Source organism: Trematomus bernacchii, unplaced genomic scaffold (assembly GCF_902827165.1).
Source record: "Trematomus bernacchii unplaced genomic scaffold, fTreBer1.1, whole genome shotgun sequence".
NCBI classification, from domain to species: Eukaryota; Metazoa; Chordata; class Actinopteri; order Perciformes; family Nototheniidae; genus Trematomus; species Trematomus bernacchii.
Genome location: NW_022987685.1, coordinates 3,535,829 through 3,671,699, shown reverse-complemented (window position 1 = coordinate 3,671,699; position 135,871 = coordinate 3,535,829). Strand labels below are relative to the sequence as shown.

The following is a 135,871-nucleotide window of genomic DNA, read 5'->3' as shown; positions in this document are numbered from 1 at the left end:
ATATTACACATTCATAAATATGTCAATGTGCAATTACATAATATTTCTCCTCACCTGCTCATAAAGTGTCATAGCAAACTTCTGATGTGTGATGCAAGACTTTGAGGTACAGGCATCCGTCTCCTCAGGCACAATGTGCAGGTGGATCCTCTCCAGGATGTTCTCCTGTAACACAAAAGACAAACATCAAAAAACATCTATCAGGGAGTGGGTTCAAATACAGCGACCTCTCTTTAAAGCACCACATGCTAGGCTATTTGCTTTTCCAGAGAGCAAACCGGCAGTACAGTGGGACACATGTTGCAAAATCTGACATTTGAAAGGAAAACATATACTGAGCAAGCTCTCCTCCATTATGGCTCACACCAGTTTCTATTTTTCTTGTGAGTTTATATTACATTAAGGCTGCAAGGTTGGTCTGCAAACGATACAAAGGCACAACTTGACTGGCTGTTAATCTGACACTGGCTAAATCCATAAATTCATGCTGCTGCCAATACATTTCATGCTGAATACTCAAGGGCAAAGATCTGCGCAGGATGTAAGCTTCACTCTTAGATGAAAAAAGTTACTGTCAAGTTTATGTATCAGGGGACTTGGCAAATAAAGATAGAAAGTTGCTTTCTCTGCACCCAACTAAATGTTGTTGTCGGTTGTGAGTGATTTCTACTTTAAAGGTCATGGCCATTTCTACTGATCATAATTCCATTGTTGAGGTCTACTAGAATAGAGTTATATTGTGCAATTTTCCAAAATCTCATTGGTTTCACATACAGCATCTCTGTATAGTATGTGTATTCACTCTCTGTCCTAAACGGCTTGTTGGAGCTCCTGCCCCCCCCTCCCTATGAGCCCAGTGGCTGTCTGCGAGACAGCGAGACACAGCAAAACCAGCCCGAACACACACACACACGCTGGGAGTTTGTGTGTGTGCTCACACACAAACTCACAGCCTCGCCCGCCCGCCGTCTCAGGGAGGAGAAATTGGAGTTGAGAAAAGATTGAGTGTGTGTGTGTGTGAGGAAGTAACGCAACGGCTCCGCGGACGTAACGGCTCCACGGATTGGTCCATTTTGACCAATCCACGGAGGGGTCGTTGTTGCGTCACTTGGTTCCCGGAAGAAAAAAATTGAAAAAGAAAATCTCCAACGAGGCGTTCTGGGGCAGCATAGACAGGTCTTTTCTGTGTTAGAGTTTTACTCGCTACAGGGTGTACTTTGAGGGTTTGTGACTCTGCAGACCGTTTACATGCAGAAAAACCTTCATAACACACAAGGGGACGGGTAATAACCAGAAAAGCATGACATGGGACCTTTAAGATGCACAGTATCTTAATTCTAACCCTGGTCCAACCTAGTGTCCACTTATAGTAACATCTTCTCCACTTCTGCTCCAGAGACATTAGATTCTCAGTCTTGTTTATCCATTGCTGTGTAATTGGACTTCCTGAGTGTGTAAACAATGATTGTGGGATAAAAGCAGGATACATCTGTAATGTTGTACGCAGAAAGGATCAAAAGTGTGGGAAATAAAATAAATAAACAGAACTGATGGACACAAAAAAATCAAGGATATAAAATGCTGCAGGAACTGTATTATATTAAGACAAAAAATGAATTTAAATTAGTTTACTGCTAATAGTGGAACAACTGTTTCTGCCAAACAATACCTTATTCTGCCAAAAAGAGCAGAAAAACTGGAGCTGATATGTAAAAAAAAATGATGAAGGACGAATAAAATCAGCCCAGACATGATGCGACAAAACATGGTAGCAGAAAAACAGAGAGGTTCAAACAGAACTCTTATATAACCTGTCATGATGATATTTAGCGGCAATGTGGTAGGGGTTGATGGGAGGGGAAGGGAGGGACAGAAGCTCTTTCAGTGACCTCGCCAAACAGTTTGTTGCTGTGCATTACCCCGGTGTGTGGCAGGGTAACACACAAACACACAAACATCGCTCTGAATACACTGCCGGGTTGCCACAGGAACTTACAAAGCACTCTGCGGCGTCGTCCATGAAGCCCAGCTGGAAGCGGTGCTCGTCCTTAAAGGTCTCTGCCAAGGCGTGACGCAGGTTGTCAGAGGGCAGCGCGCGCTCCCGACTGTGCTGGAACTGGGAGAAGATGCCCTGGAGAGGAGAAAGGACGAGAAATGGTTTACCCATGGACTGAGGGACGTATTGTTTATCATAACTGTTTGTGTCACCCTCACTGCTGAATAAGGCTGTATGATTAATCAAAATGTTATCAAAATTGCGACATGGACTTGTGCAATATATAATAAAGTATTGTGGAGCTGCAGAGAAGTCTCGGTCTTAACAAAATATCCTGGTTTGGAACAGAACATCTTAAAAAAACATACCATAAGCATTTAAATATATTTTTCAATGATAAACTGGAATTAACAGTTAAATATATGAATTTAGATGATGTTTTCTACCTTTAATGCACAAAAGATGCATGATTCCCCTAAACAGAAGTGTCCAGGTAGCTGCCTCAGGCTGCGTCTGAAGATGTCCAGCTGCCACAAAACCTGAACAAGAGAAACAGAAGGTTACTTTGATTCTTCACACTATAAAACTTTATAATAGGTATTTATTTTGTGTGAAAAAAACTTGACATCCTTGGATCTATTGCTTAATATGGCAATCAGACGTTAGGTTACAGACTCTAAGGTCATGAGGATGAGGAGTGGGCGAGAGGAAGAACTCCCTCACAGAAACAGAGCCTCGGGTAACGATCATCTTCAACCAGCTCAGCCTCTGAGTCACAGTCTCTGAGAGTGACCTCACTGTGGGCTGACTGCAGAAATGAACCAACTATCCAGCTAGTGTCCCAATAGTCAAATGCAACCTTCAAGTGCATAAATAAACTGCCAGGAAGCTGTGACACACGCAGACAGTGAGTAAAGTCTGAAACTTTAAATAAATGATGGTCATATTTTGAGAGGGTGAAGTACAGGTCCTGGAGGAAAACCACGACATGTAAGGGAGGTTAAACAAAAAAAGAATGTAGCGGCCATTTGTCCTTATATCAAAAACTACTTTAAAACTTCTGCCGAGGCACCAGAAACTGAATCTTACGGAGAGATTGAATCGAATGTCCTGGCATGAATATAGTTTGTTCAGCATATTATCTTTTCAAGACCAAACAAAACAAAGAACAACAATTTTACCTCTACTTTTGCCCTGGTAAAAAAAACAAAAAACATGCCTTTCAGGTGCCCAATCCCACCTCCACCTGTAAATACGTTTTAACCAGGTGCCTGAAGCTGCCTGGAACAACTGGAACTTAAATAATGACACTTAATAATGATGCTGAAATAACTAAAACAGCCATAAAATAAATGAATGAATAGCTTCAACAGAGTGAGAGAAAGAAAGCACCTATCAAAAATATGTATTTTGCAACAAATATGGCTTTTTGGGCACATAGTTAAATATATTTCCAGTGATGGAAATATCAGTCTGTCAATCATTTTGGAGCAATTTAAAGTACCTTGTAATGACTGTTAATAATTTCCTCCCTACCTGCACGGCGCTGTTGAGGAAGCAGCTGTTCTGGCCCGGTTCGTTCAGCAGTCCTTTGGTGGGGGCCAGAGACAGCATGCTCCCCGGCTGGTACGACTTCCCCAGATTGCCACCCGGCTTTCTGAAGAACTTGACCCATGCCATTGGATAGCGGGGGTCTGCCTCAGACAGGTGGGCCGGGCGGAGGTTGGTGCTGGGATCAGATCCCCGATAGTCCGGGGTTAAGTTATTCCTGCAGCAGCGGCACTGCTACACATCTAATCCATTTCTGCAGCTCACGTAGAACATCCTTTTACTCAGTCTGATTCTTAAAAAGTTGATAAAAAATAAATAAAAGTCAACAGAAAAAGTTATAATCCAAGTGTTTGTTTTGGAAAACCGTTGATGATCCGCGGTCTGATGCTGGTGATGAGATGAGTTTTGACTTCGTGGCAGCACGCCTCAGTCATCCTGACGCTCTGCAGCATGAAGCTTCACACAGCTTCAGAGGGGACGGCGGACCCCTGCGAGCTCATTCTGCCACATGGTCCCGATGGTATTGGAGATTTTCCGCTGCAGTCAATTGTCCCTCTCAGAGGTCAATCCATAGCAAAGGTTTGTCCAGGCCGGGCAGAAAACACAGCTGCGTTAGAGACAGAGAGAAGCAGATTAAACGGGATTTAGATGACAATATGGAGTTTATAGTTTTATAACATGATAAAGATATTCCATAAAAGCGACCGAGACCACAGTCTTTATCCTGCTTGTTCTAGGTCAGATGTCAACAGAGTTTATACATTAACTTTTCAAAACACCCTTTGCACTGGAGGCGTGTCCAACTGAAGCTAAAGTCGCAGAGTAACATTCAGATTTATTTCAGTTTCCTTAAAAATAGATTTAACAACTCCCAAGAGACATTTACAAGGACTGATGGTAACGTTTCCTAAGAACGTAATTTTGAATAATGTTATCTACAATTGAGCCATTTATTTTGTAAATGTAAATTCCTTCTCTTTTCGCGTGACTGGAAAGCAACTTGTTGGTAATTTTTTCACCCGACTAATGTCAATAAAATATAAAAAAATAAGGAGAAGGCCCACAGAGCCCAAACAATAGTACGAAAAAATTAAAACAATCCTATCTGATATCTGAAAAAAGGGTATTCGTAATTTCAATTGATTAATCTTCCGCTGAAAAATGTACTGCATGGATTTATAGATTTACGAAACAGATGTGTCCCTATTATTGTCATTTTAGCTCTACTGTAGATGGGAGCCCAAACTAAAAGTTGTTTGTCAGCAATTGAAAACGTTCACAAAAAAAAACTGCACAAAGTTTCTTGTGTGTCTCATTTTGTCCATTTTTTCTGCCATTGTCATTCTTTTGTAACGACAAAAAGAGCATAAGAGCGCTGTCCTGGCCTATTTTGAACTGGAGAAGAGCAGCGGAGGACATTTCAACAAACCACTGAAGATGCACTTCGATTGATAAACTTGCAGTCCATGCAGCTTCAACACCACAGTGAGAAAGAGCAACACAATCTGCAGAGAGTGTGCACAGCGCTGAACACACACTCCTGTGAGCAGTTTGATGGATGAACACGTTTGTGCTGAGTGAGGCAGTGGGAGCTGTGTGTGGGTTATTACAGTACAGGAAGATGTGCGTGCTGTATACACAAAGCCTGTGTTCTTTCATGTCATTCTAAAAGCCTGCTCTTGGAGAAGTTGCGGCGAAAAAAGTGTGAAGAAGCAACAATGAACAATAATTCCTTGTGTAACACACAGTGATTCATCCTGTTTTTGTCCCCAACACCTTAAAGAATAAACCTCAAACACTTTGTTAGTCAGAGTGAGGAGGACAAAACAATATGTCCTACTTTGCACTACAATGAGACTTCCCTCTTGTGATACTCTCCAGAAACAACAAAAAGTTTCAGCCAAAACCCGTTGGACCACATTTCCATCCTGGTATTTCACGAATCCTAGATGCCCGATGATACAGTGTCACCTCTCGACAGGTAACAGTTTAACCTGAATTTGAGTCATTTCAGTCCTCTCCACATGATGCAGCTAAACACGCTAATGGACTTAGCGACACAGCAACAACAGCATTCCTAAGCAATCTGTAAAGCTCAGTGTTGCTTAAGAACGGCTGTTTACAGATTAGTTTGAGAGCAGAGAGGAAAACGTTTCACTCCACCTTTACCAATAACATGCCTCGACGTGTTGGTACCGTCTGTACGTTTCTTCAATTTTCCAAGTCACAACCTAAGTTTTCATATTTTTTCCGAGCCCACCTAAATCACTCACTACACAAAGTAGTAATACTGATTGATTTAAAAAAAGTTTGAGGAAAATTATCAGACATGTTTTTATTCTGCCTTTCAATATATCAATGAACCTATTCATGTCTTAGCACTTTAACTTTCATTTGTGTAATGTACACCCGTCTAATCTATTTAAGCTTGTTTTAAATTGTATTCTCTTATTAGTGACTAAATGTTATAAAATGTCATTTTCAAGATTATTTCTTCTGCACTGTCTTAGTGCTTTTATTTTTTTGTAAAGCACTTTGAATTGCCTTTTTTCCCCCTGAACCTCTGATTAAATATGTGTATGTCTCTAAACTCCTGTTTTATTTAGATGTTTAATTAGTCTTTCATATTCTCATATACATTAATATCACTTTAACAGCTAAACCCCTCCAGGACGTCACAATTCAACAAGTTATACAGTTAAAATATTGAGTCCTACTTTTTAAAACAACGCATGAACTAGAGTGTAAAGCATCTCTTCAATTTAAATGTACAAACAAGCAAAGACAATACCACACATCCACATCATTCATCGTCCATTCGGTGGCATGGAAAATGAAGCCAATGCAAGCTTTATATTGTGACAGTGCTGACAACAGCAAGAGTAAATATGGCTCTGCTTTCAGGTCTGAGAGAAGTTATTAAATTACGGCGGTCCACTTGAAAACTGCCAACCTCACTTATGTTTAATCATCTTTTAGTCTGAGCAGAATTGAGAATTGCTGACTAGGATTTAATGACATAAAAGATAATGCCAAGAATGAGTATAATATAAAAAATCCTGAGTATAATACAAAGTATTTGCCCTTGCTCAACGATTACAAACATGATTTTCAGATTATTGCATGACAATGAGGCCACTGCTGAGGAGAACATTTGAGCCACATCCGTTTTCCCCCCACAAGAAATAAAAAAAAACATTCCCGGCTTATCAGATTAAGCATGACACCTTTCATCTGACAACATCATGTGACTGCACCATGGCGCGTCTGCACGGCAGGACAGGCGCACATTTCTAGACACAGACTGGCTGAGTTACAATCCAGAGAGGTTAAAGTGGAACAAACTGCACCGACCTGTGAGCAGATACAGAGACATTATCTGAACAGGTGGCTGTGTACGACTGTTTTTCATCTGCAGACATATTCTCAAAAATCTAAAACAGATCACTCATAATAGATTACAACTGAATGCAGCCATGCGATATATCAGCCTGTTTGTTTTTAAAGCTTGGTGGAGAAAATTACTCAACTGGCCGGTCACAATATTTTCAAGAAGCCAGGTTTACGTCATTATATGGTGAAAGCCAACACGGCTGCCACCCTTCCGCTTCAGTCTGTGCTGAATTAAACTATTTTCTTCAGGCTGGTTTCCTCAATTAAAGGTTCATCTTTACAAGTTGGCAATATTTTCCACATCAACAGGTAACAGAATGAGCTCGTGTCTGTACAGTCAGTTCTTTTTTCAACACTGGTCTTTTTCTTGCTTTATATGACCAACATGACCCTTTTTTCCAATTCAGAAAAGGATATTATTGAATTGATACACAAAATGATCATGTGAAGCTACTGTATAATGTAACTAATAATGTAGAAGACAGAAATACACCACCATTAAAACCTCAACTTTAACATTAAAGGTGGGGTAGGTAAGTTTGAGAAACCGGCTCGAGATACACTTTTTGTTATATTCCATGGAATGCTCTTAACATCCCGATAGCAATGAATATCTTAAGTGCTTTGACAAAAAATCCATTAAAAAATGTCATCTGTGGAAGCCGTAGTACTGTAAAAAGCACGACCAATCATTTTAGCCGGCCCGGCTAAAATAACTGGATGGCCTACCTGCCTGTCAGCCTTCCATCTGTGCACAAACTTATCTCGTGCCCTCATTGGTCATGTGCGCGTTCGTGTGTGTTGGAGGAGGGGCTCTGTAAGGAAGTAGCAGATTTCTTCCGGCTGTGTATTTTCAAATTCTAGCGCACTCGAGCTGGTTTCTCCAAAATTACCTACCCCACCTTTAAGCAGGTTAAACCACATACAACAGATTTGATGATTTGGATGATTTGAGGAGTATTTGATACGAGATAAAATCATTGATCCCTGTGGGGAAATAAGGTCACGACTGCAGCAAGAAGTTAAATTCAGTCAGGTAAAAATGTTGTACCGATCTGAGCCAAGTAAAAGGAGAGATTTCACTTTTTCTCTCAACAGCAGCGGTACAGGATGTCCAGTCTTCCTCTATAAACAAAGACATGCTCAGACTCTCTCCAGGATCGACTTTTTTCTTGTCACGCGGAAAACGCTAGGGCTAGCACCTTGGAGCAATCAGCCCCAGAGTGTGTGTTGTGCATCAGCACCTCTGACAGGCCGAGGGATTCTGAAGAGACGTGGGCACGCTTCGTGTGAAGGCACGCGGAGCAAGATGCTATAATCTATCTATTAGTGATCTGTTGATGGATAGCCTCATTTAGAATAATTCAATTGATCAGCTTCCGATGCAAACAGCCGCTGATGAATCAAACTGTGGAAAATTGAGTCACACTAATTCAATGTCTAGAAGACGTGAAACACATGGTGGGAACAGTAGAGAAAGGAAGTATTCGATATATAAAGAGGCTTTGTGGGAACCTAACACCCATAATTAGTTCACAAACCTCTACTGTACATTCAATCTTTCATACAGAGCCTGTAAAGACATTTTAATTCGCTTTATAAAAACACAACTTCCAGCCTCTCCTTAACTTCTGAGATAAATCCAGGTATAGTCTACCCTTTTCAAATGCAAAAGACTATATATTTCCATCATCTTGGTGCATTTTCCTCCTGCATGACAGCTGAGCATTCCCTCGTGTTACTCTTCAACTCTGACTCTGGTGATGAATGACTTTCCTGACTCAGGGTTACATTTAACAACAACTTCGACTCCCAGGTGTAAAAGCAAAGTATTGTACATCTGTTTCTCCTCTATTTTTAGTCAAATCTATTTTTGTTGTATTCTGATATCTAATATTGGACAAGAAATGTGTAAATAATTCAATTCTACCTTCAGAAAAATAACTTCTGAGCTATGTTGAGTCATACCTCGTGTGCTATAAGTTGGGGAAACTATATATATTTTAAAAAGTAAATCAAACTTTTGCTAGAGTAATATCCTGGGATGCAGAAGAGTGGGGGAAAGCAAAAAGTATCCTCACAAATGGAATAAACAATGCTGAGCAAGGAAACAGTTTGTACTTTGTGATTATAAACTGCAGTTTCCTTTTACTAAAGTGTTGATTTATCTCCCACTGAATTTTAAAATGATCATCCACTACTACACATTCACATTTTCCATGTCTTGAGTTCGCCTTGGGTAGAAAATAATCAACTTCTCCTTTGTTGATGCAGTCATGCAAACTTCTCACAAGTCTGAGTCATTTGGTAAACGCATGAAGGGAGTCGAATGTATTGAGAGATCTCACAGATGACTCTCACTCAGTTCACCACTTTAGATCTGTAAAAAACTCACTTAAAGTGGAAGTCTAAGTGTCTGACATGAGGATATAAACATTTGTCTCTACATTTCCTCTCCACTGTTCACACAATGTTCTAATATCCTATGATTTATGCATTTGCTTTTCACAATGCTGTCCGACTGTTTATTTTAATCAAGAGTAGTCTGGAAATATACAACGCCTCAGCACAAGTAGCCCCTGCCTGCTTGTAGAGAAGAAGCAATAAAACCTGACCCTGCATGCTCTGACCCTAAGAAACTGTGAAACTTGGACTGTGGCGTTCCCTGTGGACTGCAGACAAGCTTTGAGCCTTTGGGCAACAATGCAGCGGTGTTTCCTGTGTGGGCTTCCTGCTCAAAGGCTCGCCACTTTCCAGGCAGAACACGGTCCAGTGTTCTACCCTGTGAAACTGAACAGGTCCCCCCCCCCCCCCACACCACGCTGAGCCACCGCTTACTCCTCGTAGAGGAAGAGGAGAACAAAAGCACTTGGTCCAGGATCCCATGCTCAAAAGTTACATCCTCCTCTCCACCCTTACAATTGCTTCCTTAATGTGCCGACAATTTACAGAAACTTGCCAACTAATCACAAGCATGATGAGGATCAACAACTTACTTCTCATCCTTAAGTTCTATATTTTTTAAATATTCATAGTCATAGGGATACTAATAATTATTTTTCATTAACCATACTGTAAATATGCTGATTATTTACTCTACTTATTGTTTGTTCCCTAAAATGTCAGAAAACGAATGAAACATCTCCATCATTTTCACCAGACCAGTTTATCAAAGTCCAAAATGTCTTTAAATGTCTTGCTTTGTCTGAAACACAAGGATTTTTATTTTAATATAATATAAAAACTGAGAAAAAAACAGGAAATCCCCATTATTTTAAAACAGCAGTTAAAGATATTTTCGGATGAGAGATTATTACTTACTAACGACAAATGTTAATCGGTTTTCAAACATACTGTCCGAATATTGTTCTTATTGATAACTCAACTTCTCATCTTTGCAGCACTAACAGGTACAATCCCTCAGTTTGAAAGTAAATATCAAGTTGCAAATCTTTATTTCAAGTTAGCTACCCGAGTCTTTATCAAAAGCAGAATAAGGCAACCAATACCTAGAAAAAGAGCACTTACTCCAGCAAACAAAGAGGTGACAGAAGGCTGACTGTCAGAACTGGTTCTTCAGCATGCCTCCATATTTAGTTCAGCATGTCGGTCCTAAAGGAAATGTTCCACAGGCATCAACATACAGGATGAGTGTGCACAGACTGTGAGCTCACTGCTGCATCACCAGTGTGTGTGTGTGTGTGTGTGTGTGTGTGTGTGTGTGTGTGTGTGTGTGTGTGTGTGTGTGTGTGTGTGTGTGTGTGTGTGTGTGTGTGTGTGTGTGTGTGTGTGTGTGTGTGTATCATTAGGGTGAGGTAAAGTGGGAGAAACCAGTCACAGCGTGAGTCTGGAAGTGACTTCTGCATTTTTGGCCAAATATATATGGTGTGCAAGAATTACGCAACATGAACCTCTCAGTGCACACAAACACATGTTAGCCCATACTGCTTTTTATCCTGATGTAACACCATAAAGACAAGGGAAAGCGTATCTGTGTACGTATTAACTATATGAAAAGCATACGTGGGTTACAAATACTTATTTAAACAGACTCAATAAATATTGTGTTGGAAATGCGACATGAGTTGAGACTTAATCCTTATTTTGGTGAGGCTAGCTGCATATTTTAAATAATGAATGATACACCCGAGCTAGCTGTCAATAACAAAACAGACCACTTTGAAATAAAATACCAAAAATAAGTGATTAAAAAAGACACTATGGACTGTCGAAATAACAAAGCAAGTATTGTAGGTTATGTGTAGCACATTTTTGACTTGATATGAGTGCTAAGTGAAGCTAAAAGACAAGAGGCAGCTAACGCTAGGCCTACCTGACTTACCTGAGCTCAGGTGTAACTACATTTCCGCCCCACGCACTCCTTCCACACTGATAAATAAAGTTCAAGAACTATTCGTGTCGCACTGGAATAAAGTGTAACTTACCCCAGAGAGGAGAAATGAGCCTGAGTGCGGAGTGTAATATCCTGCAGTGAGAAAAGAGTTGAAGTATTTTGGTGGAGTTTCGGGGGAGGAGTCGCTGCTGGAGAAATTCACTTCAAGGCAGACAGAAAGTCTTTCCGCCGCTGAAACTTCCCTCTCTCTGGCTTTGTAGGCTTAATTTCCTCTCAGAAACGCCACTTGGGACACAGTCTCGTTACACTTTGCGGTATATTCCCGTCCAGAGGATCCCGCTGCAGTTCGCTGATGCGCGGCGGTGGAGAGCAATGGTCGCTCGGTTCTCTCCGGCACCTGAAATACTGGATTAGAGATGTTTTCAGAGCCGAGATGTCAAACCCCGCCTCTTCAACAGTGTATTTACTGCAGTCTGCCATGCTACTGTACACCGCTGCCACAGCCACAGCGCGCGCACACACACACTCACACACACACTTACAGCGCCAACTCTGCTGGCAGCCTCGTTAATGTTGCTTTGTGGTGCAGGGGTTTGCAGTTAGCCAAATACAACTCTCTAACTGCGAAGCTACAGCATATGCATGGCTGAAAACATGTTCAAAAAGTAGCTGGTGTTTCAAAATGTCCCCTATAATATATTTGGATGTTTATATTTTATTGTTGTTGTCTGCATATCTGAATATATGCGTGCATATTATTTGTAAGTATGCATTGCAGCAGTGTGGTGGGCACATGGCAGTTAGCCTACACTTTGCTTATTTATCCTGACGTAAATTAAAACAGTGAAAAGTGGGATTTGTGTATGTAAAACATGTTTATGGGCTTCTAAATACATATTTGAAAAGACCTTAAAAATATTATTTTGAAATCAAATCTGAATACAAAATGAGATTAGTCATTTAAGCCATATTTTCGTTACTCTACTTAAATCTGTTGCTCTTTCTACTATATTATTATTGTTTAACTCTCCAACTGCATAAAATACCTAATTTAAAAACGTGTTGGTAGCTAGCTTGTCTTTTTTAAACTGCACAATCAGGGAAAATGCATTTCGATATTGTTTCGTTCGTGTGCATCCAGGGATACCAGCCATAATATCTTCTTGCATATATTTGCAAATGAATGAGCATTGCAGCAATGTGTTGGACAATGATTGAATAGGGGTGTTAAACATTTACCTGCCTGGTTATACCCCAACAATGTGAAGACAATAACCCTGATGATTATGAACAACTGGGAGCAGAGGAAAGTGATGTAAGACTCTTGTTACTCAAACGCCATCTGCCTGATCCGGTTATATAAAGAAAGCAATGAGAGAGAGACGTGCAATTAAAGCTTTTCTCGCCTTTCTGAAGAGACCACTGAGTGTAATAGCCGCTCTCATGTTTCATTGCTCAAGGCAAGGCAAGCTGACCACAGTTTTATTTGGAAAGATTATATTAATTAAAATAAGTAGTTTGGATTGCTTCCACAAGAGGGCATATTTATATGGGATATATCATTCTGAGGCCATAAACTATACTTTCTTATCCTGCATTCATTTATTTCCAAAAACAGTATATTAAGTTATGCAATGGCTCTGGGTTAACCTTAATATAGAGTAGAAATATAGCCAACTGTTGGAATCCATCACAATTTCAATATGACTGATTGCCCTTGCAAGCATGCACACATTTAGATATTTAGACTGATTGCCTGAAAGGAGGACTCTCTTTAATATTTGTGCCCAAATGTATTTTTTACAAATTCCAAACTGGCTTGTAAATAATCATTTGACCAATTAGCTTGCCATTTAGATTGGCAATTATTAGACAACAATCTGGTGTCAAATCAAGTATAGCCATTATTTGATCCAAGCTTTGTGTAACAGGGATGTTTCTTTCTTAAAATCAGCACAGTCACTCATTAATTTAGAGGAAACCGCGAGTGTGTGGGGTCCAGCCTTTCCCCAGGAAGTACTTAAAGAGCCCATTGAGGAGACAATACCATTTCCCTCCCTGCATATTTCCTCAAGGGACATATAATGCTTCCTCTAAAAGTATAAAAAAGTGAAAGAGTGTAGTAATAATCAATTTGAGTGATGTGGGCGTTTAAGTGTTTAATTTACCTTGTAAGACCACTCTGGTGGGTTGATGTTAAAAGATTAACAGAGAATATATATTTGGTTGGTGATCTGAGAGGATTCACATTATGATGTTGGACATTCCCACCGTGGCTGAAGGCTTTGAAGTGGTGCCAATGAATATCTTATACTCCCTTTAAATTATGGATCTGACGGCTCAAACAGATCAGTTCTTTAACAAACGTAAACTTTATTTTTCTGACACCAGACAGCCTGCAGCTGCTGAATCTGACAATCTGCACCTGTCAGCATTACTCTGAGCCAAAAGTCTAAAAATGACCATATCATTGCACTGACACATCACTGACTGCTGCCATGCACTCTGAATGACTTCTGCAGAAGAGGATCTCCTTGGTTTTCTGAAATGATTGTACAGTGTTACAGTGTTCAATCTTATTACAATGAATATTGGGGGATTTTGTACTTTCTAAACAAGACATTTAAAGCATTTGAGAAACTAGAATTGACGTTTTTTTAAATAATCTAGAAAATATAATTGTAAAATGAAGCCCTAACTATCTGTTTAACTCTCTAAAAATGAGATCAAATTGTTCTCAAACTCAAGACTAACAGCCCAACAAACCCTACACATGTTAGATGCTACAGTAAAGGGCATATTTCATGTAAGATTAATTAGCAAGACTTTGCCAGCTCTGCAAGGAGAGTGTGCACAGTGAACGCCCCGTTGAGAGCCGGTGCCACCGCCCTGACTTCTCACCTTGAAAGCCCCAAAGAGCAACACAATATCTGCTGAACACAGTAATAAACAAATGACAAACCCTCTTTGTCTTTTTATTATTCACCAGCATCAACAACACACACATCATGTTTGAGTTTACTTTTAATGTGTTTCTTTCTCCCTCTCGCTGGCTGTCAATGTGTTTGTCTGTTAGATGGATTCATTGATGATCTTGATTGGGTCACTGAGCAGCTAAATTCCATTTCACCCCAAATGTGCTGTGCCAGTTGAAGTGGGATATTTTTAGCACTGTTGTCTGGCTTTTCAATCCATACTTACTGGATTCAAATGGAAAGTGGGGCAACACTACCAAAACAGTACAACTTTTTCAAAATCAGCTTTGTCCTTTTTAGACCAAAGTCACAAAATGAATCACACAATGTTCTAATGGGAAAGCGTGTATTGTGGGAAGAAATATACTTGTTCCAATAAATCCACAGCTTCTTCTGCTGCTGCTCTTTTCTGCAACTGCAACATTTAATCATCTAATTAAAACGTAAACTTAATCTGCTCCTGTCTCAGCCTGGGTAATAATAAATACTTTAGTTTGTGTGTGTGTGTGTGTTTTTTGTACACACACTCAGAACTGGTATCATGGGAAATGCAAATAATTCAAATGGAACAGCTTGTACTAATGAAAAGTACTGTAAGGACACAAGTTTTCCTGACCACGCACGTAAACACAAACAAATATAGATATTTGTCGGTAGTGTTCAAACTGTGACGGGTGAGCAGTAAGGTTACGCCACTTTTGTCACTTTCTGCAAAAATTGCACAAGGTGGAATGGCTGAACAAAACAAAGCTTGTTATGTTTTCTGTGCACACCAATCGTTGTGTTGCTATTGAATTACTACTAATGAGGAAGCACACAGTGGTGAATGCCCTGTTGTTACGTAAGAGATTAGACATGCTCCAACGCCACAATGAGGGCCACGGGGAGGCGTTGCTCTCAGGCAGTTTCTAATATATTTAACCGGATATTCAAATCCAGTAATAATGAGTTTTATAAAACCAAACCACTCTCAGTTTTTCTCAGTCACAGCTCTTGCTGAGGACTTTTTGTTCTGTCCAGTGCACTCCTTAAATTAATTTCAGTACAGTGGAATTTCAAAATAAGGGCCAGCAGAAAACACAGAATCACTGAAAATAACTTATCCTTTTGTACATCTTGTAAAAAATGTAATTGAATGTGTGTCATAATGATGACTGAGCATTACCACAATCCCAGCATGATTTCAAGAGGAAAGACTCTTCAGTGTGCATTTATTTAACTTTTATATTAAATAATTTCTACTTCCTTTCTAACCCCTGAGCAGGGCCATGCTCATTGTTTTACTGCAGAAAAGTGGATGACATAAGCATCATTTTTTGGCAATTGACCATGTTACATTAATTCTGGAGTGCAGCCAAAGGGGTGACTGTGATCTATTTCTCTGCTGTGTTTGCCGTATCCACGGTAGCTGCAGCGTGCAGGGGAAGCATGCTGCTGCCTCACTGCTGTCTGTTAGGGAAAGTAAGACCCTTCATTAACCAAGATTAGGCACATTAATTATTCCTATCATCAAACATTAGCATGTCCTTTCTCTCTTCGCATTAAAGACATTTAAAGCTGCTCTTTCTCAGCTATATCAGATGATAAAGCAGCGTTTCATTTGTCACCTGAAGGTCTTGGAACAACTTTTGTTGTGTTAGCAAGTTAATAATTCTCCATTGACTATTAACCAAAGAGAGGATGTTAACAAATATTGACCAGTGAGGAATATAGATGAGCCCCTGAGGTGAAAGTCAGCGACTGGATTACTGCGAGAGAACTAGGCTCTAATTGGTCTCGAGGGCTTTTGCAAGTCAACAGGAACACAGTCTTGAAAGTTCATTCGTCCAAACAGGCTAATTACTCCCTGGCTGTGTGCATCCTTCCATAAAGTGGTTTCTACAGAGGGGACTCTCTGTGCACTTAACCTCTCTGCACTTGATGAAAATGAGTGCACATTGCTCAACAATCATTTTCTGTATTTGTTTGTTTATCTCCGACATATGTACAGACAGACAGACCAAGCATCTGTTTCAGGATGACCGTGCGCAGACATCCACTCTGCTGACACTGATGGATTGAACATTTTCTCAGAATGGACACAGTTCAACCCCTTGCGTAATTTCACCTCATTTCAGGAGAGGAATGTGTGCCTCTACACCCTTCACCTCACCTCATCTGCAACTCAACACCGCCCGCTGACCCCTGGGATGCTTTATTTTCATTTATATTTTTAGATATCCCATTGGGCTTTGCTCTTTCCTGTGGGAATGAACACCTGCTGCACACATCCATCAGGCTGGACAAATCCACCATCACATGACAAAGACATGGACTAAAATGTTGACACACCATTAGCCGTTTATGGATTTTTATGTCAGTAGGTCACTTTAACACAACATCACAAGGTTAATCCCAGATTTACAACATGTCTGGTAGAACATTTGAGTATAAACTGCAAAAAAATCGAACTGAAGACAATATGTGTACTGAAAACCTTCGACAAAGCAATACCATGCCCGTCCATACTCACAGAAGTGCTCCTGGGATATTGGTTGGTCAACCTTTCAGGAGTGTGTGTCAGCAGCAGGCTGCAGACTCGGGGCTCGCTGCTGTGTGTGCAGATGGAAACCCCAGGGACTTTAGCTTTAAACATGACAGTGAATGCCACAGCAGCAGAGTCGATGTTAACTGCTGATAAAGAGGTGAAGGCCAGCTGCTCAAACACACTGAGGGTACAACACATCAGAGGTCATGTGAGTTACACTCTCAAATTTGATGACTCGAGACTCAACTTGACAAAATAAGAAAGATTTGCAACTCAACTTGGACTTAAGCATACATGACTGGTGACTTTACTGAAACTTGGGAGTCTCTGCTTGAAAATACTTGATACCTTCCCATAAGTGAAAAAAAAAAGTAAGAAAAGTATGCCATGAATCATTATTTTCCTGAATCAACTACCATTAATGCTTTTCATTCCCCAGTATATTGACACCTAATTACCCAAGTCCATTTAGTGTAAACTGATCTGATTAAATTGCAGATAAGAACCTTAAAAAAATTACTTTATGTGGCTGAGCAGCAGATGAATGATACCAAAGATAATTCTTTAAGCGTAGAAAAAACAGTGTGTCTCAACAGAAAATGTATTGCAGTATGCAAAACATGCAAGTGAAATAAATTACAGACAGAGATGCATTATTACATTATTATACATTTCAGGACTTTGGACTTACAACAAATTAGTTGAATTATGTAATTTTGTCAAATTTGCTCTACTTGCACCTGTTGAGCACATACATAAAAGTAACCCATTTTATCAGAGATCTTGTTTTACAAAAAACAAACCACTTATGTGTTTGTGTTGTTTCTCCCTCCTATTAAAGCACTTTTAAAGGATTGCCCTGGATTTTAGCTGACCAAGCCCCCACCATGCTATCACCTCACTGTCCCTGATGCTCTTATCCTCAGAGATTTAGGAGGACTAAGCATGTGGGGAGGCTCAAAGACTCCACAAGATTGCAGCTTCATCCTTTCAGTGTGGGACACTCACTCCACCCAGGCCACTGATTGTCCAGAGCCGTGGCCCTCACAGTTTAATATACTCTATGCTGTGCCATCACATGCCAAAGCAAACAGCTTGAGGGGAAACTGGTTACAGTCAAAGACTAATGATCGAATTGTCTGGCTCCCAAACACCCAGCCCTCCCTGATCTCACTGCCAATCATATTTCCATTGTTGCATTTTGATAATGGCCATAGTCAGAGTTCACAGAGAGGTCATGCCTGCCCTTGATAAACTCGGCTTGATACTTGCTGTAGTTCTTGGCACACTGTGGGATGTTGGGTAGTGAACTCACCGTCCTCCTGAAGAGAGGAATTCAAAAAGGGAACGGCACATTCCTAAGGGTCTCCTACGGAGGCGAGGAATGCTGATGCTGGACTAAAGTACGTCTGGAGGAAGTCTGAAAGCATTTACTAAATCATTTTAGAGAAAGAGAGGATGTTAAAAACGAAATACATCCTTGCTTCTCGCTGGTCAAACGCATTTCCATTTTCATTTAAGTAACTTGCAGGATGAAGCGTACTGTTTTGTTACAAATGGGTATTCATACTACAGCTGCTTTGTCAGGAAAAACTAATCAAACATTTATAAATCATATGCATCCACAAAGAAGAATGTAAAGAAAAACATATAAAAGAAAGAATAACCTAAAAAGAAAGTGATTTTGGTGTTGGACAGATTACACTTATCCCATTGATATTGAATTTAAGTCAATCTATGATAAGTATTCACAGGAGACGAATTTAAGTTACTGTTTATCTCCACAGAGTTTTGCTGGATTTGTATGCAGTGCAGTGCAGTGCAATGAGTCAAGTGGTAAGTCAATGTTTAAAATGGCAACTGTTTCAACTAAAGATAAGAAAAACACCTTAACAGATTGGAATGAAGGTGATTTAAAAAAGATTCACTGACCTGGTATAACAAACAGAATGAAATAATTGTTTTTAGGAGCCCTTCTTGCGCTTTGAAAACCTCTTCTTTAAAATGTCAAAGCACTTTTAATCACAGGTGAATGTGCTCTGTTCTGCCTTTAACCTTGGACTCAAATGGTCAGTGATTACACAGAGAGATTAAGATACTGCTAACGGAAAAGGGAAGTGGAGCTTTAAAATATTTGAACTTGTCCACTCAGGCTTTCTTCACATAATAAAATATCACGGTTTTTAAAGAAGCAGTCAAAAATATGATTAGGTATTGAAGACAGTAAAAAGACACATCAGAGTAACTGTATTTCTCACACTTACTTTCAGTCATACAGTACAGTACAATACAGTCAGTAAGTACATAGTTTATATAAGGACTCAGCAACTTGAAATTGAAAAACAAACTGAATCATTGTGAATTGTCAGAACAGCTCTTGTAAAACCTGTTGCTAACTTTCAGTCAGTCATGTTTGTTTGTTTAAGCCTGTAATGTCTACAATGAGTCCTTAAGTGTTGTCGTAATACCATACGCGCAGATTCTGGGCACAGCTCATCAAGCGTATGTGTCTCTCACATTAAAAGGTGAGAGAAACATTCTTCACGTCGTTGAAAATAATTTCATTTGTCAGGCGTGTAACCTTGGGACGTGTAACAGTCTCACATGTATCTCTGCTCTCTCACACCATGCCACAAGTAAAGGCTTAGCTTACAACTTTAACACACATCGTTCACTCAAGTGCTCCTTCAGTGTCGCTCACACACTCAATGTGAAATGATCACCTGGGGGCATGCTGTGGAGTAAGATACAGATGAAAAATAAAAAGAGAAAAAAGTTTGTTAGTTCTACACAATTTTATTGAGCAAAAAGCTATAATACTCTTATGCACATTGATATACAATAAACTACTCCAGTGGTGTCCCTGCCTACTGTACAGGATAATTCATTTGTTTTTTAAAACAAGTGCAACAGTTTACATCGCTGAAAAACCATAGGATGCTGCATACATGGTAGCATGGTAACCTGACAACAACATATCACCCCCCCCCTCCCGGACCTCTGTGAATCTCTGTGACCTCATTCTGCGTTCAAAGGTCGTCTGATTCAGGGATGAGCGCGGGGTCGAGGGGAACAGCGGGGAGGGGGAGTGGATCGCCTGTCGACACCCAGCCCAGAGCGGATCTGTTGAAGGAGGGTCGATCCACCCCTGCGTCGCCCTGCAGCTCAGGACACTCGGAGAGGGGCTCAACCTGCAGGGTATGGATGGGCACAGGTCGGGAAGCCTTGCCGAAGCCCCCGAATGGAGTGGCCACCCTGGAGGTGATGGAGTGACAGCGCTTTAATGAGAGGGACTGCAGTGACATCTGAAGTGATGCGACTAATTAAAGACAAACCAAGACTCTGACCAGAGGACTAAGAGAGCTGCTGTTGAGAGAGGAGCTCACTTTGATTCAAATAAGCAAGTGTGTTAGGTAATTTTTATCGTTTCACACATCACATATACATGTTTCTCTGTTCAGGAGGGGTAAATCAGTTAAATGTTTTAGGCCCCCTAAAAAACATGACTACTAAATAACCCAATGACTACTAAATATAAGCACAATTTGCAATTGCTTTACAACTCACTATGAGTAAGCTGATTTAAAACGACTCATATACTGCATTGATGTATAATTAGAATCTAGAATGATTAGTTCTTCATATTACCTCTTTTAACATCATCCCATAATCCCCAACGTTACATAGGCTCACTTGATATAACACATATGCATAATTCAGTTGACATGCATCTTGTAGACAGTAATATTATTGAATACTTGCTGTCCAGGTGTGAAGTTGTTACCTGTTGAAGCTCTTGAAGCCCGGCAGTTCAGGTCGTGGCTCGGGCTCCGATAACTGGAGGCTCATGGTTTGAGCCAGGGAGGGGTCACTGATGATGGCCTGCTGCCAGGGAGAGTGGTAGGACTTTGGTACAGATGTACTGTTGAACTTCTCTGGAGGGATGACTTTCAGAGGACCCCCGTAGCCTGCAGGGTGTACAGCAGAGACACAGGGTTAGTTAGGATATACATAAACAGAGCTAAAAGAAACATGCTGTCCCAAGACATTTGATCCTTCTCTTTGATTTCCTTTTGTGAGAAAAGCTCACAGAAACAAAAGAACAGGAGTGAATGCGTCTGCTGGTTTATAACCATATGATTTAAAAAGTTACTGAATGTAAAAAAATACTTCTTGTTACTACATACAGTAAATAAGTATTAAATGCAATTGAAGCATTGATAGCAAAAGTTATATCATTATAGTTTTGATTTGGTTGGCGATATCCTTCAGTTATGTTCTGTTTCTTTCCTTGATTTGATATTGCATAATATTCTAAACATAGTTGTTTAATAGTTAACTTTTGCACCACGTTGTACAATGTGCTTTGGCAAAAAAGTGAAGGAGAGACGGATGAGAGACATTTTCAGGGAAGAGCGGAATTTGGTAGAAAGTCGATTTTTGTATAATTTGCATTGAAATGTCTTAAAACATCAATGTGTGTTCATATTTAAATAACTAAATAAAATATGTTGTTGTTAACATGTAGGTCTATATAATAATAGAAGTGTCTTTTATTTTTTCCCCGTATATGCCTTGTTAAAGTTCACAGCAAAACAAATGAAGGGGCGTCCTCGCTGTAATTCAGTGTGTTTGTGTGTGTGTGTGTGTGTGTGTGTGCGTGTGTGTGTGTGTGTGTTGATGGGAAAGGCCTTTCCAAAGCACTATCCTTCAAACCCGGCTGCACTCAGGGGGGCTCTGCCTGCCGAGCCTTACATAACGTGGGGCGTCGTGTCACGTCCTAACCTCTCACAGAGAACAATCCCCCTTCCTGGGTTTATGTTCTGCCCGAGGAGGAAGCAGGAGAAACCAAACACACCCGCGGGGAGGTGTACGGAACTCGGGGAGAGGAATCTATTACAAAACATAAAAGATTTTCTGAGGCCATGGAATATTGTTCCTGTGGTTGTACATTTGGCTGGGTTGATATTTGTGTGGGAAAGGACTATCACACAGTCTGTGCTCTGTGTGCGGAGATAAAAGGCCTGAGAGAAACAGCACAGAGGCGTTCTGTGCAGAAATGTTCTTTACAGCTTTCGAAAACATTCAAATGTGGCAGAATATTTTATGACGGCCTCAAGCAGACACTTTCATATCTTTGTTTGGAGAATGGTACAAAACAACTCAAATGAGCATAAATCTATGTTACATATATTTGCTTATTCCTAAGTTTGACTTATCTCGATTTCATCTTGCACTGTTTTCTATTTATTTTCATGTTATAAGTATGTTGCACTGCAGAAGGAGTCTGTTCAGATTTTCATTGCCAAAGCTATTCTGCTCATGACAATAAAAGCGTTTGGATCCTTTTTTGAGGTTTTAGCAGCTATGCGTCCTATGGTTAATTATCATATAATGTTGTTTCAGCATCTTCTCTGCCAATTCTTGTCTAATTATAGCTATTATCTAAAATATATCACTGTAGCCTAGTAGAGACGTTTTGCAGTCGAGGCTTGGAAAATGCACCCCTGGCTGGATGCTATTTAAAAAGTTCCTACCATTCGATACCTAATGCTGTCTGGCCTGATGTCAGAGTGACTTCATTAAGATTGAAGGTTGGTGTCCGGTCCTGAGCTCCAGAAATAACAGCCCCCCCCCCCCCCCCCTCCCCTCGTTCAGCCCTTCACCTCCCTAAACCAGTATCGGTTTTGTGTCAACTGGGCAGAATTGAGCCACGAGGGAGGAAGTGAGTGCAAAGCTTGATGCTATAAGTGGCACGAGACGCAAACAGGAAACACTTCTCGTGGGTAAAACTATTTTTTGAGAGATGGTCAAATCAGATTGTAACGAGGAGGAGGAGAGAGAGAGGAATGTGGAAGAGTAGATCTGAAACAAAGGAAAGGGAGGAAGATAGAAAGGAGACAGGCGGGGAGAAAACCTGTAATCATGTTGTGCCTGCACCTGGCAGATTCCCGGCTTAAAGAAAATGTTTTTCTACATGATCAAAGCTGCGTGAGTACACACAATGAGAAACAGTTGAATCCTTATCAAACCCCACGGCACATCCAGTGCTTTGTGGAGAGCACACAGTCTCCTCCAGGAGCTTTTGTACTGTACATTCATTACAGTACATAAAACACTTGCCAAAGTATCCCAAACATCTTAATAAATCCCAAACTTTGCGTGATATAACAGAGGCTAAAGTAGATAAGATGCTCTGCTCAATGGAAAGGAGTTCCTGGTGTATATAGGGAGCAGGTATGACATCATGTGTGTATGCTGACCCGAAAGTTAACATCGGATGGGCTCCCTCGGGAAAAAGCAGATGGGATTCTTTCTATTGACTAATGTTAGGCTATAAAGAAACTACAGCACGACTTCACGTCACCACTGCTAAGCTAAAGGGGGCTTGACGACATTAAGTAGTCTCATTTAGACACAAGGTCACAATTACCGTTTTAACTTCACTCGTGGGGTATTTACTCATGGACATTCGAACAAACTTTGACTCCCACAAGAGGGAACAGGAAGAGCTAAAATGCTAACTATTTCTTGCACCACTCTATTGTTCAGAAACTAAAGGTCACTGAGCGGGTAGAGGTCAGCTGCAGCACCTGCTTCGGGTTTTGGTCATTGAGCGGTCCTATCAGTTCTTACCTGGGGCGATGCTTTCTGGATTTGGCTCCATGGTCGTGTCAGGCGTGTCGTTTGGCACAGCAAGCGACTGGTCCACTTCCATGTTGTTCTCGCCGTTTTGGCCATCTGTGGCACAGCCATTCTCAGTTTGCAAAACTATTGTGTTCTAAAAGAAAGGTAAGGCAAGTCGGTATAGAGGCAAAAATCATTGAGTGGAAAGAAAACATCCAAAATCCACACGGAGGAGTTTATTTTACGAACTTTATGTATTTGGGTCTGTAGATTTCTCCTTAATTTAACTAAAGTTAGCATTATATGATGCCACATTTATATAACAAATTGTATAAATATTTCAGAAATATTATAATCCTCTGAATGGAAGTAAATAACTTTTATTAAGTGTAATGTCCATATCCATTAGCTAACATGTTGAATATATTGACCTGTATGGTATGGAAATGTAGATGTTTAAATGTTCCTTTTGATTTAACATGCAAAAATGGATTCTATTTTTGAAAGATTATTTAATAGGATTGAAAGCTCAACAACAACAATTTAGTAGACCTTTTAGTGAGATTGTCTCATCAAAAAATGCTCATGGCACAGTGGATTATTGTTTGATGAACAGCAAAAATAATGAATTACATCTGAATGTCATATTTGGATCCATTGAATTAAAATGGAAAATATGATTTGCATGCTCAGTGACTATAGCTTTGCTAATTTTTAGGTTTTTGTATTCTTTACAATGCTGCTGCTGGATTTTTATGTTTTACAAATACAACAGAGACACTGTCTGTGTGCCCACTTTTCTCCGACATTACAAACATAGTTCTGCGGGCTGAGCAAAGCTTTCATCCGTCTGAAGGATATTTATGATTATTAACTTTCTCAGGATATGTTGACAACTTGAAACAAAATCCCTCCGAGCAATAAACAAACCAGAGATATGCGGTTATTCTCACTTCAAAGATGAGTCCAGAAACCTCCCCAGAGCATACTAATTATTTTATCTATGAACTTCATGAGAGCCCAGAAAAATACACAAAGCCACTACACAACTAAATGAAAGAGGATTTAACTAGTGTTGCTAACTCATTAGATACAATAATGAGAAACATAGTTCATTTATCTTGATTCAATTTGGTACAGAAATTGCTTTATGTGTGACCAGGTCAGAAAGCTAAGATAAGCTCTTCTGGGAAAGAAAACGCCGACTTGGCACCCTGCCCATCAATGCACTAAAGGGCATTAATAAGGTTTCTAATGACCATAATTCATAACTACTCTGTGCTGTGCCACTCCATGTGTGTACACGAGTCAAATAAACACTTCAAGTGCTCAATCTTTCCCACATATTCTATGTCCGGATGTAAGGTACAGTATTGTGTGAATGTTTTGAGTGATGGAGGGAAAAGATGTGGGAAAAAGGATAAATATTCTTGGAAAAAAAACATAGTGCTCTGATAGTGTTACAGTCAATGCTTTATCAAAGTATGTTTTTAAAATCCATAATAATGTACTTTTAATTTATGTGTATTAAAAAAACATACGGATTCTCATTATAAACATCTATAATCTTAATAGATTAGTTGTCTATACTTTAGATTAGATATACTCCATGATTTCAATTTGCAATTATTATTTTCAGTTTTTAGGATTGGGATTTCATTTTTTTTTTACAACTTTGATTATATAAAGCTTTATTCATTTTATTTTGGGATTTAGTTTTTGGGGGAACATTTTTATTGGAAAGCTATAGACAGAATAAATCCCATTGTTTCCCCATGCATATATGTTTTTGTATGTGTTCATCACATTGTCTTACATTGATCTGGATGTTGGTTTGGTTCTGGATGCTCTCGAAAGTGTATTTCTCCGAGCGTCTCTGGCGCATCTTGAAGAGGCGTGAGCCGCGGTTAGAGGCGAGGGACAGCTCCTCCAGCATGATGTCCTTCGGCATGTTCACTTTCCTCCCAAGATCCATCTCCACATCTGGACACACGCAGACAAACAGAGAGCTTGTGTGTACAATATAAACGTGTAAATTGATCTGATTTCTGACAAGACAAATGCATTTTCCTTTCTCCGATACTCCCACCTATCAAACCTCATTGAACACAAATGATATTCACACAGAAACAGCTCTGAACACTGCTGACTTGGTACTCCTGCCATTATGATGAATGAGCAATTATCTGCCCTCCTAATCCTCTCATGTCTGCTGCTTGTTTTGTGGTTAGCGTGCTAGCTACTGCATACTGATCATGGAGATGTCACAGACCTATATCCAAGAGTGAGGCGAATAATTAGCCAGAATATCTCTCAGCTGTCAGTAGCCTTCAGGCTCTGCCACACAGTTGTCCTCGCCCTGAAATAGCGTGTTCAAACGGACAACGACAAAGGGATTAGTTACTTTGGCCCATAAAAACATTCATTTGCTTATTTATAGTCATGTTCGTAGAAGGGAGGGTTGGCAGCTGCTGCATTGGCCAATGTAGGACTCTAACTTTCTATGAAGGCACGTGTGCAGCAACGGGAACATGTCTGAGAAGAATTAAATGTGAACTCTAAGTAATGGTGTTAAATCTACAAGGGATTAAAGGGAAATGTAGGATGGCAAGATGTGAGGAGGAAGAGAGAAGGTTGTCAAGTCATCTTTTGAGCTAATTCCTATCTGTTATTACACATATAGTAATTTATATTTAAACTTTATACAAATTTTGACATAGATTGTGCTTTTTCTGTTGAGAACATATATTATATTACATATCTTTATTATGATAGTGATGACACAATTTCTTGGTGAGATTGTTTTGACTAAGATTTGAGGACTCATCAAAAATGACTAATCTTTAGATAAATATGTTGGAAACAGAAGCCGACAACCTTCTCATCGAGGTTGGGTTGGTATTCAAGATATTTTAAATGCTACTCCTCAATTAGTAGCTTATTTCAGCTCCACTCAGAACATCAACATCTGCATAAAACACAGACTTTATAACTTTATACAGTTTATGCTCTAAACGCAGACGTAAACATCCCACTAAGGCAATCTAACTTTGCACAATCTTCCTTTTGTTATACAGCTATCACGCATTGGAATATGCTTCCGGCTAAGCATAAAACGTGCAAGAACTTAGCATAAAACAAACAAATATTGAGTCTTGTCAACAAGCATTTTAAATTGATCGTTGAAATCAAAGGTGGGGTAGGTAATTTTGGCGAAACCAGATCGAGTGCGCTAGAATTTGAAAATACACAACCGGAAAAAATCTGCCACTTCCTTACAGAGCCCCTCCTCCAACACACACGAACGTGCACATGACCAATGAGGGCACGAGATCAGTTTGTGCACAGATGGAAGGCTGACAGGCAGGTAGGCCATCCAGTTATTTTAGCCGGGCCGGCTAAAATGATTGGTCGTACCTTTTACAGTACTACGGCTTCTACAGATGACATTTTTTAATGGATTTTTTGTCAAAGCACTTAAGATATTCATTGCTATCGGGATGTTAAGAGCATTCCATGGAATATAACAAAAAGTGTATCTCGAGCCGGTTTCTCAAACTTACCTACCCCACCTTTAATTAAAATGTTATAGTTACTGATATGTGTGCAGGTATATAGATGTGTACTTTGATCTGATTTATAATTGTTAGTTTGATAGACACTTTGTAAGTGTTTGTTGATTGTTATGTGTGTACCTGCCCAGGGACTGTCGATGGAAATTAACTAGTTCTGGCATCACTTCTCCTTTTGAGATTATTGTGTTTATACTGTATGCATGGTCCTTGTTTAATAATGACATAATAATAAGCAAAGAAAGGATGCAACAGGAGGAGCTGAGAGGTCAGAGGGATCAGGAAACAAGGAAGTGAAGAGGAAACGATGGAGCTACCTTCCTCCATGGATTGAACCTCCCTGCAGATTGCTGCCGCCTGCATCTTCCTCTCGCTGGTCGTCATGGTAGAGAACTGAGACATGGCGGCCCCTGAGGGAGAGGAGGGTGAGGCCCACAGGAGACAAAGCCCATCAGTACAAGCTGTTCAAACACACAAAGAGACACAAAAGCAAGACACCAGGGCTGCATGTTGACCATCGATTGGACAACATTGAACATCCACACCACGCGCACATACCCAGAAGCAGATAGGATTTATTGGGGCAGTGAAAAGGGCAAAGTTAGCACATCCCTTTAAATAACCTTGGGTTGTTAAACGCCAAGCACATGCTCTTCAGACATGGCAACCAGCTGTGTCAGGGCTCTGGGAATCAATATGTTTGAAATTACACAAGTGGGCTGAAAGGACACAGACAGAGAACATGGAGTAGTCACAGCAAACACACACACACACACACACACACACACACACACACACACACACACACACACACACACACACACACACACACACACACACACACACACACACACACACACACACACACACACACACACACACACACACACACACACACACACACACACACACACACACACACACACACACACACACACACACACACACACACACACACACACACACACACGAAAGTTTACACCGAGGTGTCAAAGAACACAAAGGTCTCATGTTCACAACGTTCCTTAAAGGAACAAAAGAGCTTTTCATACCCGGGGTACATTCAACAAGCAAATCACTTCTGCATTAGGAAATCATTGGCTGAGCAGATAAAAGGCTAACATGTTACTTTTATCTTCAATAAAATCAGCATTTTCCACATAACAAATCCAAAGCAATACGAGACTAACATGCATTCATAAGAACATTTAAAGACTGTAGAAAAACTGACATGAGGCGAGCTGTGTGACTGACAAGAAAATGAATCATGTTTGAGAGTGAGACAGCACACCTGTGGGAGGGCTTACCTGTCCTGAGGACCCTCAGGGAGGAGTCTGGAACGGCGTCTGTCTCCACAGGTAGGAAGTCAGGAAGCTGAGAGGGTCACACTGGGTAGTGGACCCAAGTGGGTGCTGGTGCTCCCCAGCACTGGGCTTGTGTTGGGGAGGGGGGCTTGTGTTGGGGAGGGGGACTGGATGAGTGGGTGGGTGTCAGTCGGACTGTTGTCATTGGTATTTAGTTCACAGGCAGAGGAGGGACTAAATTAGGCCACTACTGCTCACTCTGCCCTCCATGTAGCTGTCTATATGCTGCCAGTATAAGATGAGATATATCACTGGTTTCAAACAGGAGGACTTAAACGTACAAGTATTTACATTAGACCAATCTCCATTATTAGATTACATTATTTCTTGTTGGCGTGGTGTATGAAATGTCAGAAAGAGTCCATCCCATTTTCTTGAAGTCCAAGGAGATGTCTTTAAATGTACTCAGAATCTCACTTTTATATGATATACAACAGAGAAGCATTCTTAAAAATGTGGATGAAAAATTACTTTAACAATTAATCGATCCTTAAAATAGGTGGTGATTAATTTTTCTATTTGATCAGTTGACAAATTGTTGCAGTTATAACTTAATGAGGTACTTCTGCAGTTCATTAAGCGTGTATGAAAATGTTTTAAAATCAGATTAGAAAATAGAGGTATGAATACATGTTACGTTCATGATCAAAGGATTAGACATCCATCTTCTGTAAACCCAAATGATCTATCATGAACGCACGCATAACCAACGTAAACATTCGTTAATTTGTCTGAAAGTAATTATTCTAACACAACATCCAGTTTATATATAGTTGTGCTTCATATGTGGAAACAATACAAATTGTAATTATAACTATTTGCATCTAAAGAGATCAATAATCTGTTGCAATCTTGCAACATTGGAAAAGCACCTCGGGCTGAAAGCACTCTTTGAAAGCACTGACAAAGCTTTAACATCACAAATAAATCAGTTTTAGCTGCAGTTGTCTTCATCAGTGCACAGCTTACAGTAAATATATGCAGGGCCATAGTGTGGGAACATGCCCCCCCTCAGGGCCTGCAGGGAAGTCACATACTATTAGTTTAAAAAGGCATCATGTGATATAGGAGGCACACAGGCCTAATAGGGTGCACTCACTTTTTAATCCATTATAATGTTGCAATTGACCTTGGTAAATGTTATTTAAAGGTGGGTTAGGTCATTTTGGAGAAACCAGCTCGAGTGTGCTAGAATTTGAAAATACACAGCCGGAAAAAATCTGCCACTTCCTTACAGAGCCCCTCCTCCAACACACACGAACGTGCACATGACCAATGAGGGCACGAGATAAGTTTGTGCACAGATGGAAGGCTGACAGGCAGGTAGGCCATCCAGTTATTTTAGCCGGGCCGGCTAAAATGATTGGTCGTGCTTTTTACAGTACTACGGCTTCCACAGATGACATTTTTTAATGGATTTTTTTGTCAAAGCACTTCAGATATTCATTGCTATCGGGATGTTAAGAGCATTCCATGGAATATAACAAAAAGTGCATCTCGAGCCGGTTTCTCAAACTTACCTACCCCACCTTTAATTAAAATGTAACTTCTTAAAATCTGTTTGTGCACACTGTCAATCCACCACTTTAATAGTATTTTTGTATCAATTATTAGGGAAATAATGTATGTTTATCATCACTCACTGTGTCCTTATCTTGTTTGCAATGCTACAGTAGATACCCGCTGTAGTTATGTAACTGGTTGTCACCATGGGAACAACCCCCACCCCTCCTCCCCCTTACTGGATATGCAGTGACTGTTGAAGACAAGACATCATACAAACAGCTTCATGGGATGGTACAGAGAGCAACAAATGGCTCGGAGCCAAAGAATGTCATGCTCGGAATAAAAAGCAAAGAGCACAAACACACTGGGCGATTTGTGAAATGGTGCGATTTGGTTGTATTTATTTTTACTTTATGTGAATTCATATCAAAACAGAAATGATTACTGGTTTTGTGTTATGGCCACAATGCGTTTATCTTTGATAATTACACTGCATTGCCTCACACAACACAATGCTGCGTGATAAATCTTATTTATGGTTATGAGATTGCTCGGTGAGAATCACATTAGGACATTATGTACACTCTTTGGAAACTAGCTTAAAATAAAGCAACTCATTACAGATCCTAAGCAATTCACCCAGTGCCAGTAAACCCAAGATAAGTAACCCATCCCTCATAGAACGAGTTACCAAACAATCCTAGGGAACGTTAAAAAATGCTTTAATTTCAGCTTTTCATCTTCCATGGTTTAATTAAAATTCACCTGGTAAATAAGTGAATGTATTTTAGAGCTCACACAACATGCTGAGTTATAGCACTAACCTTTCCCCAAGTTTTAAGCAAACTAATTGGATTCTGACAGTGAAATGTTTAGCCGACCTGGAAACAGCAACTCATTCTCCAATTTTATAGATTCAAAATCACCAAAAATCAGCAGGTGCACAATCACTGCACACTAAATACAAACATCTACATAAGAAATGAACAGAAAATCCAAAATCTCAGAACAAACTATTTAAGGGATAATCTTCACTTTAGCTTTCTGGTAGGTGGGGGTCACTGTTTTACTATCTTTCATCCTTACATATCTTCTGAAAGATAAACTAAACATCAGTTTACATCATCTAACAATCCATAAAATCTTCCCACTTATTTTGAAATAAACATGTCCATTCAAACTCATTCTATCCAATCTAAACAACATGCTGTTACCTCATCTGATGAACCCACTTCAGAGTATTTACCAAACTACACAATTGCTAGTTAATACAACATCAATTATTTTTAAGTCTCAATATACTGTTAGCATAATCATCTCCTTTACAGGAAAAAGGGCAAAAAATGGGTGAAAGCATTTAAAAATGTTTCCATTTTGAGAATAAAATTCAAAATATTGATACTAAACCTTTGAGAATAAATCAACCGAAAGTGTTTTCCCTTATGCCAGATCCTAATTATCTTCCTAACCCTCACTTTTCGCATTTCATTATGGCATGCAAAATGAATTTCATACTAGATATTTAACAGAAAAATCTTTCCAAAAGTCCACTTAATTATTTAAGAGCTCACTCTGAAACTGTTAAGATTAATTAATAAAGTAAATGCATTTAGTGAAAGTTTGGATTTTGCCCATCAAAGGATCCTACCGCTTCCAGCTCCAGATGTTGCCGGTGTACACAGACTTGTACGTTTTTTTTTCAGTGGCTCTGTTGAACATGAAGGAGGAACCCGAGGACCCCAGGGGTTCCTGAGTGACTGCCCTCTGAGGCTGCCACTGTCTGGGGAGAGACCTGTACCCAGCAGGCTCTGCAGGAACCGGGGCAGAGCTCCTTGTGAGGGACCCAAACCACGGTAGCGGGCCCCGGCTCTGAGTTCGGCTCTGGCTCTGGCTCCAGGTCTGGCTGCCGGTCCTCTGCGGGGCCTGGTATGACGAGCAGGCCTTCCACTCTGCCGGCGGCTCGGGCAGCTTCTTGCGTTGGGCTGCCAGGCGTATGTTTGTGGCCAGGCTCTGATGGAGGTTCTGGAGACAAAATGCTTCATCCACCAGGCCCAGGGGGTGCCGGGAGGCGGCCTCCCAGGGCATGATGGGTCTGCGCCCCTTCTCTAGCCAGGATGTCTGGCTTGTCGGGGGGGCGGTGGAGGCCCGAGCTTGAGGCTTTTGGGAGGCAGCAGACACTGACTGCTGGCCCATGGATGGCACTCTGGCTAGAGGGGAGAGAGAGTAGCTCCTGCCAAAAGCCTGCAAAGAAAGAAGCAGACATGTTTGTTTTACTAAGGGTTCATTTCTGTTTGGCTTGCAAAACGTTGGAAAACAAAGTAGCCCTCAACACATTTCTGTCAGAGACTTTCATACTCAACAGTAATAAATAAATGTCTAATTTTGTTCTCTGTTTTATTGTTGTGTGCACATATTAGAGCAATGTTAAGAATTGACAATAGAATGTTAAATGCTAAAGGCCAAGTAAACTTGTTTTTTGAACTTGAATTGCCTATTCTACAGTAAGCCTCCACTACAGTGCTTCAGTACTTGTCCAAACAGTTGTTCTCAGAACAACCCACTGTGAGAGTGCATGCTTCCCAGAATACACCACAATCAGCTTGTTTTCATTAGAACTGCTGTGCCGTGTAGCAGTACTTTGATAGTTAGTCGATGAGATTGTGAAACATATAAATGCTCAATACTAAAATCTCCATTAGAGCAGACAGCTAAGGGTCGTGTGGGGTAACAAAGCACCTTTATTGTTTCTGACTAAACACACAGTGGTTATTAGACTATCCGAAAAGGCAGTGCTGCCATCATCTGGTGAAAGATGTGTAAGATCAGTAGACAGCCAGGGAAAATGAAAGAAGAGAATAGGGGAGAGTGCAGTCATAAACAAAATGTAGCTGAATGAGTGCAGAGGGAATAAATGCTCTGCTGACTCCTGCTGTACTTGAGGCCTAAAGAGCCTGTGGCGCTGTTATCCTGGATTAGAGCAGACACAGGAAGCGATGAGTAGATTAGTGGATGATCTACGGATATATTTTCATTCTACTTTAGGAAAATTATGAAACAGTGATACTGTATATTTGCCTGACATTGTTCATCCCCATGCTGCCACTCTGCAGATTTTCACATAAACTATATCTCAGAAATGGAGCTGAGCGTCTTAAGAGTAATATGTGGATGCAGACGCTTTTGTTTTGAGACAGGTGGTAAATAGTCTCTTAATGCTAATTTATAATATGGTTTTCTTTGGGGAACCATGGTCTCAGCTGGTTCCCCAAACCAGTTATGTTTTCTTTTATGATTATATTTATGTCTGAGACAAACATTTAGATATATGCCAATTCTAACCTTAGAAAATAACTGCTCTCTCTGAAAATGCATGACAGCATGGATATATATTTCAGAAGGGACCACTCACTTGACCTCCAGAATTGTCCAATGAGGTCGCCTGCACCCATTGAAGCCAGCAGTCTAATAATATCCTTCATGAATGCATCATCAGTTAGTCATTCTGCAGGAATGTGCTTTTCAAGCATTCACCTTGGTAAGCTTTTAAAGTCGGTGATTTGGATAATGAGGTGATTCTGGCCGACGTTAAGCCCTTTATACAGTAGACTACAAACTGTTTTTTATTGTTGAAAACTCATTTGACTGCTTTTGCAAAAAGATAATATAAGTCTTAGTCTAATGTGATGGTACTTGAGAAGCAACTGATTAAATGCAGCCGAATTCTTTGTCTGACAATAACTATTTATTCCTTTTTTAATAACTAATTATAGGTATGTATAGTGCATCAGGAGTAAGTGGTGAAATTCAGCAACATGAAAAGGAAAGAGACTAGAAATAGTTGAAAACCAAAAAGCATGCTCAAAGGACAAAAGAAAGGAAAGCCAACCAAGGATGAAAGACATTTTAATGGCACTGCAGTGAATCATACAGAAAGTGCACAAAAAAGAGAAACACACAAAGGAAAAGGAAAAAGAAAATAACTTAAAAAACAAAAGCAGCAAAATACTTGTGAACATCAATGGGCTGGTTGTCTTTTTTAATAATTCTTCATTTGTGGATCATCTATCTATATTATACAAAAGCCAGAGAATATGTATGGAAGAGTGTAACTACATTTGGTAATACTATATTTCTCTTATCCAGGCCTGAGGTATAGTAGCTTTCACTGGCTTGATTTGAAATGTAAGCTTACTATCTCTGGACCTCAGCACTCCTCCCATGAGGCAGTTTAAATATAGTACCTAACATGATGCAACAGCTGGGGAGAAGCTTAAAATAAAACTCACCCACTTTAGTAGACGCAACGTAAAAGCCACTAAAATGTAACATCTAACATTTGAAGTTTAGGCAAGTCAGTGCTAGTTACTTTATGTATTCTCTTTGCTGACTTTACTTAAAACGGTGAACTCTGACATAGCAAATGTATCCTTCTGCTTGGTATCATTACACTTCACAGATTCATTGTGTCCTTAATAAGATTTGACACAATTAGCAATTTTCTTCTTTTCAAAAATTGAATTCCTGTTGTCACCGTCCGCTATCATTCCCTTCTGATTCATTTTTTCCATTACTCCTTTCTTTCAATTCTTACTGAGCATCTTGCTCCCCCTACATTCGTATATTACCACCACTTTAGATCATTTGTCATAAAAGTATGTTTTATAGTAATTTCTCTATAAACACGTAAAAATGTACCTGCTTTATAAACATGTCAAGGTCATTTTAGCTCCTTTCTGTCCGGTAAGATATACTTGCATCCCACTCTTACTTATTTGTTGTTATGTTGTGATTTGCATTAGCTCTTAAAACTGTGAAAACCACCAAGCTCTGTACTATAACAAGAGGTGGATATAAAGATCGCAAACGCAAGTTCATGTGCTCAAAATAGTCCACCTTGCAGTGGATTGCTAGAGCACCAACCCTTTGACTCAAGCATGTGGTGATTGTACCAGAATCACTCTTTATCTGCTGAAGGCTTCCACACCTGAGCTGAGCTCTTCTTTGCCATGAACTTAGGTTTAGGAGCAGCTGCAGGGCCACCTAATGCAGATTCAGGCCTTGCAGCTACATTAAAGCTAGAAACAACAAAGCTACTGGGAGGCTGCTGCTGGTAAGGTACTGAGGGCGCTGCCATGTAAGGCGGGCTGTTAGCTGGTTGGTAAGGGGCCTGCGGGGGCTGCGGGGGATGTTGGTACGGTTGGTTTGGAGACTGAGGAGCTTGGGGATGATAAGCAGGGGGGCCAGGTTGCTGATACTGTTGGTTATAAGGTTGCTGGTATGGACCAGCAGGGGGTTGTTGATAAGGGTTGGAGGGGGGATAAATATTAGCTGGGTGTTGCTGGTAGTGGCCATCATGCATCATGGGCTGCATTGGCATCCCATAGCCTTGCTGGGGGTAAAGGGTATTATATGGTCCAGTTTGCTGGACGGGGGCCATCTGATCATATCTAATTGGTTGGTTTTCGACAGGTGGGTTAGGAGGTGAACACTCTAGCTTAGCTTGAGCTGCCTTGGCAGCCTCTACTGCTGGGCCGAAAGTAAAGAGTGAGGAATCGAGTTGATAGGGTTGATGCTTCATAACATCTATTACATTGAGGGGTTTAGGGGCAGGCTTTGGTTTCCCTTGGTCTTTTTTCTTGGCTTTGATTGTAGGACTAGTGGAAGGGGGCTGCTTTGGTGGGGGATTCCAAGGGGACTGAATAGGGTTGTATGATCGTGAAGGAGGAGCACGTACGCTAGATGTGTATTTCCATTCATTTGGTAAGGATGCAACTGGTGATGGTGCCCGGGTTGCCTTGTTTGCTTCCACAGTCTCAGAGTCCACAACATATTTCTCCATACGAGACTGCCTCTTAGCGAACATATCAGCTCCTTTCCCTCTGACGGCTGGCATATCACAAGATGAACCCTGGGTTGCTGGGTTTAAGACACTCGCCATTGGGTTGATGGGAGATGAAGAATGTTGACTGATGTTGAAAGAGTGCATTCGCTGTGGTGGAGTTGGAGGGCTCCTTGCTTGTGGGAGATTGTGTGGTGGTTGCCAAGGTTTTGGTGAAGGCTGAGTGTTTACCATTGTTGTGGAAGCACTCACAGGTGTTTGCTGTGGCTGTGGTGCCCAGGCATTCACAGGTGTCTGAGGTTGTGTCTGAGGTTGAGGCCATGTATTAATCGGTGGCTGTGGTAGAGAAGAGGACTGTTGCCAGTTTGGCTGTGACGTTGGCTGTGGTGGACCTGGTTGAGCCCAAGGCGGTTGATTTTGGGGTTGAGGTTGGGTCTGATTTTGCTCTTGGGCCCAAGAATTAATGGGTGGCTGAGCAGGTTCTGTAGGGTTCTGGGCCCATGATGGTTGGGACTGAGCCTGGGCTGGTACTGGCATCCATGGATTCACGATGGCTTGAGGCTGCGCAGGAAGTTGTGATGGGGCTGCTTGGATCCAAGGTGGCTGAACTTGGGCTTGAGTTTGTGATGGAGGCCATGCATTAATTTGAGGCTGCTGTTGAGGTGGAGCTGAGACCCAAGGTGGTTGAGGCTGACATGGTGCTTGCGCCTGTGGCCATGCTGGTTGTGGTGCCTGATGCTGTGGTTGCTGAACCCATGGCTGCTGTGGCTGAGATTCAGTTTGAATCGGTTGAGCCCAAGGAGGTTGTGCTTGGGGTTTCTGCTGCGGTTGTTGCATCCATGGTGGTTGAGGCTGAGAGTCTGCCTGTGATGGTTGTGCCCATGGAGCCTGGGGTTGCTGCTGCTGCATTGGTTCTTGGGGTTGACCCCAAGGTGGTTGTGACTGCGGCATATTTGGCTGCTCGTGAGAGTGTGTCCAGGGGGGCTGAGCCTGAGGATGAGACGGTGGTTGCTCTTGAGGTTGGGTCCATGCTGGCTGAATTTGAGGGTTCCAATTATTTGTAGGAGGTTGAGGCTGTACTTGAGGCTGTACTTGGGTCTGTGCAGGTAGACGTGTCACCCAAGGTAGCTGGGGTGGCGACTGACTTTGAGGTGGTACCTCGGGCTGCACTTGAGCTGGAGGCCAAGAATTGGTAGGTGGCTGTTGTTGTGCCTCGGTTTGTGCTGGAGCCCAGCAAGGAGCAAGCTCATGCTGCGGGGGACAATTCGTATGACCATTCTCCTCCTGAGCCGTCACTTGCAGAGGCTGTTGAGTTTCAGGTTCTTGTAGAGCCCATGTGGGCTGTTCCACAGTGGGATTGCTGGCAGGAGCCTCCTGGGGGGCAGGAGGGGGGGAGGGCTCAGGGGCAGGTGCAGGGGTTGGCTCTAGTTCTGGAGCAGGGGTTGTCTCTATGGTGGGGGCTAGAGCAGGTGTGAAAACACTATTTTCAGCTTGTTGAGGCATGTCCTGGTTGATCATTTCTATCTGCGGTGTCCAAGGAGGAGAGTTGGGGTCGATCACAGGCTTTGGAGCCACAGGTGGAGGAACCTTATGTTTAATTTGTTGAGATTGCAGGAAATTACAAGCCTCAGCCCCAAGGCTAAGGTAGTCTTCCTCGCCTCCTGACTCAACACCCAACTTCCTATCCTTTCTGTTGAGGAGGTTTAGCAGTGCTGGGTTAGGCGATACTTTAGGTGCTTCCTTAAACGAGAACATAGGCTTACCAGCATTTCTTCTCCTTGCGTCGGACAAAACCCCAGTCCGACTCGCAGGGGTAGCAATGCGCTCATCCCGGGAGGCTATCTGCTCTCCTTGGCCCACAGAATCTTGATTGGTCCCACTCATTGCGGGAGAATAAGGAGCAGCCACCATGTTTTCTGCAGCGAAAGGCTTTGCAGATGGATTACTGAAAGAACTCTGGATTTCACTGTGTTGATGTTGCACTGTGCCATTGATGTTTGTAGAATAGTGCTGCATTTGCTGTTGCTCTTGATATTCTCGCTGCTGCTGCTGATACATTTGCTGCTGTTGATAGTGCTGTTGTTCATACTGCTGCTGCTGTTCATACTGCTGCTGCTGCTGCTGCTGCTGCTGCTGCTGCTGGTATTGTTGTTGTTGTTGTTGTTGTTGTTGTTGTTGTTGTAGTTGTAGTTGTTGTTGTTGGTAGTTCTGTTGTTGCTCATAGTACTGCTGCTCCTGATATTGCTGGTACTCTTGTTGTTGTTGGCTTTGTTGGTGTATATTTACATCCATATAAGCATGGCCCTCTGTTGTGGACTGCATGTAAGTGTGCTCCTCCATCTTCTTTTCAATCAACGGTACTGCTTCCACGGGTATCCCCTGGCGCCTGAGCTCATCATGTTCAGCAGAAATCTCATCCATCCTTAAACGCCGTTGGGCAAACATTGTAGCCCCCTTGCCCTGTGTGTCAGGCAAACAATCCATCTCTGCTCCGTTTTTCAGGTTCCTTTCAATCTCCAGAAGACCCTTGTCCCAGTTGATAGTTAGCACACTTTTGCCACTTTGGGCATTAATGAGGAAGTGCTTGTCTATTTCAGAACCGTTTGGAGCCACAAGGGTAAATTCAACAGTGTGGGTTTCCTGTGTATCCTCGTCCTCTTCGTCGCTGTACTCGGGTTCGTCTTCTCCTGTGCCGTAGCTCACCAGTGTGTATTTCTTGGCCCTCTGCCGATGTTTCTTGAACATCAACACCCCCTTGTTGTTGGGGTTAGGCGGAGCAGCCGACAGAAGGAGAGCAATACGTTTACATTTGGACTTGGCTTCCTTCACCTGCTTTTCAGAAAGACTCTCGCTGCGCCTGAGCCCTGTGTAGAGAAGAAAGTTCAAGGGTTAGGGAAATCAATAAAAATGCTTCGAATCCTAACCTTTTTTTTTATAAACTGCTGCTCCTGAATGTCTGTCCGAAAAGAACATATTAGGTCATTATATAAACTCCATTACTGTTATCACTCATCTGAAGAGTAAAAATAGAGCTTGCATAAACAACATGGTGACAGATGACAAAATTAAGTTTCGAACCAAAGTTAAGCAGGTCACAAAGCAATTAGTTTCAGTGTGTAATATTACATTGATTACATCACCCTTCTGTACAAATATGTTTTAAAAATACCAAATGTTCATATTTAAAGCAGAAGCAGATATATTAACAGACTAACAATTGATTATAAGTGCTGTAAATGAACCGTGTTATAAAATAATATAACACAACTAATCTAAGCCATTAACTCTTTCCTTTACATTTCTACCTATAGCTGTATACTGTCCTAATTCGTACAGTCAGTTTAATATAACACATTAACCCATATAGCAATCATTAAATCCTCTGACCCATGTCTAATACCCTTATTCATTCACAGACAATGAACTACATTAAATCAGTTGCTCTTTCCCATAAAGTATCCAGGAATAGGAACTGAGAAAGAGTAAAGATAGCCTGCATGCAATACATTCAAGAGGAGCAGAGCGTCTTGACTTCCTTATCTGTGAGTTCACATGCTGCCAACTTAAAACCTTCTGCTCTTCTTAAAGCTGCCACCTTGGCTGACACACTCACAAAACAAAGCCATTCTAACCAACAATGCAAAGCTAAAATCAAATAATAAGAAGGTTTTCTTTTTCATATTCCTGCAAGACAAACCTGAAGGTGGAGGAGACAGCGGGAGTGAGCAACTGACTCACTTTTTTAGCTCAGTTAAAGCAGCCAGTTTGAGGGGATCAGGTAACGGGCCAGTGGAGCACATGCTGGTGTCTGTCAAAGAGCCCCTTCTGCAGGCATCATCAGCGTGCTCCGGTTATATTTATGTCTTCTAACCAGCGCCTCAGTCTCCACATTCATCATCCGGCCTCTTCAAATGGATAGATCTTTTATAAAGTAAAGCAGCCTCTTACATGCAATCAATTCCATTGATTCTTTATATCTAGCTTTTGTTGACTGTCACCATCCTATCTGCACTGTGTCTCTGTACTATCGCCGTGATTCAGTTGTAGTTCAGGTTTAAAACACGGAAGTATCTGCTTCTGTGAAGGAATGAGTGCCAACCTCCAACTGCATTAAGAGACACGCACTATTTTAAGCAGCACACACTCCCACTTGGAATGCACACATGTTGTGCACAAATGCAATTTAGTGTTGACCTACAGTATTAGCCTGCAGGCCCCTCCTTCACGAATAGTTTAGCACTCACACACAGTGAAAAAAGGGTAATACTTCCTGGTACTTACTGGCATGTTTTGCCCGATGCTTGTTGGGTTTGTCTGGATCCCCCTCAGTCTCTGAGTCCTGCTCTTCTGCTGCTGTCGCCTCTTCTGAGGGAAATGAGACAGTGAAACACCCAGGAACTCTCTCACAGGGCCCTCCTCCTTCCTCTCCTTCACTTTGGGACCCATTGACCCTAGGGCCTCCCACCCTGGAGATGCTCCTCCTTGTTCCTGATGCGCCTGGCTGCTGCACAATGACCTCCACCTGCCCCAGCATGGACGGGGAGTTGAGCACCACCCCGTGCTGTCCGAGCGGCTCCCTGGCAGGCCGTGGGACATAGTGCGACGTTATGCTGGTGGTGTGGATCTCCTGGACAGCCTCTCTGTTGGAGAGTTCCCCGTCTATCCCCATAGCACTCCCCAGAGAGGTGCAGCCCACGTCCTCCAAAGTTGACTCGGACAGGGACACCTGGAGCTCCACCATGTTCCCAGGGGAGAAGCATTGCCGTTCTTCATTTTTCTTGAGAATAGGACCTTTCTGATCATCAGACGAGGGAGCATGGAGCTGGGTACAAAGCAGTTGGGGACTCTTGGGAAACTCTGTGTCCCCATAGCAGGTCTCGTCCTGGGCCTCGGATATGTAGATTTCCTTCGGGCTTTGGGACCTGTGTTGTGGGGGGAAGATGTGGAGGGTGGTGCTCTCTACAGCCTCACCAGAGGAGTCCCTCTCTGCAGCGTGTGTCTCTTCTGATTCATATTCTTCTGATGGGACGATGCAGGATCTTTCAGAGGACAGGGGAGAACAGAAAGAGAGTGGTGAAACTTTTCATTTTCCAAGTTCGTCATAAGGGGAGATGATACAGTTGAACATGGTAAAATGTCTAACTTTTCACTAGCTAGAAATCTCCAAATTGACCAGAGCATGTAAAAAAAAAAAGTGTATGCCTGTAGTCTTTCACTTTTAATATCAATAAGAGATGTCACTTCAACTTAATTAAACAGAACTGTAGACTTTTGAACTTTTCAGATTAATACAAAATATATTTTCTTCCTATGAACCATCCCATTCATTATTTCCATTTAGATTTTCCCATTAAAAGACAGGTGTGATGTCCTCATATTTACAATATCATTTGAATAAGCAATGCATAATGAGGCCCCTGAGTAATGGAGCCATTTGATTGTTGATGAAGTAAAGTTTGTCTCCCATTGATGAAGTTGTCAAAGTAATCAAGTAGATTTAATGTTCATGCAGCGAGCTAAATGAAAGGCCCCGGTCACTGAAGAGGAAAATAATCACGCTTCACCATCGCTCTGCCTAATTTCCACTTTCAAGGTCAGTAAGGAATAGCACAACAGAAACTCATTATCCCCGACATCAATTATTAAATGTACGTTGATTAGACGTCAGTGAGTGCACATTTTCTCCAAATGGGAAAGACATATGATAATACATTTTGATAAACTGAGGTCATCCGTCTACAAGTCTACAGAGATAAGAGTCGCACATAAACTATACTAATCCTGCACTCTACACTACTACTACTACTACTACTACTACTACTACTACTACTACTACTACTACTACTACTACTACTACTACTACTACTACTACTACTACTACTACTACTACTACTACTACTACTACTACTACTACTACATTCAATAACTAAATGAAACTTTAACTGTATGTCCCTCTGCAGTTTAAATGCATGCACATGCCCCTTTTGAGGACACGTCCCCCTGATAAACACTTTGTCTGAGTAATAGCTGAGCAGCTGCACGTCAATCAGACACACAAATCTGTATCGCCAGCGGAAGGTCAGCCTGACTGACACACATTAATTCACTAATTCACACACAGACATGATTGCACTTGCATATAGTCATTGAGCCATGCTAAAGGCCACAGGTCATAAAACAACATGCTATCTAAATGCTAATACGGAGGTGCAACAATTATGTTTGCATTGCTGCAGTCTGCATGGCTCAGTGGTCCTGATACACATATTCTGTCATGTTACTGAACTCTCTATCGTTAATCTAACAGGTGATTTGTGGCCCTACCTTTTGAGCAGCAGCTGCAGACAGTCGATGGATGTGTCGATGAATGCACAGGCTCGTAACAGAGTGAGATCAGCACACGGCTCTCCGTTCAGTGACACCACCTCGTCACCTTCACACACTCCAGCCAGGGAGGCACGACCTTCGGCTTCCACCTGGGGAGGAAAACATTTAAGTAAGAGGACAAAATAAATAGAAAAACAAGCATATCACATACTGAGTCAGTGTTCATCGTCAGGACACAGGTCAAGTCTATTATAAAGTAACAGTAACCTCAGCCTATGTTCATCATCAATAAAATATTGCCAGTGGCTACTGATTTCAAAATATAGAGAATTCTGGACCAGATCCCTGTCACAAATACATTTCTATCTGGTAAGACTGTTTTCTAGGTTATAAACAAATTGTAATTTCATATGAGCAAAGTATTCTACTTCTCAGTGAAGCATTTTAACAAACTCCACCTACAGATGTAATTCTAACAACTTCAAATTTCTTCAGTAAGACCTTTATTTTATTTCAACATTTATGTCCTATGCATAAATAAGCCAACAAATCATTACAAATGAAAAGCCAAAAATGTCCCTAGGGAGGCACTGTATAGGTAATTGCAACAATTTGCTAAATGCACAATGTACAATCAACGTCACCAATTTTGAGGCTGCAAAATGATAAATAAATGTAATTTTACATTGTCTTTTCATCAAGCTGCCGCATAATATTTCTAAAGGCCAGCTCTGCACAATCCTATTTAAAGGGCAGCTCTTCATACAGTTGAAGTAATGACTGATGGTTCCCTTGTAATTGGTTCCTGCGGCTAACATGCTCTGTTGATAGGAGCATTTAATAAGGAGAAATACCCCGTAAGTTCTACACAAGAGAAGTTTCCTGATTTCTTGAGATTGATTACTGCATAAAAATGTTTCAACACTAGATGGTGTTTTACCACCATCAGCATGACATCTATAATGTATTTATTTTGGATTCAACAAACCTCTCTTCCCTTCTATTCATTTTGTGCAGGTGAACAATTGTTTTTGTCAGAATAATTTGGTGTAGGTTTAGGACAAATAGTCTACTATTTTACTAAATTAAAATGTTAAGTAAAACCCAGTCTTTTTGCACAATCCTCTCCATACAAATGTATTCATTTGGAGTTCCTGCCACAAGATGGCAATGCAAACAAACACAAACATGTCTTGCTGCTGGAGGAAGAGATTCCCTCTGTGAATAAGCTTAGAAAGACTGCAGTTGGCACCTAAAACACACCAAGTTGCACTAATTTCAAAGGAATCAGATTTAGAACCACAGCAGAACCACATTAAAACCAATCTCATTGAAACCATTCTCTATCTGTCTGTTGTTTTTTCTTTCAATACTTGTATAAAAAGGGCATATGCAAAACCAACCAACTTTTTTTGCAGTTTGCCAACATCTACACTACCTTAAACCATGAGCAATGAAACGAGCCTACCTCGCTATACATACAAAAATATTTTACGAGTGACTTTATTGAGCTGGTAAATCTGTGACTCCATCTGAGTTTTTAAGAGTTAACAGAGTGCATGCAGGCCCTATAAGGCGGCCTGTGAGCTGGTCCATTGGGACACCTCATTACAGGGAGGACGGTTTTCTGGAAGCAACCTCCAAAAAAGGAGGGGAAACAAGTGTTGTTGTCTCCTCGCAACAGAGAGACATGCACAGGAGTTTGTCATGTGCTGCTGGTAAAGAGAAGCAGGAAAGGATAGCAAACTACTGAAGGTGTCAGGAGAGGAAAAACTGCTTTTTCAAATAAAGTGATTTCCAACAAGTCCCTGATCAGCAGGATTTACCTCTGACATCATGTGGGGCCGTAATTACAACCTTATCCTGAGCTGCCCATTTTCAAATTATCTGTTTAATAGGCTTCAACACAACAGAAAATCACAGGAAATACAGGAGTGCATTATGTGTGCACATAGCTGCCGGCAGTTCCTGACCTCACAGCTTTAAGCAATTACGTTTTTACATTTGAGGAAAATATTTTCCAGCTGCCTTACAGGTAGCATTTGGGAGGACGGTTACATTTAATGTTTTATTTACTCATTGAGTTCAAGTTTTCTTTTATTACCAGACAGCCAGGCCAGTGTTAGTAAAGAGTTATGCTTTTTTGTGTGTGTGTGTGGAGGGAAACATTTTGAAAGGCCAGAGAGTTTATTTTAGTTGTTTTAGTTTTTTATTTGTTTTGGACAATGAACAAAAAAAATGTCATAAGTGATTTTTATCAGCTTTAGCTTACCCCTGCAAACCGTTATAAACTCTTTGCAAACACATAGCACAGCATTTTGCTGAATTATATTGTTTTAGAGAGTTTATGCAAATGTTTCAGGTCTCTTTATTTAATTTTAACTTGAGCAAACATTTCTTAATTCAGATTCGAGGAAGGCCATTGAGAAGCCTAAATAAATATAAATATGAATATGTTTACTTTGACAACATGAATAGGGCATCAAACTAAATGTTCATACAGGTAAACTCATTGTATTCTATTTACTCCTGTTACTGTCCAGAAAAATAAAACAGTGCAACAAATGTTAAAATAAATAAACTACAAAAATGGTCCATTGGGTTGGCAGAAAAATACTTTGTCACAAAGCTGAAAACAAGGCTGAAGTCCAGCTGGCACAGACAGAACGCTCTGAGCCAGGAACACTGAACTCACAAATATATCATCTCAATATAAAGCTGTTGGTCTTAATTTGTTTACATGAAGGCAAATAGAAAGAGGAGAAACTAGCACAGTCATCATCTGAGGTCAATGCTTTCTCCGGGACCAGGATGTGGATGTTTTGCTGAAAAACACAATGCCAAAAACTGCAGTGAAGCACTTTGTTTACTCGCCTTGAATGAGGGAAGCTATGGCCTTTTGCTGTTTGCTTGGCAGCTTAATAAGGTTCCTCTGATGTTCTATTAGGACAAATCTGCAACAAGAGCCCTCTCTGCTCTGTGTGTGAAGGGTGAGATAACCCGGGCAGAGGGAGACCACTTTTATTACAAGATACTAGGAACAATAATAGTAAGTAATTGAGTAATTTGAATTAGTTTTAACTAGAGCTGCGAAAAATGTATTGCGTCCTTTATATATAATCTTCTATTTTTATTATAGATAAATGGTTAAAAGTCATTTTTCATGCACATGTCTTTAAATGCTGTTTTTAAAATCAGAATACTTTCTTCCCCAATTACTTTCTTTTAATCGTGTATTTTTGCTGGATAGAATTTGGTTGGCTTATTTTAGAATATAAAAAACATAACCAGATAAAATGTATTACAAATTAAATATTTAATTTAAGTTTAAGTTAAATATGCACTAAAAAAATTGTTAAATAAAAAACAGATTCTACATTTTTATTTTTATTAGAAGTTAAGTGAAATGTGCAAATAACAATATACAGCCTCTCAATCATGGAGATTTGCCTTTTTCTCTGTTTCATATCATAATAGAGTGAATATCTATTTGTTTTTGACTGACAAAACAAGACATTTAGACACATCGCTTTTTACTTTGAGAAAATACAGTAATGTTGAAGTTAATTAATAATGAGAATAATGTTAGTATAATGTTAGTCTCTGCCCTAGTATACCTTCTGAGAAGTCTCAGACTTGCATTACTTTTTCTTTATTCACTGGCCTTAACTGATGTGATGCATGTTGACATTCCACATCCCAAGAAGGCATACCTCAGTAATTGGAGGCCAAATGTATCCTGTTGGTAAGATTTAAGAGATATCTGTTTCTTATTAAAACAGATTACATCCAAGTACTTTTGCTGAGACAACTAAAACAAGCCTTACACTGTACATCAGCTGTAAATATGTCCATGTTTTTCTGAAGGGGCATTGGTCATTGGTCTTGTATTGAGTAGTTTCTGCAGCTTTAAAAAATAAAGTGACCTCATCCACTTAGTACTGAGGCCAGGACTCCAAAGAAGAAGAAAAATAGTGGCTCCCTTATATGGAGAGAAGCTTTAAGGAGTGGATACCCTGTGCCCTTACACTGCACAGTCTGAACCTTCACTTTCTCTCAGAAAACAACACAGTTACACTCAACTGAAGCTTTAGAAAACACAGGAGAGCCTGCAGCTAAAGAAAATCTGTCAGGATGTTGGTATGTTTGCTTTTTTGACTTTAAACTAACAGACTTGGCTCTCTGTATTTCCAACAGGAAGAGTTTGGAGATATGTTCAGAGTTATGCCTTCGAGATGACGTGGATTAAACCCCTGATTCCAAACCCCTGATTCCAAACACTGACGCATCATATACTGGAGCTACTTCACTTTAAAAGGTCATCACCTATATGCAGTGTATTCAAGACACTCTTAAAACATCAGTATTATGTCCAAAAATAGAAAATAGTCAAGTTTTAAGAACAAAATAACACTGAAACAATAGAAGTTGGGGGCATTCACCGATATAGGGACAGACTTTTACTGTTGTTTTGCCAAATAATCCTCACTTGTGCAGCTAATTTGTAGCTATAATATGTTTAGAGAATATGTAGATAGAAAAGTGGCTTGAAAGCTTGCTTTGAAACTCAAAGGACACATTGATGGAAAGATATTCAATGTTGAAATTGTTCTGCAGCCTACATTTGTGGTTCTGTCTTTTTGTCATTTTGTTAATAAAGTTCAATACAACTTTTGGAAACAGAGACTAACATCACATACAACTAACATTTAACACCTGTTTTTATTGTGATATAATCTACTCACTTAATGCCAGAATCAATGAAATGTTCTGTAATGTGTTTTAGCTACTTTGAAGCGTCAGGGGATGTGTGTCCACTTACTCAGTTAGAAAGGACTATTTCATGCCAACACATGTTGAAATACTATCTATATTCATACATAAATGTCAGTAAATGTCAGTTAGAGTTGTAAAGTGTGTCCTGAGAAGGATCTATGGAAGCTTTCAGCGGGCTCTCTGCTCGAGGAACTTTGATGTCGCAGGAATGCAGCATAAGAAAAACATTTACACGTTCAGAACAGGTTGACGAGGGATCTGTACAGCGTGAGCACTCCTGGACATGCATGGTATACCATATATAGAGATAAAGGCACCTATACCTATGTTTACATCATAGCCTGATATCTCAAAGCATCATCTGTCTTTATGTAACCTAATGTATTGGGAGTTTTTATCGTCTATACATTTACACAAATGCAATATATTCTGCAAAAATAATTAATATATTATCATGGAAGATATGTAGGCCAGAAGATAAGCAGACTACAGAATATTAAATGATTGAGGGCTATCCAAAAATGAATTATGTCGACTAACAGAGAAATGTATAATTAACAGATCTATTAAATTGAGTTTCTCCACAAAGAACTGTAAATATTGTGTTTTGCAGAGATCTACGTTTTGTAGAAATAAGTCATTCAGCATGAAAAAAAGCATTAATTAATTATTCAACAACTAAACAAATCATAGAGCTAAGCCACCAATTAGTTGGCTAATTGACTAAGAGGAAGTAGACATATGACTTCACTTCAAAAAGCAAATAAGACTCAACAGTGTGTGTCAAAAGGACTAGCCTACTAAATCATGCCTTACAGCTTACAGTTAGAACTGAATTACAGCCTATTATTAGGTTGTAAACAGTTAAAAAAGATGTGAATAGAATGAAAAATGTACTCGCAAGTTCTGTTTAAATAGAATAATGCCATTATAAAAACATTTCAATTTATACTGTCTCAAAATTATGTCCTTGCAATATCTTGTAATGCATAATAAGAAAATGAGATACTTTACAGCTACTTATATAAGGTTTATTATGCTACCACAATATCATTTATTCAAAGCAGCCTAGTTATAAAATAATCTATAATTTGCCTAACCTCCTTTCTGACGTTATTTGAATTCTCTTTTAAAGTGACATCAGCTGAGTTTTATCTGACTTTTGCTTTGTTTGTTTTCATTTCTGCATTATGCACACACTCCTCACTCTTCAGGTTTGGCTGAATAATGCTTTTCTTTCTTGCAAAGTCTGTGTGAGTGATAACAGATCATTCTGCCCTCAGCTTCACACTCTCTCTTGGCCTTGACCATATAAGGGTCCAGAGGAATCTCTCACCAAAACACAGCCAACGCTCACAAGAATGCAGCGACACACACACTGCTCCGAATAAAAAGTTACGAAAATTAACATTTATCTTTGAACTACTCAACATCAAAACCATATGATACTTGTATCCAAACTAAATACTACTATACTCTACAATGTTTAGGATATTTCCCACACAAATACCAAAGCATTTACAGGGAGAACCAATTGCTTATCAACACCAAAAGTCTGTTAAAATCCTGAAAGATGGGTAAATGGATAGATACCTGGGAGATTAGGAAGGGTCTGTAGGTGTCCCCCTCTCCCTCCCTCAGGGTGAAGCCCCAGGGTGCACCCCCCCGCAGAGTCACGCAGATGTAGTCCCCGGTGCCCATGCTGCACACAGCTCCTCAGCCGAACCTCCACCGAGAGATCATGGAGCTGTCAGCCGGACCAGCAGCACTTTGCAAAACCTCCTCTAGCACACAGCTGTATAATCCCCATCCTCTGGGTCCTGCAGGAGTCCAGCCCGCTGAGGAGACGTCACTGCGCCTGGACCCGCCTGCACAAACCGCGTGCAACTGGTTTGTTATGGTGAGGAACAATTCTACGTAACATCCCCGAGCTATGACATCCAAATAAACACTAAAGAACTACTACATGATAATTTTAAAAACTATTGTACGCCTCTTAAAAGGGTACATCCGGTAGTCTTAAAGATAGCAACTTCAGGATGTTATGTATTTATGCGATTCCATCTTATTTTTAATTTTTTTTCCTGCAGTGGCAATAACATAATGATGTACAATTTATCTTATTAAAACGTGATATAGGCACTATTTTAGAGTTTAGAGAAAATCGAAATATTGTCCGTTGAACTATGAAGCCAACAACATAAAAACTGGCAGGGGGCAATGGAATTTTTGTTTTACATATTTTATTTGACTTGTTATATTCTTTGGTCGTAAAATGTTTTTGTTTTTTTAAGAATCACTTATGTTATGTATGGGTTGTCATACCTGTGGAGCACTTTAAACTGCACTATCCTGAATGAAAGGAGCTGTACAAATGAGATTTTAATTTAAATCTAGGAGTTCCTGGACCACACTTTAAGACTCAGTCACTGCACATTTGATTTTTGTGTGTAGGGTTAATTTCTCTTTCTCAAATCCCCCAACGTAGCATCTAAATCCCTGTTCAATATACATATACCAAGTTTTGTGAACCTATAACTTAAACTATCCTTGGCAAATCAACACTTTTGTCAAACTGTTATAATTTTCTTTAACGGTCATTATCCATGTATTTCAAAAGTACTCTATGGTGTATATTAATTATAACAGGGTGAAAAATCTGTAATTATAATAATGAAACCTACAGGTCCACATCCCTTTGCTGACGTGTATGGGTTCCCTCGCTTCCACGCATGCGTACTGCGTCAGACACAAGTTAGCTAAAAACACATCGACCAAAGCAGGAAAATCCATTGTTTACATTTCATAATAAAAGCATAATGAAACGTTTTAAAACTCATATTTATGCGTACAGAACGTCTAAAGTGTTTTATTAAACGTACAAAGTTAACTAACTAATTAACTAACTAAACTAAAAAGGGTCGTTTTTAGAAACGAGTATTTTGTTTGTGTCATTTATATCGTGTACTACTGTTATACGTTATTAAAGATTTTACTTTGAAATGTGCAACCGGAAACCTTGTTTTTGACAGAAGTAGCGTAGCGACCGGCGCTTTGGTGAGTTTGACGTGGCACTCTGCTTTCACAGAGAACCGTGGAGAGGACTCTGCCCAGTATTCAGGTAAATACCCCAACTACTATATTAACACCTATAAGCCAATACACATGACTTAATATGTGTCGTTTAATTATTTATTTGTATGTGTTTGAAATCAATGTGCTTCTTCTGGTGCCAAAGGAAAAACTTTGTAGTAATTTCCGCGTAGCTAGCAAGATGTTTCCTATCAACATGTAATCAACACTGTACGAGGTGCTGTGCTGGCATCTTACTCTTTTATATCAGGTGTTTAAATGTTTGTCACAGCCAACATATGTTACCACACAGAGGATATCATGTGTGTTCCTACAACTGGGAGGTAATTTATTAAAGCAGGGATGCTCAAATCTTTAGCTATCATACATAACGGTCTTTGACGTGGCAATTATCGGAAGTGGCAGAAACGATTAACTATGTAACTGAACAATTTACCAAGCCCAACTGTTGCTATTTCATGCTTTTTACTTAGGGTAAAACGTCTTAAATTGATTTATTATCCTGTAATAAAGGGCTTTGATGGAGTTGTCAGTACGCAGCTGTTATTTGTGTTGACCCAGCTGTGCCAAAGTTCACCTTGTATTAGGGAAAAGTGTACAGAACCTTTGCTTTTAAAGACTTTGGTTGTGAAAAGGCTTTTTTAATTGAAGGCCTATAATGGTATTTACATGTAAGGAATTAGGCAGATGACATTGGATCGTCGCTCTGACAGGCAAACAGAAAGTCATGCAGTTACTTGAAGGTAATTCAAGTAAGGATAGGCCTTTCTTTATCTCTCAATAAGCAATGCCAAAGGTCCATGTTACACGAGTGTGGATGATTACATGAGGTCAAATATCAGTTGTTGTTGGTGTGTCTTTTCAAACAGGCCAGAGCTGTGAAAAAGATAAATAGATTCTTGTGTTACCACAGAAAATGTCTATTGCAATATCAGTGGTTTGGAAACAAACTTAATTAAGTCTACTGTTGTCAAAATTAATTAGAAGCACTCAATTACAATATAACCATTAGTTGTGGCCCCTTATAATTAAACTTGACTCTTTTTGACTCAACAGGTTGCCAACTCATTGATCCTGGCATGAGAAGACAGTAACATCCCATCAAGATGAGTCAACAGGGTTATGTTGCTGCACCCCCGTACTCCCAGGCCCAGCCCGGGATGGGGGGCTACCAGGGTGGGTTCGGAGCTGGTCCTGCACAGCCCCTCTATGGGCACTATGGGGGTCCGCCTCAGACATTCAACGGTCCACCAACAGGTAGAGCAAAACCACTGTGTGTTTAATGTTTCCTCAAAAGACCAGTCTAATCTTGTTGCTAGCATGATCAGCTTGTTCATTCTTGAAATACAACAAATAGCAACGAGTGCTGTTTCTCCGTAATATACGTTTTCAATTATCAAGATGTCAGAGATGTGCTGTTATTTATTGGGATGATATGACTATTTGAAATAATAGGTCTGAAGTGCTTGCTTTGCTGAATATGGCTCATTACATGTCTTAGTCGGCAGCTGAGTTCAGGTTTTGTACATTATCTTGAAAGCTCCAAACAGCAAAACAAACACACTGATATTATACTTTGACTGCTGTGGGTATAAAATAAATAATATGTGTCACAGTTGGATTTATAGTAACAACATTTTGGGTTAAGATACCTTGACATTTCTTGAATATATATCCTATTCAGCTGTATGAACCCTGTTTTTATTGAATTGTTTGTCATGGTTTATTCGTCATTGAGTGAAAGGGTTTAATGGCCTTTAAATAATATATCTGTTACACCACTGTTAAGGCATGCCTGTTCAGTACCAGCGGCCCAAACAAAGATAGAACATAATTATTGCCTTTTGTTTAAATGTCAGGCAAGCTCTGTGTGACTGAAGTGCAAACAAATCCCTAGATCAGGAACATGCTTTCTTTACAAAAAAGCATCTACTGAATTTCTTTAATTTGGTCATTACTAGCTTTATACTAACTTTCTCTACCTGAATACTAAACTCTGACCCTCTAACAACCCTGAGCTCACTCACATATCAATTTTGGTTTTGGTCTAAAATGGATTTACCTCTGATGCAGGCCATATAAACACACTGTACTCACTGTCTGTTTCTCACTGCAGGTATGATGAAGGCACCAGTCTCCTCTGCAGCTGGGATGCCTCCACCTGCAGCGCCCAGTCAGTACAATCCAAATGTCCAGCAGAACGGCGCACATCCACAAAGGTGAACATCTTCACTAAACAGCAACTGCATGGCTCTCTGAATTGTGCAAAAATGTCAGTTGAAGTACAGTACATGCAGCAAGATATTTACAAATGATGGATAATAAGAGGTTGAGTTAAAATGTAAAACAGCTTTAGGTTTTAAGCACATCAACAGACTGCACTGTACATGCTGTATATTAATAATAAATGCCCCTGTATTCCTCAGATACCCTCCACCAGCTGCTCCTGCTTCTTATGGACAGCCTTTACAGTCGCAGTACAACAACATGGCCCCCGCGGCCCCCCCTCCAGCTCAGCAGCTCACCAATCAGATGAGTACCATGAACCTGGGCAGCTATGGTAAGTTTGATATGAACTGTGTTACAGATCATACTGCTAAACATCAAGCAAATAACAGCACAGTACTCACCTGATGGGTTTTATTTTTTCCCATCTTTTTGTAGCCTCGGGTCCTATGCAGAGCCCCCCCCCCTCCAACAAACTCTGTTGCCCAGCAGCCTTTCCAACCAGCACCCCCTCCAGCAATGGGCCAGCCGATGATGCCACCAGGACCACAGTCCCCCCACATGTCCCCCATCATGTCTGCTCCACAGTCTCCCCAAGCAAACATGCCAATGGCAGGCCCCCCAATGGCAGGCCCCCCAATGGCCGGACCACCAATGGGAGGCCCCCCCATGTCAGGCATGGGTCGACCCTTTCCCGGCCCCCTTCCTCCAGGCCCCGGAGGTTTCCAGCAGCCTGGTCCTGGACCTGCTGGTCCAACTGGATACCCCCAGCAAGCAGGTACTGTGACACTGTGAAGCAGAAAAGGTTCAGACCATCAAATACGTTTTCCAAATGGATTTCACAGCTTCTAATCCCTGAGTCTTTAGTCAAGCCTTACCTAGTCTGTTGAGTGGCTCAAAAACTGACAACTTTTCTTACTTTGACAGAGTGTTTGCAGTTTTTATTCCATACCTGAGGTTATGATGCACAAATGATATTCACAATACAAGACAAATCACTCCCAGTTTTTGTAATCTTCCCTGCAACAGGAAGAAATCTCCTGCTTGACATACATAACATAACAACAGTTAATAGATAATAATTAGGTTTAGAAATCTGAATCTGTTTTCATGTGCAGGTCAGTTTGGGGGACACGTGGCAGGGCCTCAGCCTGGTATGATGGGGCCTCAGCCTGGTATGATGGGGCCTCAGCCTGGTATGATGGGGCCTCAGCCTGGTATGATGGGGCCTCAGCCTGGTATGATGGGGCCTCAGCCTGGTATGATGGGGCCTCAGCCTGGCATGATGGGGCCTCAGCCTGGCATGATGGGGCCTCAGCCTGGTATGATGGGGCCTCAGCCTGGCATGCCAGGTGCCTTCCCTGGATCAGCAGGCGGACTGGCAGGACCACCACAGAAGAAACTGGACCCTGACTCTATCCCCAGCACCGTGAGTACAACACTAATCCTCCTGGGACTGCATACCTTCACATAACGACATACACACATCACTGAACATTTTTTGACTTGAACCATTAGCTTAATCATTCCTCAAAAGGTTTACATAATCTCTTTTGGTAAAATGTATTCACATTTGGGCATATTAATCAAGCGGAAGAAAAAATAAACTTGATGCCGATTGCATTATTTTGATTGCCATGTACTTAAACTGTGACTGTGGAGAAATCAGATTATACTGAAAAGCATAGCATGTCTTCTTTAGACTCAAGTCATCGAGGATGACCAAGCAAAACGAGGGGGACAGGTGTACAACACGAACATCAGAGGACAGGTTCCCCCGCTGGTCACCACTGAGTTCCCCATACAGGACCAAGGTATCTCACAGTTCAACTTCTCTCCATTTACTTAATATTTGTATGATTTGTTTGTGTATACTTTTGCACATCTGTAGCGCGCTGTGGGTGTGCATCCATGTATTATAACTGTCTTAATATATATTATTTAAAAAATGTATTCTAAAATGTCTAAACATCATGTGTACATGTCAGTGATTTTACATTGGTCGTATGTACTTAGGCTTTTGCTAAAAATGTAGACTCTTTTGTTAAAGGCAAGTTAAACATGATTAAGTAGCACCAACACTAAGTAAGTTGTAACAGAAATGTGCTGTGTCAAAGTGTCAAAGTCATTGACCTTCTTTATGCTAATCTCAGGCAACGCCAGCCCCCGGTTCATCCGCTGCACCACCTACTCCCTGCCCTGCACCGCAGACCTGGCCAAACAGTGCCAAGTTCCGCTGGCCGCCATCATCAAACCTTTCGCCAGTGTGCCCAAGAATGAGGTAAGTCAGGTTTAACTTTTTCTAAGTCTAAAAAGTTCTAATAATCAACAATACTTTGTAACCTGCCATGTATACTGAAAGATTCAATAGATCCTTGTGGAATTGTTGTGAATAAGCACATTTAAGTCCAACTCTTGCAGGAAATGATAAATGCCAATTTTAAGTCATGTTCAGCAAATAGTTAAGGCCTTAATGTATGGTTTGTTTATTCTTTCCTATTTAGTTTTTTACATTTGAAAAAGGATTCAAACTGAGGGAAATGTTCTTGTTCTTTAATAGATGTCTCTGTGCACGACAAAAGTGAAGTTGTCCTGTGAATGACCTCCTTTTAGATCGTATGTGGTCCAAAAATCCCTCTGTAGAAACTCCCCCCCACACTCGCCATGTCTTATTAGCCTTTTTAGGAAATGTTAGCTTTCTCTCATCTGGCCAGAGGCTAATTAGCTCATGTCAGAACTACAGGGAGGGTTTGTACAACAGGAATCAATCTGAAGTATTTTGCACTCTCAGATTGAAATCCATCTATTCTAACATGGAGCATATTCACACAGCAATTATACCAACATTGTCAAACTTAATCAATGTTCTGAGTTTCGTTTTCTAACTTTAAAAGGATGCTGTTGTGTTTGGATGTTGTTTTCATTGTTTTGCCATGCAACAGGTTTTTCTTCTGCACGGTAAAAGCACGGAAAAATGTAAACACTTACTCTCCAGTCTAAAAATACACATTCATAACTTGCTCCTTTGTCAGCATGTGTTTTATTATAGTTGGGGGCATTTTTAGCCTGCAGGGACTCTTAAGTAAATATTGTTAACAGTCATGAGCAGGGCTGTGTACAGTACTCCATAACAGTGCTGTAGCATTAAACAGCTTCATGCTAGGAATTCACTTTGAACAAATGTTCTCTATATGGTAGTGCAACATGTCTTTTGTGGGTGCCATGGAGTCACTGATGCTTCAGACATTGCACAGAGGACATGGGGGTAATAGTAAATATTTGTATTGCACATGGGAAACCCTTCAAAAAAGACATAAACCATGATCCTTATCGTATTGCTTTTAAGGAAGAGTTTTTAAAACACAATGTCCTTATGTGATGTAGGAACAGCTGTTGAAAACTTAACTATAATGTGTTTGTGTGTGTGTGTAGACTCCTCTGTATGTTGTGAACCATGGTGAGACCGGCCCGATCCGCTGCAATCGATGCAAAGCCTACATGTGTCCCTACATGCAGTTTATTGACGGAGGGCGTCGCTTCCAGTGTGGCTTCTGCAACTGTGTCAATGAAGGTAGAGTACCATGCAAGCTACATCATTCTTAACATGTTAAGAAGACATAAGATTTCATATAATGAGCGAGAAACCAATCATATATAGCGCACAGTTCTGTTGTTAATTACATGTCTATGTCTTACTGTAGTGCCAGCCTTCTACTTCCAACATTTGGACCACATGGGCAGGAGGGTAGACTTCTACGAGAGGCCAGAGCTGTCCCTGGGCTCCTACGAGTTTGCAGCCACCCTGGACTACTGCAAGGTAAAGGACTACTACTGCTCTATTCACATCATGCAGAGGGGATATAGTTGATAGAAACACAACTTTGAATGAGATCAAAATCTGATCAAAACCATTCTGTTGTCAACTGATCTGTCATAACTGGTTACCGTAATTATGATCGCTAGTAAAATGTAAGCACATGTTCCACATGATGTTTTTAGGGTGCACATGCAAGGGCACTGGCAGTAACGTCACAGTGACACACAACATGCTTACAGTGTGGACGAGCACGAGTTATTGTTGTTTTGCAAACAATAGAAAGACAGCAAAGTCAATCAAGTGCACATCCCTTGAAGGCTGTGGTGGAGAAAAACAGAGTTGAGTACGCTGGCAGAGCTGAGTCACTCCCCTGGCCCACTTTACCTCTGTTTATTCAGACTTATAAACAGGGCGGCTCTGCAAGGTGATTGTCTTGTCATGGAGTGTAACTGTGGAAACATAACAATGTCTTCCTGACAATCCCCCTCACACACACACATACACTCATTGCCCTGCATTCAGGACCATCCACCGGTCATGGTCTCCTCACAGTTACTGTAAGGTATAAACAAGCACCAACGGAAACCAAATATCTGGGACTTACAGCCAATAAAGGGGGAAAGCATGAGGGTAGGCCCCAGGTTCTGATATGGTACGATTAAGACTTTAAATTAGAAAATATGGAACTAAAACAAGAAATAATTTTCAGGAGCTTAACTTTTCACATTTCCTATTTGGAAAGCAGGTACAGTACTGTATGTTAAGCTGCATGTCTGTCAAGTTTGCATGGGTTTTAAAATAGTTACTAATTATGTACTCCTGTTGCCTTCTCCTGCAGAACAACAAGGTTCAAAATCCTCCTGCCTTCCTCTTCATGATCGATGTGTCCTATAACAACGTTAAGAGTGGACTAGTCAAACTGATATGTGATGAGCTGAAGACTCTGCTGGACAATCTGCCATGGTACACACACACACACACACACACACACACACACACACACACACACACACACACACACACACACACACACACACACACACACACACACACACACACACACACACACACACACACACACACACACACACACACACACACACACACACACACACACACACACACACACACACACACACACACACACACACACACACACACACACACACACACACACACACACACACACACACACACAGAGAGAGAGAGAGTGAGTATCGGTTGAACGGGTGCCAAGGCTGGAAAATATTACAGTGCAGCCTTTACTCAGACAGAACATAGGAAGATTATCTTGGCAAAAAAGAAAATTCCCACCTGTCTGTGAGTCAAACACACGAGAGAAAACTATAGAGAACAGATTTCAAAATGGATTACTGGAATATTTGTCATTCTTACATCTTTTAAAGCAAAACAAGAAGCTTTGTTCTTCAGAAAACATTGTTCTCAGTGGAAAGCATTACAAGTTATATTTTGATTTATCGTTGAGAAGGGATGATGTACTTCACCTGGTGACTCCTAAAATAACTAGAAAACCTTCTTTCCTCACTCCTTCATGTGTGCCAGCAGCAATTTATCCACATTATTCTGCTGCCATGACATCATCCTGAAACACTTTAGTATAAGTGTACTGTAGATAAACCTTTTCAACTGTTTAAAGCTGTACTTTGTTTTTTACAGACACTAAATTAATGCATTTAGACAGACTGCATTTTTATAAAGTTCATGTGGTTCTGAAGAATTTCCAAATACAGATTTAATAGTCTCAAGATAACGCTAGATCCTTGCTTGAGTAAAGACAGATTTCTCATAAATCATCTCTGGTATGTTTCAGTAAGATTTGAGAAAGAAGGAAATACACAAAGCCAATCTATAATCAGTTATTTCTAACGACACCTGTGACTAATATTCATATAGAAAATGTAGGTTCAGTGGCATATTACCTTAAAAGGGTTTCATCTTTTATCATATTACACGTTCCTTAGTGTTAAAGTACGAGGATGATGAAAATATCTGGTCAAAGTTAGTGTCCTGTTGAATATGAGGAGGTTTATCTCTTATATATATATATATAAGAACATACAAAGTCCAGAGAGCAGTTACCTGAAAGCTGACTGATGTTCTTCTTCTCCCCCTCCAGTGAGGACGGCTCGGAGAGCTCCGCCATTAAGGTGGGCTTCGTCACCTACAACAAGGTGCTCCACTTCTACAACGTGAAGAGCGCTCTGGCCCAGCCGCAGATGATGGTGGTGTCGGACACAGCGGAGATGTTCGTCCCCCTGCTCGACGGATTCCTCGTCAACTATCAGGAATCCAGAGCCGTTATCTACAAGTAAGAAACATGTTATTTATTTAAGGAAGAACGTTTTATCTGGGAGAGAAACAGGCAGTTGTATGAAGTTTAATTCAACAAAGAAAAGTTGTGTTTATTATGGAGATTAACAAATCTTTTTGAAAGAGAAACAATGCATGAGAAAGACAAAATACTGATTCATTGTTAAGCTTTTAACTTCAACCAGACTTGTGAAGGTGTTTAACATAATCCTCTCCTCTCCTCTCCTCTAGCCTCCTGGATCAGATCCCTGATATGTTTGCAGACTCCAACGAGAGTGAGACAGTCTTTGTTCCCGTCATCCAGGCCGGCGTGGAGGCATTTAAGGTCAGCCCAGTGTGACAGCTGTCAACATGAAGTGCAGACTCTAGCTTTGCATGACGAATATTGTTCTAATGATCTAGAAACTTTCTGCTTTACAGACAAAATAACTGAACATTTCCAATCAGTGAAAGCATTACTAATCACTAACATTTGTGTTGTAATACTGTATGTTTGCATGACAGTATTATCATTCCTTATTTCATAATTGTAATCCTGCTAATTATCAGTATATGTAACAGTTCCCGGATTAAGCATTTTTTTCATGTATCTGTAACACGATACTGTTTTCTGATTCCGATTCTGTTACCGCCCCAAGCCTGCTGATCTTCAGGAAGTGACAGTCCAAAGGTCTTAAGCACAGTTGGGAGCTTCCTATCTGATAAGCCACATTTGATTAGCAACAGTGTTTTTCCATGTAACACGCTGATCCCATCATTTTTGTTCATTGTTAATCACTATACTAATGGGTTCAAATAACATGTAGTGGAGCCAAAACACACATCTCAGTGATCCAAACTGAATAAGCATGGCAGATTGTTTGAATGTTTCTGATATGTTTTTGTTTACTTTAAAGCTAACAAACTTTCCCAGTAATATGAGGTCAGTGTTTGGCGCACAGCGAAGGAAAAGTTCACACACAGCTTTTAATTGGAAGCAGTTGTGGCAACAGCAAAGAGACTGTGGCCTATTTATTTATCTGGGTACTGCTTTACCTTTTCGTTAAAGTGTATTATTATAAAGGGGGAATCTAATGCTCTGCAGGAGTGTGACCACATGGTAAAGATATGAGCTGCACACCTTCATGTGATCTTCTTTTAAAGATATTTCCTCTCTCCTGCAGGCAGCAGAGTGCAGCGGGAAGCTCTTCATCTTCCACTCCTCCATGCCCACCGCCGAGGCTCCGGGCAAACTGAAGAACAGGGACGACAAGAAGCTGGTGAACACCGACAAAGAGAAAGTAATGAACTTTTTGTAATCGTATTTAAAGTTGATTTTGAACTCCACATACAGACTGCTGGCAGTGAGTCAAATCAGCAAGAGTGGAGTCAGTTCGATGCTATCTTTGAGCTCGAAATTGGAAAGGGGAGTGCTGACTTACTGTTTTTTCCATAGACGTTGTTCCAGCCTCAGAAAGGAGTGTATGAGCAGCTGTCGAAGGAGTGTGTGGCGCAGGGCTGCTGTGTGGACCTCTTCCTCTTCCCTAGTCAGTACGTGGACGTGGCCACCATGGCTGACGTGCCCTCACACACCGGAGGCTCCGTCTACAAGTACAACAACTTCCAGGTACAACATTCAGCACTGAAAACACACAGATAAAACATGCAAGACACACAGAAGGGATATGGACTGCTTTGTACTTCATGTCATTCTCTAAGAATCATTTAAAGTTCCTAACTTTCCTTTAACGCTGGAACTTTATGAACTTACAAAAACAAACATCGAAAATCTACAGACTCAAAGACTCAAGCAATTTGACGCCTGCTTCAATTCACATAATAACTTCAGAGTCTATTATAGACCTGTCCCATAGGAATGCTGCATCAAGCGTGGGAAATTACTCCAAACTGTACACACACAGCACATACAGTACATACAAAGGCAGTACAGTGGTGTAAAGTAACTACACACATATACTTGTACCTTACTTTAATATTTTTCATTTCATGCTGCTATATACTTCTACACCATGTAAATCAACTAATACCTTCTGATGTATTATGATGGGTTAAGCATTCAGTCAATCATCTAAATTACATTTCTGTGACACAGGTTTTGTGAATATACTGCCATCTGCTGGTTAAAGTTTATCCACATGTAATATTTGATGCTTATGATCTGCATGTTGTCAGGTGGAGACGGATGGGGAGCATTTCCTGACAGACCTGAGGAAAGACGTGCAGAAGAGCATCGGGTTTGACGCCATCATGCGTGTTCGCACCAGCACAGGTGAGCAGCGTTTACCACTTTGCATTTGTACCAGAGTACTCAGTAACTCTCAGTAATCTACATCTACTGTACGTGTGTGTCTCCTCAGGGTTCCGAGCCACAGAGTTCTTCGGAGCGATCCACATGAACAACACCACAGACATCGAGATGGCGGCGGTGGATTGTGACAAGGCTCTGACCGTAGAGTTCAAACACGACGACACACTCAGCGAGGAGACCGGAGCACACATGCAGGTGTGTATCTTTTTAGAATAATCACAGTTTTGAAGTTAAATCTCAAAGGTTTGGTTATATCTAATGTTTGGACTGTGTTTCCCAGTGTGCATTGCTGTACACCACCATCAACGGACAACGACGTCTCCGCATCCACAACCTCAGTCTGAACTGCAGCTTGCAACTGTCAGAGCTGTACAAGAGCTGCGAGACCGACTCTCTCATCAACTTCTTCGCCAAATCAGGTGACTGAACACCTTTTAAGATCTTTCATTTAAAGGTTACACTTTCACAGATTTAGCCAAATGCAGAAAAACGTATCCCTCATGATATACAAGCAGATTCATTCTTTATCACACAGTGCTGATGTAATGCAGTATCATCCTCTCTGACCTTTGTTGAGTTTACCCCACTTGATAATCTACTAAAACTCCTGGATTTATAAGTAGAAGCGGGATGAGTTGTGGAAATAAGGAGCACATGTTTCACATAAAGCACAGCTGACACTGAGCCGCTTTAAGTACGGCCGTATTATTCCTGACCTTCAGCTGCCTCCTCTTTACATCTCCTTCTCTCCTCCGTTACACTCCCTCAGTTATCCTCGTTGCTATCTGGTCTTTTCACTAACCTCTTTTTCTCCTGCACTCAGCCTGCCGTGCCATACTGAACCAGCCGCTGAAGAACGTGCGGGAGATCCTGGTGAACCAGACGGCCCACATGCTGTCCTGCTACAGGAAGAACTGCGCCACCCCCTCAGCTGCCAGCCAGGTCAGGAGGAGGAAATGTGTTCAATTTAGGATCCAAAGACGTACTTATGTGGTACAATACATGTTGTGTCTGTGACAAAATAATGTGTCTCTCAGAAATTAATCAGAGTTTCTCCACATGCAGCTGATCCTGCCTGACGCCATGAAGGTGTTCCCGGTGTACATGAACAGCCTGATGAAGAGCGCTCCTCTGGTTGGCAGCACGGAGCTCTCCACCGACGACCGCGCCCACCAGAGGCTCTCCATCATGGCCATGGGGGTGGAGGACACACAGCTGCTGCTCTACCCACGCCTCACCCCACTGGTGAGGGACACAAACACACGTTAGATTAAGCTTACACTTCATCCTAAAAAAACAGCAATTCAACCATGAGGATATAAACTCAAGAGATCTATCAATAGCCATCAATACATGTAATCTAATAAACCTTTGTTTTCAGCACAACCTGGACGTGGGCAGCGAGGCTCTTCCCGCTCCGGTGCGATGCTCCGAGGAGCGCCTCTCAGAATCCGGCATGTTCCTGCTGGAGAACGGACAATCCATGTTCCTGTGGCTGGGCCAGGCCAGCCCTCCGGACATCGTGCAGAGCCTCTTCAACGTGCCCTCCCTGGCACACCTGCAGGGAAACATGGTCAGAGCTCATTTAACATAAACATATAGGAAGAAACTAATGAAATGGCTTCAGTGTTTCCCACAGATCTGAAATATACTTGTGGTGGTAGCCGAGAACGGGGGGGGGGTGGGAGAGCACGCTCATGAACTGTAGGCCGGAGCCTCGCAGCGGAGTGACTGCGGTGCGCATGAAGCAGACCCTTCACGCGATAGCAGAGTGAACAGGTACAGACGGGGTAGTTAATCGATCACAGATGGCGTCATGCTCGCGGACGGATCAAAAACAATTCAAACCTAAATGGGTCGCGAAATATACTTTGGCGGACGTTAATATACCCGGGCGGCCCGCCCTAAGTAAAGTCTATGTGTGGGAAACCCTGGGCATGTTTTAGATGTTAGGGGAGACATTTTTTAAATGTTGTGGTGTCTGGTGAGAATGTGATGATGCCTCGACATTACAAGTTTGCATTTAAATGATTCAATAATCTACAAAGATTGAAATCATAATAACATTTCAACATCTTATCATGATTTGATCCAATATGATTTATATTAAGCATCCAAGTAGTTGATCAACTATGCACGTTTTTCTAAAAATAGCCAACAATATTTGTATTGATAACGTATACCTTACACAAAGTTTAAAGAAGGACATTCATTTTGAAGTTAGTAAGAAAGGAAGCAAAAATGTTTCAAAGGTGGCAGACATTTTTTGTTTTAAAAAAAAAAAGGAACTTACATTTTTGTATTAATCCGTTTGCTTCTCATCCTCATATGAAAACATCTCTATCCATTTTCCTGGACACCCTCAATTATTATACATGTGTTGACTTATTCAACTTATAAACGTCTTATTTTTCACTTAAATAACCTTATTGTCCTTCCTCAGAGTGCTCTGCCAGAGCTGGACAACCCGCTGTCCGCAAAGGTCCGCTCCATCATCAGCGGCCTGATGGAGAAGAGGCCGAACTCTATGAAGGTAATATACTCAATATGCTCCCAAAAACTCCTGATAAATCATGCATACCTCTTCTTTGAGTATATTTTGTAAGCTAAGAAAATGTAAGCAAATTAAAGCCAGCTGTTATTGATCCGTGTCTCCCTCCAGTGGAAATAGTAGGTAACTACGTTCTACAACAACAATACCCTTTAATTATATATAATGTGTTTTCATGTTGTAATAAAAGTTCTCAAGAATGCTAATCCTATTATTTTAGAAATAGACAGACTAAACAAGATTTTTTTATTTAAAACATGTGTGAGTGGCTGAGTACCTTTTTAAAGCACGAGGATCAAAGTGCACATGAATCACAGCTATTAAAATGCTAAATGTTTCCCCTCTCAGCTGCAGATCGTGCGGCAGAAGGACAAACCGGAGATGTTGTTCCGTCAGTTCCTGGTGGAGGATAAGAGTCTGCACGGAGGAGCCTCCTACATGGACTTCCTGTGCTACGTCCACCGAGAGATCAGGCTGCTGCTCACTTAACACCCCCGTCTGCCGGACACACACACACACCTCACAGGGTCAGTTCATAAAGGACAGTTTTACAAAGACAGAGGAAGACACCCGAGCCAGCTAGAGCCAAAGCTGCCTTTCCAACGTAGTGTACTTAAAGTATGACCTTCAAATAACCACTCGTCACTTGAGGATCTACGATACACAGCACAGCCAGTGACACTTGTTGTGATGGAGTGTGGAGATCAGAGCGTTGGCATTAAGCAATACAGCATTGATCTCCACTGTTTCACATTTCACTTTGTCGATTTACAGGATCAGGACGAGGGGTTATTTTTAGGCAATACTGCTCACTTTGAAACTCGCCAGTCTCTGTTTTACGTGACTTTCTCCCATATAAAGACTGAATATGTAATCGTTTTTAAATCTTGTTCTCTTTTTTAAATATAAATACATGCTCAAAGAAATTTTACAATATTTAAAACGTCTTATAGAGGGTTCTACATGTTATCACACTTATAGTGTCCTAGTGTCAATGTGCTAAGTAAACATATACGAAAAATGTTATAATTTAAACCGTAACGCTGCTGATGAATGATTCCTGTCATTACACACGCCTTCCCTTTGAAACATATGAGCATTTCTGACCATTTAAAGCAAAGACCTGATCCTCTCAATGAACACAGTTGTCGTTCTGCTGAGAGAACATCGTTGGTCCTGATGAAAAACACGCTTCTTTTTGAGTCAGAACTTGAACAAAAAAAAAGGATGCTTAAGGGAAAGGACTGCCAAAGGTTTAGGGACCAAAGAATACAACTGTCACAACTATATAACGAAAGATAAAGATCTGCTCTCTTGTTGGGAGGGATTTATTTTGAGGATACTTTTCAGATACCTTCGAAGATTCCACAACATGAAAACGGTGCCATATAATAAATCTGACTTGTGCCAAAATTGTCAGGACAATAAAGTTATTGGTTACTTTCAGACATGGCTGCAACTAATGATGATTTACATTAATTCATCTGCTGATTATTTTTAAAACAAATTATTATTATAAAATGTCAGAAAATACTGAAAAATGTCCATTCCAGTTCCTCAAAACAAGGTATTTAAAGACATTACCTTGGACTTTGTCAGTCGGTTTAATATATATAAAACAAACACGAAACAATTATCAGTTAATCTCCATATTCAGAGGCAGAAAACTGCATTTTTTTGACATTTTTGAATTAAAACATCAACAACAAACAGAGGTTTATAGTAATAGTTTGCGTTTATTTTTCTGTCAAATGTCTAATCGTTGCAGCTCTAATGTCAGATCAGCATCTTTTTTGTCAGCCCTTATGTCTAAAAAAAGTCCAAATTCAGTAAAATATTTGTACACCTGTCTGTTATAATGATTTGTAACGTTTCTGGTACAGCATTAGCATCTTTCTGTTTTGCATCGATTGTTTTTATGGAGGTAATCGCCTCTGTGTAATTCATGTATGCATTTGATAAATATTCTACGATTTTGTTTGTGTGTGGCCTACAAAGTCTTTTTGTACTTGAAATACTTTCAAAATGTAACCATCTGCCTTAAGTTGCTATTATAATATTTGTTAAAACATGTTGAATATATAAATATATATGTGTCCTCGAGGTCTATGGCTGATTTCAATCTCTTTGGTTTGTATGCAAACTTATCTCAGGTAATTGAGTACCTTAATATTTGGAGTTGGACGAAGTGATTTTAATAACTGGAAAGATGGACGGTTGTTGTTTTGAGTTGATGTTTGGACCTTCATGGGCTTTGGGTGCCATGTGTATTTTATTCCAGACCCTCAACCAATTTTGTCCGAATAAATTCTTGACATATCTGCTCCGCTTTCTTTTGTGCCTTGTACAGTCCGGGAAATTAACAGAATTTATATTTTACCACACAAAAAACCTTCTGAAGTATATGTAGTTTCCAAAGAAAATATGTTTAATATTAAAGTTTGAAGGTTAGTTATAAATAGCTACATTAATTTGTCACTTCTAGAGAGAAATTACCCACACAGAATTCAAGATCCACTGTGTGTGTTGAGCTCTTTCTACCATGAGGGGGCGCCAGATCACTATTCATGCATTTTGATCAACAATCTGATCTGTTTATGTTGGACAATAAAACTTATTTTGACCATTATGGTGAACAGAATCTGGTTTCTCATGCAATATGAGATATTAAAAATATATATAACTCTTGCAAACGTGGAACTTCAATTGTTCTAAAATCTAAAAGTAAAATCCGTTGTTAGGTACCTGTTCTGCCATCACGGAAAAATTGTTTTAAATATATTTATATACAAATGATCCAAAATGTGAATCACATAATTTAATATCTAAAAATAATGTGTACAGTTGACAGTACTTTAAATCATCCTCCTAATATGTTTACCATATATCACAATCTTATAATAGCACACAAAATTGGTTTACGCAACATGTTCTATTCTTCGAAGTGAATTAAGGAATTTAACAGAAATGTGAAGGTTTGAGGTTTATAGTTTATTTTTTCACTTTCGTCAGAGATAACTGACTATGGATATTATTTACAGAAGAAATGTAGAAACTCTTTATTATTTTCAGAAAGAAAATATCTACATATTGTAGATATGTTGTGTAATGTTCAAACAAACATTTGTTTCCTCTCCATTTTATCACTTACTTTTCATAACCAGATCTCTGATTTGTCAACCAAACAGAAACATTTTTACAAACAGTAAGGCACACAAACACAAATCAAGGAACATCATGGCATTTTGTTGATGGAAATATACACGTGATGTCCAATAACATGAGTAAAAAGAACACAAGTGTGCCGTACTCTTCACTAAACTAAAGTCCAACATGCCTCACTGAGCAAATGTAATGTTTGTCACATACTGTTTCAACACTTTGAATAAAAAAACAACAACTTCCGGCTGATTTTACAGACACTTCCTGTATCCAAATCATTGTGAAAAATTAAGAAACATTCAATAATTTACTTGCATGATGTCCTCTCTTCATTCAGTAGTTTCTAACAAGCAACACGAAGTCAGCAAGAGACTTTTACCCAGCATGCTTTGTGTTTGCTCACATGCTTTAATCAGAGGAAACAGAAAGTGATCACCTGCACTTTGACGAGGAGGAAACACACCCAAGCATGATGAGTATAATACACAGGACCCCTCTTCTTTTTAAAAACAGTGAATTATGAATAAGTCCTGAAATCCACCCCAGAGAAAACGTTCATTTAATAATATACAACCAACAATCTTTTGTACAATAATACCTTAATATAAATAACCTGCTTTAAACAGTGGACAAAATAAAAACAAGTTGATGTAGTCTGTTGCTTTACAGGGAATATTCGTACACTGGGTTAAATGAAACACACTGAAAGCAGCATTTATGTCATGACGGAAGATGTCGTTGTCTTAAAGTTAAACTGGCGGTAAATATAGCTACCTGTGTGCTTCTGTAGACAAACCATCAGTGGTATGGTTTGTGACATCAATACAATCCTTGTGTTGTCTCATTCTAGTTGGCAAGTAAACATGAACCGTTGAAAAGTTTCTCATAGAGTTCTTATCTAATGCTTTATCTATAGTATTTACAATTTAAAATAGTACAATGGATGTTGTTTTCTTATTTAAATGCAAAAAGACGATTATTCACTAAGTCGGGTGAGAACACTCTGGAAAGGAGAGCCAGTCAAGAGATCATATGTTCAGGTGTTTTGGATTGATGCTATAAAAGTAGAGCTGCAACAGTTAGTTGATTGACAAAAAAATTATTATCAACTATTTTGATATTTTACTAATTGTTAAGGTCATTTTTCGTGCGTTTTTCAGTCTTTAAGGACTTGGACTTTAAGCTAATATTTTTTATATTTTAAAGACCAAATCATCCTTAGTAAAAAGTCACAGTGATTTCACTTGGCAGTAAATGAAACAAGTCAAGGCTGCAGCAGAAAGAAGCCTGCTCTTCATCCCAGATCTCTCCCCGGGTGTTTATAATGTCAGAGACACTCCAGAGACTATTGGAGGCAAACCAACCTTGAAGTAAAATACTTTCTACTTTCCTTTCAATTCGTGTTTATGTAACAAAGTTTATGAAAAATAAAATGTTCAAAAGGCAGCCCGTTCCAGAGTGTCCGCACCATATTGCCTCCTCCTCACAGCAATATGAATGAACAATATCATATCTTTCATCAGAGGTCTGCATAGCACACTGTACACAGTTACAGTCCGAGTCAAGGTGACGTTCTCCTCCAAAGCCTCCACCGCCCCCGCCAGCCAAGAGTTAAAGAACGTTTTCAAAGAGGTGCATCGATCGCATGATGTTCTCATCCTGCACACAGAGAGGAAACACCGTGAGGAGAAAAGGAAAGAGTGACACCAGGAGAGAGACAGAAAGGATTCAGGACGTCCAGCTTACGTTTTGGCAGCAGTCGATGAACTCGTCGATGGTTACCACCCCGTCTTTGTTCTTATCCATCTTCTGTTAAAGAGAAGGAGAGAGGAGAGGTGAGAGGAGGTCTCTTTACTGTGATCGACAGTTCGAGAAACACTTGCCTGAAAGAAGATTTCGACATGCTGCCGAGGCGTCTCCTCTCTGAGGACGGGGTACGTGCATTTTCCCATCATGTCGTAGATGGCCTTCATGATGTCTAGCATTTCCTGCAACACACGAAAAGGGTCAGGTTACCAAAATAAAATCAGAATCAGATATCCTTTATCTGTTGCACATCGGGGACATTTACATTGGGACCACAAAAAGAGTAGACTATTAACGTTTGTTACACCTGGGGAGCTGTAAAGATTATTTAGATTTGATGTTCTTGAGATTTTGAGGTAAAGAAGCTTCTACTGCTGCTTAAAAGTACCATTGTAGGCTGAACAATTATACATTATTTATCTATGATAGGGGGTAATATTTGAGAAAAAACACAGTTTACATCCATGAGGAATAAACTCACAAATTCAAAGAAAAAAAAAGTGGAATATTCTGTGAGATGGACCTCATAATCACTGATGATCTTCAGGTTTCTTCTTGTAAATGTACCACTTAAATAAATAGAACAAAGTCATGTATATCTTAGAAATAAAGAGTTTTTCTCTTAGAATAAACAATGGCCAATTAAGGTGAATACCATTTCTAATGAGTTCAAAGATATGAAAAATGACATCCACAGACCTCCCTGTTAACAGCTTTTAATGAAATGACTTTCAAAAGTGGTTAAAAGTGTTAACACAAACGGTATACTGTAAGATATGTGGGTGTTTTAAGTATGAAGGGACATACCTCCTTAGTGATGTATCCGTCTTTGTTAATATCATACAGGTTGAAAGCCCAGTTGAGTTTTTCCTGGATGGACCCTCGCAGGAGGATAGAGAGACCCATCACAAAATCCTGCAGAGAGAACAAGACTCACTGAGAAATATACAACATATTGATATTTAAAAAACAGCTTTATGCTTCTCCTATGAGATAAACAAATCATCAAGTAACAATATTACATTTCAGCTAACATTTCTGCAGGATGTTAAGTCAGGATATATGAGAGGAACATGATGAAGCAGCAAATAAATCACCAACACCTCTTTATTCCAGTTATTAACAATCTCATAATGAACTGCACATTAGATTAGAAGAAGGCTTTGTTGTTCTTATAAGCAGAAATCTGCTCTTGGTGTGCGTTAACAGACTCGGGCTCATTTACAAACCGACCTGCATGTTACACAATGCCCATGAGGAGGTTTAAGTGATGGACACGTTCAGTACTGCAGTCATTGATATGAAGCATACTGTAGTTTCTTTATTTTAGGAATAGAAATATCATAATACCCACCTCAAAACTCACAGAGCCGTTGTGATCTGTGTCGAATGCGTTGAATAGGAAGTGGGCATATGTTGAAGCATCTACGGAGAGAACAAACATGAAATCAGAAAAAAACTGTAATTACAGAAACATCTGCTGCACACACAGAAAACAGCTCAACGGAAACTTTTGTGGACAACTTCAAAGAATCACAATGTATTTTCTTTTATGATGAGAGAGGAAAAAAGTGCTTCCAGCATAGAGTTAATCGCTCTTCTTCTCTGTGAACAGATATATCAAAGCCTCCTAATGTCTCCCTCTTGTTACTCGGGAACCATCTTTGCATAATGATGAGCTCCAGCCTGCAAATACAAAACACTCCGTGCCTCTCTATCACAGTTTTCTTGGAAAGGAAGTACAGTTGTAATAACATGACTGAGGGCTCACGTGACACAAACCTCCTTGAGGGAAGAACTGAGCGTAGATGTCTTTAAAAGTTTCCTCGTTGACGACTCCACTGGGACATTCCTGAAAGACAGAGAGGAGATGCACGTTTAAGACTCGCTTATTTATTCAAGTCTTTCAATCTGAGTTTAACGCGTGCCGATCATGGTGACGTGCGACTGAAACCTCACTTCACTGAACAGTCCATTTTTAGGAGCACACGTCTTGCATACAGCGGTTCAACTTTTAAGATACATAAGGGTAAATGTTATAAGAACTTTAAATCAGTTTTTTGAACCCGAAAAACTAAATAGCCATGAAAGAAACATGAAGGGAAGAAATATGCACTTTTGTGAGAACTTGCAAACTTTTTAATAAGCTACGATGAGACCACACATGTGACAACAATTAACCTACTGTAAAGCCCTTCTGCCAGATCTTAACCAAACTAAAGCCAGCCTTACAATGTGGTCCAAACATTACTTTTGAATTTATTATTAGATCACAATATTTTAAAACAACTTAATGTCAAATGTGTTGAGTGCTAGCCAGTGGCGCAAGTGTTACAGAGTGATCTCAAAATGTTGCAGAAGTAAAAAAAGGATTCCAATAAAGGTGTTTTGGGGATTTTAACCTTTGCAGACCATTTACATGCACCAAAACCTATATAACACACTAAAGGAAAGGAAAAGCCCCAAAAGCAACATTGGCCCCTTTAACAGCAGCTGCAAATGTAATCTTTCTGACCTCTTTTGATTAAACACATGTCAGCATTTCAGTGTGTCTTATAAATGAACTGCTGGTTCATCTCTGGATCATTTCATCTAACTCTCTATTGAGGACTTTTCTTTTCTAGACCTCCACAGTCCTGCAGAATCTGAAAGATAAAAGCCAGACCATCAAAGCTTCCACAGAAATCTGGTCCTGTTATTCAGAGTCCCTGCTGAGGCAGCTTTCAGTAGAGAAGTCTGAATACTCTTACATAACTGCTGCAAGAGGGAGTCTTTGTCTCCTTTGAAAGAGAAGAGCCACACACTCAGGTCATAAAGCTTCTTCTACAGGTTCAATGTCTTCAGTGATGCTGCACACTGTGGCAGGATATTGGATCTTTGGGGCGAGAAGACGTTATGCAGCTGTAACGAGGGTTGTCTGGAAGGGGAGGCAGATGTGCGTCTGGGTTTTTGTATACAAAAGGAAATCAAAGATAAGGAACAAACTGTATGGAGGGAAACAATAATATGAACATCTCTCTGATACAAAAGACGTCACTTTGTTCAGGAGAGTTTTGGGCTCCATTTCTTTTCTTTGAGACAAACCGTTTCCTCATTTTGACCCAGTAAGAGTCTTCCTGCTTCCTGTGACCTTGTTTGATCAGAAACACAATGGACACAAAGATGAGACCTTATTGTCTTGCTTCAAAACCGACTCCTTGTGTTTCAAACTAGAGTTTTGTCTGCACGCCACCCCCCCCCCCCCGACACTCTACTTCTTCTCCTGTCTCACAGACCCAGATACATATTTTGTGAGGTGAGTTTATCGGCCCTGATTTAATGAAGTCTCAGAGAGTCTGTGTGAGTTCACTTCAACTAGCGTATAAATCTAAATGAAGCAGCGTGAGGAGAACTACTTTACATTTGATGAAGCATAGGAATAATTAAAATATACCCAGGGGAAATGGAATTAGTTACAGTTGCTACATTTGAGAATAACATAAATCTCACAGACAGATGACGGTATGTTGTTTCCTTAATGCTGATGAGTTTGATTAGAAGATTGATTCAAAGAAGCAAGTATTTCTCAACATGCTTCAGTTTACTAAACAATTTGGAGAAAACCTTGAGCATGTTTGTACTTCTGACACATGTATTGGTTGTTTGTGGAGCTTCTGTTCATTAAAGCAGTGTTTATGTTCTGCAGTACATGGGCTGTCAGCAGTCAACCTGTGCAGAGAGATGTCATGTAATTAAGTACTTAGAGAAAGGAGGGGGAGGTTTTTCTAACATGTAATTTAATGTGTGTGAGTGTGTGTGTAAACAGATGGGTAATTTTAGCTGTCAACACTAATAGCACACTGATTAAGAAGGTCACAAAATGGCTGCTTCTTCTTCTTCTTCTTCTTCCTCACACACCTGAAGGAGAAGTAAAGGTCAGTAAAAACTTTGTGATGAAGTCCCACACCGACGGAGTTCATCCGATTGTGTTTTATCGTCTCTCCTCAGCCTCAGGATGACACAGTTATTGGATTTAGAATGTGTTTTATCTAGTTATCATCACGTACAATGCACAAGCTCTGCAGTTCAATTTAAAGTTCAGTCAAATAGTTTCTTCACACCTGAGCTGCCTTCAGGTCCCATCGGGATAAACTTTGATGTCGCAGAGCTAAAAGTCAGGGCCTCACTCACTCTCTACCCGATAATATATATATATTTGGTCATTTATAAAGCGCTATAAAAATCCAATTTATTATTATTATTATTATTATAGTGCCTCAGCGTACATTTCTTAACATGCATGGTACATAAAAGTTAATTTATTCTTATTTACTCCTGTATCTTATCTCTAGTTTTTCACATATTTGTTTACCTCTAAATCCAAACTGAAATCATGCGTAAAAGTAGTGTGTTGTGTCGAATCAAATTTTCCCCTTGCCTTTGTATGTTGTAAAATTTCACACATTATTATTTGACAATCTAATTAGGGAGAGTGAGGGGTCAGAAAACGTATTGGTATCCATTTGATATGCTTGTGTAATCAGCTCATCCGTGATAATGAAATCACAAATACAATCTGTGAAATGCAAAGCCGGCTAGGCATGAAATTCCTTTCTGAGACTGGTGAAGCGGCAGTAAGGTCTGTGGGGAATAAAATAAAAACGTGCGAACAGACGCCGATGGAATCAAAACAGAGATCTTAATCTGATTCCCGAGGCCGTGTCCCGGACTGTGAACTGTGAAAGCCCCGCCAGACGTGAGGACAATATTGTGTAATATCCTGTAGTGTGAACTCAAAGATTTCTCTACCTTCAAGAATGAAATCCATCCTTAAGAGCAGGACCTATACAAGACAAAGCTCCACTCTTGAAGCCTCTTAACGTTTGTTGTCGAGACAATTGACCTCCTCCTGCCACCCACAGGCTTTTGATCAGCTCGGAAACCCTGCACAACAAGGACGAAGGGGCCTCACGGGAACAAAGCCAGCTCTGATTAGTCTGTCCGGACCTTAAGAGCTCTGCCAAAGTCACAGAGTTGGAGCAAGTCAGAGACGAGTGTTTGACCCTGACAGTTAAAAATGGTCTTTGGACGACGGACAAAAGCTATTTAGTAGCTTCAAGTGCCATGACTAGCTCTCTGGGTCTAATCTTGACTTTGGAGTCAACAACAACATCTGTCTAATTACACAGCAGTGATGAGTGACAAACAAAGAGATGTGTGTGCACGGGCCTTTCACTGAAGCCATTTGTTTTTGACACGGAAGGTTGGAGCTTTGTACCACCAGACCTTGAAGAGACATTTCTAGGCACCAAACACAAACTGAAAGGGCTTAAGTTAAACGAAAACACAAACAATGATGTAGTAGCAACCTGTCGATCACTATGTATCCCAGCCCTAAATCATACGCTGCTTTATCGTCTATTTGACTTTAAGTTGGACCATAAGTTAGTGAACAATAATCACCATTTTGTATTTAAGGGGACTAAAACAAGATATTGATACCACAGAGTAGACTCATCAGGGACATATTTACTTACTGTAGGTAATAAATGAATTGAGTTATGTTCTCATAGACTCTATTGTACTGGAAACATTATAAGGCTGACTCAATGGTTGCGCTAGGTGAAAAATCAAGGAACAACCAGCATGATTGCAATTTATCATGAGGGTAACGTGAGTGTTTGCACAACATTTTGTAGCAATCCATCTAAATGTTGAGATATTCATAACTGAACGGAAGTGGTGATCTAATGGATGAACAGGAAAATAATGTTTAAAATAATGTAAAGAACCTTGGAGGGTTCCTATAAACATGCACGATTCACTTTCTCAGTGTTAACGGAAGCATGGCAGAGTGAGCAGCACATTTAAAGGCCTCATTAGTGCACTTCTTACCTCTCAATGTGTCTCAAGTGGAAGGGACTAATGGCTGGAGCACAGTGCAGACTCAACAGGAAGCTGAAGCCCAGTGGGGGGGGGGGGGGGGGGGACGACGACGACGACTCTATCACAGGACTCTCACTCTTTCTCTTTCAATGCCAGACATTTTGGGTTGAGTTAATTCTGGGTCATCTCATTACGCCTCACAGCAGAGGTGACGGAGAGGGGAGGAGGTTTTATACGAGCTGCTCCGGAGGACTCTGAACTGATTGCTCATCAGTAACAACGTGTCGCAGGTACCAGCTAATTATCCTCAACATGGGATTTCATTCTCGTCGTAAGCACACCGCTTGATAGTGTTGGGATGAAGATGATTCAGCAAAAATAGCATTTATCAGAGAGTTGACTTTTATTATTGAAAGGAATAGATTCAACTCCTGTCAACTACAGCAGGATATAAAAAAAGAATCAATTGTTATGATCCGTATTAGTTTTCCCTGTTTTATTTTTTCCCGTCAAGATCTGTCTTTGGTTTCCTGTTTTATTTTGAAAAGTGTTCACCCCCTCCCTCTTCCCTCCCCACCTGTGTCTTGTTCGTGTGATTAGTCTTGTGTGCATTTAAGTTCTGTTTTTTCTTTCAGTCTTTGTGAGAGTCTTGCTGTTGTTGGACGGATTTAGTTTCTGAACGAGTTTATGGTTTGCCTTGCTTTGTTTTACTTTGTTCGCCTGGCCTATTCCACAAATACAGGAATTTGATTTCAACCAAAAATAGGAAATAAAGCCCACTGCGCTTCACAATACGTGGCTTCCCGTCACTCACGTTTTTGAAGCCGCGGTAAAGGATCTGCAGCTCCTTCCGGGAGAACCGCGTCTGGGCTTCAAGCTGCTCCAGGCCCTCGGGGCGATGGCGGACTGTCGACAGTTCAAGCTCATCTTCAACGCTGTCTGCAGAGGAAGAGGAGGAGGGTCAGATGTGCACAGATGCTACAGAGTCTGCTGCAAATGAGCGTGCTTAAAGCTATAGTTTGAGATTTCAATATCAGCAACAGCTCAGAAAATAAACAGATATATGCAACTTTTTCACATTTTGGCTTTTAATAGTGACACACTATAAAACCTTGTCAACAAAATAAAGTGATTCCTATTTGTATTTAATTCAGTTCCTTTTATTCACAAAACTGTTTAAAAAAACAATCATAAGAACAATTATTATGTGACCCTAATAAACTATGCAAACATTATAATAGATGTAATAAACACATCAGAAGGAAAACAATGGCATCAATTAAATGCATTTCAGTTGTTGAATGGTATCGAGTACTTTTATTTGCAAATGTTACTTCACTTCAAACAAAAAGCTCCTTCTTCTCTTCACTAAATGCAGAGATAATTAGTGTTATTGATGCCCCCGAGCACTTCCTCTTCATGAACCCTGTGAAACTTTTTAATGGGCTGTAATGAAGGCAGCTGCTGTCAGAGACCACACCGTCCTCTCAGCGCAGAGTTTGAATCCTTCCGATGTTGCAGGGTCTCTCAAACACCTGATGGGAGACACAGACCCTGAACGCCTCATTAGCTTCTGCTGTGGCACAAAACCAAAGAGCCCCCTCATCTAACTGACCACCATTAACCTGCTGATGTGGAGCTAATGCTTGGTATTCATAGGTGAGGTGAAGGGATATTATGTCAAGAAATAAAACAGCAGCTTAATCTCATTAAAATTAGTCCAGAATGTAGACGTATAGCTGCAGATTTTAACAGATAAGAATAACAGATTTTTATTACGTGAGTAACGCTGTATTTAAAATAGCTTTTTCTGAGAAACAAATGATGGTTTGGCTTCAATAAGTATGCTTGTTACAGTTATGGGTGTGAATATAAACATGGTACGTGGACTTGAAAAATGTTGTTAAACACAAAAAAATTGAAACAACATTTATTTGAAAGAAATAGATCATGCTTTGGCTTGAAATACATATGTGTGTTCGTTTATATAAGTTATGGCCACAACTAAATCATGTTATAGTGGGTTTTGATTTCACAGTAACAGCTGTATTCTGGGTTAAAGTAAAAAAAATGACCTTAACCTTAAACGGGATGAATATGATGAAAGTATTCTACAAAATGCCACATTTATTTTTTCAATCGTGAAAAAATAAGTGTAGAAAAACACTGACAAAACAGTCTAATCTGAAAAACAAATATCACATCGACGTATTCAACATCCATTCTTTTTACTCATTCAACTTCAAAACCCAAAACGTCCTTCATTTGAATAGTCAAATTGATTTCAGACTAAATCCTTGATGTTTGTAGGAAAAGCATCTTAAACCACAACAAACATCAGCACAGAGAGCCTTGTAGACTTGCTTTGAGAGCTGGAAGACGACTTTTTGGCTGCGGAGCACAGGAAGAGCCTCATGATTCGAGCTCTCACCCCCGGCCTGTCGACAATCTGAGGGTACCCTGAAATACAGGTAGGCTTACGGTTACCCAGGCAACCAACAGCCTCAGAACTTAACACGAGGACGCTGGACATGCAAGAGGAGAGGGTCTGATAGAGTGGTGCAGGGATGTCGTATTTCTGAAGTGGATCCTGAAAGGCAGCATTTCCCAGGTTTCCAAAACCATTGCCATCCAGACAAGGGGACAGGAGGTGGTAAAATGTCCCGGGTTTATGACTCATTCCTGCAACACTCTATAAAGGTCATCTAGACATCAGGCTGCATCACTGCTAGCTCGTCAGGACAACAACACTGTTAGTTTAAAAGCACTGAATGTGGTTATATTTGAAAATAAGTGCGGGATGAGTTCCCTTTCTAGTTTTTTTGTGTGCATCTACATGTAAACCTACAGCAGCTAAACTCAGTCATAAGCAGTATATTAACTTACATTACTTATTAAAAGTCTCCCAACAAATTGTAATGTACTAATCTGAACTCATTTCCCAGGTTAGAGTGTAATGTGACAGCTCATTAGGTGTCGACTTTTCACACAGTCAAGCATGCACCTGAGCAAAAGTGTGGTTTACTTTGTGTCGCTCAAACTAAAGAAGCTTGATTGGTAAACTAAAGCGGTCTGTCCGAGGTTTAATTAATGACCACAACACACAGACTCTTATGTTCTGTGCTCTGTGATTATGAAAGTCATTAAGAAGTTCAACACCTTGCCTACAGTCTGCAGTCGATCACAGCAAACCTGAATAATAAAATGTCCTCGCAGGTGAGAGTTATAGCTGAGACAGAGCTAGTCAATTAAAGTCAATATGGCAGGTGGGAGTTTTACGAGGACTTTATAGATCTGGGCTATAGTATAAGGACATAGTGGGTATAATGACATCATCAAGCTGGTCTGGCAATATCATGGAGGTCGAGAGGAGAATAATCTGAAGATTAACGGTATCTCTGTAAGGTTGAGTGAGTTTGTCAGGATGTCTGCATGCTTTATCTACCAGGTAAATGTCTTTTGAGATCATTCTCAGTAAAGAGGCAGAATGCACGCGACCTTAAGACATTATTTTATATATTTCAGCCCTAGCCAAAGTATACAATAACCAACATTAGGGAGCGAGTTGATTCTGCTAAAGCCTCACAGTCAGAACAGGTCATATTGCCCTTTTTAAGGACACAATTACGTTGAGATTTAGAGGTGAAGCTCCCATCTGTTACCTGCCTGACACACACCTTCCTGAGTGGTGGGGGTGGGGGTGTCTGAGTGAGAGCATGAACTAGAAAGATGTTTTGTTACAAAGTGATATTGTCCTTAAAGAGAACTTTATACAGAGACATCTTTTCTAGCTGTGAGCTCAAGGACAATGTTGCATGCATCAGTATATTTGTCTACACCTGAACAATGTCTGCCTGAAACGACCTGTCCTTTAACTAATAGGAAGAATGACTGTTGGTGAAAAGCTAAAAGAACATGAAGGCAATACAATTTTTTTTAATAAATAAAGCGGAGTTTGAGTGACACAGAGTTTAATCAGGCAGGAAAAGAGCATGCAGTCATATAGCTGTCTGATCAATGTCTGCCCTTTGAGTTTATTGACTAAATGGATCTGACGCTTGAGTGTGTGTGTGTGTGTGTGTGTGTGGTGTGTGTGTGTGTGTGTTAATGTAAAGAGCAGCTCTGGCAGGCTCTGGCGACATTACCCACAAATGTCAAAAGGTTACGATTTTCCTGGAAAACAAAAATGGATGTTGTTGTCCTGAAGAATCACGTACAGTATATCAACATGGAGGATTCTGCAAACATTTGTACTGATGCAGTCGGGACGTGCACACAAAGTCATGCCATACTTTTTGCCTTCCTCGAAAGATAATCATATTGCATCTCATCAGAAATGTCATTTATAATATCCATCTCCGAGTAACAAAGCTGTCTCTGCCTGCAGCAACAGAAGATAATATGATTGAACGCCTTACACGGGTTATAAACAAAGACAAATGCTTCAGCAAAATATAATTACCTTGAGAAATAGCGTAAATAAAGCCGTAAAATGGTCTGCTGCACAGTATCTTTTTACTCAATGAGCTGACAAAGACGCAAAGATACTGACAAATGAACATGAGAAAATCACCCGACAAAATGTTTAAGTTGATCAATCATCAACAATCCTTCAAGAGATTCATCTCAAAGTCAGGCTGGAGGGGAAAACCTTAATCAATTGATCCATGAACCGGAGAAGAGTGGCTATTAAATATTTGATAAATCCATACCAATGCGCAAACTTAAATGTCTTAAGTTCACCTCGAATGGCTTCTTGATATCAATACATCTCGGGTCAATTCTGGTGCCGAGGCCGCAGTTTGCTCTTGCTGAGTCTGCTGTTTCTTTGTTGTGGTGAGAGCGCGCATGTACAGTAAGAGCTGCACCGAGGCTAATGATGGCCTGTGGGTCCATTATGGGATGGATGAATTGAATGCAGAGTGTGCAAAAACCCCTAAAAACTATTGAATGGATCTCATTCGACAGTTTTAATCTGTGTGAAATTGCTCAAAGTTTTACATTTAGGCCATGATAGCTTTCATCTGACCCTGTATTTTATAAAAAATGAAAATCTAGCTACAGTAGCACCGTCATGTGCTTTCTCTTCAGACCGTCTCTGTGCGTCTCAGACAGGTTTTTATTTTTGTACGATTTAGCACCAGATCCTCGTCCCTTTAGCACCACGGTGGCGCCGAGAAGGCTGCTCTCTCTGAAGTAGGCCACGACTCAGAGGGAAGACAACTTATCTCCCGACAGTGTACATGATACTACAGGCGGCGGGCCAGGGTGTGAGAAACATCTTCAGGAGTAATGAGATGATCTTTGACCTGCGGGGACAGAGGCTCTGAGTTACAGCTGACAGCGCCTCAGTGACCTCTGTTAGTAAAAGGCCCGTTTACACATAAGCTATGGAAAATCTCCTCTAAATAACGAAAAGGTTCAAGCGTAGGTGAAGGAGGTTACATTATCGGCTCCAATAGTGTGTTTGCTTGTCTGTTGGTCAGCAGGATAAGACATTTCATCTTTTGTAAAGTTACAATGTGTAATATAATGCATTGTGCTGTATGTGTCAAATAAATAAGGTTTTCCAGATAATCATTGATGCAGGGATTATGGATACTCATCACACCGTCTCACTTTGACAGCAGTTTTGTCGATAGTTTAGCTAAGGTTTGGAAAATTGAAACAAATGGAACACCTTGAATAAACTCAGTTCTGATGTTATCTCAACCTGAGCTCACTCCTAATATAGCCCGCTAACTCCTGGCAAAACAACACGGAACAATCACCAATACAATCTCAGGGTCCATGCAACACTGCGTCCACTGCGGTCCATTAAAGGGTAACATTCGTCCACATAGTCAGTAAACAGGTGCAGATGACGGCAGATAAAAGCAGGATAATAAAGTTACTTTCAGGGTTTCACAGTCAAATTATAATTTGAAGATATATAATTGGGTTTGGTTTGATTGGAACATCGCTTGAGGCACAGTATAATCAGAAATAATATTTATGGGACATTTCAAATCCCTAATGTTAGTGAATGTGTCTGTCAGCGTGCACCAGTGCTGCCCTCCATCTTTCTACATCTTAATGACACTCTTTGGTTGTCGTTCAATCTCAATCCTGCCTCAGAAGTTATTCATTGCTGCATTTTGGGAATGTAAATAAAAGCTCATTTCAATGAAAACTGACGTGGGGCCTTTCTTTGCCCTTTGTGTAATGAGCAATTTTGTACGTGGAAATGAATAATGACATGGACACTGTCAGTAAGATGCAATAGAAGAAGTAAGCTTGAATATATAATGCTGTCTGAATCCGTGTTCTTTCATGTCTCTTCTAAAATACACTTGTATCAGAAAACATATCATGATTTTATCTGAATTTCGCACTTCAAGTTGAATCATTCATACTGGCATTTCATTTCATGTTTCTCTCTGTGAAGCACTTTGTACTTTTTATGAGTGCTGTATAAATAATGTTTATTCATATTATTTTGACATGTTTACTGTCCTCACACCAGGCGGTAAAGTCAGCTGTGTCTTAATCTCTTTACAGCCTAATCTGTCTCCTGCAGCTGGGGACAGATGGCGTTAAAGTCAAATCCTTGCTTCTTCCAAAAGTGGCATTTTACACTTTAATTAAACACACAGTGGGTTCAATGCAACTGCAGAGTCAAACTAAACACTTCCCTGAATCTTCATTAGCTAGTGTTGATACTAAACATTTATATTAATCATGGAAGACATAAAAACAGCTTGTTAGATTGCATGATATTCAGGTTGAAGCGGGTGATTTGCAACATGCTATGCAGTCTGGTAATTACTTTTTTCTTCCATCCCTCTAAAGGTCGATTTGGTATGAGTAACACATAAAACACTCACAGAAAGTCTTATTGCCATATGTTCAATAACACAACATGCAGATGCCAAAAGCCTTTTGGGCATATGAAAGGTGAGCCAATCAGCAGGAGAGGAGATTACTTTGAGGAAGGATATTTATTGGTTCAGTGCGTGGACAGCAGCCTCCCTTAACACCTCACTCCATTCCCCAGGCTGCTTGTTGTTTTTGAGTGAAACAAGGACAAATGTGGCAGACACTTTGTAGCTTTAGGCCCCGGCTCCACGAGGACAAATACGGGTTGAATCCGCATATTTCTCATGCGTATAGCCCTCTAAGCTCGACGACGCCGTAAGGGAAACGTAGAAACAGACCCCGCAAACGACAACGGGTCCAAAGGTGGATAGATCTGGGAACGGAGCGCTCTGGGGGGTCCAACGGGGCCGTGGAGTCGCCTATACGGTCATTCGTTTTCATAGCCCCGCCTCTCCCCACCAGATTCAGATTCAGATTATTTATCTTTATCTCGATATGAACATAAACGCGAGTGAAGTCTAATCTGACAGGACAGAGACACGCAGCTCCTCCGGCTGTGAAGCAGCGGGAGCAAAACACACACTTCAAATCAGATCACCACCCTTAGCTATTTTAATTACCTAAACTAGTTATAAATATGTTCATTTTTACTGTCGGGTTTACTTACTGGATCAGCTGCTGCATGAGGAAGCATGAAGATTTAAACTTTAACACACGTTGACCGGCGAAAAACTCTCCCCGGTTCCCTCCGCCCCCACCGCGGAGAAAAAACAGAAGTGCAGCCATGACAACCATTCTTCTTCGCTGCTTTTGTGGAGGAAGTTGCTGCTTTTGTGGAGGAAGTTACAGCGCCACGTACAGGTTCGGCATATGTACTGCAGCTTTTCCAGCGGTTGGATGTAAACGGAGCCGTCTCGTGGAGCTTGACACAATCCGGTGTATATTGCGTGTGGTCGGAAGGTTTTTTGCGGTTGCGTTTGCGTTACTCCGATGCGTTTTGCCGTATTTGTCCTCGTGGAGCCGGGGCCTTAGTATCAAGTTAAATGACACCAAGCGATACGGAAACAGGGATGGCAGATGAGCTGCTGCTGGAAGCCTGGCCAGCGGTGGATTTGATCCAGGCTGGCATCATTCCCACCAAAAAACAGACAAAAACAGAATAAGGCCAGTGTGATCATAATTGTACCTGCCTGAAGTTGTATGAACATTACTGGCATGAATCACCTCCAAGCACAATACTAAATCAGCAGTGTTGCGTCGCTGCTTTGATCTATTGCTAAAGATAGGGCAAATTATAAAAAACATTGTAAAGTTTTTCTTGTACTCAAAACATGCACAGATAAGACAAAAAGAAACCATGTGTTTCTCAAAGCACCCACAAAGGATTAAGTGATGCCAAGCAAATCAATATAGCATCTCACTGCTCCTGTGGTATTTGCACGTATTTAAATAAGGTTATATGCAGACATTGGGAGCAAAATTGTCCTTTTAAATGACATTTGTGTTATTTATTTTGACTAACAGACTAGGATAATAAAAAAACCCAAGTAAGGATACTCTGCATCATGTTTAAATAGTTTGCCTACAGTTTTGAGGCATGCTCTTTACATTGTTGTGCCAAGAAAAAATTACATTTATATTTTGTCACATGTATAATTGCAATTAGAAGAAACTACACTCAAATTCAAAACTAGTGTTTGAGCTTCAATATCTTTTCTGTTGGCAGTTACACACAAATATGGAATATGCAACATGCTTTCAAATGAACTGTGCAAAGGTGAATGGAAGTGCAACATTAAATGCAAATCCAGACCTGCCTGAGGACAGGAGATGTAAATGTCTAGCTTCTCTCCCCGTACTGGGGGTGTCATGATTTCCCATTCGCGGAACCAAATATTTTTCTAACGCTCCGAAACAAATTAAAGCCGCCATCCAGGGCACCAGAGCTGCCACCAGCGGACACCTGATGATTACACTTCTGCTCTAGCAAATGTTAGATCTGCGGATCCAGTCAGTAAAAAGAAAACTAATTCAAACACAGTGTGTAATGAAAAAAGCTCATTTTATATCAGATAAATCAAACTGAACATGAGGGAGGTGGAAACAGATTTGTTCTTATTTGGTGTGCCCAAATACAAATAAGACCAAAGATTGTAGCAGGGGTGAGCGATATGTCTTTGGTGTTATTTAATAAAACAGCCTCCAGTTCCTTATGGCAGGCTGGAAGAATGACTGTGAAAAGGAAAAAGATGAAGGCAGAGTCCCAAAAACAAAGCATGTAGAAAACTTTACTGAGAGCACAAAGACCAACTGTCTGTCAAATCGTCCTGATTTTAAAAAATCATAAAAATGTACTTATCCATGTGTGTTTTACTGCCAATACGTAAAGGCTGATGTGAATTAAATCTAAGCTCTCTGGGAAAAGACCTGTGGAAACAGCCAAATGGACCGAAGCCATGATTATTCCCTTTAGGATAGCTACTGCGAGACGGAAGCAAAAGTAGCACATACTACTAGAATGCATTAGTCTTCGCTTTCCACCATCAGTACACTGTGGCTCCTGCACTTACAGTTCAATAGTTATAATCAGGTTGCTAAATCAGAATGTATGAAATGTCAGAGTGTGGACGTTAAATGAAATGACGTTATTTTCTGTTCTGAACTGAGTGTGCTGGCCATAATGACACCATCAGAGAATCACAGGAGAAAGAGCAGTCTACGGTTTTAATTGCAATCGTTCGTCACCTAAGTGTTTCAATAAGAGTCTGTCACAAAGAAAACCTTTCTACAGCAATGAAGAAAAAAAGGTCCCCTGCTCTCTCTACTCCAATCAGTTTCAAGATTGCAAGCTGCGATACGATTCGAGATTCTCCAAGGAGGAGGGAGTCTTTAAAGCCTCACTTCTAAGACAGTCTGTGTTGCACATAAAAAGCCTGAGATCCAAAAGGCAACACTTTTGAACTCAAATGAAATGTTCTCTATATACTGTAGCTCAGCCGAAAGACACACTGAGGCAATATGCCATCTGTCATGATTTGAGACTGTGGAAAACCCCCCAAGTGAAACTAAGCTGGCCTGGCGTATTTAATTCTATGACAATGAGGGTTCACTCTTTAACTATAAGGCACATGTGTTATGTGACAGAATGTTTTATGCATCACAAAGATAAAAAAATCTCCGGTTTTCTTTTTTTATGGACGTCTTTTGTGTTTTCACTTTTTCTTTACTTATGTATTTATGCAACTACAGGTACATTATTATTTTGTGTATTCAGATGTAAATTAATACCCAGCTCTGTGCAGTTTTTAGAAAAGCTCTTTATTTCTTGTGTTAAAAGTGGCTGGCTTAAAAGCTGATAACAAATGACATGATGAGAATCTTAGCTATGTGCAGAGCTAACTGCATACTATAGAAACATTTGAAAAGAGAGAGGTTCAGTACATTTCCAAAGAATCCATTTTCATCACACTTCTCTTTACATTAGCAGAGCCAACTAATGAAACGTTTCCACCACTTCATCCTCAATCAGTAGAAGGAACTAATGAACTCTTGCTGTTTGGGTCAGATCAGTCTGAACCAGGGTTACAGAGAGAAAGAAATTGAATCTAGACAAACTGCAAAGGACTATAACGTCTAGTTTGTTCAACCCAGAGGAAAAATGAACAATGAGCCATACTGTTGGCAACTGCTGAATTATTGATGAGAATCTATGTCCTTGGCTTAATTATGGAAAATCGTGTTGCTGGATTCACATGGCAACATTATTATTCATTTAGTTAATTAAAGTCATCTCCATGCTGAACGAGTACTGTTCGCGCAACCTTGATTGAAAAATGAATACAACATGAAAGCACAAGGGAAAGCTCAAGGTTTATGAAAGAGTGATTTTGCTCTTTCAGATGAAACTTTGCAACATTTTCTGTCTTTTTCCTGTCTGCACATACACATTTAATAACACCGGAGAATATCACACACTGCTGCCAACAGACTCTGTACATTATACTGCATCCCAGCGCTGCTTTAACACACAGGTCATTTCATTAAATACATCTATAGGAGTACAAGCCCCTGCGCATTGGGAGCATTTAAGCACTTCAATCAAACCTCCTCCTCTCACTGCGTGTTCTCTGAAATGTTTTCATCTACATTGATTGCTCGAGAGATCTTTGTCCTTGCTTTCCAGACTCAAATGGACAGAACGAGTCTTTTCACTTTCATTATCCTGCCCGTCCTCCATGTAAAGACACCAGAGGGACCCATAACTCTGAACACTCAGGGAAAGGTTAAGTCAATCATGTCCCGCTCTCAATAGGCATCATGGAGGATAGCCAAAGGGTAATTGGGCCATTGCATTGTTGTCCTTTAAATCGATCTGTAAGAATGTAGCAGGGAAGCTGCTCACAATCTCAAACCAACGTGATCGTTTCCATACTTTCATCTTTTAAATCCTTTCTTGAGAAACAATGGGATTTATTTTCCCCAGTGGACATAGCCGTTTAAATTAGCTGGAGAGATCTTAAACGATAAAAACTCCTACTGAATCAACTTGGATGTGTGCCTCGACAAAGAAAACAATCCTTCAAAGATGCAGTTTATTCCACACCCCTAATAAAGTTTGTGTGTGTTTACTGGAAATGTACACACTTCTGCACTTAACTAAATGAAAGCACACTTCAATATTTTACAGTGTTTCACTGGCAGCCGACTTTAAACATCATAAATACCTGGACAGGAAATGAAGACACCAAGACTCACAGCGTCTGCCTCAGACTCTAACCAGCTTTACTCCACATGATGTGATTATCAACGACAGGCCCATCAGAGCTGCTTCATCACTACTGAATGCCACCGAGCAACAGCAGAAAGGTCAGCCATCATTTTGTAAAATACAAATTCAACAGGCTTGTTTTAACTTCTAAGAGCACTGGGATGACAATGAGCTTCAAACATTTTCTTCACCTGATCCTGGACGAGAATATTGAAAGCTTTGCGCTGGAAAAAACGGTTGAAATGATGTATTGGGACAGAAAAATAATTTTAGTAAAGTATCATAGTGATACTTGACTTTCTTCCTAATGCCCAGCCTTAACCAGAAGTTTAACCAACCAATCAGCTCACAGCAAGGACCAGAGGTACAGACACTTCTATTGGACGATAGAAGGACATATACTGTAACTTGTGTCTGCAATGTTAACTAAATTGAAAAATATATTTAAGGATCCCCTCTGATTTAAATATTCTCCAAATTTCAATGGGTTCTTGTTTGGCTCACGTTACATCCTTCCATAATTTCTTCCTAAAATTGAGCAGGTAGCTTTTACAAAATCCTTACATTGGAAACTCATAGCCAAAATGCCCCCTCAATCATGACTACAAGTAAAATCAGTTTCAGAACCGGCCCAAGTCAGCGCTGACACCACACTGTCTCCTGCCGGGCCATAAATCCACACGAAGGACACGGAGAACATGACAACTGTGTTAGATGGATATCAGCGTTAAGACTGTCTGCAACTCCAATGTTAATAGAAGACGGTGGGTCCAAATTGACACAGCGTTCCATCCCTGCACTTGTTCATTTGTGTGGGTTTGGTGTGTGTCTGTGTGTGATTAAGGGGGCGTGGGGTGTACCTGCGTGCGGTGAACCAGAAAATTATTAATCATTGTGTGACACACTGATTATTCGGCACCCTTGAGGCATTGCTCAGCACTTTGCCATAATAGCCCTGCATTGTAGAAATGTACGCATGTGTGTAAGTGAGTGAAACAAATGCATGTCGCTATGTGTCCTAGCCAATCAGACTAGAAAATAATCAAAAAAACAGCAAGAGAGATTCCAAATTTCTACAAAAGTAATAGTATTTCTAACAAGAGAGCTCATTATATAATATTACTAGCCAGCTTCAGCTAGCCTTGGGACAGTAAGCAGGAGCACATGCAGTCCAGCTACATTCATAATTAAAGTTGGAGTGGCTGCCTATATTCACAGTACAATGCTCTGCTGATTGTGCATTGGCTGATGCAATGATCTTGTTATATTTCTCTTTCTTATTTTCCGGTCTGAAGTCCTTACAATCTAATTAACTAAGCGTTCAGTGTATCTCTGCCAGATGAAGCTACATAGAGGAACAGTAAAATACAGACAGAGAACTCTATCAGCTCACAATCTCTCCTGCAATGGAAAGATGCCACTTCAGATCTGCAGCCCAGTCTCTGTATCCGCCACATAGAAGCTTAAAGGTGGACTTTTATCCCCGAAATGCCTGTGTGCCACTTCTCAGGTGGGGGGGGGGGGCAGAGGATGTGATGGCTGTGGGCAGTTCCCAGTTGCAACCACGTCTGACTGTAAGAACATTCAGCACAGCGAGGAACAACTCCCTTTAGGTATTCCAAAAACAAATATTTTCCGTTATTGCAGAAGGTGACAGCTGCAAAAGTGGGTTTGTGTAACAGAACTGTAAACAATCAAGTATTTTGTGTGACTGCTGGGTTTTTATGATAAAGAGAAGAGGCCTAGGGGGATTCTGATCTCAACACTGCATTATTTCTGGAGGTAAGTGCTGACATTATTAGTAGATTAATGAACGAATTGGATTTTAAAGTGTTGAGAAAAGCCAACAATTCAAAACATTGCTTTGGCACTATAGGACTTATTTATAAATCTATTCAACCTTTTCCCCCCCCATCACCATTAAGTGGCTGCTTTCAGGTTCTTAAATGAGAGGATTTGATTATTCTCTTTGTCAAATATAATAGTAAAATAAATATAGTTAACAGTTAGTTAGTTCGAATAAGCATGGTACGTGGGCTGTGGGAAATATAAAGTAAGCAAATATACTTGTCACACAATTGATAATGAAAATGAGTTTGAGCATCTATGAACTGTACCTGTTAATGAGGTTTAGTTCCCCTCCACAGATTGACTCACAGCTGTTAATGTGTTTGAAAGATCCTCATTTTCAACAATACACCTTTTTCATTCTCAGCCCCAACCCCCCCCCCCTCCTGAACATGACTTCAAATCAATATCTGTATTGACCGCTCGTCAGGGAGCAGATATTCTACGAGTAATTACCCAGCGAGACACCTGTGCTGAATACTGATCACACCATGAGCAGACAGCGCCGCTTTGACGTCTCCATCGTCTGAGAGAAGATAATCAATCTGATGTCGGTGCATCTGGTAACACGGAGCGGGGGGGCTGGGCTTCAACTCGCCTGAACCGTTCAGTGAAGCATTTAAACTGTCCCCGAATGAAAACACTGCTCCCATGTGCATTAAATATAACACCTCTGCTCCATCCAAACATGGGGTCAGCTTTTCCCAGCTGCACACTTCTCTTATCTCCCTGAATATGCACACAGCTTTGCAGACTTTTGTTTATCCTAATTAGAAAAAGACTGCGTGTTTACAGAACAGCAGTGTGATGGATGTGCTGGTGTGGAGCTCAGACTGCTGACGATGCTGCTCCACTTTACTTAATGAGAGGACTGCACTCGGTCCAAACTAAACTCTTTAGTGAGGCTGACATACTCACACCGTTCCCGAACAGTGTGAGAAGTTCACTTGTAATTCACACTGACATGATTAAGTTGTAATTTGATTGTTTTTCGAGGTGATTAACACTACCGTTAACACTATTTTGTACACACAAACAGGGATCAACCCACACACACCAAAACAAAAATATATTTGACATCTTTCCTGCTAAAGATCTTCCTCCTTGCACTCTCACACACATCTCTGTCACATCTCTGTCTCCATAACTTCAGTAAGACAGACAATTTGTTTCTGTTCTATGTCACAGAGTCCTGCTTTGGTATCATGACCTCCATTAACTTGACATGTTTTCATATGGCTGCCTTTAAGTGTGTTTCAAAGGAAATCTACGACCCAAGACTCTGAAGTGTTAAGGGAAAACAAGCTTATTTTATTCCTGCCTCTTCTTCCTCCTCATGTCAGTGCTCTCTTCCTTACCCTTGCCAAGTTTAGTGTCTAAGAGAGTAGAGTGTGTTTAGAAGAAAATCAGAGATGGCAAAAGTACACACATAATTTACTCAAGTAGAAGTACAGATACTTGTGTTTAAAAACACTCTGGTAAAAGTAGAAGTACTGACTAAACTTCTTTACTCAAGTAAAAGTAGGCTTCGAAATGTACTTAAAGTGGACCTATCATGCTATATTTGAATAATATAGTGTAGGACCATACCTATATAAGGCATATTTATACTTTTTTTTTTTTTTCAAAATACCAAACAGATCATGCATTTTAGCCATGCCTCATTTTGCTCAATTTGACATTTTTTATCCCTGTTTTAGCAAGGGCAGATTCAGTGAGAACAGCACCACCTACAGGCCTGGCATATGTACTACAGCGTCTCCAGCGCTTTCGAACGGCAATGGCCGTGGCTGTGTCCTCCTGATTGGTGGAGTTGGCCTAATAGCCGTAGCGCCACTGTCCTGACGTCAGGACAGTGTTCAAATCTGGATCAGTTTTTATCAGATCCGTTGCAGCCCCTTTTTTAGAGATTTGGGTATGGAGGAAAATAGAGAGGGTTGTGTTTTCTGACACTTGGTGAGTTCCCTGGAACACCGGGGACCAGGGGCGTCGCCTGGACCTGAAAACATTCGGGGCTTAGCCCACAGTGGCGGCGACACTACAGTGGCATTTTTTACTGCAACACTCCCCACACGCACACACACAATACACCCGCGACTGTTACAATGAAGGCTCGATAATCAGCTCACGGCATATAGGCAGGGGTAAAGTGGTATTTTTTATGAGTGGGGGGCGGACCTCACCTCCTCTAGGGGGGTCCGGGGGGATGCTCCCCCGGGAAGATTTTTTTTTTAATATTGAAGTTAAATGCATCAATCTGGTGCACTTTGAGAGCAAAATGAAGAGATCTATGGATACCTCTCTCAACACCCATATGAAGCAGAACTGTAAACAGATGTACTTTTTCTTTATGGATATTTTACTAATCACTCTCCTTTTAAACTCTATTCTTGTTTTACTGCCATATAGTATTTCATACCTGTTTTTCCTTTATTCTCTTATGTTTTTTTATAACTATAATGATCATATGAAGGTGTGCCGCGGAAATAATCTTTTGAATAATTTGTGACCAAACCGTTTGAGACCCACTGAGATAACTTAGACTAAAGTTAACTATCTAAACACTCAGAGAGTCCTTTAGCTCACCTGAGTCTCTCAGTCTGAGAGGAGAGGACTCTCCTCCAGCTTCTTGTGGAACAAACAGCTCCTTATGTCCGTTAGTGCAGCTAGCTAACCAGATGCTAACAACACGGTCCATGCTGACACCGCGGTCCCTCCCTCCCCCTCTCTCTATCACATTAAAATGCGCTATTGCCACACACACAGAGCCGAGCTTGAATGACACATGCACACGTTTATTTCCATGCAACTCTCTGATTGGTCTGGTGTCATGCCTCTGTTGCATTCACTGAACACGGGAAATTACAGTGCTGCCGTCCTCTCGTGTCATGATGAGGTTCACGTAAAGCACGGTTAATGTATTATATTATTGAGGGAGAATTGTCCGGGGCTACAGAAAAAACATTCGGGGCTAAAGCCCCGGATGCCCAGGCCAGGCGACGCCACTGCCGGGGACACATATTCATGTATAAAAGACGTACAAAAGTGCATTTTGCATGATAGGTCCCCTTTAAGTAAAAAGTACCCATAACTACCAACTCTTTTTTTTTTTTTTTTTTTATTTAACCCTTATTTAACCAGATAAAAAACATTGAGATAAAATCTCATTTTCAATGCTGACCTGGCCAAGAAGGCAGCAACGTTACACATAACACATAACACAAACATATAAAATACAGAGAACATAAAGAAAACAAAAGACGAAAAAGCAGTCACTACATTGTGCACATTAGGACAATAAAAAAAGTACACTACTTGTTACTGCAAGAGCAGCTGGTGGTGAGGACTTCAGACAACTTCAATTTAAAACATGAAATAGAGACAAGTGCCCTCAGTTTAAGGCGTGATTGAAGGTCATTCCAAGACCAAGGACCATAATAAGAAAGACTCCTTTTTCCAGCCTCAGTCCGTACAGTAGGAACCTGGAACCGTATCCAGGCACTGGATCTGAGTTTGTAAGAGTCACAAACTGGAGCAAATCTGACACATATGTAGAGTGGAAGCTTACCTAAAATGGCTTTATACATTAATAAAAACCAGTGCTGCATCCTACGCATAGTAAGTGAGGACCATCCAGTTAGGCTATACAATGTGCAATGATGAGTCCTATAGGGTGCATTTGATATATAACGCAGTGCAGCATGGTAAAGTGGGTCAAGTTTGGCCAAAACAGTGGGACAGGCAAATCTATAAATGGTATCACCGTAGTCCAGCTGGGACAGGAATAAGCCAGAGACCAACCTTTTACGGGATGAAATTGAAAAACAACATTTAAATCTGAAAAGGAAGCCAAGAGTGAATTTCAATTTCTTTGTTAAAACTTCAATATGGTGTTTAAAGTTCAGATTACTGTCCAACCAAAAGCCCAGATATTTGTAGGTATCAACAAATTCAACAGAAACGCCATCAAGGGTGTCAATGGAGAGGCAAGAGGAGGACGCTGACTTGGGAGCAAAAAGCATTGCTTTGGTTTTCTTACTGTTCAATAGCAGTTTAGAATCAAGAAGCGCATGCTGCAGCGTGATAAAATCTGATTTTAAATTGGAAACGGCCATATCCAGAGAAGGAGCACACGAGTATACAATAGTGTCATCAGCATACATATGATAGGTAGAAAATTGCATCTGATTACAAATAGTGTTTACATATAATGAAAAGAGCAAGGGCCCCAAGATAGAGCCCTGTGGAACTCCCTTCTCCAAGGTGACAGGGTCAGAGACAGTACTACCCAACCTGACGCATTGAGTGCGGTCGGTTAGATAACTCTGAAACCAGCAAATGGCATTGTGACCGAAACGAGACACCAACATAACATTAGACATAATGTGGTGATCTACAGTGTCAAATGCTTTGGCTAGGTCAATAAACAATGCAACACAAACTGATTTCTTATCCAAAGCAGCCTTAATATCGTCTAAGACTTTCAGACTGGCAGTCACAGTACTGTGCTTTGATCTGAATCCAGATTGCATAGGGTTAAGGATGTTGTGTGAATTTAAAAAAGTTTTAGCTGAGTAGAAACAAGGGACTCAAGAATCTTTGATAACACAGAAAGATTTGAGATAGGACGATAGTTATTCAACTCCGTGGGATCACCAGCTTTCAAGAGGGGCGATACCAGAGCTTGCTTCCACACAGCTGGCAGTGTGTGAGTGGACAGGGAGAGATTAAAAATATCAGTTACTGGTTGTGCTATCATCTGAGCTGCAATTTTTAAAAAGAACGGGTCAAGGCCGTCAGGCCCGGCAGACTTTTTAGGATCAATCGAGTGCAAACCCTGTAAGACTTCAGAGACCGAGAAATAAGCTAAATCAAAAACAGGGGAGTTCAACTCTTGACTATGGCTGTGAGTACGACCATTTAGAGAGTCATGACTTTGCTCATCAAAAATGTGACCAGCCTTTTTGAAGTGAGCATTAAAGGCATTAGACATACCATCTGAATCTGAAATAAAAGAATCATTGACCTTCAGTTTTTGTGGGAAACTAGAAACCTTCTTGTTCTGAAGTGATTTAATTGTTTTCCAGAATTTGGAATGGTCATTAAAACAATCAGTGGTTAAGCTCAGATAGTAATCAGCTTTAGCTTTTTTAATAAGTGTTTTTTAATAAAACAACTGTTTTAAAGAGTACCTGACCTCCCTTTATATTAATAGAACAATAATGTCATTGTTAGCTAATGAATGTTTCGATGCTGAACAACGGCAACATGACAACGTTCTCATTGGTCCCTCTTCTTTAGAGAAGACCAGGAAATGATGGATACACGGATCGTGTTCAAATCAATAGGCACGCAATGACTCTAAATAATAATGATCAGGCCACTAAACACAGATTAAAACTAAAGTAACCTGTTTGAAAATGTAAGAAGTAGAAAGTACAGGTATTTGTGTTAAAAATGTAAGAAGTAAAAGTAAAAAGTCGTCAGAAAAATAAGTAGTGGAGTAAAGTACTGATACCAGAAAAATGTACTTAAACCTTATGTTGTGTTCGGGTCTCCCGTGACCCGTTTCAAGTTAAAATGATATAATAACTACTGTACGCTCTAGTTCTTTTTATCGGAACAAGGCTTCATGATATCCTCCACAACAGCTATATAAACACTACAAAACTGATTTTGACCATTTTAGCCAAGTCTGAAGGTCTCTAAAAAAAAAAGTGTATAATTTGGTGTTCGGGTCTGGGAAGACCCAGCAGAATTGTTTTCGGTGACTCGGGGTCAAATTTGGCCCAATCAAGATTCATCTTTGACTTTAGAAAAGTTTTGTCCAGTTTCTGAACAGATATGAGGCGCTGTGAGCTCTGAGTGCTAACAGCTAACGGCTGATGTTGGTTTTGTGTTTCGCATTGAAGATGACCTCACGGCTCCGCCTACACTGCGTTACTATAGTTACTACCCCAGTTCCTAAACTGTAATGGAAACGCAGCATAAAGTGAGCCTGGCCTACCAAGGCCTAACTATACCGTACTAAGCCGTGCGAGGCCCTGCAGTGGAAATGCGCCATAATTGCGCTGCATAAGCGCATAATAGTGCGCCGCATTTGCGCTTCAGATAAGGAGGTGAGGCCCCCTCATAACTGCATGAACCCGTATGGCACAATACAACTCAGACTGGCTTACCTGTACGTCAATCAAGTGGCAAATTTAAGGATGGATTTTTTTTTTTTTTTCTTGTTTGTTTTTTCAATGCCATGCAATCTACCCACACTACTTTTGCGATCGACGTATTGGGCACCCCTGATGTACACTAACACTTGAACCTGAACACACATATGCACGTGTGCAATATGTGGTGTAATGTGTTTTGGGGCCATACAATTAAATTACAACAGGGTTGTACGGTTATGAATGCATTATAAGTTAGTTATGATGTAGTTAAAACAATATTGGATGATAGTCTTTATTTTTGAGTGTTTTGGATTGAGATAAATCATGGGTCAAAATTGACCCACGAAAACCATGAACGGTAACAGCTTTCGAACACAACACAAGGGTTAAGTATAGTATTGAAGTATTTGTACTCCACTTCTTCCCACCTCTGGAAATGAAAAACCCAAGAGGCATCAATTTCCATTTAGCTTTAAAACATTTCTCAACAAGCAGTTTCTTCTTCCAGCTTCTCTATTCCTCCTCGTCCTCCTCACGTCTTACCCTCGGAGAAGCTGATGAGCCCCAGCAGGTGCAGCAGCTTGATGGAGGCGAACACCAGCATCACGATGCCCACCGTCTGAAGCCCTTCTGTCTCCCAGATGGCACTCAGCATCGCTCCACCCTCTGCTCCCCCACCATACCCCGACCCGGAGCCCGAGCCCGAGCCGGCCTCCTCGCCCTCTGGACCCCCCCCAGGACCCCCCCCAGGACCAGGACCAGCGCTGCCACCCGGCCCCGCGCTCCAGTTCCCCTGCACCCACTCCAGCGCTACACAGCACCTCCTGGCACCCGCCTGCTAGCCCCCCCCCCCCCCGCTCCCTGAATCCAGTCTGTGAGGCTGAAAGGTGACGTTAAGAGCAAATAAGTACTGGCCTCAGGTCTGTGAGGAGTCTGACATCATCTCTCTGATCTCCAGGGGTCACTTTAGAAAAGCTAAAAGAAAAAAAGGAATAAAGTCCACACAAGCTGATCTCAATCCTTCTTCCTGTCCGCTCCTCGTAAATGAGGAGACATGAGGAGACATGAGGAGCAAACTCTGCTCTCTGACAGTTTGTGGCTCTTTCTCAGCGCAACCACTGCCTCACTGCGAAGTAGAGGGAGGGAAGAAGAGAGGGAGGGAGAGAGAGAGGAGGGAGGAGGGAGGGGAGGTGGGCTGCTACGGGGAATACGCACAACCTCTAGGAAAGCAACTCTCCTTCACATTAGTGTTTCATTTGAGGATAACGCAACATGTTGAAAACACTTTTTGATACTGTACTTGTACCTACACCTCTACTATTAATGATTTAATTATACTTTCGGGGGGGGGGGGGGCACAAATCAAACAAAAAGAAAAATGCAACCAAAGGGCAATGACAGCATAGGACAATTCATTTGAATAGTATGTCAGTTATGAGTTATTTTGTTTATCATCTGTGTTGACAGCATGTTTTCTAATTTAATTCGAGGAAAGAGTGTCATTCCATATTTATCGGAGTGTTTTGTGTTAAGAGAATGTTGCAAACTTTAAATCTTTTTTAATTCAACAAGCTATTTGCTGGGTTTTAAATCATATTTGTTATAACCATGTTCAACAGTGTTACGGCATGTTTTCCTCACATCGTGCAGCTCCAGTCAATCTGTCTCAGCCTCTTTACACACACTGATGGAAGAGTATAGAAGGGCAGAAACTGTTTTTATCCACGCCACTTCATCATATGTAAAGGGAAACAAAGTGTGTCTAAGAATGTGTTTGTGTGTAAGAGAGAGGGAGATTCATGTTCGCAGCAAATAAGTGAGACACCACCCTCTACTGCCTCCGTGAAGTCATTAGCGTCCAGCAGCAGATGATTTCTCCGGCTTGTGACAGGAGAGCAAAAGAAAAAAGCAGGAAAATAAACGGAGGGTCCGTATCCGCCCACACACTAAACACCACTGTGCTCTGATCACATGTGATATTGCTTGTTGTTTGTTTAACTGGTGGAAACTTGAAGAAGCAATCATCACACCTCTCCAGCAGCACACAGGAGTCAATATGAAGCTTTGTCTTGTAACTGGGGGTTGAAAAAAAATGTTTGTCTTACATTTTGTAATCATATATTCTTTTGGACCATCATCAATTCTAGAGTAAGCTTTTCCAATTCTTCAAGACAAACCTTTTTTTTTTTGTTGTGTACTCATGTTTTCAGGTTTAAAATTGATTATTTTCAGCCACCGAAACATCCTCTGCCGTGTTTTCTGCTTTTATTACATCCACAATGAAGTTAGCAGTTTATCAGCAATGTAAATTCCAAAACCCGATGCCACCGTGTTACAATGATCTCCAAGGTTTATTATTTCAGGGCTCAACAGAATGACTCACTCTCCACTTACTCAATTGCTCTATGATAAATGTCCAATAAAAAGCAGGCCATTCCAGTAATAGAAAAACATTTACATTCAGCCCATCTTCTGATGCTATATTCCCAACAACAGAGAATGAGAAAAGGCTTTAAAAAAAAAATCTATACATAAAAGGTCATTGGTATGCGAGTCCCATCCATAAAGTGACAAATTCAAACCGACAGTAAGACCTAAGGACCGTCTCAGTGTGTGTTGTTCTTGAATTAGAGAAATAAATGTCCTTTTTTCCAGACAACAATACAGTGACGTACACTTCCTGTTGGGGAAATTAGCTTGTTTCAGTAAACAGTGACTGCAGGGCCAAGGCTTTTCTTAAAGTGGCCACTTTAAAAGACGTTTTACTTTTACCAGTCCACATTAGCTTGTATTATCTTTTATCGAGGAATACCTGCAGGCTAATCTCCTTGTGATAGCAGCTAATAAATCATCAACTATTACCTCCACTAAAGAGGGTGCGTTTTCTTTTTTGATTCGTCTGTCTGCAGGATTATGGAAACATTTCTGACCAAATGTTAATGAAACTAGGTAGTAGGGTGAAGCATGGGAGAATTTTGGAGCTGATCTGAATCATGTTTGCCCTTTGCCAACATTGTGATTCAAGCTCAATTCCCTTGGTAAGGAGCTCTTGAAATCTCAAAAAGTGCAACAATCCTGAAGAGAATAAAACTAATTTTGAAATGTTATTGTAGCACAGCGTCCATAAAGTCAATCACAACTTTGCAAACCTCCCATGAGGAACAATTGCTGGCTTGGTTCAAAGCACACCCCACTGTCATGTGTGGTGTTGAGTGTATACGCTGACCTACATGTCGGAGCTTCATTGACTCCTGGGCCCCAGCAGCTGCCAACGTTGGGGCCCCTGGCACCACATCAAGGGGCCACAGTCACATCACGCTGCCAGAGGGAAACTATCCCTGTTCGCCTAATGGTTAATAAAACATGCAGCCGTGATTGACCAATCATAACCTTCCTCCTGCAAACAGATACTATCTGCTCCATACATTATTGAAGCAATGAGGGGTTGGCAGATGAGGAAAAGTAGAAGGGGGGCATCCGTTTAACTATTAGAGAAGTGGGGATTCTATCAGCTGTTGACAGGTAAATTATATAACACACATCCTGATCCATTAATGTCACACACACTCTGGACAATCACAGCATAACACTGCTGCAGCATTTCATAAAGAGCACCTAAAGATGAGGCATGTATGGACTGTAAAATGCTGTTTTGTTTTGAAAGATGAAAAATGACATGGCAATTATGTCAAACAAGTCTTGAGGGAGCCTTAAATCACCACTTTGCTAAGAAGAATATATGCTTTATAGAGTAATATCAAAGAAACTTCTCCTTAGCTATGGCTGTGAATTTGCTTAGAAAATATAACTATAACAGCACATTAAAACATTTGTTTGTTTCATTACGACCAATGTTTTACTCCCATCTGCAGTAAACTGTCCAAATTTGGGTCTGGATCATCAACTTAGTGGTGAAAAAGTTATTCTTCTGTCATCTTTGGAAACCTTATTACCACATTTCTTGAATAATATCGGGTTGGAAGATAAAATCTGACAAGTAAAGCTACGGTGCTGATATAGTAATGAGCAATGTGCAAGTGTTGAATTTATCAGCCTACTGTTTGTTTAGTTTTTTATTTATAAAATGTCTTCACATTGGTCAGCATGCCCTACATTGCTGCATCATTTCAGATTATTAGATCATGATTGAAAAAATAACTTTTGATAGATCACTGGTTGACAGCTTGGCTCTCACATGGTTTCAACAGAGGGTTTCTCACCGACACGTACCTCCTCCCTCACCTCTGACAGTGGGAAATGTCACGCTGTAGACCTTATCTCTGTAACCAGCAGCCTTTTTGTTCTCCTGCCTCTGCCGACTGAGAGACATTGATCTTTGGAAAGATTACACATTTTTCTCACTCATCGCTGCCACCTGTCACGTCACTTTCCATCCCCAGTATTCACAGGGGGGGGAGGATCTTATCACTTCCTGTCTGGGCAGACAGAGGACAACCTGACCACCGCAATCCATCAGTCTCACCAACTGATTTGTGAGAAATACAATAAAAAGAGGAAGGAAAGACAAGCCGATGATCCATCTGTTACATGCAAACCACTTATAATGCTACACGACTGTAAGTAATAGTGAGCATTTTCTTTTAAACTGCTTATTCGGAACAATAAACTGTGATAAAGCTAAATTACACCACAGGTGCATGTTGAATTTAATTAAAGAAAGCAACAACCTCTGGATTTGTATTAGTTTTTCGACAAAAGCCTGTTAACAAACCACCCCAAGAGCGTGCTTTCCGTAAAGTCTTTAACAATTCGTATCTTTCTCTGAGGCACACAGAGAGTTTTAGTAACAAATACCACACTACCCTGAGGAAGGCCTTGATGTGACCATCATCAATCAAAACGTGGTGGCGATGATGATGAGATCATCCGGCTGTTTAGAGACCAGCTCAGGGTCCAAGCATGTGATGTAATTATGGGACACCTGCAGCAGTGTGCTCAGGCATGCACAGCAGCAGCAGCATTAGTGTTTGGGTTGTGTTCTCCATGCACGTTAACATGAGGCTGGCATATTTACTGAAGCGTCGCCTGTGAAGAGGAAGGCAATTATAAGCTGTGAACCAGGGCAACCCTCAGCAAAGCCGCGAGTGCAATCAACCACGAAGGTGCCTCGGGGTGGCGCTGAGAGTGAGGACTCACTCTGCAGGTGTGTGCGCATGCATGCAATGACGGGAATTTGCCGATTTTGACCCTTTAACCTTCAACATAACCCGAATGATGGAAATAAAGAGATGCAACAAGTTTGAGTTCAGCCTTAACTGTCATTCATTGTTTGAATGTTAAGAATATAAAACATGTTTTCATCACATGGTGTGGAGATGTCTCATTATTCAGAGTTGGTAAAAACAGATCTTTTCCCACCTGTATCAGTTTATCCTGCCGACTTCATACATTTGCAAGTTAAAAACGTGCACTGTGAACAACCAACATTTAAAAATCCATCTGCAAATTCAGGATGTTCACTTACAAATTAATTCTTAAAAAATATATATAAAAATGAATAAATGACTCAATTGGGATACTCCAATATGAATAAAAGTAATGCAAATCTATTTTATAGCAATGTATATGAATTATTGAAGGACAACAGTATGATGATCAATGATATAGATGCTTTGTATAATCAAAAAGTATTTTTCTTGTGTAAATGATGGTGACATCCCATTTCTCCACTACATAATGCCATGCAGAAGACATGCCAGTCTTCTTTTAACAGCAAGACCACGAGATTAGTATCACCATCCTAATGCATCCAGATGATTAGTTCTAGTCTGAAAAGGGACAAGTCAATGTCTCTGTCTGCACATGGACAGTACCACAGTGTGCAGCAGCTGATAACATTGACCCTCTTTCCTCTGACACTATCTGACAGCTCACTGCGAACACATGTGGAGACACAGAGCTGCACATGCATCTGATTTAAGGTGTGCCATCGTTCAGCAGCAGTCAAACTAAACTTCAAGTGCAAAGGTGGAAGAACGATATGCATTAGCAGCAGTAGTAAAAAGAGAGAAGACAAGGGAGACTGAAAATAGCAGACGGAGTGGAGGATGACTGGAGCCACCGTCAGGAGGATGGGAAACAACTAGCAGAGACCATCAGCAGGACACATGGACGCTGAAGGGGATCTTTACTCTTCTTTATATCTTAAATAAATCAGGAATATGCACATGTTGAAGGAGAATGCTAGAGTGATGACTAGTGTGTTCATCAATGAAAATAAAGTCAAGGCACTGGACATATATCAATGGAACGGCCTTTCAAATGTGAGGTTTATTGAAAACACAGATCATGTTGAATGATTCGCTGTAGCATTTATAGTGCTGCCGAGAGCCTGATATGAGGGTTCAAACCAAAAAGTGAACATTGGACGTGCAACCAACAGGTGCTTTCTAACACGTTGGCTTTAACACTGATGTATTGAGGCTTTGTGCTGCTGTTTCACAGACCACATGCTGTCCTCTAAATCTGTTCTAATTAGTTTAGAGATACCCTTTCGGAGTTTCTGTTTACGATCAGTGCGTGTGTATGCTTCAGGGTCAACCCGTGATGAAAACATGTCCTCTCTCTTCAGCAGAACAGAAGATTGTAAACCTGTATTGTTAATATCAACGGCTGCAGTTGGATGTTGCAAAAAGACGGCACTTTATGACTTTTTATAACCACTTTCATAAGCATGTCAAGGAAATATAATTTATATGGACTTGTAGTGCACTTCAACTTCAAATGTGATGTAAGTGCACTTGCATAACAGTTGAAGTTTATTCATAACACATACAACAAATACAAAACGGTTTCAATTTAAACAGAATCACACTTAAACAGCAATGGTGGATGCTATTGACGGCTGAATTCTGTGTCACTGTAAATATTACTGCCGCAAGGAATTGTGGGACCAAAATATCTTTTGGTAAAGGATGCTCCAGTGTACCCTTTGCTAAAAGAGATATCAAAGGAAGCACTGAAGCATGTTTCCTTAGAATTGAGAGCTTTTGACCAGCTCTCATCGTGGCGGCCACTTCCAGGTCCTTTCACTCAGTCACTGACTGAGCAAAGAGAGTTTGACCACAGCAGATGTTTATTTGCTAGCAGTCTTCTATTCGCTGTCTTTGTTTGCTCATCTGCCCTGCATTACCACAGCCAGTAGAGTGGTGTTAGATGTGTTTCTGTCACCTTCTTGTTCAGGCACATTCATGTGCGACAACCAACAGAAATATGGGGGAAAAAAACATAGTTCCCAGCTCTATTAAGGATGAAAACCTCCCCAGAGAGTTATTTGCAGTAAGGTGCAGCATATTCACGAAGCAACACACTGAAAGCTTTAGGAATTTTAGCACACCATGAACTTTAAAGATGATAACATTTTATATCCAATCTAAATAATATCGGGAAAACATATTGTTTCACTTTATTGTGTCTTTATTCTTAATTGGAAAATAATAACAATTATTTAACTCTTACCTTCAAGCGAGAATAAACTCATTTAGATGAATTATCACAGCAAAAAGCATTCCTGAGGCGAGCTCTGTTCTCGGTGCTAATAATCTCAGTGTTTAGTATTCCAGTATTAAATACTGCTCTGTTTCTAGATAATTGTTTGGAGACATTGCTCACAGTAAAAGTTTTAATGAGAGGAAATCATTTATTGGAGTAATTGTGACTATGAAGCAGATCACTGAGCAGCAGCAAAATACAAATTAAAGGACCCGAAAGAAAAACATGCACAGAGAAAAGTTAATTACACACCATGAGGGACTTATTATCACTTTAAAATGTCACATTTAAATATTGAAATACAATATTAAGACCTGTGGCAGAGGTGACTCACGTTATTGCCTTAAAGGGCCCATGTCATGGCCATTTCCACTGATCATAATTACATTGTTGAGGTATACTAAAATAGATTTATACTGTGCAATTTTCCAAACTCACATTGGTTTCGCATACAGCATCTCTGTCAAGCATGTGTATTCAGCAGTATTCACTCTCTCCACTAAACGACTCGTTGGAGCTCTTGCCCCCCCCTCCCTGTGAGCCTAGTGTGCTCCGATTGGTCAGCTCGGCCACTCTGTTCTGATTAGTCAACCACCAGAGAGGCTCCGCCCGCTTTTTTCGGGGAACATCAGTGTAATAATGGCGTCGGTACAGCTGATATTTTATACGCTAACTAAGAACTGAACCTACAACTGTTGTTATAGAAGAGTGTGACGGCCCCAGGGCCTTTGTGCAGGTGTGTTGCAGGGCTTACGGTGGGGTGGAGCTGAAGAGGGTAATCAGCGCGATCACGGACACCTCCGTAGCCGGTGCTATTAATCCCAGCGGCCCGTAGTCTCTCTTCAAAGCGGCTGCAGAAGGACGAACTCGGCGATTCTCTCCCCGACCACCTATCTCTGCATTTACCACAATAAATGTGCCGTGGTTTTGTAAACTCGTGTATGTCTCCTTGCCTTTCCGTTGTGGCCTACGAGCCGGTCATAACAAAGAGTAAGTTATTTTTACCTGTAATAAACTACTACTGTTTGATGAGAAATCAAATCATGGTTTGCTATATATGAATGATATGTTATAGGAACAAATAATTCAGGGAAGAAAGGATAGGCCTACTAAGTATTTCCATTAAACTTTATTTTTAGAAATGTACAAAATGAACATAAATATACATATATACACGGTATATCATCCATTCCTCCTCACATCTTGCCTGCGCACAGCCGGTGCCTTTTAGCACGAGGCCTCAGTAGTAGTAGAAGTCCCGTCCCCGTCATGGATTGTCCGCCAGGATCTGGCTGGACGAAATCAAATGCAAATCACAAAATATTAGAGAAACTTAGTTGTTTTAGATTCGTTAGTAGTAGTTGTGGTAGGAGTGTAATGAACAGCTTGCCTGCTAATATGCTAACCTAGCTTTGTTTACCTTGGTAGCTAACACGATATGAACGTTAGCTTGGAGGAAAGGCAACTATAATGCAGTGTAATAAAACTACTATGAACAAAAGCTAGTGGTTCATATTAGGCTAGCAATAACGTGTTTATAATTGCAATCGTATACGGGTATTCTGCTACGTTCGGTCATACAATGTAACTTGCATGAATACATTGTTTTGCGCTAGCATACAGCTAGCCTCGTTAGCTATACATGCAGTATATGTACTGTCACAATGTACGGTAAATCACCCGGAGTATACTGTATGAGTATTCCGTGTGTGTGACTGCAGACATTCTCCTGCCATGACAAACATGTAAGGCCATCTGCTGACATTGTAGTTGATATATTTAAACGCTAGCAACGTAGCATCACAAAAATGTTTTTCCGACCAAACCTAGCTCTAGCTCCGTGTGTTAGATCGGTTGCATACACGCTGCGCCAGCTATAATGTAATTACGTTTCGCGACTGACCGCACGGCAAATCACCCGGAGTATACTGTCAATAGGTATTTTGTGTGTGAATGCAGACATTCTCCTGCTATGAGATATATGTATGCAAGGCCATCTGCTGATTTTAGAGTTGATATATGGAAACTCTAGCAACTTAGTTAGCACAGTTAGCACTGTGTCAATGGCTTAGCAGTCCAACACAGTTTACACATTTAAACAGTCTTGTTTGATAAATACACAAATAACAATGCAAACTTACAGGTTGTGTACCCGGATCTTCCCCTGCTCCAAACGGTCCAAACAAGCTGTGCATATCCGGCCTCAAACTGGGCAATGTTTTGGAAGCTTTCGTCTGTGAAATGCCGGTTCTTCGAACCTCTGGAGGAACACGCCGCTGCTGGTGTGGCCATAGCTCTTCGGGATTGGTCCATTTCGTTCCGGGTACCGCATGACATCAGGCGGTACCCGGAAGAATCAAATGGGCAGTGACGTATCTCCAACGAGGCGTTTTGGTGAGGTATTTTCTGTGTTAGAGTTTTACTCGCTACAGGGTGTACTTTGAGGGTTTTGACTCTGCACACCGTTTACATGCATAAAAACCTTCATAACACACAAGGGGACGGGTAATAACCGGAAAAGCATGACATGGGAGCTTTAAATACAAAAAACATGTAAATGAAAAAAGGTTGTAATTTAATATTATTATTATTTTCTTTATAGACTTGCGATATAGCGTGTAAGGCATGACATCCAATCACTTAGTAAGGGCTGATAACACATTTGACAGTTTCTTATCATTTTTCATCATAGAAATACAGAAACTATAGTTTAATATTCAGTAATACCAGTAAGAAAAGTTACCTTACAACAATAAAACGTGTTGTTGCGTGGCACACAATCAGGCTGTAATGTATTGGAAGTAGGATAAATAATGTGAGAGTCTAAAGGCAAAAGTCTACATTTTGCACAACCTTGTGCTTATTAGTACCAAACATGCACACCTGTACAGTAGAGCTAATACAACTTCCCAATAACTTATTTTAGCCAAAACATTTATAACAAATGACAATTTTGTATGATTTTATCAAATACCAGTGAACTATGCTTCGAATAAATGCATGTATCCTCATTGCAATTAAAATAAGATCGTTTCCAAGCCAGCAGAAACAAGGAGAGTCCGGTGACACAAAACAATACTTGTCTTGTGATATATATGCTATAGTTCCTCAGTAAAAAAAATATTTTTAAACATGCTTGCTATTGTTTTGAAGCATTTATGTTAAAGTCTTTTTGATTAGCTTTTGTATTCAGTGACCTAAAAAATGTGTAAATGCAAAGCCAGGGAAGTGAATAATGAGGTGGGGGGGTGGGGGGGCAGTGTAATTGCACAGGTTGTATAATCAATAATAAACAGCTCAAATGTTTTCCAATCAAGACAGAACACAGCCTGGCCTTTAACACACTGCCTGCAGAGAGAGCAGAACATAATCACAGCAGCGTGCGTATGGATCTGAATATCACGGCTCCCTTGTGAATGCTGTGATTGATGACAGTGTACAGCTAACACCTCACACAGTGTTTAATTCAGAGCAAAGCTACGAGGCGCATCGTTCTGCCTGAAATACCTGTCTGACACTGCGGGCTATTATCAACTTTTATAATCAATTGTGGAGTTTTTAAATACAGCTTCACTCAATAATGTGCAACTAATGTGATTCGCATGTCAGAAGGAGGCAATAAAGAGCGAATTAGCTTTGCTTACATGAATAGGAATTAGAGTACACATATTAAAAAAGAGACAGGTTACTAAGCCAGATGAATGAGCATTGCATTTAATAACACAATGATGCACAGGCTTCCCGAAACCTTCCCGTTTCTAGATTTTAGACTTGAATAATGCTGAAAGATAAACTGTGCTAAACAAAGATCTAACACATGCTGCCATCCTTTCTGCGACTTCATATCAATGTATTGTATGATTTGCATTTCTCTTTACACTTTTTTTATAATGAGTTTGCACTTCTTGAAAAAAATGTGCGTGGTTAGTTGGTTCTGTCAATGTGTGCAATAGATGTATTGTAAGCACTGTTGATCAAATATGTATTAATATCAGAGGGCAGTGGAAACTATTCGAAGACTTTGGTCCTTTTATGGTATTTATCTGCACATTGTCTTTATTCATGCTGTTGGTAAAAACATGGCTTTGCTTATATCAGAACGCGTTGGTTCCCTCTGCTGGCCCTTTTAATAACTCTGTTTGCTAAAGTTTTCTCTTTTTTTAATATCCTGATCTTTTAATGTTCTCCGATCCTCTATTCATGCTGGAGTTTTTTGTTCCGATAACAGAGGGAATATCAATGTTTGTCTCAGCCTTGTGTTGTCTACTTTGGCAGTTTCTCCACCTTTCAAAAGTCTTGTTGTAGGTTGTTTCAGTATTCATATAAACAACAGCACATTATACAAATACAAATCCAACACATGTCTTAAAGTTATGCTCAAGATAAGGTACCAAACAATAAGACTCTTCATGTGCTTTCTCTCAGCTTTAGTACTGTATGTGTCTCTTAAAGCCCCCACATGCAAAAAGCCACTTTCTCAGCAAAGATATTTAAGATGCAAACACTATTAACTCCAAGTTCAATGACAATAGAACATATGAAGTTCATATGAAACCAAAGCATGTGCTTTTTTGTGATAACTGTGACGAGTATTGTTGAAGCCATGCACAGCCTAAATCCTCCTCTCATACGTGTCCCTGAGCATGTATAATCTTCACCTTCACTATTTAATGACAGAACACTGTGAGCGAGGTGGAACCACAGCTTTGTATGTACTGCTTCAGAGAAACATGCTGAGTCAAAGGCACACACAATGTATATCCTGATCCTGAGAACACACTAACCCTCCAGCAGGGGTTTAGAGTAAAACCATAACAAAGGGTGGATAATGTGCCACAGTACGCAACATACATGTAGCTGGCATGTTTAGTTACAACTGAAAATACAATTTCTTTCACCACAATTGTATAAGTTCAAAAGAGGCTTTGAGAAATACAGACATACTGCAGCATAGCATAGACTAACACCAAATTGCAGCCTTATGCATGCCTTATTCTTTATTAAAAGTATTTAAATAGTACCATTTCAAATTGATCAATAGTTCAAAAAAGCATTATTCATTTAATAAAAGAACCAGCGCGTTTAATAAGAAGGGTGAGTATAATGTACTGATTTATTAAGATGTAATCAGACATTAATCAGACATTTTTTAATGCACATGTCTCATGACTTATTTGATTGAAACTTTTCAAAATCAAACCGCATTCAAGATTGTCCTCACATAAACAGTACAAGGACTCGAATGAAGATTTTCACAATCCAGAGCGTGAATGTGAGTGCGCGTCAACAAAAAAGTTGTCAGGGACTTTACATAAAGAAAATAGTATCACACCACTACTGGGAAAACCAAAGCTGCACATTTTAAAAGAAAACAATTCACTTCTTACATGAAGTAAGTATTATAAATGCAAGTAAATAAGGTAAATATTTAATTTCCAAATGATCTCGACCTATTTTACCTTGCCATAAGGGAAACAGATTGATGATATAAAGAACAGGTGGTCTTCAGTGCCATAGAGACCCCACCACTGTATATTAGTTTCACACATTTGAGGAAATAATGAGCATCTTATCGTCTCGCAGCCTGACAAATCTCCAGTGTGCTCATGTTACACTTATATTAAACACATGTGAAATTCAAAACAAAGTCAAATCATGAAGCAAGAACCATCTTTAACTGCTTTAATATGCAGCATTTAAATCTCTGCATAACTACTGAAGAGTGACAAACTTTAAAAACAAGACCAACTTCCTCACTCCTTGACAACTAACTCAATATCTCTCCAGTTTCCTCATTTCAGAAGGTGACACTCACTAATCTCTTTTTAATTCCAATCTTTTGATTCAGAGGAGAAAATCAAATGCCATCACGTCTCTGTCCATCTGCTGCAGAATTACATTCAGTCCTCATCTGTCTCTCATCAGGATAAACCAGTTAGCCAACCCGCAGCTGATGCACGCTTTTACATCTAATTCAATTCAATAAGCCAATCATCAAAGTCTCAAGCTGCTGTAAAGAATATTTGATGTAGAATAGAAGCTTGAGTTGTGATAGAGAAACATAAAAGTCAAACACAAAAGGACTAAAAGCTGATCATTTATAATATGCATGAGACATCACAACAATTGAGCCAATTAGCAACATTTGAATCATGCACAAATGAAACTTATGAAATGAGACAGCTGCAAAGTCTTCTGTTAGAGTGACAGACGGATCATGTGACCTTACAGAATGACACACTTCTCAAGAACCGTGCAGCAACATCAGAAAATAATTAAGTATTCAAGACAATTTGACAAACTACTGCCTTTTTAATATTTAGTATTGCATGACGTATCGTTTGGATATTTTCCAAAGGAATCAATCTTGCCTTTTACTCAGATAACTTAACCAGGAAAATACAAATATGTGATGGGGCCGTGAATCACAAATAATCATCTTGACATGCACTTTGTCTTTACACATAAACAGATGATGACTCAGAATCTGAACAAACTTCAGTCTATGCTTTTAAACCTGTGCAACAACAAGTGGCTGATTTCTACTTGTAGGAAAAAAGAGAAATCCCTTCCAAACACTGAAGGAGTTTCCTTACCGTCATAACCGTCTGCTAACAAACCAAAGCGTTCCAACACCTTCACAAACAGCACCACCACCACCAGCACCGCAATCATCTCCAGACCCTCCACGTTCATGGTCAACATGTCGGGGGGGGGGGGGGGGCCGTTAAACTCCAAAAACCTGCACCTGTCTAATGAGGAGAGCCTGGGACACATTCAGAGAGTGAGGGACGGAGGGACGGAGGGGGGGGGGGGGAGAAGTGTGAGGAGGTGAAAAGAAGGAGGGGCGTGAGGAGAGATTGGAAAGCAGAAGCAAGGAAGGGAAGAGGAGGGATGAACCCCGTCACTGTGACGAAGAGGAAGATAAATGATGGAGTGCGAGAGATGGTGTAGTGATGGGGAAGCACTAAAGTCACAGATCTTTGCTTTTTTTCTTACAATGGGAAGGATACAAAATAAAAAAATCCTAAATGTACTAACTGTAATTACTCAAACACTCACCTATTAGCATTTAGTTAACTCCTAACATAGACTCCCCCATTAGCAGACTTTAGCTTAGCGGTGGTGACGTGAAGTCATGTGACCGTGCTTGTATACCCTTTATAGCCTAACGTTAGCTTTTTCCTTCAAACATCGTCCCGGTTGGCAAACAGCAGGATGGCTGAAGCTGCTGCCTTTTTGTGAAAGTACTGTTTTTAAAAGCACAGATTTTTCAAGTGCCTTTTTATTGAGTCAATGTGTTTGTTTAAAGCCACACAAGGGTGGGGCATGAAATCATTTGTAAAATGAATTTCTACTGAATATTGTAAATAAATGTGTAATTGTGTCTTTCAGAATAAAAGACGCAGATCCTGCCAGCGTCCAGCAAGACCACATGAAGAGCCTCAGGGGCTACATATTAAATAGACTGATTGGGGCACAATTACATAATAGATTTGTTAGTCACTGTTTACTGTTGTGGTATTTTGTAAATAAACATACTAAAATTCATCACGTCTCATAACTTCTTTCCGACTGTTGGGCAGATTAATTAACCCCTTTTCATCAGGGGGGTCTGTGGGACATTTATTACCTTACAGCCATGTTCACAATATAGCACAGGTGTGTTTTGTCCCTGATGTTCAGGTAACCTTACCAAGCAATCGCAGAAAGAGCAAGAAGAGATGCATACAGTACAACACCCGGGTGTAAACAGCTAGAGTGCTTAAGATAAGATGTGTCTTTATACATCCACCATAGGGGAATTACAATTTGACCCAGCAGCACAAGGGAATGAAGTTATCAAAGAAACATTTCCATAAATACCTATACATCCAAAACAGTATCTAATGTGTAGCCCGGGTGTAAATAGCATTGTTACCTACGGACACCAGGGTGTAAATAACATTGTTAGCTACAGACACCCGGTGTAAATAACATTGTTAGCTACAGACACCCGGGTGTAAATAACATTGTTAGCTACAGACACCCGGTGTAAATATCATTGTTACCTACGGACACCCGGGTGTAAATAGCATTGTTATACGGACACCCGGGTGTAAATATCATTGTTAGCTACAGACACCCGGTGTAAATATCATTGTTACCTATGGACACCCGGGTGTACATAGCATTGTTAGCTACAGACACCCGGGTGTAAATACCATTGTTAGCTACAGACACGGGTGTAAATATCATTGTTACCTATGGACACCCGGGTGTACATAGCATTGTTAGCTACGGACACCCGGGTGCAAATAGCATCTGCCATATTTATGTTATCCACCAGCCTGTCACACACACAGGAAGATAATCCTCCATTTATCTCCACACACGTCATTGTTTGGACAGTCACCATGGAAACAACCTCTGTGAGGCTCATTTAGCCCACTATCAGTTACTCTGCTTTACTTATCTCAGACAGGGACAAATATAGAGCCCCACAAGTAAGTGTGTGTGTGTGTGTGTGTGTGTGTGTGTGTGTGTGTGTGTGTGTGTGTGTGTGTGTGTGTGTGTGTGTGTGTGTGTGTGTGTGTGTGTGTGTGTGTGTGTGTGTGTGTGTGTGTGTGTGTGTGTGTGTGTGTGTGTGTGTGTGTGTGTCCTGGAGAGTTGTAAAGGTGATAACAAGGTTTAAAATCTAAATCAATTCAAAGGTTTTTCTGTATGTTACAAAAACAAAAGGCCTGAGTCACAGTAGCTGACAACAGTGCAACATACAATATACTTAACACATAAAACAATTAGGACTTAAAAAAGTGTAATAAAAAAATGCAAGTAAAATGCAGGAATAAGTCAGCTATGTACATGTAGACAGAATAATATTTAACAGAATGTACAACTAAACACAGTTAATTTAAAAATAAATACTGTAAAGATGTATCAATATGTGGATAGGGTGTGCTAGGATTATATATATAGCTTTACAGAGAGGAATATCATTTCAAGAGTTGTGTAGTAATTTGAAACAGCTTTTTGCTTTATCTCTGATATGTGTGTTCCTGCTTTCAGAACCTTGCCTACCCTCACAGCAACTTTCCAGCATCTGCTCTGCAATCACCTCCCAACTTTACTCAGGGTGCAATCAGGGCCCGTGGCTAATGCTAATGAAAATAATCAGAGTTCTGTGCATATCATCAGTACACAGTGTTCTGTATCAATCAGTGTGATGAAGGTAATTGGCAGTGTGTGGAGCATGGTGGTGCTGGATGAAGATGGAGCATGCACTGAGAGAAGTTCTGCTGCACCTGCACACTGCTGCAGGAGGAATAGAATGTATTATAATTATATATATCAGAAATTCTCACTGCTCTGCTGCTTATTCTATGTTAGGTTGATTTCACTGATGTTTAATTCAGTTAAAGCTTATTTTTGGTCATTTTCAACTTATTCATCTCAAATTAACCAATACATAAGTTTGAAATTTGAAACACAAAGAAAGTTTATACTAACTGAAAAGGTGTAGCCTGAATATACTACACATACTCTTCTACATAAATTATTCTTTACAATTCTCAGTAAAATAATATAATTGTAGATTAATTATGCTTTTTTTAAATGTATGTTTTATTAATTGTCTTATGTGAGAATAAATCAGTGTATTATACTTAAAGGTGGGGTAGGTAAGTTTGAGAAACCGGCTCGAGATACACTTTTTGTTATATTCCATGGAATGCTCTTAACATCCCGATAGCAATGAATATCTTAAGTGCTTTGACAAAAAATCCATAACAAAATGTCATCTGTGGAAGCCGTAATACTGTAAAAAGCACGACCAATCATTTTAGCCTGCCCGGCTAAAGTAACTGGATGGCCTACCTGCCTGTCAGCCTTCCATCTGTGCACAAACTTATCTCGTGCCCTCATTGGTCACGTTCGTGTGTGTTGGAGGAGGGGCTCTGTAAGGAAGTGGCAGATTTTTTCCGGCTGTGTATTTTCAAATTCTAGCGCACTCGAGCTGGTTTCTCCAAAATTACCTACCCCACCTTTAATGAGCAGTCTAAAATTAAATATGTTGTTAAGTCATTAATACCCATTGGGAATTATGATAATTATGATGATTATAATTATGCACAAATGTTATTATTTAATTTATTATATATTTATATGTGAAAACAAAAGTGGGTGCCATATTGTTTGCGCTCATTGTCCCTAGATGACTCAATTAATTAAAAAAAAGTATTATTTGTGCTTGTAGTCTTGCACCTTTAAAACTATGAACATGAGCATTTAGTTTTACTTAATGCAACCTGTTGCTGAACCAATTTATTTGTAAAATATTCCCAGCAACTTCCTCCTGTTTTAGTAAAAAGCACACATTTCAGTGTTCTATTTTTCAATAAGAGGTTTGTTTTTTAGAGAATAAATAACCATTGCTAACTATAATATCTCCTCTATAAGCATGAAGCTTAAAATCAATAGGATTGTTCTGGTTGTGCAAACCTCCCAAGTATTCACAGTGAGCCACTACACTATCTTTTTTTTTTTTTTCATTTATTTGGCAGGGACATTGCACATTAATGAACACTTAAAACATGAGATGTGCCAAGTGTAAATATGCCAGATTTAGCTTTGAGCTATCCATTCGCAGTCCCTCTGTATGTCTCCTCCTTATATGTATGCCTGTTTAAATCAAAGTGTTTGCTGATGTGAATAGTAGACCAGCAGTAAAAATCTCTTTATGTAAATAAATAAACACAACAGAGGGTAAAATGTGTTTATGTACGTTAACTTAAATTAAGTCACAATTGAATTCCCATCCCCAGACAAGCTGCAGCATGGCGTTCAAACAAATTAATGTGTTCCATTTGTTTGGAGAAATTACACATGAAAGCCCGCGTGGCCTGTCGACTTCAAATAATATGCTTCATTGCAGCTAATGTTGTCAGGGTCTTGTTAAATTGCCAGTAATGGATCTTGGTGATGCAGTGAGTTTGCACTCAACATGTTCAGATATTTTCATAGAAGGAGAACACAATTCGAAGTGTTCACATGCAATAACATCAAACATGCTCATTGTTTGAATAACAATATTAGAGCCTGCAGGGTTTTACATGAGGAGTGAAATATTGCTAAATAGTTATTTAGAATAATCTGAGGGAACTTTGACAAATGACAACCTAACAGGACCTTTTCCATCCTACAGAAAATGACAATTTCAAAGTGTATGTGAAATGTATTGCATTTTAGTCAAGGAGCCTTTAAAATACATTACTGTCCCTTTTTTAATTTCTTTACAGCAAGATGCTTGTCTGTTTGATTCTGCTGCCATCAAGTGGAAACTGCAAGAATTAACAAAAGCTCCGAATTGAATCAGTTTCCAGTTTCCACTCTTTTCAAAGATTATTTGTATTATTAGTGCATTACAATATTGGCCATATGTTGTGTTACATCATACCTTTCACTTAGTGGTCTCTTCGAAAACAGTTAATGTTATGAACAAAAACAAATGGTTATGAATATTCCTGGTTTGCAGTAGAGCTTTGATTCTCTGTTGCTGACATTTCTTAAAATCCCCAGGGTTTGCATCGAGTCAACTTTGCACAAATTGAGTGTTGCTATACGTTAACTGGCCCCTTTTATTTTCATTTAAGCAAGAATGATTGATGCTATAATATAGAAATAACAGTTATGGATAGTTTTAATATCAACATTTCCCCATTGATCTAATGCGGCTATTTCAAAATTACGTCACCGACAGCAGTTAGCTAGAACAGGCTACCCTCTCATCATTGTAGTTATTATTTATGGCAAAGAACTACAAAATGTTTTGGACTGGGCTCAACAGGATCTTCAGGAGAGAGGTTGTGTCACAAATCTCTCCTGAACTGACCTGGAGATCCTGTAGATTGCATTACATTTATAGATTTGTATCGTGTTTTTACAAGCAGATGTCACGATGTGCTGCTCTGACCAACAGTCAGTCTATCTAATCCCACTTTCTGCACCTGGATCCTCCTCTGAGCAGGAAGCTAATCATTACAAAGATCTGAGGAAGCCCCCCCACCCCCCCTCCTGATACTGGTCAGTGCGCCCTGTGGGGATCCAGGGATTATTTCACAGAACAAACTGCACACCAACTGAGGGAAACCCTAAGCAAGCTTGCAGCCTGAAAGCTGGAGCAGATTTTCAATTTAAATGCTAATTTATCAAACTGAGCACAGTGTAATGACACAACGACTTTGAACAAAGCTGAGATTACATGTTGCTGATGATAAAAGAAACGCAGAGGGAAGCGAGAAATGTAGTTGACCCCTCCCTTATGTAAGAACAGCCTTTGTACGTTTGCTTTTCATATATCTGAAGACTTTTACATAACACACACAATCAGTCTCATTGTCCAACTAATGAGGGAAAGAATCTATTTCATTTCAAGATAATTTTCCATGGTGAGACTATGGATTCATTTGTACCGCATTTTTAAATATGAAGCATGTTGGGCTACAACTTATCAATGGTGTGGACTCCTACAATCCTGGACGATATGGAAGAAGACATGTTTTTCTGAAGAATTACTCAAAAATAAAGAGTCAATGAAGCATACATAAAAATAACATGTTTTTCTGTAGTTAAATTGTCCTTGACAACAAATCCACTTGTGTTGGGTCTATTGATGACTTAAAGGTCCCATGTCATGGCCATTTCTACTGATCATAATTCCATTGTTGAGGTCTACTAGAATAGATTTACATTGTTCAATGTTCCAAACTCACATTGGTTTCTCAAACAGCATCTCTGTATAGTATGTGTATTCACTCTCTGTCCTACACGGCTTGTTGGAGCTCCTGCCCCCCCCCCACCCTCCCTGTCAGCCCACTGTGCTCTGATTGGTCAGCTCGCCCACTCTGTTCTGATGAGTCCACCACCGTTACAGCGGAACATTTAACAGTGATTATGTATTACCATGGCGTTAGTTAGCAACCAGGAAATGACACCAGTAATGACAAACAGATGACTGCGTGGGGTCTGGGTGCCGTGTTGGCGGGACGTTGCGGGGCTCGCTGCTCCGCCCTTTGAGGCTCGAGGAGCGGACAGTGTGAGCTGGATTACTGGTGCCACACACTCACAGCCTGAGAAAAGATAAGGCTGAGTGAGTGTGTCTGTGTGAGGAGCTCCACAGATTGGTCCATTTGGTCACTGTGACCAGGAAGAAAAAGAGAAATGTCCAACGAGGCGTTCTGGGGCAGCATAGACAGGTCTTTTCTGTGTTAGAGTTTACTCGCTACAGGGTGTACTTTGAGGGTTTGTGACTCTGCAGACCGTTTACATGCAGAAAAACCTACATAACACAAGGGGATGGGTAATAACCAGAAAAGCATGACATGGGACCTTTAAGTAATTTTTTTTCTCCCATTTTATTGACATTTTTACACTTTTTTGGTTCCTTGTGTCTCATTTTGGTAACTTATTATGGCTGTTTGCGGTTATTATAAGTATCATTATGGCAATGTTTTCACTCTTTTTGGTCACTTTGTCTTTCTTTGAGGTCATTTTTAGTCTCATCCTAGTGATATGTGTCTCTTTTAGAATATAAATGATTCTGTTTTACTTGTATATAGTTAACCTCTCTTGCATTAGTCTTGCAACATTCTCTTGCATTAATTTATGTTCTACTCTGAACATAAATTGTGAATTTTAAATAATTTAACTACCGAATATTTTAACACAAAACTATAAAATAATTGTTATTTATCAAGATCTAGCCATTTATGAAATAGCTTTCTTAATAGCTATGTTTTAGTGACGTTCAAGATCATTAAACAGGACTTCAATTGTTAGTATAACCCAAGCGGCAAACTCTGGGGAAGAGCCGGGACGCCAATGCGGAAGTGCCACAAACTGCAGTTCATATATTGGCCGATAGGCGCTGACTGCAGAAAGGAGCAATTTCCATAGAGCCCCATGTTAAAATGCCCAATTTCACAGCCTAAAAAAACATGTTTCTACCTATGGATCCAATAAATATTATTATGAATATAGTTAGATTCCACCTTCATGATTATGGATCTGTGAGTGAATTGTTTTCTAACACGACCCTTTTATTTATATTAGGTCTTAAAGTTTTTGCATAAATTAGGGCGTGGTCACTTTGATGGACAGGTACGTGCCTCACTGTCAGCTAACAGCAATTTGTCCACTCTGCTAGGCTACAACGTTAGTTAGTTGTAGTTGCTGTACTTGACCCTTTAGCCGTGTTCGTGGTGATTGTGCCTTTTAGGGAATATTGTTACAAATACCAGACAATTGAAATGTAGTGCTGTGCGCTTGAATGTACTAACAGACCTTCCAAGAAGTCTACTCTCAGCTTTTTTCGGTGAGTAAAATGATAATATTATACATGTTAATCCCGTTAGCAGGTGTTTGTGTGCTTGTTAGTTTAGCTTGTTATGTAGCTTATTATGTAGCTTATTAGCCAGCTAAGGACGTAACCCTTTATACATGTGTATATATATATATATACAGTTTAGTTTATGATTCAGCCTTTTATAGTATATGGCTGTGACACCCATAATGCTAAACGGGAGCAAATGTTAAAAGGGGACCCAATTATCCCAGTGGTGGCCGCCGGAGTCCACGCCGGCCGAAGCTAACGGAGCCGCAGGGGGCTAGCTCGCTAGCGCGTCCCGGCGGCTCCGTTAGCTTCGGCCGGCGGCGGAGTCCGGCATTATAACTGGAGATCAAGGAATGCAGCGAAACGCAGACTTGGTTCGCCTGCAGCCCGCTGTAGTATTAGCTAAATAAATTATGTTGAACAAGGCTTATTAAGCTGAACATCGCCACAATTGTTCTGCTATGTATCGGTACTTATTTTATTTGATTAACGTGTGAAGGACAAGCATTAAAAATAACAACAAATAGCTCATTATCTTGCAGATTGTCTCGTTTGATTATGAATGTAACGTTTATATAGTGGAACTACACTGTTTTATCAAAACCAAAGTGCCACGCAGTAACTTGGTATGCATGTATTTCAGCAGGAAATGTGCATTACCAAATTGGTATCAAATAAACAGTAACACAACAGCATTGGTAACACAACTTCCAAAGTTACAGTAAAATAAAAAGAACCCTGACTCGGACAATACACAATCCAACATGTTCAACAGAAGAGAATAAGTTATATTGTTTGTACACATGGTTCTTTACATATATATCTGTTTGTTTAAAGTTTCCAGGTGATGCAGACAGGATGGACCAGAGAGTGAGAGACAGAACTGGACTCCTCACAGCAGTGAACTTCAGCACAGGTACAAATACTCTTTTTTCATACTGTACAAAGAATCAAGAAAGATATTGGTTTAAATAAATGAAGTATTGACTTTAATACACTGATATACATTCCATTAAACAATACTAAATACTAGATCACCTACACATCAGTGAAGTTGAGGGTTTTTTCCATGCAAAGGGTTACATTTAGATGTTAACAAGCAATATGACTGTCAGCTTTCTAATTTAAGGTATTGAAGGCAAAGATATTAGTGACAACTGCTATTTATCTCTCAATATTGTCTGTAAAAAACGTGGTAAAAGTTATGATTTCAGTGAGAGAACAGAGCAAGCTTCTACAGTTGCACTAAGTTTTGATAACAGTTAAATATTATTTTGATAATAAAATATATTTCAATGTTGATGAATTTCATACTGTTCATTCATAATCTGATTGTCTTTGTAGCTCACTGTTGAAATAAAATAAAACATTACAATTACAAAATAATTATATCTACAGCCCCTAAACACAAGCACACCTCTTTCATAAATAACACACTTGTTCTGCAATAATATGTTTTATGTTTCCTGTAATTTTTGTTAGGAAAGGACATGCCTGAAAGACACGACTCAACATTTTCTCCTTCTCTGAGGGTCAAGAAGAACATCCAATAGGAAAATTAAAAGCTATTGTTATGAGATGTTAAGACCAGTACAGGACATTCACTAAGAAACTACTTTTATTGTGAAGTCAGCTGATCGAATGCACCTATTTCCACATCTACACTCCATCAGCTGATTAATTCTATTTGCCTCACTTTATGAGCTTCACAACATGTACCTTGTACCGCAGAGTTTGCAACGCAAATAAATGGGGGCCAATCTTCAGTCGGATGTGAATGTGTAATCTAACATTTTCAGTAAGAATAATGGACAAAAGGAGTGCAAATACAAATTCAATTTATTGAAATCTGAACCAAAAGTTAATCAAACATGTTTTAAATAAAAAAGCACATATGGACAGAAGGTGTAAACCTATTAAATGTATAAGTAAACACATTTAGTCAAATAAAGTGACAGACTAGGCCTGATCAGGTGGTATCAGCTATGCATGGGCTCCTCCATCAGGCCTGGTCCTCCTCGCTGAGGAAAGACCCTCAGTCCTCTCCGGCCAAACCAACAGACAGGACGTCCATCACACGGAGGTTTCTCCCTGAAGTCTCTGCAGCTCTCTGGACACCACGCTGTCTCAATCCGTCCACACTGAATATGAGAGGGGAAAATGAAAATAATAAATGCTTTAGACAATAAGAAATATAAAGTTGACTGTTGAGTTGCTCAGTTTTTTTAGATTGTCAATACTATTACTGTATAACTAATATCCCAGGTTAAGAGGCACCTTCAAATAAAGATTGGTCTTTAAATACATTTTGTCTTTTGAATTGTTTGTCTAAAGTCAAGGATCTAGAACTGGTACTTATAGTTGTAATGATACAGTCTGGTTATAATGCTGTTTGGAGGAGGCCTCACAGGTAAGAGCACTAACTAGCTACCATCACATGCACCTTAGCTTAACTTAAATGTATTAAACGTATAATTAAGTGATAGCAAAATATAAATAACTAATGTCATGCAAACATATTAATATTTGCTTGATTCCAGTGTTGCATTTAGCACATTGCATACAAACGTTAAGGGATTTTAAGATTCTGAAGTATAATGCTAAAAACTCAATAACTTAGATTATTATTTATAGTTTTGCTGAATAGTTTCATGTCCGCTTACCTTAGAAACGTAAAATGTGACGGCAGTGTGCTGATGGGGAAGCATGTTAGCTTAGCTTCTTAGCTTGAGCTAGCTCTGTTACTTCCCAGCTGGAGGCAGAAGGTCCCGCCTCGGCTCCGCCTCTTTGCCCTTATTTGGAGCAGGATGTAGCAGGCGGGAGTTAGACTCAGACGTCACTGTCGAGCCGTTAGTGGCCGACTCCGCCTACTAAGGGCTTCTCGGCAACTCTGCAGAATCCTATGGGTGACGTCACGGACCCTACGTCCATTTATATATACAGTCTATGGTATAACCTTAAGAAATGAATTGCACATAATAATTCCCACGGAGCTGTGACCACTTAGACATTTATGTGACGCTTTTCCACTCATTCTACCAGTTCTCCGTTTTCCTGTGTTGAAATCGACCAGCTGTGAAGGTGGGGGCGGGGCTTTTATACGCGAGTAGTGAAAACACTTCCGGTAGTCTGCTCTCATGTATCCTCCCTTTCGTCTCCTCCCTCACCCCTCCTCGCCTCCTCCGTGTGCATTTCAAGTATTGGGACGTCCTTCAACATGGCGTGTCTTGATCAATTTGAGTCGAGGAGGGGTATTGAGATGAGCCTCATGTCATTATAAAATGTTGGCAGTGTTCCGATGACATCAGATGTTCCAAGTGCTTTTATCTGCTCGTGACATCATCATGACATCACAGGTCATTCCAAAATAGTTAGCAAATAGGACCCAGGCTCTGAGTCAGCACAAACAACTTTTCTTCAGAGTGACCTGACACATCTTTAGCAGAGACACACCAGTGACAGACTTCATCCACACACAAAGCAAGGAAATATTCTACCTGCTAAAGATGGAGCGAGGGAGAACCCATAGGATGGCCCTGGGCCCCCACACCGTGCAGAACTCACACAGAGAGCAGAACAATATGCTCAAGCACGAGCCTGCTAACAGTTTTGATGCTAACTCAAGACTCAGCAGAGCACTGGAGGAGGCTAAACGAGAGCTGGCTCGTCAGAAGTGCGTCAACCAAGAGATCCTCAACAGCAAGAAGGAGGCACAGGAAGAACTGGACCAGACTACATTGCAGTTAGGTCAGGAGAAATCCCTCAAGCTGATGCACACCAAGAGAAGTAGGTCTATGCATAAAGAGCTGGACAGGCTGAAGAGGAGCTGTAACCAAGACGACGTCAGCAGCTCCAGGATTGCAGCTATCCAGAGCAATTGTCTCCGGGAGAAGAAGAAGACGGTTCTTCGGGAGGATTTTGAGGAGCTCAAAGTGGCGCATATTGTCACTCAAGCTAAGCTCTCAAAAGAGCTGCAGTTTGAGAAAGACAAGAGCGCAGCTCTTCAGCGAGAAGTTGAACAGCTGAGACGTTCCTCACCAAGCTCCCAGATGAAGAGGCAGAGCCCGAAGATACAGTGGACTAGGGCTGTGCAATTAATCGTATTTTAATTGCAATTACGATTTTGGCCTGCCACAATTACGAAAACAACAATTATTTAGCTTTGCTAGGTTGTGACAGTGCACTGCAACATATTTGATCTAATTTATTTTAGTCTAATTTATTTGTATTTATCATATTTATATATGTTTAGTAGCTTGTGGAAGTGCGCTCCAAAATATTTGTTGTATTTTTGTATTGGTTTTTCAGTTGAATTATACGTTCAGGGTAATCAACAGTTAAAGGTAGGGTAGGTAAGTTTGAGAAACCGTCTCGAGATGCACTTTTTGTTATATTCCATGGAATGCTCTTAACATCCCGATAGCAATGAATATCTGAAGTGCTTTGACAAAAAATCCATAACAAAATATCATCTGTGGAAGCCGTAGTACTGTAAAAAGCACGACCAATCATCTGAGCCGGCCCGGCTAAAATAACTGGATGGCCTACCTGCCTGTCAGCCTTCCATCTGTGCACAAACTTATCTCGTGCCCTCATTGATCATGTGTGCGTTTGTGTGTGTTGGAGGAGGGGCTCTGTGAGGAAGTGGCAGATTTTCTCCGGTTGTGTATTTTCAAATTCTAGCGATCTCGAGCCGGTTTCTCAAACTTACCTACCCCACCTTTAAAAAGATACTGTTCAAATTATTATTTGTATTTGTTTTAAAGTTCAATAAATTGAAGTCAATGAATAATCGTATTTAATAATCGTGATATCAATTATTGACCCAAATAATCGTGATTATGATTTTTGCCATAATCGCACAGCCCTAGTTTGGTGCATTAAATGTCAGCAAATAGTGGAAAATTGCCATCAAAGGTTGGTCTAAGTCCATGGAGATGTCCTAAAGGTCTTGTTTTATCATTCCAAAATACAAAGATATGCACTTTAATATGATTTAAAACTGAGAAAAACAAAATATGTCAATATTTGAGAGGCTGAAAACAGCATTTAAAAGACGTTTGCATAAAAAAATGACTTCAACGAATAAGCTCTCCTCTGAAAAACAATGACTGTTCTTCAACAAAGTGCTGCTCCTCAGTCTGTAGAAGCTCAGAGTTATCATAAAGAACATTTACGTCCTGTAATTAAAGTGCCATACTTGTATAAAAAGGATTTATACACAAGTCCTAAAAGAACTTCTCATTGGCTCGTGATTGGGATCAATAGACACCTGAGGTGAGAGGAGAGTGCTGAAGAAGCGAGAGCATGCCAAATGTTCTCTGAGATCTCAGCACGACACCACCTGTCACTTCTGACCGGTTCTGAGGAAAGTGCTGCATGTGACAGATGGGCTGGAAACATTTAATGACATCCATTTGAAGAGGATTTGCTGTACTGTCTGTTTTCACAGTAGTTATGTGTTTTGAATGGAGATTTTCTATGCATACATTACATTAGGGCTGCACAATTAAAAAAAATAAAAAAATGTCGACACCACAATTGCAAAAAGATTCGCGATATTAGAGGGAATGTTTATTTCTTAAACATTACAAATGAACAAATATTATAAAGTGAACATGGTGTGACTTTTTAGAGGATCTGTACCAAACAAAGATCTTTTGTAAGTTTGTAGAATACCGTTTGTAGTCCAGGACTTCTCTGCAGTTCACAATATTTTTGCACATTTTGCAAAATATTGCGCTTACTGCTATTTGGATATTGCAAGTCCCTACAGTACAAACGTAAAGTCTTAGTCTTTTTCATACTAAAGAAGAAGAAGGGAAAGTTAAAACACAAATCTCTGCTGTCATTATTCTCAGCTCAGGGCATCTCTTTCACAGATCATTTAAAGAGTATAAATGTCAGCTCTGAATGTGTTTTTCATGTTGTATCCCTTACATTAAAATCTGCTCTCAGTTCTGTAAACACAAGACACCGAACATCTCCATCACTTCTTCTTGTTAATGTCACGAGGAATCATCACCAGAAAACAAACCTCAGCTTCATAACAATAACCAGCGGTGTTTTTGTTCTATAAATCGGGCATGTTCAAGGTTTTGTCCTCTTCGGTGACTGACAGGCACAAACACAATCATTTACCAGTTGGTATTCTGAGTCACATTTAATGTTTTGCTTCCGAGTGTACCTTGCTCACGCCTACACACACTGCTCATAACAGCTCCCGACAACACGAACAACTAAATAATATTGACAGAAAGCATGGAGGCTGAACACATCATGACTGACACGTCTCTTATGTGAGGGACATTTCAAACACTCAGAGTGTGAAAAGAGTTTCAGGCTAAAGTTCCTCTGGGTAACACACCATCATCTCTTCTCATGTAGATGAGAGAGGCGATGGGAAATAATGGAGTGTGTTAGAGTGGTGTGGAGGAGCACTCATGTCTCTCACACTGCGCATATTTGATTATTTTGTTCTCATCTAAAAAACCCTTCCTTTTGTCAAACAAAGTACTACAGGATTGGACAAAATGGCCCTCAAAATTTGATTAGATTTTTCATGAAACGAAATGCAAAACATGTCAATCAGCATTTCCAAGAGCCTGAAATGACTGCTTCAACCCTAAGCAGACTAAACTATGAAAGAAATACACAAAAAAAGAGTCTTCCAAAGTGCATTATTGTTTTGTGAAACTTGTGTTTTTGATGACAGGAAATGTTCTGTTGTTGTTTTTTCATCATTTTATTTATAGTCTGTTGATTAGTCCACAGCTAGTCTTCTATAAACAGATGTCTGCATATGAATGCACAATCTGTTATATTATTTGTATTTATTTATCTGCATTCATATGCCAATTAAATTTGAAAAAATAATATGATTACGTCATCTGGACCAAAATCATACATTTTTGCACCTCAATAGTTAAACCTAAGACTCGGCCCTGAATATCAGCTGACTCCACCCAAACCCCCCCTTTTTCACATTTTGAAAGAGAAACATAATGTTTGAAAATGAAAATGATCAAATGTAAATCTAACCTCTTCCAAACACATGTTGGAATAAAACAATTTCCAAAGGTCTTTTTTTTGTGTATGACATAATTTTTTTTCAAAAACTACAAGGAATTTGAATGTCCAATCTGCTTCTCTTATAACTTTAAACTGCAACGTATTATGAAATGATCAACTTACTGCTGTGCTATCCTACATTTCTTAAACAAGATTCTACCTGCTTAGCATGGCATTATGGGAAAGTCCATACATTATCCCCTGCAAGACTGGATCCCATGTTTCCCTTTCTAGGTCCCTGTGAAATGTGTTTACAGTGCAACATAGTGCCCGCTCTGTGTGATTTAGACCCTCATTTGTTTTGCTTTCAAGCCCACTCCCCAGTAAAACATGACTTACTATACTTTAAGTGTCTGTCTTAACTACACAACTAAATATAACCTTGAACAGTCACTGTCCGACGGCCGCCTACTAAATATTACATTGTTGTTTCATGAAGACAGAGCAGACTTGTTCTTCTTTTGTTGCGGTGACAAGCTCTGATCAGCACATAATCACAGGGAGACAGTGATGTAACATAAGAGTGTGTGTCGATGTGGCATGCTGCGAGTGTGTACTGCCCCTGTCAAACCAATTATCAGGAAAGCAAATGGAAAATGCCGAGCGTTTTTGTGGAATTCAGAGCGAAATGTTTACTAAATGTGGGCGATTGCAAGTCTATTTCATGGACTGCTGGTTTTGGAAATGTAGAGAAAACAGTCGATTAAAGAGGAAACATGAGTCCAAAACACATAAAGACAAATGCAGGACAATGTCAAACACAGAGAAGACATTTTCAGTGCTCATATTTTAGCAACAATTCCACCGACTGAAGCACAACTTACAAAAAGACTAAATACATGTTCTAAAAAGGCGATAACCTTTCTTCTTAGGCATTCAGTTAAGCTGCTGACTGTTGGAAAATGCATGCAATTAAAGCATCTCCTCCCTTCCTACCTGTTGTCTTGCGTCTTTGTTTGGGCTGCAGAGAGAAGATGACCATTAAAGCCCCCATGATGCCTTTCACACTTTCTCACTCAGCGATCTGGAAGTCCTGCTATATTTCACTTCACACTCACTATAACACCGGGACGGCTTGACAGTGAAAGCCTCACATGAAGAATGAAGTCTCCGGTCTGAAACTCTCCTTTTTATCCAGCAGGGCTATGTGGGCAGCAGGAGGAGGAAGAGAAGTGGGAGGAAAACATGCGTTGAGTTTTGAATTTTGACGCGCATGCTCCCCAGCGCCCCCCTCCCATCTGTTTTCCCGCTTTGAAGTGAGCGCTCGCTATCTGATCTGTGCCTGCAGACGCTACTTTGTACCAGTTGAGCACCTATATTAATTGAGACTGCAACATGCTGTGGAGAGTGCCCTTTACTGCAGACCTCCCCTCACACTGGGAAGGGGGGGGGGTCTGCAGGGAGATGAGAGAGAGCTCATGCTGAAGATAAATATTATTCCTGACTTTTAACTCCGTCTCCCGCTGGGAACGGGAAAAAGAAAACAAAGAACTTGGGCTATTCATCAGATATTTAAATGATGAACACGCAATCAGTGTCGACCGCACAAATGCTGACTTTAGACACTGTAATATATGAAAGGGAATATTCCCTTGGTTACATCAACATTAAAAGATCCATTGTTACTGGCCACTAAGCCACAAAAGAACTCGGAGTTAAAATGTTAATGCTGTCAGTCATATTCATATCAAAGAGAAAAATAAAATAGATATAGAAAGATGAAAAATCTAGCAATATTGCATTTGAAGTAAGACCAATGCAATACTGCAGAGAGAATCTCCTCCCTCCATGTGCAAGTTATTCCACATCCCGTAATGCCACCTTGATAAAAGAAAAAGAGATTGCTCCTCAGAGGTGATCCTGCCGATGCTTATTTGGCAGAAAGACTGTGAGGCCGATCCTCAGGATTATATGGTGAAGGTCATTTTCACATCTTTCCCTTTTCATCCTGTGCTCAGAGCAGAATATACCACAGTGATAAGAGGGTGAGGTGACACACCGAAAGTAGAACATTGAATTAAAAATACTTCCCCTTGCTGTGCCACCCACATGCCATTCATTTTATGAACCATGTGACGGCAATCAAGTCTCCATCAGCACCCACTCCATTAACCTGCTTCCTGTCCGCTGCATTTACAATACAAAGTGTGTGATCTAACACACTCACACACAAAGCAGTGACTGTGCCCCCTCTGAAGGTTGAACACCTTTGAATCACCAATATGCACTCCATTTCTTTGGTAATGGAGTTGTCCTTAAGGAGTCTGACCAGCAACGGCGGCAATTACCTCAGCACGAGGCCGGTGAGGTAAAAGTGACGCTGAAGAAAGCTCTCTGCACATGGCAGCGCTCTAGCTTAATGTGTGACCTGGGTTTTGATTCAAAGCTTAACAGGGACAAAGACAAAAGTCCATTTACAGGAAAAATGAACCTTTCCTTCACCTTCTCAGATACACACCACTCTTCTGAAGAACCTAGTGGTTGTTCTGAAAATACAAAATGTCCTTTTTATAAACTCTTAAGATTGTCTGTAGGGTAACAAACAAAGAAGACCAAGAGTCTAGAGCTTCATATTTTATCGCTCTGCTGTTCGTTCACAGCAACAACAGTGGCTTCAGAAATGAGAATGTAACCGATTTTTATTCACAGTTAACAGTTTGTTCTTAGCATGTTCTGAGTTTAAAGCAAAAGCAGAACAACAGATAATATAAATACTTTATCCAGTTATGTACATGTGTATATGAAAGGTAATCCCAGTTTGAGATGCAGGTTACATGAAGTTGTACCTGAAACTATGTGAGACGTGTGCAAAAGTACAGCAAGAACTCTCTAACCCCAGTTTGAAGATCAGTCCAAATCAGCTGAGCTTTTCAAAGTGTTCCCTGATTATGATGGAGCAGAAATTACTTTTCATTAAATTAGGCCCTCCAGAGAATACAGAGGAATAATCAAACGTTTCTGGGGTAAATCATCTCCACACTCACCACTTCAGGAAAACAATATGATTAGCTATATGGGATTCAAGAGAGAAAATGCACTGACAGCACAAGTGTTTTATAATTGAAAATAAGTAGATTTAAGTGCACAGAGCACAAAATATCATCATGTACCAATAATTATCAGGCCTGGTCATTTCAAGGACTAATGATCCATCAATCTGCTTGAAAAATTAAATGCTTTTACGTCCTTGCTGCCCACCTTCAGATGTGTGTCCATTATCCTGAAGCATTTTTCCTTCTTCCACCTCATAAAAACCGTTTTCTCTCCTGTTAATCAATTTGAAACCATCTACAGCACTTCATTAAAGTGCTGGTGGTCTGTACTGTAGGTGTGCGTGACTCACACTGAAGCCCCCGCAGTCTTTTGAACTAACACTGTGATGGCACCAGGGTAGCCACAGCCACAGGAAGCTGTGAATAGCCGTCCCTGCAGATGAGAGCGGTGACTCAGACAACTAGTGAAGACAAACACAAATATGTTGGGAAAGATACTTATAATAAAGCCTTTGTCCACTGTAATGTACCGAAAAAAACACATGGAACACGTCCAGCCTCACAAAAGTCATTATAATGTCGACAAATACAATTCCACTTTGAGCATTTCTATTCTAAATTGTGAGTTTAATTATAGTAGAGTAAAACGTTTTACCCCAATCTGACTCACAGAATAACATTTATCCTGAATTACAGCTGAAATATTAAACAATTTACCAATGAGTCCATTTATAGGAAATAAATCAACAACTTCAGTGATGGATTCCGTGAGGTAAAGGACAATAAAATACATACATCTACATGGTTGTTTTCAGAGAGTAAATTAAATGTCTTGCATAAAAATGAAGGCGTACAAATGTTACATTTTTTTATTCATGTACATATTATTATTGATAGAAGGCTACATTTTCATTTGAATATATCTGATGAGTTTCATGTTTTTCTTCGACTGGGTGTGAGCATGTTCTTGGATATTCTATCCATGCGAGCTCATGTTCCCCTTTTCCCTGACACCATATCTATACTGCATTTATAAATGTTTAATGTTACTGGTACTCTATATATTTTTCATATTTATTTGCCTTTTCTTTATAATGATATAAAGCTATGAATATATGTATGTGTTACTGCAGTGGCCCAGTTTCTCCAAAGGAATGATATGAAGAGGTACATCTTGTGTAGAAAAATAAATATTCATATTCTCCTCTAAGTGGCATCAAAACAATGTGGAGTATATGGACAGACAGTACAAGGAGTTCATAAGTCCAACAAAACAAAACAAGCTACATATAATCATTTGGAAGTACCCATGCAGTATGAAGATACATAAATCAATACATATTTAATTATAAACAGATCCTTAGTTGGTGCTCCAATCGGAAAGCTTCCAGTTGATTTCACTGCACAACACAAGTTACTGAAGTGTTTCAGAGTGACACATGGCAGCAGAGAGCCGACATCTGATCAATAACACTGATGTGGGAGTCACTCTGTTAACAGGAAGAGCATCTTAACCGATAGATTAAGAGACAGGAAGTGACACTGGAGCTATGATTCATTTGTGTTACAGTTTCCTCTTGCAGCAAGCAGACAGTGAGGGCATGCTGCTGCTGCATACGAGCAACTCTTGTCCTTTTTTAATGCAAACCAGGGTCATTAGGGTCAGCCGTTTGATTGATTTATGATGCCTGATCTCCAGTCAGATTGTGGTTCTGTTATGCAGCAGGTCAATACACCTATTCCTTAATCAGTGTACACGAACAAACGACACAAACAAGGAACCGCCGTGACATTTTAGTTATATATTATTTAAATATGTTGGTGTTACATTTTCACCAAGATACATGCAAAACATGGAGAAATATGGAGAAATTATGGAACAAATTAAACATTAATTGCTAAGATCTCCGTAAAAACCTACTGTTTCAGCCAGGCCAAGATTTGTTCAATTACAATCTTATTGTTGTAATCTCTTACTTTAAGGTAATTATTCTATTTGATTTGATTGTATTGTAAGTTGTATTATTTTAATGTTGTTTTAGAAATCTTGTTTTTCTCTCATGTTTTAATTCCATCACTGATAGTAGAGAAGCATGTTGTCACTGTCATGTTTTGGACAGTAGAGGGAGCCGTTGATTCATCTTGGAAAAAAGCAAATTAAGACTTGAGCAGCTTCTCCATCTCCAAACACATATCTAAAGGGTTTGAACTCAATATAAAGATGTTTACTTCACAATAATTTCATGTTATCTCACTAAAAGCATGAATCCATTTCCCCCCTCTAAACAGTATTTAGATCAGATGCTCTCTGCCTTTGAACGTCGAACATTACATGCGACGTTGACTTTATAACAAAGATTAGGGGCCCTTGAGTGAAAGAGCAATGTAAATAACAGAGAGCAGACAGGCTTTTTTCTTTTTCCATGACGTCACATATGGCCTGCCAAAAGCATGCAAGGTGTCAGAACTCTCTCTAAAACAAACTATACATCTTTCATTTCACTATGTATATTAGAAATACAACACACAGCTGACGGGAAAAGAAAAACACTTGACAGGAGGCGGTGATGATTCAGTGTGTTTGATGATGGTTGATTTCCTTTAACACGCTCTCTCAGAACTGCAAGCTAAGCAGCGCCTCTTAAAGAGGAAATGAAATGGAAATAGGAAAATGGTTCACATTAAGCTTTAACAGCGGCAACTCATCAACACAAGACACAATGTGAAGATTGTTCATGCGTAGCGCTTTTTTCCTGAAAAATAGGAGAGAGATATGAGAGCAAATGTCTCCTGCAGCATATTGGGAACACACAAATGGTTTTGCGGTTATCCTCCATTATGCTCGAAGCAGTTTCCGAATGCAGTTAACAGACATGCAGAAGAGCAGTCACTGATCATAGAACAGCTCTAACAGGCTGGCATAAAAGCAGGTTTTTAGACTCACTTGTCCAAAAACAACGTATTTAAACAGCAGTTGTCGAGAGAAGCTCACCCTCCAGATGCTCAGTTTGGACTTAACCTACAGCCTGCTGTTTCTAATTAGGGATCAATTACTAATGGTCTTTAGAGGACAAAGACACACAGTGGGTGTAGAGGTGCTGCAGCCTCATGGATGATGAGTGCCTCTCTGTACAGTAGATTCAATCACAGTATTATTGATGGAACAATAATCTGTCATTTATCCACACTCAGCGCTTTATTTTTTACTGCAGTCACTAAAATGCACGCTGTCACCAATATCCGCCTGCATCTGCAGAGCCACTCTGTTACTTTACATCCTGACGCTGGTTCAACAGGAATATGCTGCTGCAGGGCCGCGGGTTGCACCCCCCCCCACCCAGATGGTCTGAATCAGCGGGCAGCGCCCCTCATGGCGTGCTCCGAATCCAACTGCTATCAATCACACACAAATATGGTCCAGAGAAAAAGGTTATTCCCTTCAAAAAGGTGGCAGAAACACAAAAGCACGACTTCCACAACTGGGACAAACAAGGCAGCCATTTTTATGTTTTTTCAACCCCAGTGAATACAATATATGTTGGCACTTACTTTTGGACAATAAAATGTATCTTCCCTACAAGGTTGAACAGTTGTTTGAGGACATTAAGAATAAACAATGACTCGGCAAGCTGGATTTTGCAGGACTTGGATGTGCATTAGTTTATAAGACAAATCTCTTGTCTGTGCTTAAGAATTACCCACAAAACGATTATTTATATACATTAGTCCCGCGGTTTAACCTTGAAGAAAACTTTATTTTGCTCACATGCCTCCACAGTATTAAATAATGAAAAACAGAGATATGTGTTGATGAATTTAAGTAAATAGGGGCCGCCTTGTTAATGTTGAACAATGTATCATACTATATGGACAAACCCAAAGCGTATCAAATAGTGCCTTTGTAGTCAAAATGCACGTGAATGTGAAGTAGTGAGCTTGTACCTGGATGAATGGGACATATATTATACATGACACATAGGAGTTATGTTAAGAGTTTGAAAAGGGAAGTTTACTTCATTTAATCAAGACTTTACCTCTTTCTTCAATTCTTTGTTCACCGTTGAGGCATGTTATAAAAAATGTGTTTTCTTCAAGAATGCAAGGTTACACTCAGTGAGTCATACATATCAGATCATTTCGGAGCTGAAGTATTCCCTTTATGTTTGTATGCTTCCACTAATACGTCTGTTATTTCCCCTTTCCTTTAAGGATTGCTGTCTGTAAACAGAGAGAGGCGCATGACTCAGCACTGTGATGCATTCGAGGACAGCACTCTCCCGAAGCCATAATAAACGCTGCAGAGCTGAGGAGTCGTTCTGACGCACAATAAAACACATCCAGCAGATTCAGTATCACACAGAAACAAATAACTTCTCTTTACTGCAGTCCCAAAGCACACTGTTTTAAACTGCCTCTGTCCTGCAGCATGGACACCGGCCAGTAACAGTCTCAGAAGCACCTGCTCGGGTCTTTCTGTCATTAGCACAGCTGACATTGTTCCGCTCGGCCCGGGTCACTTTCTTTCATCACATCCTGCTGTGTGTGTGTGTGTGACACTGAGCCCACTGTCACATGTCAGTGTTCACCGAGCCATGCAAGACACCCAAACTATCCAAAGTGATACAAAAAAGTGTCCAATGGAGCTGCTTTTTTCATTAAATCAGGTGTGAAATATATCAGGTCAAGCATGACTTAATCAAATTTGCACAGCTGGTCGCAAGAAGATCATAACTCTGGTTTTGTTTTCCCTAAACAATCACCTCCTAACACGGTGGATATTGCATGTGATGAGCAGTGTTCACTCACTGAATCATAACTCCTCACACACCAAATCAAAAACGATGAACTCATCCTGAGGTGAGGATGAACCCAATAAAACCTGCTGTGCTGCAGTTGTCTTGGGGCTCATATTGCTCAATAAGCAATCCGGAAGCCAGATGAAAACATAATTGAATGCACTTTTGAATGCTCCCTAATCCCGGCAGTAATAAACATTACTCCTCATTCCACTTCATTTTTGAAATATTAACTGCTGTACATTATCCTTCGGCGCACTACACACAGTGCTGTGAGTTTAGACCTCCCCTCAGCTTTAAAACACATTAAGTATGCACCGTTTAGAGGAGGGGGCGGGGTTATCCTGAGAGGAGGAGAAAGAGCTCTGCACATAAAGCATGTGTAATGAGGCTGTTATGCTACCTGTGATCATAACTGGGCAACACAATCGCACAACATGAACAATTAGTAATACAATTCTGTTTGGTTTGATTGATTGAAAGCATTGATCTTGGCATAATGCAAGTATACAAAATTGATAGTACTAGTAAGCCTGAAAAAGCAGTTGTGTTGTGCACTTTTCAGATCTCAGCTTTGTTTTGGAAAGTATACATTTATAAAAGAAATACCTACCGTGTATAGGATGTACGTCATTGTGTGCAACATTTTTACTAGTGGTTTCAATCGGTTAAAACTGGCCTTAAGCACAATAATAAGTCAAAAGATGTGTTACAGTTTTGTGCTTCAGCAGGCAGACAGTGATGACACGCTGCTGCTGCATACAAGAAACTCTGATCCTACAAAAAAAACGAGTACGTGAAATCAGAAGTTTTTTTACTTATGAGTATAACTTCTTTTTCATTCAACACACCGGGGGATCTCTCCTTAGTCCTCGGAATTTCCTGTGTAACTGCACAGTGAAAATAGGTGCTATAATTACGGGAGGAAGTTGGGGTCAAACTTGGAACATTTGCGTTGACAGCCCTAGTTTTTACTGTACCATTTACAAACATATTCAAACACCAGTGGAAAGCAGGTGCGTATCTTTAGACGTACAGCACCGGGTCACAAACAGGACCATGAGTGACACTCCCATCACCGCCTCGGGCCACAATCTCAAATCTATTAGTCTGGCTCTGATGACAGCTCCTCTCCAGCAGTGACATGTGAGACACTAAGCGTGTCAGTGATGCCAACACATGCATCAGCTCTATTAATAAACCACAGAGTGCAGGGGAAACCCGTTTCCCGGGGTAAATGGGTGACAAGTCGCGAGCCATCTTCTCACACACACTCGAAACCAAAGGCTCTCCGTGCCAGCAGCTAGAGTAACACTGCAGTATCACCTCCTGTCTAATGTTTCCCACAGCGTGACCAGATTACGTGTCTGCAGCGTACTTTTCCTCTTGTTATTCCTGCATTTAGTTCACTTTAAGGGGCTGAGAACAAGTCCATTTACTGTGTTATTGTCAGCGTTATCTGATGTACCATACGAAGACTGATTAAAATGTGAAAAGCAGCCGCGGAGATGAGATTAGACGAGCATTCCTTCTTGAATAGATGTGTTTGCTATCTCATTTTAAAGCTGAACTGCAGCCAACAGCTTCTGGTTATTAATCCCTGTAGAGTCTTTGTTTAATGCCTCTCCATATCACTGAAGTCTGTTTGCAGTAAAACACTTGCAACTGCCTGTGGAGTGCAGAAGCCAATCAATGACTTCCTTTACGCCTTGCTTTACAATGTGTCTCATATCCAGATTGCATATAGTATGATTTAATCAGATAACATTTACACCTGCTACTAATATGTCTCTCTAACGCTCACATTTGAGATCTTTAACAAGCAACAACACCCAATGCAGATTTAGTTGGCAGTAAGTTATTGAATATGTGTCCTGAATATCAATTTGACAGGCTTTCTTGCTGCTTTGGAACAATTTATCACAATTGTTGTCAAGGTACTGTCGTTTTTGTACATGGATTTAAAAATAAATTGCGTTTACAGATATTTTTTGGCCGATTAAATCACAATCTGTCCTTATATTATATTATTATACCTTTTACATTGCCAGGTTTTCAGCTATGACAGAAACAGAGGCTGAGCACTGCTGGCCACAGATTGTCTTCTGAGTGAATGCTGCAGTAAATATCCTGTCGGGCTAATTCTGTTTCACAGACCTCACATCGACAGCAGGGAACAAACACTGTGATTAATGCGGTCGGTGTCTTCTCACATGCAGAGACAAAAGAAAAGGCTATTGTTTCTCCACTGAATACGGAGGAGAAAGCTCAGCAGAAAGGCTGATCCCTTTCTGTGGCTCAGATGTGTCACATGTTGCGTACATACATTAATATATATATACAACATGCAACAGAAATATAGATTTTCACTCAAAATGTATACATGTAAAACTTAAAACCTTGCCACAGTTTTTCATCCACATGTTAATGAACAAAGTCATATAAAGCCAACCTGCGCAGCCATACTTCTTTTCCATTCTGGTTGAATATTTCCTTTTGAAGGAATGCTGCAGCCCTGAATATTTTACTCAACATCAACAGCTGCAGCTTCAATGAAGAGATTGAACAAGGTAAGAAAAGACAGTCTTAAAGAGAATATTAAGATGTCATTTTTCCAAGTTGAAAGCTATTTCAGAGGAAAATGAAAGGCAAAGCTGGACATTAATGTAAAAATGTAAAACTTCAGTGTACACTAAAGAATGGAAATCCAATGACTTCTGATTATGCCGGACATTATTGAGGCATGTAAGATGATACAGCAGTTAAACCACAATGTGATCATGCCAACACATGTAAGCCATGTTTATCTGAGAGCACAGATATGAGTTTGCCTTACAGCAATCTATCTTTGACAGAGGAGATGGTACAGTAGCAAAAGTCAAGATAACCTTGAAATCCACCTCCACACGATATCATAGTGACACTAAGTTGACCTGTCGTACCTCTCAGAACAAGGTTGGGTTCCTGCTCATACAAATTACATGGAGCCGACTTGACATGTGGCTGAATTATGCATCGCATGGTAAATACTGTGACGGTGTACTCCTTGTGGAGACGTTTCAGCTCAACGTAAGGTGAACATAAAACAGTGACTGCTCCCCTGAGGGACGGGAGTTAATGGAGCAGGAATCATTTGTGGACAACGTACTGATGCTAGAGGCTGTTGTTTATGTTAGCAGATTTTTTAAGTGATGCAGTCATGGCTCATTTACAATCCAGCTGTTAATGTAAGGGAACATGTGGTGGGACTTATTATTAAAATGACAAGTTCGCCAACTTGTGTGAGTCATGGATGGATTACTGAACAGACCCAGGGGCCCGAGGGGTCAGAGGACCTATATACAGGGCCTTTTAACACTTAGAGTTGCAAAGAGCTCAGTTAAAAGCAGGAATGTCTACTGAGGCCACAGGAGGATTTCAATAAAAACACAGACAGCCTCTCTTATCAGAACAGAACATCAGCTGCACTTTTCTAACAAATACAAGCAGCTACAAATCCTGCTTCACCTACAAGATGTTACTAAAAAAAAGGTGCACAATTACTACAAAGACGCACAATAACAATACAGAGATGCGAGCTGACTGTGAACAATTGTATAAGACGTAAAAAGTGACACAAAAAAACTGCGAAGACATCCAAAACAACTGGAAAGAATCACAAAAACTATAAATGACTACAGTGAGAAGATGGCCAAAAAGAGACGCAAACTGATGATAAAACCATGCAAAAGTACTACAAACGCACACAAACACAATATGGAGATGTAAAGAAAATGACCTAAATGCATGGAAACTATATGGATATATAGATAAGACTAAAAAGAGACGCTTTTGCATACATACTACACAGGAAAGGTCAGGGGCCTTTTACATCACCGTGCACAGGGGCCAGTTTTCTAATAAAACATTCATAAAAGGCACCATTTGTTATCCTTGCATGCTAATCTCTCCCCTGCCGAGTTCCCCTTCACTTATATTCGTCGGGCTGCTGCAGTTTCGAACAGTGTGGTCCCTCTAGTATACGGTGCCATAAAACTTGTGCAAAAAAAAAAAATGAAAACACACACAAAGAAGTTGAGATATCTTTGGTGCTTCAGAGTCACCGTACTCCTTCACTACATCCACCCACCGACTGTACTGCATGTGACAAATACAGCAAGTGAATATATTCCAGCACTGCACTACCCTGAGGGAATGTTTAATTTATAACACCTGCTGCGGGTATACATTTCATGGATTCAAATCAGATTTCTTTTTTGGAAGCAGTCCGTCTCTCTGCAGGTATTCACTATTTGTCATTAACAGTCACTCACTCTGCAGGTTTAAAGGCCTCATTGCAGGTTTAATGCGAGTGCTGTTTAGCATGTATCAGTCACAGCGGTACATGCCCACGGTGCTGAGAGTTAATATGTTCATTTACAGCAAAGAGGAACATTTAGGAAAGGCCACATTTCCCGCAGGCGGTGTGCAACCACATAAATACTGATCGAGGAACACTTACACGCACGAACACACACCACACTCAGATTTATATGTGCTCCAGGAAAGTGGAAATTGGGATTTTAATGTGGTAAGGGACTGCTGCACCGTGTCATCTATCTCTGGTGGAGGACACTGTGAACCTGAGCTCATTGCATCATCTTCACTGCTCTCTAGGAACGACTGGAAAGAAAAAAACTGCACGTCTGAGGTCAGAGTGACAACTGTATCCATAAAAGAGACATACAAAACCAGTTTCACATGATCTAAGTAAGTAACAAATGCTTGGTTTCATGATTTTGTTCCTATTCAGATCACATTCTGTCAAAGACAAAGTTGTTTAATCCGGTTTGAAGTCACAAGCCAAACAAATATGTAATTGATGGTTATTTAAACAAGGGGAAGCAGCATAACTTCACATTTGCGAAACTGGAAACACCACATGTTGAGCATTATTGCTTCATAAATTACAATTATGAAAATTGTTATTCATTAACTTTCTGTGGAGCTTAATTGGTTCATCATTTCTGCACAAACTACAGCTGAAACCGCACATAATGAAGTGACTTATTGGCTCAATTGAAATGCAATTAGTATACTCATGCGTTACCTTTAAATGCTGCTGTGTGTGGAGATTCTTCAGCTGAATTAATCACATTTGCAGATTAAGCATTGCCTGCTAACAGTCAACAATCTAACTTCATTGCACCAGCTTCTCTCAGGAAGTGTGTTTTCTCTGCTCATTTCCAGGATGAATGACATGACATTCATTTGTGTATTTACAGCTAAGAGCAAACAGGTTTACAAACAAGACAGAGTGTCATATTTCACACTTAGTACTAGTCACAGTGAGTGCAGACAGACTGACTGCAGCTCAACAGCTAATTCAAATTGTACAAGTTCGATAATGTTCTTCTAGTATCTTTCATCCGGAGGTGTCTCTGTTATGGCAGGTGTCCATTCTGCTGGAATATGAATGAGTGCCAGCTGCAGTCATGTTATATGTATACTGACATCAAGGAAATAGTCTTCACTGTGATGAAAA

General features: G+C 40.3%; 5 protein-coding genes across 14 annotated transcripts in view; 1 reads left to right on the top strand and 4 right to left on the bottom strand.

Annotated features, from left to right (window-relative positions):
• LOC117487866 (inactive ubiquitin carboxyl-terminal hydrolase 53) overlaps positions 1-11,720 on the bottom strand; it is a 35,684-nt gene extending 23,964 nt beyond the window's left edge. For 2 of the 5 annotated variants that reach the window (XM_034136605.1, XM_034136609.1), the window contains exons 1-5: positions 11,386-11,720; positions 3,533-4,154; positions 2,443-2,535; positions 1,997-2,131; positions 55-165 (exon numbers count right to left, since the gene is read on the bottom strand). In XM_034136605.1, coding sequence (XP_033992496.1) covers positions 55-165; positions 1,997-2,131; positions 2,443-2,535; positions 3,533-3,676 — 483 coding nt within the window. In that variant the 5' untranslated portion in view covers positions 3,677-4,154; positions 11,386-11,720. Of the gene's footprint in view, positions 1-54; positions 166-1,996; positions 2,132-2,442; positions 2,536-3,532; positions 4,155-10,468; positions 10,553-11,282 lie in introns of all 5 variants that reach the window. The other 3 variants (XM_034136606.1, XM_034136607.1, XM_034136608.1) reach the window with 3 other exon arrangements.
• Positions 11,721-19,578: 7,858 nt separating this feature from the next.
• On the bottom strand, positions 19,579-29,564 carry LOC117487963 (myozenin-2-like). 3 transcript variants are annotated; one of them, XM_034136754.1, is made up of 6 exons: positions 28,303-29,564; positions 27,313-27,405; positions 25,240-25,406; positions 23,433-23,577; positions 20,581-20,764; positions 19,579-20,051 (listed from the first exon to the last, which is right to left on the bottom strand). In XM_034136754.1, exons 2-6 carry the CDS (start codon positions 27,395-27,397, stop codon positions 19,826-19,828), a joined length of 807 nt encoding a protein of 268 aa, XP_033992645.1. In that variant the 5' UTR covers positions 27,398-27,405; positions 28,303-29,564; the 3' UTR covers positions 19,579-19,825. The 3 variants fall into 3 exon arrangements, with proteins under 3 accessions (XP_033992645.1, XP_033992644.1, XP_033992646.1); XM_034136753.1 differs by lacking the exon at positions 28,303-29,564 and having other exon boundaries at positions 27,313-27,790; XM_034136755.1 differs by lacking the exon at positions 28,303-29,564 and having other exon boundaries at positions 25,240-25,782; positions 27,313-27,400.
• Positions 29,565-30,241: 677 nt separating this feature from the next.
• LOC117487913 (synaptopodin-2) lies at positions 30,242-48,651 on the bottom strand. Of its 2 annotated transcripts, XM_034136680.1 has the most exons (5): positions 48,401-48,646; positions 42,029-42,180; positions 39,986-40,743; positions 35,600-38,568; positions 30,242-32,106 (listed from the first exon to the last, which is right to left on the bottom strand). In XM_034136680.1, the coding sequence occupies exons 1-5, from the start codon at positions 48,506-48,508 to the stop codon at positions 31,510-31,512; spliced, it is 4,584 nt and encodes a 1,527-aa protein (XP_033992571.1). In that variant the 5' UTR covers positions 48,509-48,646; the 3' UTR covers positions 30,242-31,509. The 2 variants fall into 2 exon arrangements, with proteins under 2 accessions (XP_033992571.1, XP_033992570.1); XM_034136679.1 differs by lacking the exon at positions 30,242-32,106 and having other exon boundaries at positions 33,752-38,568; positions 48,401-48,651.
• A 1,203-nt stretch (positions 48,652-49,854) lies between these two features.
• Positions 49,855-65,456, top strand: sec24d (SEC24 homolog D, COPII coat complex component). The gene is given in 24 exon segments (XM_034136681.1): positions 49,855-49,928; positions 50,957-51,157; positions 52,017-52,119; positions 52,327-52,460; positions 52,565-52,587; positions 52,589-52,904; positions 53,245-53,555; positions 53,829-53,940; positions 54,280-54,407; positions 55,559-55,697; positions 55,828-55,943; positions 56,782-56,906; positions 58,081-58,272; positions 58,506-58,599; positions 59,438-59,554; positions 59,710-59,880; positions 60,447-60,543; positions 60,632-60,777; positions 60,863-61,001; positions 61,406-61,524; positions 61,648-61,827; positions 61,964-62,155; positions 63,026-63,115; positions 63,482-65,456. Coding segments are annotated over 23 exon segments (3,336 nt in total). The 5' UTR covers positions 49,855-49,928; positions 50,957-51,006; the 3' UTR covers positions 63,623-65,456.
• Positions 65,457-66,113: 657 nt separating this feature from the next.
• kcnip4 (Kv channel interacting protein 4) lies at positions 66,114-123,664 on the bottom strand. Of its 3 annotated transcripts, none has more exons than XM_034136463.1 (8): positions 123,495-123,664; positions 74,781-74,905; positions 69,884-69,953; positions 69,456-69,526; positions 68,909-69,016; positions 68,179-68,283; positions 68,042-68,104; positions 66,114-67,954 (listed from the first exon to the last, which is right to left on the bottom strand). In XM_034136463.1, the coding sequence occupies exons 1-8, from the start codon at positions 123,550-123,552 to the stop codon at positions 67,907-67,909; spliced, it is 648 nt and encodes a 215-aa protein (XP_033992354.1). In that variant the 5' UTR covers positions 123,553-123,664; the 3' UTR covers positions 66,114-67,906. The 3 variants fall into 3 exon arrangements, with proteins under 3 accessions (XP_033992354.1, XP_033992353.1, XP_033992352.1); XM_034136462.1 differs by lacking the exon at positions 123,495-123,664 and adding an exon at positions 107,716-107,828; XM_034136461.1 differs by lacking the exon at positions 123,495-123,664 and adding an exon at positions 94,151-94,269.
• Positions 123,665-135,871: the final 12,207 nt, after the last annotated feature.

Excerpts from the sequence above, each read along its gene's own strand:
- LOC117487963 (XM_034136754.1), bottom strand. The coding sequence starts at position 27,397 with ATGTCTCAGTTCTCTACCATGACGACCAGCGAGAGGAAGATGCAGGCG. Across the intron at positions 25,407-27,312 it reads GGTTCAATCCATGGAGGAAG|ATGTGGAGATGGATCTTGGG; the intron begins GTAGCTCCATCG and ends GCGTGTGTCCAG. Across the intron at positions 20,765-23,432 it reads TCCAGAAAGCATCGCCCCAG|GCTACGGGGGTCCTCTGAAA; the intron begins GTAAGAACTGAT and ends TACACCCTGCAG.
- LOC117487913 (XM_034136679.1), bottom strand. The coding sequence starts at position 48,508 with ATGGGCACCGGGGACTACATCTGCGTGACTCTGCGGGGGGGTGCACCC. Across the intron at positions 40,744-42,028 it reads CTGCAGCTGCTGCTCAAAAG|ATCCTGCATCGTCCCATCAG; the intron begins GTAGGGCCACAA and ends GTCCTCTGAAAG. Across the intron at positions 38,569-39,985 it reads GCATCGGGCAAAACATGCCA|GGCTCAGGCGCAGCGAGAGT; the intron begins GTAAGTACCAGG and ends TTCTCTACACAG.
- kcnip4 (XM_034136461.1), bottom strand. The coding sequence starts at position 94,262 with ATGCTGAGTGCCATCTGGGAGACAGAAGGGCTTCAGACGGTGGGCATC. Across the intron at positions 69,954-74,780 it reads TTTACCGCGGCTTCAAAAAC|GAATGTCCCAGTGGAGTCGT; the intron begins GTGAGTGACGGG and ends TCTGTCTTTCAG. Across the intron at positions 67,955-68,041 it reads TCATCGACTGCTGCCAAAAC|GATGAGAACATCATGCGATC; the intron begins GTAAGCTGGACG and ends CTCTGTGTGCAG.